The sequence below is a fragment of the Urocampus carinirostris genome, chromosome 20 (assembly GCF_059441175.1).
Source record: "Urocampus carinirostris isolate Australia breed hairy pipefish chromosome 20, RoL_Ucar_1.0, whole genome shotgun sequence".
In the NCBI taxonomy this organism is placed as follows: Eukaryota; Metazoa; Chordata; class Actinopteri; order Syngnathiformes; family Syngnathidae; genus Urocampus; species Urocampus carinirostris.
The window spans coordinates 12,688,440-12,832,173 of record NC_142368.1 but is presented as its reverse complement, the minus strand read 5'-3'; the positions used below and the strand labels follow the sequence as shown (position 1 = coordinate 12,832,173).

Below are 143,734 nucleotides of genomic sequence, written 5' to 3'. Positions count from 1 at the left end.
TCACTCTCTGTGTCTCTCATTTTCTCTTCCTTTGTTGCTCTTTGTCTCTTTCTCTCTGTGTGTCTTTTAACCTCTTTTGCTCTAACTTCCTTTTCTCATTTTCTCTCTTTTCTCTTTCTCTCTTCATACCCTTTGCGCTTTCTTTTCCCTTCTGTCTTTCTATTTCTCTTTGGATTTCTTTCTCCCTCTCTCTCTTTTTCTTTCTTTGTCCTGCCCTCTCTCCTTTTCTCTCCCTCTTTCTTTTATTTTTTCATCTCTCTTTTTCTTCCTCGTTAATCTACTAGTCCGGCCCCCAACAGAGTGTTTGTTCTATCGTGTGGCCCCCAAGTTAAAATGACTTTGACACCCCTGATTTAGATCAAGTAAATGTCTGTTAGAGTAGCTATCGCTTTATTCGAGAATGAGGATGTGTGATCCTCTGCTGTGTTTCTTTCATGTTTTGTCCCCGTATTTAGTTTGTGTCCACAGGTATGCGGCATCTTCTAGCTTTTATGTTTTCTTCATTTAGATCCAATTCGTATTTCAATATTGTGTATCAGCCTCTGTTAGAGTAGCTATTATTTGATCCCAGAGTAAGGTTATGTGATCACGCGTTGTCCTCCTTCCATGTTTTGTTCAGTGAGAGCTGGCTAGGGTTCCATCATTTTATTTTCTGATCTCGTCGTCATGCCACTTTGGTTCTGTCCTTGTGTTTGAACGTTCCCTGTGTTGTCTCACTTCCATGTTTTGTTCTTTTAGAACTGGTTGGCATAACAACATATCCAGCATCTGTCAGGACTAGAACGGAAACAGGACCCAACTGCGTTACACTTCCCACAAGTTTTATTGGAGGAAAGAGGAGGGGCTGCGCCCACGATCCGGTGTTTGCTGGACGCGGAAAGCAAGTCGCTCTCGTACTCGGATGGTGCTCCGAACGCGGAAGTGGATCCCCCGTAGCGACCGATGGCGGTGTCAGGGATGGAAAAGAAATGGGTCGGTAGCCGGGACAGGGAGAGCAAGGCGTAGTCGGGGTCGGGAGCGCATCGTAAGCCAGAACAGGAGAGTAGACGTAGTCAGGGACAAAAAAGGTCGCATGCCAGGACGGGAGAGCAGACGTGGTCGGGATCAAAACAGGTCATAGCCGGAGACAGACGGGAGCAAAAACGGAACAGGCGGGAGTCAGGGTCGAAAAAAGGCTTGCCTGGTATTCACTGAGGTTAGCAGACGGACTGACAACAGTGGGTTTAATTACTGACAGGGAGCCAATCAGAACCCGAGGAAGTTGGCGCCAAAAGAGCCTGTGTTAAGGTAGTTATGACGTCAATGAATTCTGAAGATCCTGGTAAACTTTCTTGTTTTGTTCGTGTACACTATTCCTTTATTGTAAATAAATCCTTTCCGGATGGAAAACTATTGAAAAGTTTTACTACTGTAACGTTTTATACGAAATTCCCGTAGGAATATTTTTCAGTCCGACTCGGGTTCAATCGTTCCTTTTATTCCCGCTGAGAGTGAACGTAAAAGAAGTGCAAACTGAGGAGGTGGGCTGCTGGGAGATTTATTGGGAAAAAAAAGGAAAAGAAGAAGAAGAAGAAAGTGAGGATTGAGCTTTGGGCGTTGGTAGGTGGGTTACATCATAAAACTGGGGAGGGAAAAAAAATGATTGAGTCAGGAGGGAGATGCTATCCCCCCTGGGCGGATTTCGAAAGCGATCAGTGAAAAAAAATCGGATTTCATCTCTTTGTCACCGATACCGTCCGGCCGATACTTCCTGGTCTTTTATACGATTCTACATCAGCGGCATGCATTATAAATGGAATGTTTAGCTGTGTAATTTAGCAAATCGGAACCTCTTCCATTCCAGATGAAGGTTTTTTTTTCTCCGTTTCCATGGTCAGCATTTTTTTTCTAGCTTCCTTCTCTCGGGAACGTCCCCCCTTTATTTCCCCCGAGCTCCCACTAATTGCACATCGGCTGCCTCGGCGACAGGTCGGAAGCACTTTTCCCACGTCGGGAACGCTCGTTGTTTGATTTATAGGACGTTGTAACGGAACCTTAGATTTTGATCGCTATAAATTTGAACTGATGGAGTGGCGGCCATTTTCCCCAAAGAGGAGAGCGCTAGAGGATGTGGAGCGCTTCGAATGTGTTTAGGTTCTACAGATGATGTCAAAAGAATAATTGGACCCTCTTCTTTAACCTTCCAAAATTTTCTTCTGTTTTCAGCAAATAGGTGTCATGAACCAGAACAGGATCAGGACCCAAACGCGTGACGTTTGTCACACAAGCCTTTTATTTTACGGGAAATGGGGAGTCATGCACGTTAAGCAGCAGTCTGGCGTGAAATGATAGGAAGATAGAGGCTGTCGAGATCGATACCATGCCCGAATAGATATCGGACAGATGGGGTCGATACCGGACGGGACGGGACAGACAGGATTGATAATGAAACAGGATATCGGAATAAAACACGACAAACTAGATGGGAACGAAAACTGGAGAGAATAATAACCCACACAGAAATAGATTGGAACAAAACAAAACAACAAAACAAAACCCGATATTAAACAGGACAAAAATAAACGGGAACAATACTGGACAGGGAATACCAACAGGAAAACAGGACTGAGTCAAAACTCACGTCTTGCAGGGCAGAGGTTCATTGACGGACTGACAAAGGAAGAGTGAGAGCACTGACCTTAAATAGACGGAAAGCCAATCTGTCAACGAGGCGCAGCTGGCGCCACACGGGCGGGGCCAATTGGGCGCCATGGCAACCCTGACAATAGGTTACTTTTGTGGTAACCAAACCCACAATAGATGTCCATGAATTCAGATGACAACTCTTCCCTGTCAAATAACTTTGAATCCATTGCAAAGCCACACCCCTGATGCCATATCTTTCCAGTTTTTTTTTAAGGAATTGGTTGTGAAACGAGCAAAATAGTATATTAGCTTCATTTGAATTTACGAGACTCACAGCAAACAATCAAGATAGAGATCGAAAACAAGGACGGGTGAGCAGACGTGGTCGGGATCAAAACAGGTCATAGCCGGAGACAGACGGGAGCAAAAACGGAACAGGCGGGAGTCAAGGTCGAAAAAAGGCTTGCCTCCTTATTCACTGAGGTTAGCAGACGGACTGACAACAGTGGGTTCAATTACTGACAGGGAGCCAATCAGAACCCGAGGTAGTTGACGCCAAAAGAGCCTGTGTTAAGGTAGTTATGACGTCAATGAATTCTGAAGTTCCTGTTAAACTTTCTTGTTTTGTTCGTGTACACTATTCCTTTATTGTAAATAAATCATTTCCAAGAGTTGTCATCTGAATTCATGGACATCTATTGTGGGTTGGGTTCCCATAAAAGTAACCTATTGTCAGGGTTGCCATGGCGCCCAATTGGCCCCGCCCGTGTGGCGCCAGCTGCGCCTCGTTCACGGATGGAAAACTATTGAAAAGAAGATCGAAAACAAGGTACAGAGAGAAACAAAACGTGAAAGTAAGCCGTGGAAGAGTTCCCTTATATACTTCCACTGTGACATCGTATCTTTAAGAAACCAAAGAGAAAAAACATGGAGAAGCTCCAATGCACAGAACATGACACTATAGAAAGTACAGAATGTGACAACACGAGCTTCATGTCAAAAAGTATGGCAGGGCACAGAGAAACAGTGTGAGGAAAAGACAATCTCTCTGGAGACTTTCTTAATCAATAACCCTTTTCCGCCCTGTCTTTTCCAAGGTCTCTTTTCTTTGCTCCCTTATTTACTTGTCAAGTTTGTACTTTTTGTGTTGACTCGGCTTTTGTTGGTTTTTGTTCCCAAGGCTGCAAGAGAAAACGTTCTTTCAATTCTTCTCTGCTGTCTGTTTCTTGGACACTTGATTTGTGTTCCCTGTCCAATTCTCCCACATTTAATTTGGAGAGGATCTACTCGACTTTTCCCCCTTGGTTACTTGCTTGCTTTTAATTGAACATAGCAACCCAATTTGAGGACCCGTGCTAGCCCACCACAATCAATTCAAACCATTTCCAGTAAGAGCTGCGGAATTTTTTCCCATAATGCCCCAATCCGACACTATTTCCTGCCCTAATTGGAGGCGTCCCAGTTTGTCTAGTCCTCCGTTTCCCGGCCGTCCATTATTGTCTCTGGTTTCGGCCATTTTTATCTTATTTTCTGCAGCGCTATTAGCAAGTCTGACGCAACCATAGGTGCTGACGCTAGCGCCTCCGCCGCGGCGTTAGCGTTGGCATGACAGCGCCCGCTTAAAAGCGATCTGACAGCTCCCGTCAACGCGGGAAAAGGTGCGTGTGCGTTTAAAATGGCCGCTGTCCAAACAGGAAGTGACAGGGCGAGAGTGACGGGGAACCGCAAGTTTCGCGCTAATGCTTTTTTGCTAGCTTTGCAAATAAAATATCTTCACTTACATTTTGCATTTATGGTGTTCACTACATTGATTTTACTGTGACTTTTTTTTTACTTTAAAAAAGGGAAATTAGGGCAGCGCGGCGGCGCAGTGGTTAGCGCATGTGCGGCACAGTTCATGTCTTGGGAACCTCCTGCGTGGGTTCAAATCCAGCTCCAGACTTCCTGTGCTGAGTTTGTATGTTCTCCCCGTGCTTGCGTGGGTTTCCTCCGGGCACTCCGGTTTCCTCCCACATTCCAAAGACATGCATTTCAGGTGGATTGGCCGGTCCAAATTGTCCCTAGGTGTAAATGAGCAAGCGAATTGTCTGTCCCTGTGTGCCCTGCGATTGGCTGGCAACCAGTTCAGGGTGTCCCCCGCCCACTGCCCGATGATTGCTGGGATGGGCTCCAGCACCCCCGCGACCCTACTGAGGATAAGCGGTGTAGCTAATGAAATGAGATGAGAAAAGGGAAATTATGTTTTTTAAGAGTTTTTCAAAACCAATTTTATTAAATGGAGTATTTATAGACAAAACAAGTATAATACAGTGTTCTCGTTTGCCTGCGTCCTAGACGCATCATTTTTGCTGGGGACGCATAGTCTCAAATCAACGTGCGTCCCCGGGATGTCATTATTACCCGAATACTTTTTTTTTTTTAACAAAGATTTACCGCACTCCAAACTTTCCGTCAGGCAGATCCGCCATTGTTGTTTTGGTCTCGCGCCGATCTCGGCAAACGAGATCTCGTTGCTTCGAGATGACGTCATTGTTTTGGCGGTTGTCGAGTGAAAGAGAAGTATGCTTTCGAAAAAACAATTGGTATTAGATAGATAGATAGATAGATACATAGATAGATACTTTATTCATCCCCAAAGGGAAATTCACATTTCCAGCAGCATCCCTTCGCTGAGAACAGTACAATAATAAAGCAAAAAGAATACAATATACAAATACCCAGTGTGACGTGCAAATGCCCACTGTAGCGTGTTATATAGAATATCTAAATAGTGCTACACAGAATACATATTGCAATAAGATTCGGTAATATGCAATGTCGGTGGTGTGGTTTACTGTGGGCTTTTACTCTGCCGGGTAGAGTTAAAGAGCCTCATGGCATGAGGAAGAAAAGATCTCTTCAGTCTGTCCGTAGTACAAGACAGTGACAGCGGTCTGTCGCTGAAACTGCTCTTCTGTCTGGAGATAATGCTGTGTAGTGGATGCGATTAGGTATTAGGTGCAAATCAACAAAAAATTGGTAATTTCTTCTGTGTCGGTAATAAGTCGAAACATAACACAGAAAGTGGTAACAACGGCAATAATTCCGTCACGGAAAAACGGTGGAGAAATTCATCAGAAGACCGCGAAGGCAAGGAAAACACGTGTTTTGAAGCGAACGATTCGACGAAAGAAAATAAACAAAAGAATACTAGCAAGAAAATGACTTTTATGCAAAAATGGACTCAATTATATTCCTGGTTACGCTATGAGGAGGATGATAATGGATTGGACTTTGAGAAAGCATTACAACTATGGCGGGACAGCAAACCACGAAGAATATATGAACTGAAAAATTTGAAGTGATAACTGCTTTGTATTACCAATTAACTGTCATGATTAAAACTGAATGAAAATATAGATTAATATGATTATTTCAGCAATAATATTTTGTATAATGTACAATATTGTTGTGAACTGAAACATATTGAAGTGATAACTGATTTGTATTACCAATAAACTGTGATGATTAAAACAGAAAGAATACATAGATTTATATGATATATTTGTCGCCGATTTACAATTTCAAGCGCGATAACACTCAATTTTGGGGAGCCATAGATCTCTGTTGGGACCCATAGATTTTTGAGCATGCGAGTCCCTGGGACCCATCACTTTTCACAGGTCAAATGAACACTGATTATAACATGTCAGGACCAGAACGGAGTCAGGACCCTCTTGCGTTGCGTTTCTCACAAGTTTTATTGGAAGAAAGAAAAAGGGTTGCTGGACGCGGGAAGCAGGTCGCTCTGATACTTGGATTATGCTCCGAACCCTACCGAGCATGCTGCTCCGAAATGTCCTTCTTAAAGGGTTCAGGATAGTTTGGCACAGGTGTGTGATGATCGGGCATACATGTGCCCAGTTCAAGCGCCAGTTGGGGCACCCTGCTGGTAAGAGGTATGTCGGACCTTTTCACGCTTTCAGTCTTTCATGTTAGGATTTATACCGTTTCCCTATTTGTTTCTGGGAAATTGCTTTTGTTTTTGTCTTTTGCTCCACCGCAACGAGTCCTCAGTCTTACCATATGGGAAATAAATGCAAAAGACATTATTTATATCCGTTTAAGAATGAAAATAGGTGTTTGAGAACACAGGAGAGGAAATGTAGCTTGTCTGAGAACTATTTGCGTCCCCTCGGAGACGGGGAGAAGTTCTACATCAGAAGGCGTGCTCGTAAACAGCGGGGAGTTTCATAAACGCCGGCGACAAATAGGTTCGCTTGAGCGAAATGTGCAAATGCTAAATATTTGATGTTCAAACGCGTTGGGTAGCGTTATGCCGTAGCGCTAATGATGTGCAGGAACACAGATCGTGAGGAGTAGGCCTCGAGCGGCCGAGAGTTTTTGTGAATTCAGTGATAACTTGCTACTCAAACATAATCCATGCTAACATTTTTGTGTCGTGAAACATTTTTTCCCATACATCGTATTTCATTTTTATACATTCCTACTGTATGGCGGAAGTTAGTCGAATGGGTTCCGGGGGATTGTTTTTGCAGCTAGAACCATACAAGGGAGAAAGGAACTAAGGCACAAGTTTTTTAAAGAAGGATGGTATTGATTCACGAAACCAGGAACAAAGTAACAAACGAACACAGGGCCACTAAACAAATTACATGTCCAAACAATCTCAAACCTCAAAAAGTCCAAACCAGAAACAAAGAATGAAGCCAGGAATGGAAAATGTGAGGAGCAAAGCAACAAACAAACTAAGGGTCACACATCTCCTAAAAAACTGTCCAAACGAGAAACCAGAAACAAAGTAACAAACAAACACGGGCCACAAAACAAGTCACATGTCCAAACAAACTCAAACCTCAAAAAGTCCAAACCAGAAACAAAGAAGGAAGCCAGGAACGGAAAATGCGAGGAGCAAAGTATCAAACAAAAGGTCACACATCTCCTAAAAAACTGTCCAAACGAGAAACCAGAAACAAAGTTACAAACAAACACGGGCCACAAAACAAATCACATGTCAAAACAAACTCAAACCTCAAAGAGTCCAAACCAGAAACAAAGAATGAAGCCAGGAACGGAAAATGTGAGGAGCAAAGTAACAAACAAACAAAGTGTCACACAACTCCTAAAAAACTGTCCAAACGAGAAACCAGAAACAAAGGAAGACAATCCTGATGTGGAAATAGAAATAAAATGACTAAATTAACAATCAAAAACAAGTGAGCGCAAACAACTAACAAAAGGTCTAAACCAGAAACAAAGAACAAAGCCAAGAACGGAAAATGCAAGGAGCAAAGTAACAAACAAACAAAAGGTCACACATCTCCTAAAAAACTGTTCAAGCAAGAAACCAGAAACAAAAGAAAACAATCCTGATGTGGAAATGGAAATAAAATGACCAACGTAACCAACAAAAACAAGTGAGCGCAAAAAAACTAACAAAAAGTCCAAACTAGAAACAAAGAACGAAGCCAGGAACGGATAATGCAAGGAGCAAAGTAACAAACAAACAAAGGGTCACAAAACTACTAACAAAAAGTCCAAACTAGAAACAAAGACCAAAGCCAGGAACAAAAAATGCAAGGAGCAAAGTAACAAACAAACAAAGGGTCACACAACTCCTTAAAAACTGTCTGAATGAAAAATAGAAACAAAGGTAAACAAACATGGCATGGCAGTGAAATCAAATGACCAAAGTAACAAACAAAAACAAGTCAGCGCAAACCAGAAACAAAAAACAAACCGAATCAGATGTAACCATGACAGAGGAAATGAAAATGACCAAAATGTCAATATAACGTGTCAGGATAATTAGAGACAGATTTTTGGTGATTGTACACATCTTTGCCGAATCCTAATAAGTTTAGCACCAGACCCTAACGACTGGAGCTGGCTGGAGATGAAAGAAGACTTAGTTGACTCAGCTCAAATATGTAGGAAGGAGATTTTATATGATATATTTGTCTTTGTTCAAATACCGCAGCAAAATTGACTCTAATTTTCAAATCCAACACCAATTTGTTTGTATAAAGTCATTCCAATACCGCTATACTACCCTATCTACTCCTTTTTTGTATTGCTTACACATTTTCCTACGCATTTATTGTGTTCTTTCGAACAACACTTGACTATATTCCCTCAAGATGCTTATTACACCTGCAGCAAACACATACTGTCTTGAGCTCGCAAAAAAGAAAAAAAAAGAAAAAAATAGAAAACCCTGAAAAAATCTCTCGATTTGTCCGCCAGGGAACACTGAGGAGCGATTTTGAGAAGTTAATTATAGGCGATATGAGTGGCAGCAAAGGACGTGGAAGAAAAATGTGTCGGCCGGCGATAAAAACGTCGCCTTCATTGTCTGCTTAATGACTTCCGCTCGCCGATGGTGACGTTACTGTCCGTTATCTCTTATTGGACAGACTCCATTACAACAAAAAGATGACCGTTATCTTCCTAAATAGATGATAATTATAGATTGCCCGTGCAGATTTGCTGTAATTGCCGTGGCTAATTGGCTATCGTTTGTCGAAATGTTGCAGTCATAATGGGCTGGCGGCGCTGACGTTTGGCTTTGCTCAATAAAACTGGCACGAAAGAACTACAGTGCCTTGCAAAAGTATTGCCCCCCCCCCCAAAAAATAATACTTTTTGACAGTTTGACATTTTTCAGGCTTCAGACTTATTAATAAAAAACACTTTTTTCTAAAGGGCAGCACGGCGGCGCAGTGGTTAGCGCGTGTGCGGCACAGTTCTGAGGTCGTGGGAACCTCCTCAGTGGGTTCAAATCCAGCTCCCGGCCTTACTGTGCGGAGTTTGTATGTTCTCCCCGTGCTTGCGTGGGTTTCCTCCGGGCACTCCGGTTTCCTCCCACATTCCAAAAACATGCATTTCAGGTGAATTGGCCGGTCCAAATTGTCCCTAGGTGAGACTGAGCGAGTGAGTTGTCTGTCCCCGTGTGCCCTGCGATTGGCTGGCAACCAGTCCAGGGTGTCCCCTGCCCACTGCCCGATGATTGCTGGGATGGGCTCCAGCATCCCCACGACCCTACTGAAGATAAGCGGTGCAGCTGATGAGATGAGATGAGACTTTTTTCTAAGAATCAACAACATGTGAGACACAGCACCAAAAATGACATAAAGATAATCCAAAGATGACTAAAAAAATGTTTTGAACAATAGAAAAAAAATGTAAAATTTCGCGACCCAAAAAAAACCCTGAAGAAAAAAAATATAATCCCCCCAAATCCTAAAAAATGACCAAAAATCGACCCCAAAAAACAGTTATCCCTTTTACTGTGATCAGTCACAAAACTTTTTAGTGTCTAGAAGTTGTGCACATAATGAAACAATGCCACCAAAAAATGACCCAAAAAAGACTAAAAGTGACCCAAAAAGACCCAAAACACAACCCAAAAACAAAAAAAAGGATCCAAAGACTACAAAAAACTGAAAAAAACTTTCAAAACTACATTAAAAACCCTAAAAAAAATTACCCCAAATTGCCTGAAAATAACTGAAAAATAACCCAAAAATCAACTTCAAAATGACCCAAAAACATGATTAAGGGCTGTACAAATATTTATGACTTGACTTGAGCTGAACAATTACCCAAAAAATGAAAAACGACTCAAAAGCAACCTGAGAAACAACAAAAAATTAACCAGAAAATAAACGGAAAAATAAACAAAAAATGAAAAAAAATTCTAAACAAAATGACCCAAAAATGATCCAAAAATGACAGAAAAATTACAGAATAATTGACACCGAGACACGGCTAATTTAAACCCAAAAAATAGACAAAAGAACCTAAAAAACAACCCAAAATCTACTACCAAAAATGAATGAAAAATACAAAAATTGACCAATAAACGCCTTACAAAAAATGAGCCTTATCAAACCCCAAAATGACCAAAAAAACATTAAAAATCCGTATAGAGGGTATACAAACAAATGTGACTTGACCCAAACCATCACCCAAAAAAGAAAAAAAAAATCAACTCGAAAAACTACCAAAAAAACCATCAAACCATCCGTGTATCTCATTTGCGCCCAGAATATTCTGTGACTAAAACGAAACTCATCACACATCATCTTTATTTTGAAAATGTCATGATTACCGATATGCCACTCCTTTGCCACCAACTGCCTCGGACTCTGATTGGCTCCCTGTCCCTATTTAAACCCACTCCTGTCTGTCCCCTTTTGTCAGTCCGTCTGCGAACCCCCAGTTAACACTAAGCAAGCCTTTTTCGACCCTGACTCCCACCCTGTTTTTTGCTCCCGTCCGTCCCCTGGCTTTGCCCCGTTTTTGATCCTGACCACGTCTACTCTCCTTTCCTGGCTTACGACTCGCTTACGACCACGTTTTTGCTCTTTTGTCGCGGCTACTGACCCGTTTTTCCGTTCCCGACACCGCCATCGCTCGCCACAGAAGTCCCACTTACGCGTTCAGAGCGACCTGCTTACCGGATCGTGGGCGCAACCTTTTCTCCTTCTTCCAATAAAACTTGTGAGAAACGCAACGCAAGTGGGTCCTGTCTCCGTTCTGGTCTTGACATAAAACCTAGCTTCTCACCCACCAGAATAGGAAAAAAGACCTCTTCAAAATAGTCTACATCCAGACAAACTGCCACATTGGCGAGATAAAACATGTTTATTATCTTTTAAGATGAGTCCATTTGTTTCCCGCACTGCTACGCTGTTCGATCGTGGCGTTCCCCTCGACGCTTGTGATCCGGGATGAAGAAGAGGAGATTTTGAAACGGCACCTAGAGTCATCTAGATGTCAACAAAGGAGAATGAGCGTAATATGATGAGCTTCACCGGTAATGAAGCGCGCTCTTGACATTTCCAGTAAATTCCCCCTCCGACTTTGTCAGCTTTCTATCGACTTCCTGTTGCGGCGGACGCTCGCAGCTCCGATCGATAGACTCTAATGTCTCTATTATAATCCTCGCTCGGATTTACATTGCATCGATCAGCTTTCGTTTTGATAGTGTTGAAGGAAAACAAGGATTATTCCAAGTGGATCGGGAGCTGGGTGTAGGAACGGGTGGGAATAGTGATACTAGTAAATGAAATGAAATGAAATGATCTGCATTTATATAGCGCTTTTCAAGTCAATGACTTCCCAAAGCGCTTTACATTGTGCTTCACATTTCCCAATAGCGGCCGTGATCTGTGCAGCCATGTAAGGCGCTAACCTGCTTATTGGGGGTAATTGGGGGTTCAATGTCTTACCCAAGGACACTTCGACATGTAACACGGACAAGCCGGGATTCGAACTGGGATCCCTTAATCCTAAAACGATCGCTCTACCTAAAAGGAATTAAATCCATAGTGACGCTAATAAATGAGTTAATATATGATACCTAAATACATCGTGTACCCTGCATATCTTGCCCCACCAGGAAGAGTCTAAAAAGAATAAATCCCATGGTACTTATTTCGCCACCAGGAAGAGGTGACGAAGAAGAAAACCATAAGAAAACTAGTAAATGAGTTGATATATCATGACTACTGTATATGCATCGTGTAACCTGCAGGTCATGTAAAACCAGGAAGAGTCCAAAAGGAATGAATCCCATGGTACTTATTTTGCCACCAGGAAGAGGTGTAGAAGAAAAAAAAACATAAGAATACTAGTAAATGAGCTAATATATGATGACTATATGCATCGAGTACCCTTTAAGTTTTGTGACACCAGGAAGAGTCCAAAAAGAATGAGGCCCATACTAAGACCCTTCATGTCTTGCAACGCCAGAAAGAGGCTAAAAGGAATTAAATCCATAGTGACGCTAATAAATGAGTTAATATATGATACCTAAATACATCGTGTACCCTGCATATCTTGCCACACCAGGAAGAGTCTAAAAAGAATGAATCCCATGGTACTTATTTCGCCACCAGGAAGAGGTGACGAAGAAGAAAACCATAAGAAAACTAGTAAATGAGTTGATATATCATGACTACTGTATATGCATCGTGTAACCTGCAGGTCATGTAAAACCAGGAAGAGTCCAAAAAGAATGAAGCCCACACTAAGACCCTTCCTGTCTTGTGACGCCAAAAAGAGGCCAAAAAGAATGAAATCCATAGTGACGCTAATATATGAGTTAATATATGATACCTAATTGCATTGTGTACCCTGCATGTCTTGTGTCACCAGGAAGAGTCAAAAAGAATGAATCCCATGGTACTTATTTTGCCACCAGGAAGAGGTAAAGAAGAAAAAAAACATAAGAATACCAGTAAATGAGTTCATATATTATGACTACTGTATATGCATCATGTAACCTGCAGGTCACGTAAAACCAGGAAGAGTCCAAAAAGAATGAAGCCCGTAGTAAGACCCTGCATGTCTTGTGACGTCACAAAGAGGCTAAAAAGAATTAAATCCATAGTGACGCTAATAAATGAGCTAATATATGATACCTAAATACATCGTGTACCCTGCATATCTTGCCTCACCAGGAAGCGTCTAAAAAGAATGAATCCCATGGTATTTATTTTGCCACCAGGAAGAGGTGACGAAGAAGAAAACCATAAGAATACTAGTAAATGAGTTAATATATTATGACTACTGTATATGCATCATGTAACCTGCAGGTCACGTAAAACCAGGAAGAGTCCAAAAAGAATGAAGCCCATTTTAAGACCCTGCATGTCTTGTGACGCCAGGAAGAGGCTTAAAAGAATGAAATCCATAGTGACGCTAGTAAATGAGTAAAGATTTAATAACTAAATACATGGTGTACCCTGCATGTTTTGTGACACCAGGAAGAGTCCAAAAAGAATGAATCCCATGGTACTTATTTTGCCACCAGGAAGACGTGAAGAAGAAAAAAAAACATGAGAATACTAGTAAATGAGTTAGTATATTATGACTACTGTAATGCATCATGTAACCTGTAGGTCATAAAAAACCAGGAAGAGTCCAAAAAGAATGAGGCCCATACTAAGACCCTTCATGTCTTGTGACGCCAGAAAGAGGCTAAAAAGAATGAAATCCATAGTGACGCTAGTAAATGAGTAAAGATATAATAACTAAATACATGGTGTACCCTGCATGTCTTGTGACACCGGGAAGATTCCAAAAAGAATGAATCCTATGGTACTTATTTTGCCACCAGGAAGAGGTGAAGAAAAAAAAAACATAGGAATACTAGTAAATGAGTTCATATATTATGACTACTGTATATGCATCATGTAACCTGCAGGTCACGTAAAACCAGGAAGAGTCCAAAAAGAATGAAGCCCATAATAAGACCCTGCATGTCTTGTGACGCCAGGAAGAGGCTAAAAAGAATGAAATCCATAGTGACGCTAGTAAATGAGTAAAGATATGATAACTAAATACATGGTGTACCCTGCATGTCTTGTGACACCAGGAAGATTCCAAAAAGAATGAATCCTATGGTACTTATTTTGCCACCAGGAAGAGGTGAAGAAAAAAAAAACATAAGAATACTAGTAAATGAGTTCATATATTATGACTACTGTATATGCATCATGTAACCTGCAGGTCACGTAAAACCAGGAAGAGTCCAAAAAGAATGAAGCCCATTGTAAGACCCTGCATGTCTTGTGACGCCAGGAAGAAGCTAAAAAGAATGAAATCCATGGTACTTATTTTGCCACCAGGAAGACGTGAAGAAGAAAAAAAAACATAAGAATACTAGTAAATGAGTTAGTATATTATGACTACTGTAATGCATCATGTAACCTGCAGGTCACGTAAAACCAGGAAGAGTCCAAAAAGAATGAAGCCCATAGTAAGACCCTGCATGTCTTGTGACGCCAGGAAGAGGCTAAACCGAATGAAATCCATAGTGACGCTAGTAAATGAGTAAAGATATGATAACTAAATATATGGTGTACCCTGCATGTTTTGTGACACCAGGAAGAGTCCAAAAAGAATGAATCCCATATTTTGCCACCAGGAAGACGTGAAGAAGAAAAAAAAACATAAGAATACTAGTAAATGAGTTAGTATATTATGACTACTGTAATGCATCATGTAACCTGTAGGTCATAAAAAACCAGGAAGAGTCCAAAAAGAATGACGCCCATACTAAAACCCTTCATGTCTTGTGACGCCAAAAAGAGGCTAAAAAGAATGAAATCCATGGTAATGCCAGTAAATGAGTCAATAAGCGTCACACACCCTATCTCCTGTAACTTCATGGTTTTGTGACACCAGGAAGAAGCCAAAAGAAACAAAGCCCATAATAAATATAATAAAGGACCATTATTTTATTAGTGCATGTTAATTTTCATCAGGAACGTTTTGGCTCTTATTATAATCGAACTAAATCTCTGTGTACATCGCTACCCTTTTTCCTGCTCGTCCTACGTTTGAAGCGGCCCATGTTTTTCTCCCCCCAACCCTTTCTCCTTTTCCATTATCTCCCAAACAAGCTACTCGCCGCAACCTTGTAATCATTCTTTGTAGCTGCTCATTTCCTTTCCTTTCTTCTCCTGGCTTGCTCGCCCCTATCTGTCTCCGGCACCTTTTTTTTCTCTTCCTGCCGTGACATTAATTACCGTGCCACGTCGCTTATTGCTTGGGCGTCAGATGCGGCTCAAGTGTTTTATTTGGTATTAAGGCCGAATGCCAAGGTTGATTACCTCTAGCGCACTGTTTACTGTTATCAGTGTGGCATCTATGGAGGAGCTTGTGTGTCGCAGCACAAAATGTGTTGCTGAAGGCGATCAACCCCAGATTGGTTGCGCCGACTCCTTTATGGCTCAGGGGGCGAGGGGGGGGTTTTCTTTCATGTTCTGAGAAAATCGAAGAAGTCATAGGAGTGAGAACTGCATTCGTTTGCGGCATGCGTGGATTATATATGACCTGAGAAATGGATATCAAAAATGTAAACACAAGTTGAGATTTTGGACTCTTTAAATAAAGGAAATAGAATAGAATAGAATATACCTTTATTGTCATTGTTACAAAATGGGTTAACATATTGTGACAACGAAATTGGGCATGACACTCCAGTTTCACACATTCACAGTGAGGTAAAAAACCCAAGAAGATAAAGGAACAGAGAAGATAAGGTTATAAAACAAGGGGGATAAGGTCTCATCTCTCATCTCATCTCATTAGCTTATCCTCAGTAGGGCCGCGGGGGCAGTGGGCAGGGGACACCCTGAACTGGTTGCCAGCCAATCGCAGGGCACACAGGGACAGACAACTCATTCGCTCATTCACACCTATGGACAATTTGGACCGGCCAATTCACCTGAAATGCATGTCTTTGGAATGTGGGAGGAAACCCACTCAAACACGGGGAGAACATACAAACTCCGCACAGGAAGTCCGGTAGCTGGATTTGAACCCACACAGGAGGTTCCCAAGACCTTAGAAGTGAGCCGCACACGCGCTAACCACTGCGCCGCCATGCTGCCCGGGGGATAGGGTTATAGTTATAATTTACACAAAATTTACACAAGAAATGTCGGCATGTAGGATGTTCCATACAATTTGGTATTGTAAGGGTTTGTGCAATATGCATTTGGTGCAAAAATAGTCATCATAGTACAAAAAATAGTCAACATATGCATTTGGTGCAAAAATAGTCATCATAGTGCAAAAAAAGATTGTGCAAGGTGAGCAGTAAACATAGTGCAGTCAACGTTGTGCAAGAAACATAGACATGAGTACCATTTACGTTCGTATGAGGTAGTGTTTTTGCAAGAGTTTTTCAGTTTTTTTGTGCGGTGTCTGTTTAGGGTGGTAATGGCTCTGGGGTAGGTATCGGATAGAGCGCAGAAACAGAACAAGGAAGTTTTCTACGATCATTTAGAATTCAATGACATTAAAGCTAAACACAGCCTCAAACACATCATGATGAAACCATAACTCGGTCTAACACAGGGGTGTCAAACTCAATTATACAGAGGGCCAGAACTCAAACCATACCTTTGGGCGTGGGCCGAACAGGATAAATATTTATTGAATACACTAAAACTTTAAAAAAAAAAAAAAAAAAACATAAATATGAATTTAAAACAGACAGGAATATTATTCGAGAATAAACAAACTTAAACATTAAAAGAATCAAAAATTGTTGCTCTCCATAGAAATATCTCATGTCAAAACTATAAAAATGAAAATATGAAAAAAACGGGAAATATAAATAAAATTTGTGCTTTTCACTTTGGGAATTTGCTGTAGTGAAAAATATTTTTATATTAATCTCGAACTCTTCAACTTTCTGTATATTTTCTCTGGTTTCAGGTTTTGTTTCCGTCCTTTTTGGTCCTGTTTGTTATTTCCTCCAGTTTTCGTTCCCGTCTAGTTTCTCCTGTTAGTTATTGATATACTGATTTGTTGTCATTCCTGTCTGTTCCTTCCTGTCCGGTATCGACCCCATCTGTCGGATATCAACTCGGGCAATAGGAATCTGTCTCGTCTGTCTCTGGCTTCCGGTCTTTCCACGCCAGAGCGGCTACCTAACGTGCATGACTCCCCATTTACCGTAAAATAAAAGGCTTGTGTGAGAATGTCACGCGATTGGGTCCTGTATCTGTTCTGGTTCTGACAAAACTCGACGAGAACGAAACTGGAAACAGATATTAAACAGGGCAAAATAAACGGGAACAAAAACAGGATATCAAAATTAAACAGGACAAACTACAGTGGGACCTCGCTACTTCGCGGTTCCACGTTCGCGGGTTCAGAGCTAAAAATAATAATAATAAAATAAAATATATATTTTTATTTTTTAAGCATTTTTGAAGGGGCGTCGCTACTTTGCGGATTTTAAACTTTTCGCAGGTGGTTTTGGTCCCTATTAACCGCGATAACCGAGGGATTACTGTAGACAGGAACGAAACTGGAAACCGATATTAAACAGGGCAAAATAAACGGGAACAATACCGGACAGAAAACAACAGAAAGCAGGACCGAGTCAAAATCCACGTCTTGCGGGGCAGAGGTTTGTTGACAGACTGACAAAGGAGTGAAAAGAGTGAGAGCACTGAGCTTAAATAGACAGGAAGCCAATCTGTCAAGGAGCCAATTGGGCGCCATGGCAACCGTGACATTTTGAGTATGAAATGTATTTTATTCCTTACCCTAATTCATGAATTATTGTTGTGTACTCGTTTATAAATTGTTTTATTTTCTTACTAATTCGAGTCGGTATTTCCTGCCGACCATGCTAACTCACTCAAAAGCTCTCACACGGCAGTCCGGAATTTGTATATTAATAAAAAGTAATTAGCTCGGAGATGACGTTAGCGCATTTGCAACGCCGCGCCGACCCCTCGCATGAAATCTCCTTCGCACAAGGGAGACAAATCGCAAGCTAGCTCGCTCGTTTCTCGTGTTTTGTCGGGGGGCGGCCGAGGGGCGCGATTCCAACGGTCCCCAGGCCGCATCGCTCCAAAATATTCCTTGATTATTTCTCCCGTCTGACGGCGCTAATCCGCAGAGAGTGAGATAAAAACCAAGCGTAGCAAAATGGTGACAGTTCCATTTGGAGCCTGACTGCACGGCGGAGAAATGGGAATGAATTGGCGGGAAACGAGACAAAAAAACGCCGAATGAGATTTGAGAAAAAGTTTTTGTGAAAAAAAGGAACCAGTGTCGGATTTTGTACGGAAACGGAGCAAGTAAGGAAGCTCGGACCTTCATTTTTTTCCAAATAGACACAGAACGTGTCACATTCCTACCCAAAATCATGTTGCAAAATATTCCACGGGCCGTGAAAATTGAGAAATTAATTATCAAAGTAGACAGTTTGACCTGATATCCCCTTCTGGAGTTGATCATCAAGGGGTAAGTTTACCTGCAGCCATGTACAGCGTGCGTTCCCTTTTTGCCTTTGCCTCATTTTAGGTATGTGATTGTAACTGGTCTGCATTTATATAGCGCTTTTCAAGTCACGGAAGACCTCCCAAAGCGCTTTACAATGTGCTTCACACTTACCCATTCACACACTCACTCACACTCCAATAGCAGCCATGCAAGACGCCGACCTGCTTATTGGGGGCATTAGGGGTTCAGTGTCTTACCCAAGGACACTTCGACATGTAACACGGAGGAGCCGGGAATCGAACCTGCGATCTCAGGACCCCAAAACGAGCTCTCTAACTCCTGAGCTAATGCCGCCCTGTGACTTTTCCTTTCGTGTGTTTCGCCGCGTGTCTTGCAATAAATATAATATTGTCCAGATCTCTCCGTGTAAGGGTGCGGGCTCCCGAAGCCTTCCAGTTTCGTTTGGTGTAGGCTAGCCCCGTGATCATTGTTTTTTCTCCCGGCTGGGTTCGTGTTTGTTGCTGCAGTGTCTCACTGTTATCCTGGCTGCTTACTGCATGTTTTCGGTCAGCCAGCCTCCCCTTTTTCTCCGCCGATCGGTCCTGGTTCGTCCTCTATGCAAAATTTTTTTTTTGTATTTCCTCATATTTTCTATTTTTTTCGAATTTGGGAATCTCTTTAACCTGTACAAGCACAAAAAGCGTTTGACAAATTCCGTCTGGAAGGACTCAAATTGCGAGCGAGCGCGATCGGCGACGGGGCCTGAGTTCGGTGGGGGACGCCGATACCGCACCAGAGATTAGAAGGGGCGCCACGTCGCTTTGCCACGACCTTGTCAAGGTCGAGCGCAAATTTGGTGAGCGAAAGCGGCGGGGAACTTTTTATCTACTGTCGGCACACGCCCGTAATTGAGTCAAAGTCAAGGAGGATTTGAATAATATTGGACGCTAGTTCAAAAAAAAAAATACTAGGAATGAGGAAAAAGGTGTTTTGTCCCCGGTGTCCCTTTAAGACCCCCTCCTCCATACTAAAATATATCTATATCCATATATATTTCATGTGGAAAACCTGATTTGGCCCAATTTCAAACTCCGGTGGCCCCCTAGTAAAATACCTTAGAGACCCCTGGTTTAAAGAGACAGTGTGTAATATTCAGTGCCTCCTAGTGGTAAAAATAAAAAATACTCAGGAAAAATACATAATCATAGGTGGAGAAATTTGTATTTCTTTTAGAGGAATCCCGGACTAAGGTCGCCGCCATGTTTGTCTGGCATCTTTGCTTGCTGTAGTACTGTTTTTTTTTTGACAGTGCCATCTAATGGTAAAATATTACACACCACAGGGACGAGTTAGCTTTGCAAAATCCTCATCCGGGCTTCCGTAGAAACAATATGGCTGCCAGATATGTAAGCTTATTATGGTTATGTCATTTAAATACAAATTTCTAAACCTAAATCGTGTTTATGTCATAGTTAAAAAAACGGTATGGAGAGAGATGGGTGCTACCAGGCTGTACTCACCCAAGGCACACCACAGGAAGTAGTACCCCGAGGAACCATGTGCTTAAGGGGTCCGTGATTTATGTTCTATTGAGATGAGTGAAGTATTTTGTCACCACTAGGTGGCCCCATTCCACATGTTTTCTTCCTCTTGTAATGGCCTGGAGTGTGATGGGCACCACCAGGCTGTACTCACTCAAGACACACCACAGGAAGTGGTGCCCCAAAGAACCATGTGGTTAAGGGATCTATGATTCATGTGTTTTTTTAGATGAATGAAGAATTTTGTCACCACAAGGCGGCCCCATTTCAAATGTTTTCTTCCTCTTGAAATGGCCTGGAGTGTGATGGGCACCACCAGGCTGTACTCACTCAAGATGCACCACAGGACGTGGTGCCCCAAAGAACCATGTGGTTAAGGGATCTATGATTCATGTTTTTTTTAGATGAATGAAAAATTTTGTCACCACAAGGTGGCCCCATTTCAAATGCTTTCTTCCTCTTGTAATGGCCTGGAGTGTGATGGGCACCACCAGGCTGTACTCACTCAAGATGCACCACAGGACGTGGTGCCCCAAAGAACCATGTGGTTAAGGGATCTATGATTCATGTTTTTTTTTAGATGAATGAAGAATTTTGTCACCACAAGGCGGCCCCATTTCAAATGTTTTCTTCCTCTTGAAATGGCCTGGAGTGTGATGGGCACCACCAGGCTGTACTCACTCAAGATGCACCACAGGACGTGGTGCCCCAAAGAACCATGTGGTTAAGGGATCTGTGATTCATGTTTTATTGAGATGAATGAAGAACTTTGTCACCACAAGGCGGCCCCATTTCAAATGATTTTTTCTTCTTCTTGTAACATCCTGGAGTGGGATGGGCACCACCAGGCTGTATTCACTCAAGACACACCACAGGAAGTGGTGCCCCGAGGAACCATGTGGTTAAAGGGATCCATGATTCATGTTTTATTGAGATGAATGAAGTATTTTGTCACCACTAGGCGGCCCCATTCCATAAGCTTTCCTCCTCTTGTAATAGCATGGAGTGTGATGGGCGCCACCAGGCTGTACTCACTCAAGACACCATTTTTCCATGGATTCTCTGTTCTTGACTACATTTGTTGGGTATTTAAAAGGAATGGGCGCCATCACCTCTTTCTCTTTTCTGCTTTTGTTTCTTGTTTTTCTAGATTCTGTCTTTTTTTCTATTTCGCTTTTCTTTTGCTTTTCCCTTTTTTATTTTAGTTCCCATCTTTTGTTTCATTTTTCTGAGCTTCTTTTTCTTGCTTTGTTCTCGTGTTGTTCCATAAATTGCGCCTTTCTTTTCTTTTTTTTCTTCTCTTTTTTATTTCTTTTTCTAGCTTTTTAATTGTTCTTTTGTCTTGCTTTATTTATTTATTTCTTAATTTGTTTCCTTTTTCATTGATCTTTTGCTGTATTTTCAGTTTGTGCATAGTATTATATAATAATTGGTAGTATATAGATTAAAGCAACAAAAACAATGCGAAGAGCCGTTTGTTTTTCAGTCCGCTGAGCAAAAAAAGGCGCTGCTCGAAAAAAAGACTGAATTCCAATCACTACCACAATGCTGGGAGGGGGCTGCTCCCTCCGTGGGGACACACACACACTGTGTGCTGTAGCATGCAGGATAATCCACACTATTGTCTGCTGACATCCACAATATTGTACGAATGAGAGATAGAGAAAGAGAGAGAGAGAGAGAGCATGTGCGCTGCTAAGACTGCCGTCAGTACTACATCTACATCCACTTTCCTTTGAGTTGGCAGAGTGTGTCTGTGGGTGGGCGCTGGCTACCCCTGGCCCCCCTCTGGTAACGCCCCTGCCACCGGGGATCGCCATACAATACACACTGTCCTTTTGATTTTCGTAGGTCAGATTCAGTGCCGAACCTCTCTAAGTGAAACCCGATTAAAAAGAAAATGTGCAATGGACTGCAAAGGCGCGCTCACGCATGCAAAAGACGATGCGGGGTCTTTTTTCATGCAAATGCATTTTATTTACAAAATAAAAGCAAGTGAATGGAGAAGAGGAAGAGCGGGTTTATGCGTTTCTGCCATCTGGCGGTCATAATGCGCACTTGATAGCCTCGAGACGTCATAGAATGTCACAAATCTTTTCCCTAAGCCACAAATCTTTTTCGTATTTCATTTTATTTTTCTATTTGAAGTCTTTTAATCCATTTTTCAACCGCTTTTCCTGTAAAGTGCCACAGTGTTAACTTTGCTACGTTTTAATCCATAAAAATAAAGACAATTCTAATTCGAATGTACTGATTAGCATTTGCTAACACGGTTAGCGGATGTTACGTAATGTGGCATTAATTAAATTAAATAAATTTATAAACGCATAAAAAAATTGTAAAATAATATTCATTTAAAAAACACACGCGAAAGCAATTATGAAATTAAATGGACACATTTTAAAAATTATTTTAAAAAGATGCTGCGCTCTCGTACTTAGAAAGTCATTTGAATATTTTCAGAATAAAATAAAATCTATTAAAAATAATAAAACTATAGACAAATGAATATGTATTTTGTGCTTATTTTTATTTGCATGTATATTTCAATAAATATATATATTTTGAAGGTTTATTTTATATTTTGTCTCTATTACTTTTGTCCTTTCAAAAATATTGTTTTATCTATAGATCTTATGTACTTATTTTGTATTTTATTCCACAAATATTCCTGTTTTTGTATTCTTTTTTTTTTAGTTTAACTTTTTTTACTTTTTCACTTTTTCTGTCATTTGTTTTTTTCTTATTCTTGATTAAGAAAGTAATAATGAATTATTATATTGAAATTATTTTATTATTGGATTTTTTGTAGCTCTGTATGTTGGAATCATTATATTAACTTTTAAACTTTTGTTGTTTTTTTTTTAGGATTTTTTTCACTTTTTTCTACTGTTTCATTCTCTAGTCACTCACATTGGCCACTTAGCTGCGGGCAACGGCTCGAGATTGGCAGTTATTTTTTGTCAGCTGCTCATGATAATCAACATAGCCAGGTCAGATATACACCACTTTTCACCATGTTTCCTTCTCTAGCCACTTATGTTAGCCAGTTGGTTGCACGCTCTAGCTCTCCGCTAGCTCCTATTTTTATTGTTGGTTGCGAGTGGTTTATACTCCTTCTTTTTTCCGACGTTTCTTTCTCTTGCCATTCATGTTTGCCAAATGGCTACAGGCTACGGTTCGCCGCTCTCAGCTCACTGTTGTTGTTATGGTTAGCTGCGACTTCTTCGTCCTTTTTTCTGCTGTTTCCTTCTCTAAGCAGTCATGTTAGTTACTTGGCTGCAGGACATGGCTCTCGGTTATGTGCCATTATTGTTTTTTAACCACTACTGCTTTTTTTTCTTGTGTTTCCCTCCCTAGCCACCCATGTTAGCCAAATGGCTCTATGCTATGGATCTCAGATCTAGCTGGTGTTGTTATTGCTAGCTGCTACTGCATTGTTCTTCTTCTTTTTTTCCAATGTTTCCTTTCCTAGCCACTCATGTTAGCCAAATGGCGTTATGCTATGGATCTCAGCTACCTAGTATTGTTATTGTTAGCTACTACTGCATTGTTCTTCTTCTTTTTTCCAATGTTTCCTTCTCTTGGCACTCATGTGTGCCAAATGGCTACAGGCTATGGCTCCCCGCTAACTTCTGTTGTTATGGTTAGCTGCTACTGCTTTGTCCTTTTTTCTGCTGTTTCCTTTCCTAGCCACTCATGTTAGCCAAATGGCTGTATGCTATGGATCTCAGCTAGCTAGTATTTTATTGTTAGCTGCTACTGCTTTGTCCCTTTTTTCTGCTGTTTCTTTCTCTAGGCACTCATGTTAGTTACTTGGGTGCAAGACATGGCTCTCGGTTACGTGCCATTATTGTTTTTTATCTACTACTGCTTTTTTTTCTTGTGTTTCCCTCCCTAGCCACCCATGTTAGCCAAATGGCTGTATACTATGGATCTCAGATCTAGCTGGTATTGTTATTGTTAGCTGCTAGTGCGTTGTTCTTCATCTTTTTTACAATGCTTCCTTCTCTAGCCACTTCTGTTAGACAATTAGCTGCAGGCTATGGCTCTCCGCTTGCTGTTACTGTGATTGTTACCTGCTACGTTTTAGTCCTTGTTCTTTGTTTCCAATGTTTTCTTCTCTAGCCACTCGCATAAGCTATTTTTTTGTTAAAAAGTGGCCTAACTCTGAACTTACCACCAGATTCTTTATGATATTTTCTGACACGATAATGCATATTATTGTAACGAGGAAAGTTTTGTTCTGTGTGAACAAAATAAGCAGTCAACGGCAGTGAATAAGTCTGTCAACAGCCGGGTATAAAAGAACAATTCGGAGATTTTGAATGTCAAAAACGTCCTTGCCTGCAACATTAAAGCGCTTTCGCAATATTCAAAGTACTTCCCGTGGGCGGGGATTGATTGATGCTTTAAAAAAGAAAAGATGATCTTGGTGGCAAAAGCAAAACAGTCTGAAAATAGAGTTTCAAACCCTCCATCAGTCATGCCAGTTAGATACTATTAAGAGCGCTTAATGCTTCTTAAGTGGGTGCAGACAAAAGGGAATTCAAGGTCATTTGGGGGTCGATGTTAATGAAGACAGTGATGGAGATAACCGCTCTTGAAACCAGATTGGATTCATCGCCGATTCCGGCACGATAAAAGCAGCCACGATTAGGATGAAGATTTTCCTCTTTTTTTTTGCTGAGCAAGGAAAAAAAAGGAAAATCCTCACATGATTAAATTCACTGTCCTGTGAAGACCACAGAGCAATGAATAATAGACCTTGACTTGTCCTTTTTCTTTAGCGCGATGTTAATAATTCAAAATGAATGGGAAATATTGACTCAAAAGAAAGGACTGTGATACATTTACTGGAGTCAACACGGGAATATGTTGTTTAAAGGGACAGTGTGTATTATTTAGTGTCTACTAGTGGTTCGGATTGTCACGGATTGGCTTTTTCCTATTTAAGTTGAGTGTTCTCACTCTCCGTTTGTCAGTCCGTCGATGAACCTCTACCCCGCAAGATGTGGGTTCTGACTTGGTCCTGTTGCCTGTTGGTATTTCCTGTCCGGTATTGTTCCCGTTTAGTTTGTCCTGTTTAGTATCAGTTTCCAGTTTTGTTCCCGTTTATTTATGCCCTGTTTATTATTCTCTCCAGTTTTCATTCTCGTCTTGTTTGTCCTGTTTATTTTTGATATACTGTGTCATTATTTATCCCAGGGGTGTCAAACTCATTTTAACTCAGGGGCCACACGATAGAACAAACATTCTGTCGGGGGCCGGACTAGTAGATTAAAGAGAAAGAAAAAACGTCAAAACGTCAATTAATCGAAGGAAAGTAATATTGATTTGAAGAATAAGCCAAATTACTTGTATTGTCATATAATTGTATTGTATTTTTTTAAATACCTCTAGGTTGAGAAATTTGTGTTTTTGGTTGTTGTTTTTTTACATAACTTGAGCCTCGCTGTAATTGTCAGCTATCTTGCTGCTACGGGTACTTCAAAGCCTTTGTTTTCTTTAAGTATTTTTCCTTTTTTTCCTTTCTTTATTTTACTTTTTAATTTCGTTCTGCTCTATTTCCTTCTCTTTTCTGTCTTTTTCTGTGTTTTTCTTCTCTTTTTCTTCCTTTTCCATCTTTTCAGTTTTTTATGTTATTCTTATTAGTTATTTTTTATTTTCTCAGTTTTTCATTTTTTTTTGTGCTTTTCTTCCCTGTCCTTTTTTTCCTTTTTTCTTTTTCTTTATTTATTTATTCCTTGTTTTCTTATCTTCTTTATTTCTGTTTTTTTCCTTTTCTTTTTTAATCCTCAGTTTTTTCCCATATTCTTTCTTTTCCTCTTTTTCTGCCCTCTTCTCTCTTCTTCTTTGTCTTTTTATTTCTTTTTTCCCTTTTACTTTCAATTTTCTTTGTTTCTTTTTCTCTCTCTTCTTTCTCTTATTTTTTTCTGTGAAATATTTACTTAAAAGAAAAGAGAAGTTGGAATTTATTGGAGTCAGTACTAGAATAGGTTGTATCGTGAAAAAATAAAATGGGGAATTAAAAGTTTTTATTAGAATAAATGTAGTGTACTATCATTATTCAGTTCTAACTTTTTTTAAAAATGAGGGATTGGAAGTAATACTTTTGTTTTAAACAGGATTTTTTTCTTGCACGTGTTTTAACTGCAGTTTGAGTAATTTTCTGCAATTGACGTAAAGAAACAGCATTGTTTTGTATTTCTGTATGCTGAAAAAAAAATGTTCAATACATTTTAATTGAACTAAGGTTAAATATTCTCATTTATTTTATTCTTCTCTATTCAGTATTTCGTTACATGTGTAAGCTGCAGTGCCACGTCTAATGCCAATGACAATAAAGACAATTATATTCCATTATTTTCTAAATGCATACTTTAGTCACAATGTGTTTGCAAAATGAAGCGTATTATGTGATTTCTCAGCCAGGCGTCATAGTGTAATTTCTCATTTTGGCCAGAAGATGTCACTGCTGCAAGTGACATCTGCACAGGCACAGAACCACGAAGAAGTAAGCGGAAGTAATTCGCGTAGGAGGACGAAAGCAAGATGTCTCTAACGAGGTAGGTGGATTATAAGCGTTTATATTGTTAATATTTTTCCATTAAAAGTGATTTAAACGTCTTATTTCAGATAAACGCAGTGCGTGCAATCATTTCCAACGACTTTATTTGTCAAATGAATTATTTTAGTTTGTTTATATCGCGAAGCTAGCTTTAGCATAGCAACTTAGCAGGCCGCTTATTATAACGCTGTCGATTTTTCTTACTAATATTATCATTCAAATCAGAATTTTCTGCATTTTTTTAGCTTTTTACCGGCGCCCACCCAGCTGTCACAAGACCAGTTGGAGGCAGAGGACAGACTTCGTGCCCAGAAATCGTACTCGACCGCCTTGGTTGCTACCCGGAGAGAGCCGCCACCTTACGGGCACAGAAGCGGATGGATTCCTCGTGCTCTCGAGGTAAAACCCTTGATTTATATACATTAATATTTGATTCTTGTGATATGACATCAATCCCTTTTAAGGTGTGGGATTGTTAATTACCAAATATTGGGGGATAGAAACCTATGCTAGTGCGTAGCTAAGCCTTCTGAACCCCCAGTACTCAAGTTGAAAACATTATAATGATTAAATCGTGTACAATAAGTTCTAATATGAGCTAATATAGTCATTAAAAATTATAAATAAACTTGTAAAGCAATAGAAATTAATTTACTTTACCTTGGTGGGTGGTTTGGTTTGAGACGGTACGTTGGCGTAGCAGGTGGATGCTGAGTGGGTTGAGGAGACGGTGGATTCAAATGAAACGTGCACTCCTTGCGCGGTTTTACGCTCCTTCAAGTTTCTTTACGTCATGTATTTTCTGTAAATAAATCCCTTATTTATTGTGGGGATTACATTCCAAAAACAAGTTGTGATGGTTGAAATCCATGAAGTAGAAACCTTTGTTTTTTTAACAATTATTATATAAGTAAACACTTATTACTCATTGAATCCAAAGACCAAGCTCTTTTTACTTTCATGCATTTATTTCACATTAAGTCTATTTTCTACAGGACTTCGGAGATGGGGGTGCGTTTCCCGAGATCCACGTGGCACAATTCCCTCTGGAGATGGGTCGGCAAAAGAAAACCTCCAACGCCTTGACCATGCAGGTCGACGCGGAGGGGAAACTGAAATACGATGCCATTGCAAGACAAGGACAAAGCAAGGATAAGGTATGCCCGCTAAAAAGGGATGAAACAATGCCAAGCAAAACACATTCATTGTAAATTATTGATTGTAGGTGATATTCAGTAAATATACGGACCTACTTCCAAAAGAAGTCATGAATGATGACACTGCAGAGTTAAGGAAGCCGGATGGAGAAGCAATTGAAGAGGTAAAGAATTCGGAAATGACGATCCAAACAAATTGATTTTTTTTTAACATTTATTGCGTGTCTGGTACTTAGCTAACCGAGAAGACTCGGCAAGCCCTCAGCAAGCAAGTGTCTCAAAAGATTGCTGCAGCCATGCCTGTGCGAGCAGCGGACAAACAAGCCCCAGCACAGTACATCAGGTATCTCAAAAAATCCTGATCAATTATTATTACGATGGTATGATTTTAGCAGAGGGTTGGATGTACATCGTTTGGCCATTTGAAATATAACACGTTTTCATGTGCACATCATAAAAAAATGGAAAAAAGAATAAACCCTGTCTGTTTTTTAGATACACCCCATCCCAGCAAGGAGTGGCTTTCAATTCAGGAGCCAAACAAAGAGTCATCCGTATGGTGGAAATGCAGAAAGACCCCATGGAGCCGCCGCGTTTCAAGTAAGAAGGATTTTTTTCCTTAGCTTACTTGGGAATTGTCCCACATTTACTATTTATGGATGATCTGCTTGACTGAATTTGATAAAAGGTCAATCATTGCCTTACAGGATCAACAAGAAGATTCCTCGTGGTCCTCCGTCACCACCTGCACCTGTTATGCATTCTCCGAGCAGAAAAGTATTGTCTTACTCTGTTGTCTATTCTCAGGAATTTAGATAATGTTAACTTTAATTTTGATCTCATTCAATTTAGATGACAGTGAAGGAACAGCAGGAGTGGAAGATTCCTCCATGCATCTCCAACTGGAAGAACGCCAAGGTAATCTTGTCTTCAAATTTTGCCTTATTCAAGTTATTGTAGAGATTTAGGGAAACATATTTAGAAGCAATATATAAATACTCATTTGATGACACCAGAAAGCCACTAGGATTTTGCATAAGAACATTCCAACAAACTGTTGAACTGTCAAACACGTTAAAACTTGAAGAAATGGTTAAACTGAAATCTCTTTTCTGACTTTATAAAGCAACTAAGCATCAATTCCCAACAAAAATAAAGCAGACACCCATCCATGGGGATTCCAAAACTTCAAGGTCCAATATACTCGTATAACATTGAAAAGTTGTTTATCCTAAAAATCAATTTAAAACCATTTACATACTCTATTTATTTTCAATAATAATGCAGAAAAGGATTAATATCCAGCGCACTACTACATATTGCACTAATACGATCCCAGAACTGTATGTAAACACCCAATATAAATATCTTCTGCCTCTACATGCCCACATATTCTTGTATAAATATTGTGTCAATTATCTTTTTTTTTTATCCTCACAGTAAAATGTGAAACTGGAGTGCCACGTCCAATTCCGTGGTCACAATATGTTCAACCCATTTTGTAACAATGATAATAAAGGTATCTTCTATTCTAATTATTTCAGGTTTCAAGTCAATCACATTTATTTATATAGCCCTTAAACACAAAAATGTCTCAAAGGACTGCACAGGATTACAATTACACCATTTACTGATCTTAAACCAACATGCGGTCAAGGAAAAACTAAAAACCTCAGCATGAGGAAAAAAGAAACCTTGAGAAGGGGCCTCACAAGTGGTAATCCCTCTTCCAGGATGACCAGGGTGGAATAGATTTAGCATTGAGGTTTGAAATGTAATTTCTTTCTTCTAGTTTCCCTTTTGCGGGGTAGGTTTCTGTTTTCTCGTTTTGATTTCAATATGTTCTTACTGCGAGATAAAATCGAAGTTGTAGACAGTTTAAAGCTTCTGCCTTAGCTTACTCTCTTTCAGGGACATGTTTGTTTTACATCATTGTATTGTACAGCTGCAAATATTTCATTGTTTCTTATTGTTAATTAGTGCTTGGTATTATCTTTGTAACTCTGCCTATATAAAAACACAAATGGCATTTATTCAAATAAATGAAGACAAATTTGACTCATCACTACGTTTTTTTTTTTATTCCAGGGTTACACCATCCCACTAGACAAGCGTCTCGCGGCTGATGGGAGGGGCCTACAGACGGTTCACATCAACGAGAACTTTGCCAAGCTGGCCGAGGCGCTTTATATCGCCGATAGAAAAGTAATATGACGACGAAATCTTGGTTATCCTCTGTGTTATTACAATGCACACATTGTAAGTGCTTTTTTTGCTTTTGTTTATAGGCCCGAGAGGCTGTGGAGATGAGAGCACAGGTGGAAAAGAAGATGGCCCAGAAGGAGAAGGAAAAGAAAGAAGAGAAACTCAGGGAGTTGGCCCAGATGGCGCGTGACCGCAGAGCGGGGATCAAAAGTCACGGGGACAAAGGTGGCCGTTTGTTTGTGTTTGTATCAACATTTACGTCTCGAAAAGTTTGTCTCGAAAAGTTTGTCTCCGATGTTTGACAAAGGTGGCGAGGACGGCGAGGCGCGGGAGCGTGACGAGATCCGCCACGACAGAAAGAAGGAAAGGCAACACGACAGAAACATTTCCAGGGCAGCTCCAGATAAGAGGTCCTCCGCTCCCTTCATTTTCAAAAAAATATATGCATTACCTTTCAAGAGATTGGGGTTGTCCAGACAATGTTGTGTTCTCAATGAAAATGCTACGCTTTTATCAAATAAGTTGCCCGTGTTAATATCTTCCTTGAGTAGGTCAGTCCCGGATATAGTTTTATTTTTTGCCACTCAGCCTTGAAGGTTGAGGTCAACCCATTATGGGGCGCACCGATTTTTGGGGTGAATATGACTGTTATCGGTATCTACATATTGATTCATCCGAAACGTCGATTATTAGGTGCAACTACCGAGCCATTCTCTCTTGCTGCCTTCTGTCTCTGACGCTAGCCACTCTGCGCCTTCTGATTGGATAAGCGACGGGGCAGAGCCACTTAAAGAGGCAGCCGTACCCAATCCCTACTGTCTCTTTTTCCCTTCACCCCCTTTTTGACCACTCTTGACTAAAATGTCAAACGTCGTCAACGTGCAGCCACGCAGAAACACAGTGTTGTGCCTAATTCTGACTCCCCTTCACTTGAACACGCATCTCAAGTTTTTCCTACGCTCCAATCTGTATAATTAAGTAATATCGATAAATGGGAATAAAACTAAAAAGTGATTTTTGTCTATATAATGAGTTTAATGTCCCTAGCACTGAAAGCGACTCAGTGTAGCTATAATCTATAACATTTATGAACACAAGTTGTACACAAGAAGGCTTTATATAGTGTGCTGTAGAAATTTTATTGTAATGCATATTTATTGTACCACTGATTACTTTTACCAGAGGACCATTGTGAATAAGACCCTAACGTTATTGGATTTTCCCTGTGTTAACGAATGTTTGAATTTAATTTAAAATCTGACCATCTTCTGTTTACTAAGTAAGGCACACTTTAAACTTATTGTGTTGTGAGGCTTTGGGAGACGACAGAGAAATACCACACTTGTTGTGTCATGTTAAGATGTAAAGATTAGTCAAGTTACTTGTGTTGAATTTTTAATGTATTTACTGTTAAGGTTTTAAGAGAGTCGTCTTGCTTGGTTGTGCGTCTGGGCCTGCCACTTCTCTTTCTACTCTGGTTAGAGCCTGTGGTGCTGTTCTCTGAAAGGAGTAGTACACGCTGTTTTAGGAGACAGGGTTAGTACAGGTGTTTAAAATCCTTGGAAAATACTTGAATTTTAATGTTATGTTTTTAAGGTTTAAAAAGTGTTTGAGTTTTGGGCCAAGTGCTTGTAAATGCATAGAATTGTAGCATTTTTTCTCTGCAGCCTGACCACACTTTAAATGAAGGAGAAAAAAAACATAAAATAAGATAAGCCTGTTTGAAAATGACGCTGTCACGCCTGGTCAGGGCGCTTTTCTTTGCCATTGCCTTGCTTCTTCCCTCGCTACTAACGGCAGCTGGTATTAGTTTGTATGGCAGTGTCGTGTGAAGCATCCGGACAGTTGCATTAGACCAAGATGCTGGTTAAATTGGAACATTGGCTTTGAAAGTGATTAAAAGTGCTTGTATTTGGCCGTGAAAAGGGTTCACGAACCCTGAGAGGATCTTCAGTTTCTTGAAAATTTCTCACATGAAATAAGCCTTTTGGAACAAGAATAGACTTTCAAGATTCACGTTCTTTTCTGGTAATTGTAAAAGTTAAATCACACCCACAAATGTGATGCTCCAGAGACTTGACTAGCTCAAAGGAAGGTCCGTTTCATAGCTTCTTTAACCAGCTAAACTGTTTTCAGCTGTGCTAACATTTCAGCACAATTGTTTTCTAATCATCCTTTAGCCTTCTAATGCAATTAGCAGACACAATGTACAAATATAATACCAGAGTGCTGGTTGCTGGAAATTGGCCTCTTTACAGTTCTGCAGATCTTGCATTAAATATAAGACGTTTGCAGCTAAAAAGGTCAATTACCATGGTAACAATGTATTGTGTGTAGTTTCATGTTATCTTCATTAGAAAAAACTATGCTTTTCCATTAAAAATAAGAAACAGCCGTTTATATGGTAACTTCAGGTCCCACAATTTATGTTTCTAGATCCAAATTGCAGAGGGACCAAGACCGTGACATCAGCGAGCTGATCGCTCTGGGCGTGCCCAACCCTCGCATCTCCTCCAGCGAGGCTCAGTATGACCAACGACTCTTCAACCAGAGTAAAGTAAGTGTCGTGACGTCGTCCCCGGAGAAAAAGCTCCTTTGTTTCCCTCGTCTTAACAATTCTCGTCTGTCTTCTTTCTAGGGAATGGATAGCGGCTTTGCCGGCGGCGAGGACGAGACGTACAATGTTTACGACCAGCCTTTCCGAGGCGGCCGAGACATGGCCTCCAACATCTATCGGCCCAGCAAAGCTATCGACAAGGACACCTACGCCGACGACTTTGACTCGCTCATGCAAAACCACCGGTATGTGAAAAATTTGCAATTTGTGGTGGATAACACTTGAATTGATTCTGTGGCCCAAATTCCAACATTGACATGAATGTAGGTGTCGTTATGTGGTTAGCACTAGCAGCTAGCATGCCTGGCGTTGAAGAGTCGTTTGTAAGATTAATCTCCTGTTAAAGTATTGTTTACATTTGGAATTTAGAGCAAGATTGAAATATTACTCTTCAAAAAGCATAATATGAGGGAAGGACAATTTTCAACCCCCCAAACTCAAGAGTATTTTTCTAAGGTACATACGTCAGTAACCGAAATGCAGTGCTACCAGTTTATTGAAGAGTATAAAGTGTATGAAACTATGAAAGTCGGGGGAGGAAAACCCAAGTAATGCTCATTTTTGTATTGACAATGTTGATCGTTCCCTGGTTCTTTATGGTACATCAGTGCCATCTGCTGGATTTAAGTAGTTACAGCAGGTTTGGAGGTTTAGCGTACGATGTTTTTGTCTAAAAAACACTTTTGACAAATCATACTTCGAAAAACAATTCAAAATTATGAAAATTCTATATATTTTGAACTATGATTTTCCATGTTTTGCAGCTTTGGAAATGAGTTTTTGGCTGAAACTCAAATTGAAAACTGCTTGACCAAAATACCGAAATTAAGGACTAAATAAATTAGGCATAATACATCACTGGATACATCACCCCTACCTGGTTATTTTAAACATGTATGCTTGTATGAAATTCTCATAAAACAACAAAAGGCATTGAAGTGCTTGAACAAAAGTCCTGTCAGACAATTAAGTCATCCAAGTTGAAATAAAACTGCTCAGAGATTTAAAATCCAAATAACATGAGAAAGCACATTTAACTTTATGAGTTTGAGTAGAGCGGCTGGTTAAAGTGGAAAAATAAATACTATGTAGCTGCCACGCTGAACAATCTATCCTTTCCCGTTTTAAGTACATGTGTTGGGGCTGTGACTTTTATTCGACGGGCAGTAAAAAGCGACAAGATAACAGGAGGAGGGAACTCATGATGATGATTGTGCAGTAGTTGGAGCAGTCTAATGCTACTAACGATCAAACTCTGCTATTTGCCAAGGTAAAACGGTGAATTAAATTTAAAATTGACACTGAATGTCTCACACAAAGTCGGGTTCACAGATTAAAACTGCTCAATTGTAGATAGTTGTAGTGTTAGCATGCAAAACTTTTGAAGCCAAGAAAAAAATTGGTGCCTCCCTATTACAGACTTTAATTTGTTCAGTGATTTGTGTCTACAGTGGAACTAATGCAAAAACCCAATTTTGGTTTTCTTATCCGATAATCTTAATGTAATAAGATCAGGCAAGCAAAAAGCAGCTCAACTGGAGAATTCGACTGCAAATCTTTGATTCCCGCCCGTCTTCCTTTCAGGTTTGTCCCCGACAAAGAGTTCTCGGGCGCCGACCACGGGCAGAGGCGCGAGGGTCCGGTCCAGTTTGAGGAGGACCCCTTCGGTCTGGACAAGTTCTTGGAGGAGGCCAAACAGCACGGCGGCTCCAAGCGAGCCTCCACTAGTGGCCGCTCTAAGGACGACTACCACGACAAGAAACGCAGGAAGGATTGAGACCGGGCACTTTGTGTTGCTCACAGGTGTGTTTTTCCATTTCGGGAGTTATTTTCTTTTCCCGCCAGTGGGAAAGTCACACTTTTAATCCTCCTTTTTAAGTAATAGTCTGTAAAAACGTGAAATTGTGAGCTTCTCTCATCGAAGTGTATCAATAGTTCATGTTCCTTTTTCTTTCTTTTTTTGCAAAATGTTTCCATTTTTTGTTGTGTAATAATGTCTGCCTTAATTATTGGCAGGTTTGTAGATAAAGCACCCACCCATGAAATCATTGTACAACTGTGGAATAAATTTCTCGTAGAATTTCCTGATTGTGGAAGAGCAATGTTTTCTTATTATTGTTAGGAATACGGTATATTTCGATGAATATAAAAAAGATGGCGGCGCCCCTGTTCGGCTGCGGCTACATCGGCTCGCTACAGTTTTTTACACTTGGGTCATAAAACCCAGTCTTCGACTCAGTTTTGACTCCGAACAAAGTCAACTCAAACCGCAGATTAATATACGATCGCAATTTTTTTGCTGGATATGCGATCATCCAGAAATCAAGCGCTCGGTGCTACGACCACTCGGGAGTGTTTACTTAGCCTCGGACTGCTACGTCAACAAGACCCAGCGGCCTACAAAGCAGCGAAGCAGAGTGGCAAGAGGAAGCGAGGTTGTCGGACCGGGCTAACCGCTAGGCTAAAGGCTAAACCCTTCAAAACGCCTCTCCCATCCATTTTCCTCTTTTTACGTTTGCTCTCTGGACAAGAAACTGGACCGTTTACAACTGGAACTAACATCGAACCGCGAGATGACGAACTGCTGCGCTATAATTCTGACGAAGACATGGTTAAACTTATCTATCCCGGCTGATGCTCAAGGAAACTGCGGGTCAGATGTATCGACATTTCGTTCTGTATACACGTGTACACGAATGACAATAAAGTATATCGGAATCTGAATATTCCAGCATGTACAGTCCTTTGAGACTTTTTCTAATTAAGGGCTATGGGAATAAACATGACTTGACTTGACCTCGGGATACAGCGACCCCGCCTTGCAACATTGCTTACAATATTTTTTTCAGCCCCTCTTTCTGGCATATTCCCAACTATTCAATTTTACAGTGACTGATTGTCAAGCATGTAATAGAACCCTTCCCACCAATCCCACCTTATTACTTTTCGATGTTTTTCGGGCCCCTATCTTACAGTATTCTCAGTTTACAAAATCTTTCAACCCCTCTTTATGGCATTTTCTACACTGTTTGACATCGACAATAAATTGTTTTTGCCTGCCAGAAAAATGTAACAATTCCAACTTTGCAGTGTTAGTCTCTAGAATGCCTGTCTGTTATCGGTCCAGGTCGTATAAGATGCAGGTCCGCTATTGGTTTGCGTCACGGCAACATGAAAATGGCGATATGCTCTTCACTATACTCCCACAATGCCTTTCTCTTTGAGATTCTAATTTATGTGATTTGTGCGAGTTAGCATTGCAATACAGTTTTATTTTTACCATATTTATCATCCATAGGTCCCAAGACTTGCAGTGATGCTAAAGGTAGAAGCAAAAACGTGATAGATAGATACTTTATTCAGCCCTATAGGGCAATTCACACTTCCAGCAGTATCCTTTAGTTGTTTATTAACAGATTAACAGGATGGCCTCGGGGTGCTGTATTGTAGATTAGCAACAGCGGAGTGGATGACGTCACACGATAGGCCAAAAGTGATAACCGTGACAAAGAAGGCTTGCAGTGATGCTAAAGGTGGAAGCAAAAACATTATAAGCATGGAATTAAAAAAAGCTGTGTCCTTGGGCTTGCAGTGATGCTAAAGGTAGAAACAAAAACATGACAACCATGGAAATCAAACTTGCAATGATCAAGAAATACACTTAGGCTCACAAATCGGTACCCTCTCTAAGTTGCATGGCTATAACCAATTGATTATTATAAATGAGGATGCGATTCAAGGGAATCTTCTAAGGGTACTCCAAATTTGAAAATCTTTCATTTTCAATGAAGTTCATGTCGTATCCTGGGTGTCTACTGTATAAAAACTGTCATTTAAAGGCTCTTTGATTCATTTTGAAGGAATATTTAGGGTCCAGAAAAGGAATTGAAATCATGAAGGGATCATACGGTCATTTATTTGTGTTCATGCAGGAGGAAATGTTCGTTTCACTGTTGGAGCACCCAAGAATTTTTCTCCGTAAAGGTGCAGTGCGTCCCCCTCCAATCCTTTTTTTCTGCGCTCGGCTCCCGGACAGTTTGATAACGTCTTCCCACTCCGATTTGACGAATGGGACTGGAGTCGGTGCAGTCGAGAGGAAATTGCTTCCCCGGCGTTGCCTTTTTTGGTTCAGTGGCGGACATATTGTGTCACGGGCACAACGGAATCCTCAGGTTGCAGATAGAAGGCGTGATCGATGGCCGCTTATCTTGGGAACAAGCCCAGAAATAATAAAGCAAATTGCCGCCGAGCGCATCTGTACTCCAGCTTGTTGTTTTGACGATTTCTCTGAAGATATTTCTTCCGTCTTCCTCCTCGCCGCGAAAAGCAATATGTAGACTGATAAATCGTCCTAATGTTGAGAGCTGGATGTGACATATTTGTCTTAATATAATAGACAGGAAGCAAAAGCAAACCTGGTTTATTTTAAAGCCTACATTTGTGTGATCTATTGACCCCTAGAGGTGTCAAAGGGATTGATTCCTTTAAATAAAACACGTTTGAATCGAATAATAAGCAAAAACACATCACATTTACATGATTTTAGGTATGGAATTTTATAATTTCTCACAAAATTTTAGCAGAAATATTTGGCTGCTGTTTTACAACTACGGAATCCTGAATGATTTTGCTAAGCTAGCTTTCCCAGTGGTGCTTTTAAAAACTAAATACCACTTTCAGCACCTAATTAAGCCCCAATTGTGATGGTTTTCAAGGTCCTGTGATTTTTCTTTTTTTCCACTGTTTCCTTCTCTGGCCACTCATGCTAGCCACTTAGTTGGAGGCAATGACTCATCCTCCGTGTTATGTGTCGAGGTATCTTTGGGAAAGACACTGAATCCCTAATGCCCCCAATAAGCAGGTAGTTTCCTTGCATGGCTGACTCCCTATTGATGTGTGAGTGTGTGTGTGAATGGGTAAGTGTGAAGCACATTGTAAAGCGCTTTGGGAGGTCTTCATTGAATTGAAAAGCGCTATATAAATGCAGACCATTTATCATTACATTCTGGCATTGTGTTTAGCAACTCAAGCAAGTAAACATTGCTCAATTACGTCGTGCCATCATTTTCTATTTTTTTTATCCACTGCTTCCTTCTCTAGCAACTCGACTTAGCTACATCGCTGCAGGCTATGAATCCTTGCTTGCCTCATTATTATTATTAGCTGCTCATGCAAACAAACATTACTAAATTTTGTAATTTCCGTCACTTTTGACTTTTTTTCCACTGTTCCCTTCTCTAACCTCTCATTTTGGGTCCTTTGCTGCATGCTATTGTAATTATTTACTGCTCCTTTCAGCCTCACTCACCCAATACAGCTGCTCATGCAAGCATAACTTCGCCAATTCACGAAATTCAGGCATCTTCTACTCCCCTCCCCTCTGTTTTCTTCTCTAGTCACTCATGTTGGCCACTGGGCTGCAGGCTATGGTTTCCTGCTAGCCTCATTATTATTATTAGCTGCTCCTGCTTCGCCTTCCAGTTACTCATGCAAACGAATATTACCAAATTTTGTAATTTCCTTCACTTATGACTTTTTTCCACTGTTTCCTTCTCTGGCCGCTCATGCTAGCCACTTGGTTGCAGGCAATGACTCCTTACATTCTGGCATTGTGTTTAGCAGCTCAAGCAAGTAAACATTGCTCAATTACGTCATGCCATCATTTTCCTCTTTTTTTCCACTGCTTCCTTCTCTAGCAACTTGACTTAGCTACATTGCTGCAGGCTATGACACCCTGCGAGCCTCATTATTATTAGCTGCTCCTGCTTCGCCTTCCAGTTACTCGTGCAAACGAACTTTACCAAATTTTGTCATTTCTGTCACTTTTGACTTTTTTTTCCACTGTTCCGTTCTCTAAGCTCTCTTGTTGGGTCCTCACTGCATACTATTGGTAGCCGCTATTGTTATTATTATCTGCTCCTTTCAGCATCACTCGCCCAATACAGCTGCTCATGCAAGCATAACTTCGCCCAATTCACGAAACTTAGGCATCTTCTGCTTCCCCCCCTCTGTTTTCCTCTCTAGTCACTCATGTTAGCCACTGGGTTGCAGGCTATGGCTCCCTGCTAGCCGCTACAGTTAGCTAGCCTTGCTTTGTACATTAATCACCTTCCACAACTGCTCATACAAGCAAACGTCACCAAGTCCCATAATTCAGCCATCTTCCGCCTCTTTCCCCACAGTTTCCCCCTTTAGCCACTCTTGTTAGCCACGTGACTGCATCCGATAGCTCGCTGTTAGTGTATTGTGGAATTTTACAGATATTGACAAGTGGTATTGTTTGGGTTTCCGTGGTGTGCCTTCTTCGAATGCTTCAGTTCCGTTCTAAGCGACAATGACCTGTACTGGCGAATTATTACACTGTCTCTTTAAAATAATAGATGACTTTGCATTTCTGTAAATTAATGGTTTTTTTTAATACACTGCTTAATGTTTGCATTATTTTGCTTCACTGCAACAATACATTGTAATTAAAATGTCATAATGAGCTCTGCGAGAAAATAATAGAAATATCCGATTAAATGCAGGCTGTTCATTTGTTTTAGTATTTCAGGATCCTGACCTCCAATTGGCCGCCAGTCTAACAAAGAACCCTATCTGCTTCCATTCCTACTTCATCATCAGTTCCTCTTTTTCAATCCAAGGCTTCACTCATCGTTAGAGCCGAGTCGGACAGAGTCGACTGCTCTCCGGAAAACGCCTTCGCCCTTCACTCCGAGCGACCTCTCGCCAGATAATCCGTCACCGGTGCAAGACCGAGACCGGCTGAACCCTTTCTAATGGTTGTGTCAGTCAAAATGGCCGCTATTTAAGCTCCTGTGATTAGAAACATCAGAAAATGACGACGCTTCAATCATAGAACCCACTCGGCCTTTTTTTCCCCCCATTCATTCATTAGCAAGCTTGGCACATGGTTTTTGGCCTTGGGGCTACATCCGGTAAGGCGTACGGCAGCCGAGCTATGAAATGTTGCATTTCTTGTACGTTTAAAATGAAGAAGCTCTCATTTTGTGTTCATTTTCATGCACCTCACCGACAATTGTTTTGAGAAATATCAGTTTGCATTGCACCGTGAATCATTGATGTCCATTCTCTGCGCTCCAAGAATTAATCATGCTTTTTCCTTTTAACATGGTTCGTACAGGTGCTGGAAATCCTCAAATGCTTACATGTTAATGTTTTGTTTTTCAGGGTTGAAAAGGTCTAGAATTTTGGGTGCTTGAAGATGCTTGAAATTGTTGCGATGATTCCTAGCAGTCTGACTCGATAGCAGGGTTGGGTAGGGTTACTTTAACTGGATTACTTTCAATTACTCCAATACCAAATATGGTAATAAAAGACAAAAGAAACTAAATATGAATAAAATTATGACTCACAACACATGGTAAGCATTCTCTCCTGGCTTTGATCTCTGGCAAAACTAACATCAAATGCGACAGAAACAAAATGAAACTAAATCCAATCAGCTTGCTAACATCATTTTTGCCGTTCCATGTATTCCGTTACTCCCCAAGCCTGCACAAAATGTGGTCATTTTATTCATATTTCGTTTCTTTTGTCTTTTATTAGCATATTTGGTATTGGAGTCATCCAAAAGTAATTGAAAGTAATCCAGTTAAAGTAACCCTACCCAACCCTGCTCGATAGACTACGCATCAAATGAAGAAAAATAAAACGAGTCTGCTTATAAAACCGGGCAACACTGCCACTCTGGTGGCTTGGCTTTGCCATTGTATTTCTTCTTTCCTTGTGACTAACGGCAGCTAGCATTAGTTAGTATGGCATTGTTTTATGAAGCGTTATTGTCCCCTACGAATCGTACCTAAGAAGGGTAGGTGAAGAGTCCCTGATGCCAGGCTACTGGAGAAATCTGAAAATTGGCCTTAAAAGTGCTTGAGGCATGAAGAAAGTGTACAAACCCTGTTTTTAGAACTACCGGAGATTTGCCATTGTGATGATGCCGTGCTCCAAAGGCGGGTTCATGGATCCCTTAACCACCAGGGCCCTAGGAACCCCTCTTACTGTGGTGTGTCTTGGGTGAGTACAGCCTGGCGGTGCCCCTCCCTCTCCAGACTGTTTTGCTCCCCCAAATGAAACCATACTGGTTTCAATGTTCACCAATAGCAAGAGAAGCCTCCTGATCATACTCAGATACAGCACCTTCATCATCTGGTCGCCGTGGTTTTTCAGCGTGCAGCGGCATCCCACTTTTTAGAGATGAGCGGGACCTCCGCATTGACTGGCAGCGACATGTAACAATACTCATACTAGATACTAAATCACTTGGGGGGGGGAAACGATCTTCAAATAAAATATATTAAACTCATGACTTCTAATTAATTATCAAGATTAAAATACCATAAGAATAAACTATAGACAGCTTAAACACCCCTGAGGGATCTAAGTATGCATATCTGTTTGTGTTGTCCACCCAAGAAAGGGGATTTTTTAGTTAAGATCACCATTTTAACAGCAACAAGGTAAGTTACCATAGATGTGAAAAATGACTAACACCCCCCACACAAAAATAAGCTAACTGCAGTTTTGGTTTTGCTGACTGTATTTTCCCACATTCCACACTCCCAGGCCAGAAAGACAATAAATATCAACACCGTCTGTACGGGAAATTGCGTAGGTTACTATAGTTGTGAAAAATGATAGAAAAAAAATCTGACTTGGCACGTTTGCTTTTGTGGCAATGCATTTTTCCCTAAAGCAGGTTCGAATTTCCCAGGTCAGGACAACATTGAATATCAACACCATATTATAAAGGCAGTCATTTAGGTTACCCCAGATAAGAATAATGCCAATAAAAAAGCTGACTGTGCACATTGGGTTTTGTTGACTTGGCATTTTTCCCAGTAAGACATTCCACTCTCCCAGGCCAGAACGATATTGAATGTCAGCACCATATTTACAGGAAGTTGGGTAAGGTACCCTAGATGTGAAAAATGCTTGAAAAAAAGGTGACTCGGCATCTTTTCCTGTAGGACATTTGAATTTCACAGGGCAGAACAGCATTGAAGATCAACACCATTTAGGTTATCCCCAATTTGAATAATGCCAACAAAAAGCTGACTGTGCACTTTTGGATTTCTGGACTGCATTTTTCCCAGAAAGACATTCCACTCTCCCAGGCCAGCATGATATCGAATATCAGCACCATCTTTACGGGAAGTAGGGTAGGTTACCCTAGATGTGAAAAATGCTTGCCCAAAAATGTGACTCCACATTTTTTTCCTGTAGGACATTCAACTTTCCCAGAGCAGACTAACATTGAATAGCAACACCATTTAGGTTACTCCCAATGTGAAAAATGCCAACACAAAAAGCTGACTCAGCAGTTTTGGTTTTCGGAAAGAAAAACTTAAAAATATGTGGCCCCAAATTTTGTTTGTACCCCCATTTCAGGATTTGAGTTTCCATCTGGACTCAGTGTCACTCTTTGGCCTTTACACTCTTAGAACCCTGTCAAAAAAGGGAAATGTCACTCGAAAATGCAGGTGAGCACACATCCATTCTAGTTGTATTATCGTTTTGAATACCTTCAGCACTCATTTCCGGTATACAAAATCACCACAAAAGATTTTTCAGGTTGGCCAGTTGCAAGTTTTCCTCTTTGCATTTTCTCTATTTTAAGTGGCAACGTGAGATCTTCAAAACATCTACCTAAAAATGTAATGTGCACCATCATGGATTTAGGACAGGTTTATTCAAGAGTGGGAAACACAGTGAGGAAATGAAAGCACACAGGCACGGTGCCTAAAGATACTTCATTTTAGTCTGTATGATCGAGTTTGCTTTTAACAGTTAAACACACAGTCATTGTTGTATCTTCTCCGAGTATCTGAACCCCGAGATCGTTATAGGTAATCGAACCGCTCGCCGCATCCACGTTTTTTCTTATCGCACCAATCCAGTTTAGAGTTGACAGGACTTTAAGTGCTTCTCTGTGTTTTCTCCCGCCAAGGTCGCAACCTTGAGACCAACAAACAACCTAAACAAAGGCTGGGAAATCGATTTAAGAAATTATCTGATGTTATCGGGGATTATTTAATCGCAGATGTCGCATTTTTGGAGCACTCATGTAGGTAAAATGGTCTTTTTTCTTACGTTCTTTCCGGTGGTACATTAGTGCCATCTAGGGGAAAGAATGTGCATGACAGGTAATTTAAGTTTTGTTTGAAGCTGAACGTTGTATTTAAAAATCCGTATACAGTATATGCAGGGTTGGGTAGGGTTACTTTAACTTGATTACTTTCAATTACTTTGGGATTACTCTAATACCAAATATGCTAATAAAAGACAAAAGAAACTAAAAATGAATAAAATGACTACATTTTGTGCAGGCTTGGGGAGTAACGGAACACATGGAACGGCAAAAATGATGTTGGCAAGCTATTTGGATTTATTTTCATTTTGTTTCTGTCGCATTTTATGTTAGTTTTGCCGGAGATCAAAGCCAGGAGAGAGAGCTTACCACGTGTTGTGAGTCATAATTTGATTCCTATTTAGTTTATTTTGTCCTTTATTAGCATATTTGGTATTGGAGTCATCCAAAAGTAATTGAAAGTAATCAAGTTAAAGTAACCCTACCCAACCCTGAGTATATGTATACATGCATACAGGACTTTCCTGCACCGCTATGGGGCCCTAAGCCAAATTCAATTTGTGGCCCCTAATTTCTTGTTAATTTGCATACCTACTAGAACTCATTCCATGTTCTACTTCAGGGGTGGGCAACTATTTGGAGTAGGGGGCCGCATGTGACATGCTATACTTCTTTTGAAATAGATTATTATAATTAGTATATTAGGTCCCTGTTTTAAGTAATTTATTGGCTAGTTACTGTAGTTTATTTTAGTATTTCTGAAGTCAGTATTTTATCGAAGTTCTGTAGTATCTTTGTACTAGTTATGCAGTATTTCCATAGTATATACTTTATTAGTATTTCTGTAGTACTTTTTAGTATTTTTATTTGTGTTTTGAAAGTAGTAGTTTTTTTGTATATCTGTACTATTTCTGTATTTCTTTGTAGTACAGTGTTACTGTAGGTTTATTTTTTGAGTATGTCTGAACTAGTTTTATGTAGTATTTCCATAGTAGATTTTTTTTAGTATTTCTGTAGTACTTTTGTTGTACTTTGAAAGTAGATTTTGTTGTTGTATATCCGTACAGTAATACAGTATTTCTGTAGTATTTTTGTAGTATTGTGTTACTGTAGTTTTATTTTTGTCGTATTTCTAAAGTAATCTTTATGTAGTATTTCCATAGTATACTTTTTTAGTATTTCTGTAGTACGTTTGTCTTATTCCGAAAGTAGATTTTTTTGTTGTATATTCGTAGTATTTCTGCAGTACAGTGTTACTGTAGTTTTATTTTTGTAATATTTATAAAGTAATTTCTATGTAGTAGTTCCATCTTAGTATTTCTGTAGTACTTTCGTTGTATTTCGAAAGTAGATTTGTTGTTGTATATCTGTAGTATTTCTGTAGTATTTTTGTAGTACAGTGATACTGAAGTTTTATTTTTTTTATATTTCTAAAGTAATTTTATGTGGTTGTTCCATCGTAGTATTTCTGTAGTACTTTCATTGTATTTCGAAAGTAGATTTGTTGTATATTTGTAGTATTTCTGTAGTATTTTTGTAGTTCAGTGTTACTGTAGTTTTATTTTTGGAGTATTTTTGTAATTCTTCCATTGTAGAATTTTTGTATAGCAGTAAGTCTCAGTATTTCTGTTATAAACCTCTTGCAGTAGTATTTTTGTTTTAATATTTCTCTCGTAGTTTTTCTATAATATATTATTATATATTTATATACCTATTTTGTTGTATTTCAGTAGAAGTATACGAGAAGTATTTCCAAAGCAGTATTTCAGTAGTATTTATTTACATTTTTAGAGAAAGATGAAAGAAAAAAATGAAAACAGAAAAAAAGAAAAGAAATAAGAAAGCTAGATTAAAACATCAAGGAAAAGGGACCAAAAAACTAAAAAGAAAAAGAAGAAAAAATCTAAGAAGATACGGAAAAGAGCAAAAAACTGTTTTTTTTGTTTTTGTCTCTTTTCCTTGTATCCTCTTATGTTTTTCTTTATCCTCCTGTTTTCCTTTTTGCTTCATTTTCCCTTATTTTTCTTTTTATTCCAATTTCCTTTTTCTTTGTTGCTTCCTTTTTCTTTTCTTGCTTTTTCCCAATGTTTTTTTCTTTTTCTTTTTTTTTTTACTTTTTCTCTTCTTTTTTCTTTCTGAATCAACGGCAGGTAAAATAAAAATAGAAGAAAACGGGCGATTTTGGGTCTCTTTACTTTGCATTCTTTCTTGTGCTTGGTGGAATTAAATTTTGGTTGCAAGACGCAATACGGCGAGGTCTTGCATGCAAAATTACACACTGTCCCTTTAAGAACAGGAGTTTTTTTTATAGATGCTTTTCAAGGTGTGGAAATCCCTTTTGGCCCAACTTCACCCGGACCCTAGTTTCAGCAAGCCCCCAAAGTAAATGGAATTTGAGACCGCTGCGCTAAAGTCTCATGGGCACCACTTCCTGTGGTGTGTCATGGGCAAGCACAGTCTCGCCTCACCCATCCATCTCCAGACTGATTTCCAGGGTAGGGGTGTGCTCGCCCACATGTAACAGATAGTACTGGTTTCCATGGATACCAGTAACAGGATTAACCTGCTAATTAGACTGAGATACAGCACCTTCATCATCTGATCGCTATTGATTTTCGGTATACAGGTATAGCGTTTAATTTTGATAGTCCAGGATTAACCTGCTTGTGACCTCAAGCCCACCAGGAGGCGCCGAAGTAATTTCTCAGTCAGCAGTGGAACACAAAGCGTTTTATTGTTTACTTTTGAGGGATTTTATGAGGTGCTCACTCCACCAATTTGGAAGTGATTTGAGTTATTAGGGTCCGTTGTGACGTCATCACATCCATCCATTCATTCATCCTCCCTTTCCGCTACTATTACTCTGTAAAAAAATGTGTCATCACCATATAACATTCCTGGAAACCTCCCATGAATCACTCTACGGGATTAGCTTGTGAATGAATCAATAATAAATCAATATATGTATGTTATCAATTTGACCTTGAGCTCACCGCCCTGCTCAGGTGAGCGATGACGTCAATCGTTTGATTAATAGGACGGTTATTCCGGGTCGTTTTTTGTGAGAAAAATTGGAGAAATACGAAGATGGGTCACTCTAGATTTTAGAGGGGTAGCGTAAAGAGAGAGTTGTAGCGTGCGGTTGTTTTGAATGAGTAGTTTTATTGAAAATGTTGATAAATATATACATCGTGAAAGTACTTTTGAAGTGTTAGTCACGTGAAAACTAGAATAAATGGTAAATTTCACATAGTAAGCACTCTAAATAAATAGACGATACTTGTAGGCGCCCGACCGCACGAGCCAATCAGCACTCGCCAGGGGGGCGTGTACTTCCGGTGTGCTGGTGCAGTGGGCGTCGAAGCCGTCGTCCCGTTTCTCTCCCCCCCGATTAAGTTGGCCGACTTCATTTGGTGGAAAAATCTCATTTAAACATGACGGAAAGCTCCGCCAGCAAACTCCTCAACGGGGACGCTTGTCACCGGACGTCGAGCGGACAGAAAGCCAACAAAAACGGCTTCGTGAAGAGCCACTGCCTCTTCCAACAGCCGCACAAGTACCGTCGCCCCGGGGAGAAGGTGAGGCCCGACGACTTCCAATATTTACTCGAGTATTTTCTACGCGCTACTCCGTTACTACACGGACGTTCGTCATATGATGCTTCAAAATATGTTCATAAATCTTGTCCGGACTGTTTCAAACTATAGTTAGTCCAAAAATAGACCTAATAACGCATCATGTGTTCCAAACGTAGTTCCTAAAAAGACATCTTTTCAACGAGGAAGATTTATTTACAACTTTGGCGTTTCAGACAAATTAAAACGTCTTTTGGACCTATTTTCTACAATTCTTTCTAGGTGGGATGTCGATTTTGTCAAAAAATAGTCCTAAAAAATGTCTTCTAGTCAAAATTAAGACCAGAGAAAGACGTTATGAAGGCGTCCATCCATCCATCCATCCATCCATCCATTATCTGCACCGCTTATTCTCATTAGGGTCGCGGGGGTGCTGGAGCCCATCCCAGCTATCTTTGGGCAGTGGGCAGGGGACACCCTCAACTGCTTGCCAACCACAGAGACGGACAACTCACTCCTAGGGACAATTTGGACCGGGCCAATTAACCTGACATGCATGTTTTTGGAATGTGGGAGGAAACCGGAGTGCCCGGGGAAACCCATGCAACCACAGGGAGAACATGCAAACTCCACACATGAGTTTCGATCTCATGACCCCAGAACTGCCACACACGCGCTAACCACTAAATAATAATTCAAAACAAATATTAAAGGTGTGTACTATTTGACCACTAGATGGCACAGCGTTGTCTAATGCGAATGAAACCCTCTGCCAAATGAGCAGAGCGTAACAGCAAGATGCCAGACAAACATGGCGGCAACTACTAAGTATAGATTCCGCTATATAAAAAGAAATACACATTCCTCAACCTGGTATCATAGTTCATATATTTTAGCCTATAATTCAAATCAATGTTTATTTTTTTACCGTGTGGAGGATTTTTGTACCACTAGGAGGCACTAGATATCACACTGCTGTCCCTTGACGAAAATAACAATAACAAACAATACAGCAAATAAGAAAAACCTATGAGTGGAAGAATTAAGATTCTAAACGTTTTTAACCTTTTGAATTTCTCAAAACAAACTGTACTAAACTTGGCTTCCTGCAAATTGATTAACTGTACCTTTTAAGTTCTGTGACTATGTTATTTTTCGATTGTTCTCAGTTATTTTCGATTGTTCTCAGCTTAGGGATGCTGCTGGAAAAGTGAATTTCCCTTCGGGGATGAATAAAGTATCTATCTATCTATCTATCTATCTATCTAATGACGACACGACATAAGGAAATATAGCCAAGTTATGTTTTTATAAGCATGCTTAAGTAAATAAAACATGTTTTAACACACAGGAGGTAAGTCACAGAATGTTACGGTATAGCTACTGTCCTTTAAGCTTCAGTTCGAAAGCATTAATACCAAGCTATTACATGAAAATAAGACGGGGGCCTCACAATGTAAGAGCAAGGGGTGTAACTTGCCCTCAGGCCTCGTGTTTGAGACTTTTGTTGTAAAATTTGTCACGTGGTCGAAATTTAGCCCGGCAATGGAGATCTTTTCAACGTCGTGGCAAGGGCGTAGTTTCAACATTTGCATTTCAAACCAATAAAGGCGTCTCTTGGACATTTTTGGACCATTTATTTCCGGGTTGATGTATTGAATCAGTTCCAAAACAATTATCTACAGCGTTGCCAAAATAGACCTGAAAAGTGTCACGTGGCAGCACGGCAGCGCAGTGGTTAGCGGCGTGTTCGGCACAGTTCTGAAGTCATGACATCGAACCTCCTGTGTGGAGTTTGCGTGTTCTCCCCGTGCTTGCGTGGGTTACCTCTGGTTTCCTCCCACATTCCAAAAACATGCAATTCAGGTTAATTGGCCTAACCGGAATGGGGTGTCCCCTGCCCACTGCCCGAAGATAGCTGGGATGGGCTCCAGCATGCCCGCGACCCTACTGAGGATAAGCGGTGCGGATAATGGATGGATGGGTGTGTCACATGGTCCAAATTTAACCCTGAAAAAAGTCTCTTATTTTCAATGTCTTGAGAAAACAATTTTATTTTATTTTTAACTTTTCGAACTAGTGAAGATGTCTTTTGGTCATATTATCAATCGTTTTCTGGATAGCATTTCGATTTAGAGTATTACTTCGGTTAACGCGGTTATTTGGGGGGGCAGAAGCTCTTAAATGAATACACCAAGTACCCCTTCTTAAAGGCCCCTCAACATGACATCCTTACTGACTGAGAGTATATGACTGTAACAAAATAACAACTATAGATCTACCAATAAAAACGCAGAAAACAGAATTGCAATAGAATGACTGCTCTTTATTGTCATTACACAGAAGTGAAACAAAATTTAAGGCGTTCTCTTTTCAGTGAAAGAAAGCGATTTAAGAACGGCTGGTTAGCGGGTATCCTTAGATCACAGGTGTCAAACGGGCGGCCCGCGGGCCAGATCAGGCCCGCTAAGGGATTGAATCCGGCCCGCGAGACAACACTCAGAGAAGCGCAAGAGAAAAACAAGCTGCAGGTTGAAATATGTCAACTTGATGTTGCCAAAGCCAGGCGCCTCGAACAAAGACACTGTACTTGTATTTCTCTCCTTCCTTCTTTCTTTCTTTCTTTCTTGCTCTCTCTCTCTCTCCTTCTCTCTCTCTGTCTATGTCTATGTCTCTGTCTCTCTGTCTCTGTCTCTCTGTTTCTGTCTCTCTCTCTCTCTCTATTTCTTTTCCACTCCTTTTCTCCCACTCTGTCTCTGTCTCTTTCACTCTCTGTGTCTCTCTTTTTCTCTTCCTTTGTTGCTCTCTGTCTCTTTCTCTCTCTGTGTCTTTTAACCTATTTTGCTCTAACTTCCTTTTTTCCTTTTCTGTCTTTTCTCTTTCTCTCTTCATACCCTTCGCGCTTTCTTTTCTCTTCTTCTGTCTTTCTATTTCTCTTTGGATTTCTTTCTTCCTCTCCCTTTCTTTTCCCTCTCTCTCACGACTTTTTATCTTTTGTTTCTCACGCTCTCTCCCTCTCTCTCTTTTTCTTTCTTTGTCCTGCCCTCTCTCTTTTTCCCTCCCTCTTTCTCTATCTCTTTTTCTTTCTCTTTAATCTACTAGTCCGGCCCCCGACAGAATGTTTGTTCTATCGTGTGGCCCCCAAGTTAAAATGAGTTTGACACCCCTGCCTTAAATGGAGCAAGGTCTCCATGATGATTAAAATACAATCGTCCCATATGTAGCGGCTTCCCATGAGTTGTACCTCCAGGTCATCCGTTTTATGGGTAATGGATCCGGGGTTGGTGAGATACAAGCTGGGTAGAGGTAGCTTGTGAGAGTTATGTAGCCGAGTTGCAGTATGCTGACCTTGCGGCGACGATATTGCCTTCGCTCCCGACGCCACCTCAGTCTCTTACTGAACCCCATAACAATCCACAATGCACCCGCTGGCGATCACCATTTCATTGCGCTTTCCGGCTTTCCTCAGAGCACGATTCAATTGATCAATGTAAGTCATGTTTATTTGTATAGCCCTTAATCACAAGGTGTCTCAAAGGGCTGCAGGATGGAAGGAAGAAAGAGAGAAAAAGAGCAAAAGAGGACTAAGAAAGACAGAACTGAAGGAAGAGAGAAAAAAGACAGAACGATAAGAAAGAAAGACAGGACGAAAGGAAGAGAAAAAGAAAGAAATGACTAACTAGCCTATCGCAGTTGCACACACAGTCAGCCCACCCAAGACACCCTCCCTAAACTTGCCCCAATAGCATTTGCTGTGTGTTGTGTGCTGTCTCCTCTGAACACAATGCACAATACGTTGATATCAATGACAATAAAGTGAATTAAATTCAAAATCCACAAGGCAGTAAACCAGTGATAACCGAATTGCGAAAGAGCGAGGTGTCTCTGTAGAAAATGATCAAGACTTCTTTTGGCAACCATCGGCTGGAAGATGTTTCTCGTTTTCTTGAAATGATTTGACAAATTCGCCATCTTAAAATTTGGTTATTTTTTTAAATTTATATCTTTTTTTGGGTGCAAAGAAAATGTGTAATTTTTGCAATCCCAATATTGGCAGCGTTTTAACACATCACCTATCTAGAATTTACTGATACCATTTTTTAAGTAGTCATGAATACCGGTATCGATACCATTTGTGCAAAACGTCACTCTAAAACCAGTATTGATATCTTTTTCACACATAGTAGCGATTCAGCAAAAACAACAACAAAGAAGATATTTCTGAAAGACAAGATAATTTCCCTGAATATTGCATTAATTTCATCGCAATTTACCATTTCTTAAATCTCACACTTTGTGAGATCAGCACCGGTATCAAAAACATGATGGATATTTCTGCAAATAAATCTTTATATTTAAAAAAAAAAAACGTCTTTTTTGAATGGCCACTAGACTAATATCAGCTCTCATATCGATGTCTGGTATCGATATTGGACAATCCCTTGTAAAAGTAACTCATATGACTTGAAAATACTAGCAGCAAAACACTTTATATATTTCTAGAATGATACCTTTTGAATAGGAACAATATTTTTTTCCTTATTACTGCAACTATTTCATGGCAATGCTCTGATTTTCCACTAGTCTGATATCATTTGCGATATTAATGTCTGGTGTTGGGATTGGACAAATCATATTACTTAGGAAATACTATTTTATTGAGAAAAACTATATATATATATATATATATATATAATACCCTTTTAAATACAAACAAAATAGTTTCCCTTAAAATGGACAGTGTGTAATATTTAGAGCCTCCTTGTGGTAGAAAAAACTTTGATTCAGTAAAAAAAAAAAAAAAATTTGAATACCTGTAAAAAATACATAAACTATCATACCAATGTTGATTTTTATTTTAAAAAATCATAGGTCGAGAAGTTTGCCTTTTTTTACGTAGTAGAAATTTCTACCTAGAGGTCAGCACCATGTTTGTCTGGCATCTTGCTGCTATGCTGTGCTCATTTGGTACTGTTATTCACATTAGAGTTAAGCCCCTGTAATGGCATTTTCTGCTGTCTGCTCAGAACACAAAGGATACATTGATATCATAAACAGTAAAGACAATTCAATTCTATTTTTTTTCTGCCATCGAGTGGTCAAATATTACACACAAGGGCTTTTTAATCAAAAAAATAGTTATTTGGTCCTATTTAGAGATATTTATTTTCACCAACTGAACCAGGGGGGTACAGTCAGTGCTGTCACAGCAGAGCGTGGACCAAATGACCTACTTACAGGGCTTGGTATTCCCAGGCAGTCTCCCATATGAGCACTACTAGGCCCGACTCTATTTAGCTCCCCAAGATTGGGTGTTTTCAGCATGGTATGGCTGAGCAGGTCTGCAATTCTTCAATGCAATGGCAATTTCCCTAAATCTTTTGATTGTTAAATGCTCACTCGGCTGGTATCAGCACTGATATATATGGCCGGTTTCGTCGCTGGACAATTCCCAGTCAAAATAGTTCATTTACTTGTGTATAATTGTAAATGGAGTTGGAAGGGGGATTACCTCATGTGCGATCCCTTCTCAAGGTTTCATTTTTTTTATGTTGAGGTTTTTGAGTTTTTCCTTGCCCTCGTGTAGGTTTTAGATCAGGGGTTGGTGTCATAATAGTCTGTGGTTTGCAATAATCTGTGGTCTGTGCAGCCCTTTGAGACTCTTTGTGATTAAGGGCCAAACAAATAAACATGACTTGACTTGACTGGTGTATTGGACAGTTTACGGCAGGGGTGTCAAACTCATTTTAACTCGGGGGGCCACGCGATAGAATAAACATTTTGTCGGGGGCCGGACTAGAAAGAAAAAGAGAGAGAGGGAGAGAGCGTGAGAAAAAAAGAGATAAAAAGAGAAGTCGTGAGAGAAGGGGAAAGAAAGTGAGAGGAAGAAAGAAATCCAAAGAGAAATAGAAAGACAGAAGGAGAGAAAAGAAAGCGTGAAGGGTAGGAAGAGAGAAAGAGAAAAGAGACAAAAGGAAAAAATGAAGTTAGAGCAAAAGAAGTTAAAAAGACACAGAGAGAGAAAGAGACAAAGAGCAACAAAGGAAGAGAAAAAGAGACACAGAGAGTGAAAGAGACAGAGAGTGGGAGAAAAGGGTGGAAAAGTGAGAGAGAGAGAGAGAGATAAATAAATTCAAGTACAATGTCTTTGTGAGAGGCACCTGGCTTTGGCAACATCAAGTTGACATATTTCAACCTGCAGCTTGTTTTTCTCTTGCGCTTCTCTAAGTGTTGTCTCGTGGGCCGGATTCAATCCCTTAGCGGGCCTGATCTGGCCCGCAGGCCGCCTGTTTGACACCGGTGGTTTACGGGGATGCCAGTCGCGACAATTTGAAAATACTCATGCAAATATATATTATGAATAGTATTAATCAATTATGGTCCAACTGATTATCCCATATGGGTCGATTTATTCATTCATCGGCGTAGGAAGATTTACGAGTTTGTTTTGTAACAAAAGTCGGTGATCCAGTGTAATCTTACACCATTTTTTTGGCTTTGCCCGTCCCACAAGCAGCAAGTCAGAATGGTCTCTGTTTACGTTAACTCAAGAGGAGTCCTCGAGCGCTACAAGCGCTCTCTTCCACGTGACACTTAAACAGAAAAGAATGTTCCTGCGCCGTAGAGGGTGTGGTCGCTTCCAATCCCGAGAAGGAACCGCCGACGCAAAATCCGATCCCAATGTATTTGCGTAGCGCTTTTCAACCAACTTAAAGTATTATTTCATAAAGAAGCCAATTGCAACTTGTACCGTAAATTCTGGATTATAAGCCGCTACTTTTTTCCCTAACTTTCAACCCTGCGGCTTATTCAGTGATGCGGCCAATTTATGTAATTTTTCTAACGGCCGCTAGCGGCGCTCGAGTGTTGCTACCATTAACTCCCTGTCAAAGCTATATTATTATTATTAAAGCTTCGAAAACTCTCTCGGTGTACCGTCATTCTTTGTAAATATGTGTAACCCATGTATAATATGTATTTGCAACTGTATATTTTTGTAATGTATTTATTTGTAATTTTTTAGACACTTATTCTGATATGTTTTGCACGGATGAACGAAAAATGAGGGGCGGAACAAACGCGAAGTGCAGAGTTTAAGTGGGGACCGCTAAAGGTGAGGGACAGACAAGGAAAAAAGAGGGGGTAAAAAGTTGGTTAAAGAAAAAGGAGTTGCGTGAGTAAATGTGTTCATCTGATATATTTTTTCCACCCTTACCTTTGGAAATATACACTTTTTTCCTTGGATTACTTTCAACGGGACCCGGACTCTGCAGGTCTGCATCAAACCTTAAGTACCGGTATCATTTTCCGATCATTTTGCCGGCTGTGATTTTTGGACTGTGGACTTTAATGAAGGACATTTAGTTTCAATCGCGGGACTTGAAGTCGGGTTTGGGTTAATTTTGTGTTTGTGTTACATGTTTAAATGTGGGCGCATGCGGCTTGTATACAGGGGCGGCTTGTGTATGTACAAAATCGGTTTTCCTCCTAAAATGTGGTGGGTGCAGCTTATAATCAGGTGCGCTCTATAGTCCGGAATTTACGGTACTTCTATCGCCGACTTTTGATCAAAAGCACAAATGCAGTCAACAAAAATGGAGAGTTACTGTTTAAATTGTTGGATTGTTTATAAACGCAGAGAGCGACGTTGAGTGCATTTGAGATCTTATCTAAGGTGATAAGAATCTGCTGTTTATATAAACAACCGCTAGCAATGTAGCGGGATATTTTCTCACAACTTTCTCGCAATCGGATGAAGAAGTCGAGATGGTTATCGGAGCTTAAATAGGTTTTGGGTTTTCTTTGCATTCATTTGTGGGATCAGGTATATAATCATGTATTTTTTGAATGCATAAAAATACTTTTGTTATTATTTTTAAAAGGCGTTAAAATATATTTTTCATGTTATTCTTTAATCTGTTTTTACTTCTCAAAGGCATCTTGGAAATGTGTTGTTGATTTTAAATGCATAAACGTCTTTTTTGATCCAGTTTTATTTTAAAAGGCACAGAAATATGTATTTTTTATTTATTTTTATTTTTTGAAGGTGATTCAAATGTATTTTTATTTAATTTATTTCAATTTTTTTTTTTTTTTTTTTTTTTTTTTTGTACATTTTTTTTCTTATTTTAAAGCCCGTATAAGTATTTGAAATCTTCTTTATTTTTTAATTCTGTTTTAAAATCTTTAAGGTACAGAAAATTATTTTTAATCTATTTCTATTTTTTACACGGATACAAATATATTTTTATGTACTTTTTTCTTAATAAGTTAATTTATTTTTTATTTTTAGTTGTTTAATGGCATGAAAATGTCGTTATCAGTATTTTTTTTAACACGGTAAATATATTTTCACGACATTTATTTTTTATTTTTTTATAATTTTATTTTCAAAAGCATAACAATACAATTTCTTCAAGTTGAATGGTTATTTTTCATCGGTATAAAAGTCTATTTTTGTAATCTATTTAAAGGCATAAAATTATATTTTTTGTTTTTTATTTGATGTTTTTTCTTAAAGGTGTAAGAACATATTCTTATGTATTTAGTTTTTTCATGGCATACCATTTTTTTTGCTGTTTTTAAAGGCATTAAGTATATCTTTGGATCTGCCTTCGTTTTTAAAGGCATAAAAATATCTTTTATTTTCTTCTTTTAAACTCGTAAAAATATCTGATCTCATTCCTCACCAGAGGAAAAAAAACCTCAAAATCTTTAGCGAGGTTGTAAAATTCTTTGGTGTTGCGGTACGTTACTACCGTATATTTTACTTAACATTCCCTGTCGTCCTCCTTAAAGGGAAGGTCGCCTCCGACCGATTTATGGCCTTTTCCTCTGCGAGATGCATGACCGATCACATGAGGCGATGCTAAGCTCTTGGGTTGTGACCACAATCACGTTTTGCGCGGTGACAAATCAACCCATTTGTTTTGAACCTCAATATTTACTCGAAAATATTTCTTTTTTCACCCTTGTAATTCTTGGATTCATTCATTATATCTGATCAGAAAAATAGCGATAAAACCTCTGTATGGTTATGGAAAAGGATCTCTGTTAAAAAGTGATGAAGCTCAATTGTGTCACAATGCATGAATAAAAACATTTTTATGTAAAATAGTTATTTCGACCATGTTCTTCCATGTCTACTTCAAATTCTTGAAAATGTATGAATTAAAATGCTGTCAATCGTAAGATCGATTGGTTTTCCTGGACATTGGTCTCTCCTTTAGCCCCGCCTCCTTCGGGCTGACTAATATTCTTTGATAAAAAGGACATCTTGAAATTCCACCGGACTTTTTTCAAACATTATTATATTTTTAATCGATCCAGAAGATCGATTTGTTTTGGATATTGGCAGTGTCTGAAACTCATGTGAATAAGACAACTCAGAAGAGTTGCCTGCCCAGCCATAAAGTTGCCTGCCCCATTTTTCACAACTTGAAACACAATAAGACGACTAATCGTAAAAAAAACAGTTGTTGCAAAGTATTAAGCAATATATAACAGCAAAACACTTTAAAATGAAGTTTATTATAAATCTACTTATAACATTAATTGCATGTATATGACGTCGCTCTTTTCCATCTGCCATCGGTATGTACCTGTATACTCTTCTTCATTCATGCAATGTTTGCGTTGCGTCGTCTGCTACAAGCCACGTGAACGCCTCTTTCCACGATGCTTTTAATATACGTTTACGTTTTGTAGCGTCACAAATTTTGTTAGCTTCTTTTGAATCTTTCTTCAGGGGCTTAGGTTTTGGCTTGATTCCTAACCACTTATCCATTTTTCTTGTGTTCATTGTGCGTCTACTTTGGAAATTGATTTGAAAATGCACGACCTTATAACGCTCGGGAAAGTCCGGAAGCAGGAAGTTATTCGATGCGGGCTTCTGATCGGCTGCCAAGTATGAAAATTGCCAAACGAACCAAAATTCCGAAAATTCCAAACCGAACAAAGATTTCGAAATGGGAATAAAGCAAACGTTTGATTTGAAAAAAAAAAAATTTCGTTTTTTTTTCTTGAAAAAGTATTCGGCCACCCGGACAGAGACGTTGTGTAAGTTGTACGCTCGACATAAGATATGCACGCCCTGATCATCCGGGCAGACGTTATTTCAGACACTGATATTGGGAATGTTTTTATCTTTAGCCCAGTCCTTAGGCTTAACTGACAGCTGGCGTTCTGAAATAAAAAGGAAAATGATTTTTTCGAATTTCTACCCAACTTCGTTAGAATTTTTTTTTTTATTTTTGGCCTGTGTTCGCGCGATTAGTTTTCCCTGTGGTCTCGCCTCCTTTGATATAACATACAAACGAACTTTTTGGGGGTTTTTTGGGGGTGGTGGTCCGCACGTGCTTGATTCACTTCCCTGGAATTCCTTTGCTTTGACTGACCAGTGGCCATTGGAACCTTAGAAGTACAATTAAAATACAATATTGTATGATCTTAAATTGATAAATTAAGTCAAGTCATGTTTATTTGTGACGCCCCTAATCACAGGGACTCTCAAAGAGCTGCACAGACCACAGATTTTTGTAAACTACAGACTATTATGACACCATTCCCTGATCTAAGACCAACATGAGGGCAAGGAAAAACTCAAAAACCTTAGTCAAGTCATGTTTATTTGTATAGCTCTAAATCACAAAGAGTCTCAAAGAGCTGCACAAAACACAGACTATTATGACACCATCCCTTGATCTGAAACCTACACGAGAGCAAGGAAAAACTCAAAAACCTCAACATGTGTGGCCTAAAAAATGAAAAACGAAAAGTGGAATAAGTGTTTCATTAACCGTCCCAAGAATTGGAAGTGCTAGCACGGTAAATAACAATGATGCTGATTTTGTCCAGACCCAAAACGGCGTGCACACCCCTAGCCTGTACAAGAGCCCCTTTGTGGAATCCTTCGAGCAGACCCCCCTACTGGTCGCCGTTCTCACCTACGTGGGCTACGGCATCCTCACCATCTTCGGTTACCTTCGAGACTTCCTCCGACACTGGAACGTCGGAAAATGCGCCATGGCCCGGGAGCGAGAACAGCAAAAGGTTCTGAAACGAACAAAAGATGCTCTGAAGCGACGGCTAATCGGTACTCTTTGCCCCCTGCTAGGACTTTGTCCCGCTCTATCAAGACTTTGAGAACTTCTACACTAGGAACTTGTACATGAGGATCCGAGACAACTGGAACCGACCTATCTGTAGCGTACCTGGGGCCAAGATGGACCTGGTGGAGCGGGTTTCCCCTGATTATAACTGGACATTCCAGTAAGTTGGTTCATTTTCTATTTTATTTTTGTAAACTGCCGAACCAATTTCAAGTATTTTTTTTTGTTTTGTTTTCTTAAAAAAATATATAAATGTGATTCTAAAATGGCAATTCCTTTTAAATTTAGCGCTAACAGAGTTAGCTAGCAGCTACTGATCTCAATGGGGTGCTGCTAACGTAGCTAACGCTAACCCGAAAAAGCAAGTTATTGGAAACTGCCTGTTTTTGCTTTCTTATATACACTGTATGATTGATCTTGAAAATGACAATACCCATGACAAAAATAAAATAAATAAATTATATATATATATATATATATATATAAAATGATACATTCTGAAAATTATAATATCCTTTAAAATGCAACAAAATAGCCTTTAAAATTTGACACAATACTAAACTGAGCTAGTTAGCAGCCAATGATCTTAAGAGGTTGCTAATGGTAACACCTAAAGCTAACTCAAGAACTGACAGTTGTAACTCTTACTTTAACATTTAGTTAACTGGTCAGCAGCCTGACTAGGTGGGCGACTGCTAACGTTGCTAATGCTAATGTCACTAATGCTGACGGAAAGCCATTTTTCAGCAACTGACACCAACTGATTTCCGTTTTCCCCAAATTACTTGTGAGTTTGACGTTGCGGTAGTCTGCTAATAGCTTGTCCTAGCTAAGGTTGCTGATGCTAACAGTGAAGTTCAAGCCTTGACTTTTGTGGCACTTGTTTGCTTTCAGTTTTTTATCCTGAGTTACCCTGCTAATCGCCCAACCTTGCTAACATTGCTAATGCTAACAGCCAAAAGTCTTTGCTTTTTTAGTGTTTGTTTGCTTTTTAAAAAAATCTAACTGTGCTATTGAGTCAGCCTGCCAGCAGCCAGACCTAGCTAACACCCTCATCAATCTCTCAGCAGTGCCTATTTTTTTTCCCCAAATTACTTTGTATAGAATACTGAGTTAGCCTGTTTGTAGCCTGACCTAGCAATGCCACTCATGCTAACACCAACAGTAAGCTCTCACTTTCTGGCTGTCTTTGCTTTCCATCTTAGTGCACCATTGGGTTAGCCTGCCAACAGCTTGCTCATGTTGCTAACGCTAACTTGACTTAGATGGACAGTGTAATTTAGTGCCGCCTAGTGGTACAAAAAACTTCATTTAAGTAATGTTTATTTGTATAGCCCTTTATCACAAGGAGTCTCAAAGATCTGCACAGACCACAAATTATTGCAAACCACAGACTATTATGACACCATCCCCTGATCTAAAACCTACACGAGGGCAAGGAAAAACTCAAAAACCTCAAGTCAAGTCATGTTTTTTGTGACGCCCCTAATCACACAGACTCTCAAGGGCTGCACAGTCCACAAATTATTGCAAATCACAGACTATTATGACAACATCCCATGATCTAAAACCAACATGAAGGCAGGGAAAAACTCAAAAACCTTAGTCAAGTCATGTTTATTTGTGATGCCCCTAATCACACAGACTCTCAAAGGGCTGCACAGACCACAAATTATTGCAAACCACAGACTATTATGACACCATCCCCTGATCTAAAACTTACACGTGGGCAAGGAAAAACTCAAAAACCTAAACATGAGGAAAATTTAGTACAATTAAAATGGATTGAGTAATAGGCAAAAGTACATGAACTATCACAGCAATGTAATTTTATTGGGTAAATATTCATAGGTTGAAAACGTATTTTTGTTACACAGCAGAATCTATACCTCGTAGTCGCCGCTATGTTTGTCTGGCATCTTGCTGCGACACTGTGCTCATTTGGCACTGGTTTTCCTTCACATTAGACAATACACGGCCATCTAGTGGTCAAATAGTACACTATTTACCTTTCACGCGAAATTCAAGTTATTTCTGGTGCTTGTTTCCTTTTTCATTTTGGAGCGACATTACCCTGAATTAGATGGTTGCTGCTAATATTGCTAATGCTAACATCACCAGCAAACTTTCGGAGACTGCCGGTTCCGCTTTCCATTTTGTCCCGGGTTACTCTGAGCAAACGCAAACAGTTCTTTTCTCGTCGAGAAAGTTGTGTTTACTTTCTCCATCCAGCGTCGTTTTCAAGAATGCGTCAAATACGCCCGGTGGAATTTCTCAGAGATAATGGATTGTGTAACGCGGCCGCCAGCGAATGACCGGGGCACACAAACAACAGGAAAGCTTGTTTCCTGCTGCTCCCGTCAATGATTTCCCCGCCAATTGCCATTGTTTGCCGCAGGCACACGGGCAAAGTGGTGAAGGACGTGATCAACATGGGCTCCTACAATTATTTGGGATTCGCCCAAAACGTCGGAGCGTGCGCTGACGCCGCCATCGAGGTCACGCGGAAATACGGAGTCGGCGTGGCGAGCACCCGATGCGAGTCAGGTGAGAGGATCTGAAGACCAAGAATATCGGCCTGCATTTCTTGTGGTTCTTTCTCTATTAAGATGAAATTGCTTTCTGGTGGCTACGCTTTGCCATGGTGACTAACGGCACCGGGCATTAGTTTGTATGGCATTGTCCTATGAAGCCCAAGTGGACAGGTACATTCTGCACTGAGAAATGTGTATAAGTGAATAGATTATGTATCAATATTGGACATTTATTATGGGCCATGCCAAGTCAAGTCAAGTCCTGTTTATTTGTGACGCCCTTAATCACAAAGAGTTTCAAAGGGCTGCACAGACCACAGATCATTGCAAACCACAGACTAGTATAACACCATCCCCTGATCTAAAACCTACATGAGGGCAAGGAAAAACTCAAAAAACTCATATCATGTTTATTTGTAACGCCCTTAATCACAACAACTCTCTAAGGGCTGCAAAGACCACAGATGATTGCAAACCACGGACTATTATGACACCATCCCCTGATCTAAAACCTACATGAGGGCAAATAATACACAGATATTATCAACATAAAATATAGGTTATTCATATTATATAGAATAGGAGTGTGTTTTAAGCTTAGATTTAAACATTTCCACTGAGGTTGCTGATCGAATCTCAGGGGTAAGAGCATTCCACAGCACCGGAGCCCGAATGGAGAACGCTCTGGAACTTGCAGACTTCTTCTTGGCTCTTGGGATCACGAGTAGGCCAGCGTTTTCAGAGCGAAGGCTCCAGACCGGAATATAGGGGGAAACTAAATCTGAAAGATATGAAGTCCATGCATGATTTTGTATACTACCAACAGAACCTGCCAAAATTTAGGTACTGTTTCCCAGTGGTAAATTGTGATGGGAAGAACTTCCTGCAACTGAAAATGTAAGCTACCCAACAGCTATATGAGGGGAAGAGTAGTCTCAAGATCTAAACATCATGACTTGAAAATCGTACTCGCATGATTGAAAATCACATATGGAAATCTGCAAAAGACATGATTGGCACCAGATTCCTTCTTCTAATAGTACTGCAAAGTTTGGAGAATAGGCTTTAAAAAACCTTGAAAAGTGCTTGAATTATGCCATGAAGAAGTACAAACCCTGCTTTTAGTAGATAGATAGATAGATAGATAGATACTTTATTCATCCCCGAAGGGAAATTCACTTTTCCAGCAGCATCCCTAAGCTGAGAACAATCGAAAATAACTGAGAACAATCGAAAATAACACGGGAGCTGCTGGAGTGGCTGCCATTCGTGACGGCGCCGGAGAAACGATTCAATTTGAATCATGTACAAACAAACAAACAATTGAATCATGTACAAGAAACGATTCAATCTGAATCATGTACAAACAAACAAACAATTGAATCATGTACAACAAACAAACAAAATATTTATGTTTCAATAAGTGGAGTGTTAATAAAATGGGGGGAAAATAATTTCTGATACTGATATAACCAGGTAAAACTAATTTTAAGTTACCTGTCCAAATGAATGTTGTGCCATCTCACCTTTCCCACTCTCTCTGCTCGCTCCTGAAACTTTATCAAATAGTCCAAAATTTTACCTCATCTTCTCCGCTCACCTCGTCGTCCTCTTCTCCTTCCACTTCGCACTACAGAGACTTATGCTACACGTGCAAATTTCCTCTGTAGTGTTCCAAATTCTGATAATCTCAAAGTCAAGATTGGTGCGTGCATGATTTGGCAGTTTCGTTGAAATTTATCTTAAATATATGGTGTGGCTCTTAGAAATATATATTTTGCTTTCAAGACACTGTGAGTCAAAAATATATCATTGTATTGTCCAGCTGTTTTTATGTGTGAATACTTTATGGTTCTCTTTTGTTATTTAGTGGTTTAGGCTGTTTTTTTTATGCTCTACCCCCAAAAAAACTAATTCGTTTAATTAAAGCAAAAAAAAGACATGTTTATTTCTATGTTGTAATAGTGAATTAATTAACCTATAAACATGGATGGACATAAAATAAATTAAATTTGAATAAAACGAAAGTGATATTCTTCTGTAATCACAAGGCAAATGTAAATGCATTTCTATAGCGCTTTTCAAGTCAATGAAGACCTCCCAAAGCGCTTTACAATGTGCTTCACACTTACCCATTCACACACACACACACTAATAGGGAGTCAGCCATGCAAGGCACTATTAGCCGCTACTTTTATCCCTAACTTTCAACCCTGCAGCTTATTCAGTGATGCGGCCAACTTGTGTAATTTTTCCAACGGCTGCTAGCGGCGCTCGAGTGTTGCTACTATTAACTGCCCTGTCAAAGCTATATTATTATTATTAAAGCTTTGAAAACTCTCGGTGTACCTTTTTTTGTAAATATGTGTAACCCATGTATAATATGTATTTGCAACTGTATATTTTTGTAATGTATTTATTTTAGACACTTATTCTGATATGTTTTGCACGGGTGAACGAAAAAGGAGGGGCGGAACAAATGCGGGGTGCCGAGTTTAAGTGGGGACCGCTAAAGGTGAGGGACAGACAAGGAAAGAAGAGTGGGTAAAAAGTTGGTTAAAGAAAAAGGAGTTGCGTGAGTAAATGTGTTCATCTGATATAATTTTCCCACCCTTACCTTTGGAAATATACACTTTTTTCCTGGGATTACTTTCAACGGGACCCGGACTCTGCAGGTCCGCATCAAACCTTAAGTACCGGTATCATTTTTTTGTTCATTTTACCGGCTGTGGACTTTAATGAAGGACATTTAGTTTCAATCGCGGGACTTGAAGTCGGGTTTGGGTTGATTTTGTGTTACATGTTCAAATGTGGGCGCATACGGCTTATATACAGGTGCGGCTTGTGTATGTACAAAATCGGTTTTCCACTTAAAATGTGGTGGGTGCGGCTGATAATCAGGTGCGCTCTATAGTCCGAATTTACGGTAGTATAAAAAAAACCTGAGGTGTTCTCCTTTACTGTGAAAGTAACAAAACTTCAAAAGATAAACATGTATAAAAGGATAAATACAGTACACACAAAAAACCTATAAATTAATGTTATATAATAAATATGTGCATGTTCACAGTTGTTCAGTGCATTGTGCTCATGGACGCTGCAGATGGGTGTTCAGGATATTAATGACAATTTTAACATTTTTTAAATTATATTTTGTAGTTTTTATTTTTTTGACCACATTTTGACAAATATTTCTCCAGGGAACCTCGACATCCACGAGGAACTGGAGGAGCTGGTGGCCCGCTTCCTCGGCGTGGAGTCGGCAATGGCGTTCGGAATGGGTTTCGCCACCAATTCCATGAACATTCCCGCCCTCACCGGCAAGGTGAGCCACTTTGACACGATTTCTTTCTAAAACTCATTTCGAAATCCCTCCTGACTCGCCATAATGCAATCTCAAGATGACAGAACGTGCTTTTGCGGAACTAGCCACGCTTCCTCTTACTGCTTTCAGCAGAAACAAATTCAGGATACTGTTTCTTAAAGTGACAGCGTGTAATAAATCACCACCAGAGGTCATTGTGGCTTAGAATAGAGTTGAAGGAGTCAAAGAAGTTACACTACGGAAGCTTGAAGAATGAAATTCCGATGTGTTGTTGATATGCTTTTGAAGAAATCAGTCTTACTCGATCTTTGCTGATTTGGCAGAACGCTAGCAAATGCTAGTTTGTTGATGCTAGTTTGGGAATGCTAGCTCTGTACTTGTCGGCCAATAGCTGAAGTTGTTCGGAGCTGGTGCAAGCAGCTACTGGGCTACTTAGTATTAGATTGAAAGTGCAAGCTTCATTTACATGAAGCAGCTAACATTAACTATAGCAGCTGTTGGCGAGCCATACCCTGCAGCCAACATGACTGGCTAGAGAAGGAAATCAGAAACAAAGTTGAAGATGCCTCGATCACAAAACTCGTCAACGTTTGCTTGCATAAACGGTTGTGTAAGGATAACCCAAGCTTTATTTGCTGGGAGCTGCCTACAAAAACAAGAGCAAGTAGCGAGTCATAGCCTGCAGCCGAGTAGCTGACATGATTGGCTAGAGAAGGAAACAGTCAAAATAAAAGCGGAAGATCCCCTGAGCAGAAAACTCTGCAACGTTCCCTTGCATGAGCTAAAGAAGCTTCATTTACGCAGAGTAGCTAACAATAACAATAGTGTCTAGCAGCAAGCCATAGCCACTTAACTGACCGGTGTAGCTAGAGAAGGAAACAGTGGGGACATCACAAAGCTCAGCAAAATTTTCTTGCACAAGCAGCTGTGGAAAGACAAAGCAAGCTTTATTCACAGGGAGTAGCTTACAACAATAGCAGCTTGCAGCAACCCATAGCCTCCAGCCAAATGGTAAACACAAATGGCTAGAGAAGGAAACCTGGAAAATAAGTCGAAGATGTCTAAATTGCTGGTTTTGGCCTCGTTTGCTTGGATGAGTAGCTATTGAAGGACAAGGCATGTTTTGTTTACGTTGAGAAATTCTCAACAACAATAGTGGCTGGCGGCTATCAGGCGTGGCTAGAGAAGGAAACAGTTGGGAGGGGGGATTTCCAATATGCCTGGATGACAGTACTCTGCAACCATTACATTTAGGCCTCAGCTGTTGCATACCAAAAGCAGCACCGAGACGAGCTATGTTTGCGAAATGGTCATTCGGGTTTCTATGGTTGCAAGATGGCTACCAAACTTTTCAGCTCCTTTAAGTGTAGCATAGTTACACATTTATTATCCTAGAATCATGCTTATGTGATAGTACATACAGTAAGTTTTATTGCTTATTGTGGGAATCAATAGTTGTTTATTTAAACGAATAAAATATCTTTACACCGCCAGGGGGTTGATATATTTTACACACTGGCCCTTTAAAGCCCTCATAATCATATCACTTCTGCGCTACATGAAGTATAACATTCAGCAGCCACAGCCCTTGGCAACACACTTCAAACATTCTTCAGCCCGTCGAATCACGTCGCTGGAAATTTTTATAGCTGAATAATTCGCAGCCTCGGAAAAGTACAAAATGCCGCACGGCAACTTTAGCGAGCCATTGCGCAATAGCCACCTCTCCACCGTGCGACAATTTAGAATCCTGCAACATCGAATACTTTTGTCATAAGATCTCGAGCGCCCCAGGGGGCGTTTGTGTCAAGTAATGGCGTCGCTGGTTGCCAGGCAACGCAGGCTTTATTTTTCGATGTCCGTCTTGTGCAAAGGGAATGCTAACCAGAGTTGTTAGAGATAATTCCGAATAAAAAATGAGCACTTTTGTAAAACATATGCTGTTTGGCATGCTAAAAATTTTAAGTTTAGAAAAAAAAATGATAGTAATAGCTTGTGGTACAAATACACCACGAGGCACTAGACGGTGTGACTTTAACTATGAAGATTAAACACTATAAGGAATCTTTTCAATTCAATTGTGTGAATTTCCCTACGGGGATGAATAAAGTATCCATCTATCTATATCTCTAGACATCTATGTCTCTATCTCTCTAGACATCTATCTCTCTAGACATCTATTTCTCTATCTCTCTAGACATCCAGACATCTATCTCCCTAGATATCTAGACATCTATCTCCCTAGACATCTATCTCTCTAGACAGTTATCCCTCTATTTTTCTAGACATATATCTGTCTAGACATCTATCTCTCTAGACATCTATCTCTAGACATCTATCTCTCTGGACATCTATCCCTCTGGACATCTATCCCTCTGGACATCGATCCCTCTATCTCTCTAGACATCTGGACATCTATCTCTAGACATCTATCTCTCTGGACATTGATCCTTCTATCTCTCTAGACATCTATCCCTCTAGACACCTAACTTTCTAGACATCTATCTCTCTATCTCTAGACATCTATCTCTCTAGACATTGATCCCTCTATCTCTCCAGACATCTATCTCTCTACCTCTCTGGACATCTTGACATCTATCTCTCTAGACATCTATCTCTAGACATCTATCTCTCTGGACATCTATCCCTCTGGACATCTATCCCTCTGGACATCGATCCCTCTATCTCTCTAGACATCTGGACATCTATCTCTAGACATCTATCTCTCTGGACATTGATCCTTCTATCTCTCTAGACATCTATCCCTCTAGACACCTAACTTTCTAGACATCTATCTCTCTATCTCTAGACATCTATCTCTCTAGACATTGATCCCTCTATCTCTCCAGACATCTATCTCTCTACCTCTCTGGACCACTTGACATCTATCTCTCTAGACATCTATCTCTCTATACATATATCTCTCTATCTCTCTAGGCATCTAGACATCTATCCCTCTAGACATCTATCCCTCTAAACATCGATCCCTCTATCTCTCCAGACATCTGGACATCTATCTCTCTAGACATCTATCTCTCTGGACATTGATCCTTATATCTCTCTAGACATCTATCCCTCTAGACATCTATCTTCCTAGACATCTATCTCTACCTCTGTAGACATCTAGACATCTATCTCTCTAGACATCTGTCTCTCTAGACATCTATCTCTCTACCTCTCTAGACATCTAGACATCTATCTCTCTAGACATCTATTTCTCTATCTCTCTAGACATCTATCTCTCTAGACCTCTATCTCTTTATCTCTCTAGACATCTATCTCTATCTAGACATCTAGCTAGACATCTATCTATCTATCTATAATAATAAGAATTCTTTAAATGCCTTCCATGACACTCAACATCAACAAACAGATAAAAAACGACACATTTTACTAAAAATAGGAATTATATAGCATTTGAAAGTATGTCCGTATTTAAATGTTATAAAATTTTAATGTAATTCAAAGTAAAGGTTAATTTTGGAAGTATAGTGCTAATACCTTTTTTTTAATCTGTCTCATTTTAAGCAATTCTGCCCTCTTGTGGCCGTTTTTCAACCAGGATTTTAAAGAGATTAAAAAAAAATGAATTGATTGCAATTTTAAATAAAAAAGGAAATGTACACAAATAACTGCAATTTTCTAGTTACATTTTTAAAAATATATATTTTTTGACTTTTTGGCAAATAAAAAACAAAAATAATATATGATTAATGTAAATATACGGTCAAATCATATTTAGAATAATATATATTAAAATTTGTTATTATGTCATTACAGTATATCTGTATTCTAAATTTCTATTTTTGTACTTTTTAGTATTTTGTTCTTACTTTTTAGTATATATCAGTACATAAATCTCACACCTATATTATAAACCTTGTGAATTCTATTGTCCTTTGTTTTTTTTTTTTTTTTAAATTACTGCTGCCAAATGTTATTGCACTTATTGTCGTTTCACTTTTGATAGCATGCCCTTTTTGTTTTCATTTTATTATTATAACAGTTTTCTCAAGCACTAAGTTGTAATTCGTTTTCACCGCTTTCCTAAAGTCTTGAAGGGTTTTTCCTTTTAAATGCTCTATATTACACGTTTTACCCTGGAGTGCCATGTCTAATCTCGTTGCATACATTGTTTCACAACAATGATATTAAAGACAATAAAGCGTATTTGATCCTATTCAGTCCTTCGGTACTTTTTCATATAAGTCTATTTTGGAACCCCCAATACAAATACAGTGGCACCTCGCTAGTTCGCGGTTCCACTTTTGCGGGTTCAGAGCTTCGCGGGTCTAAAAAATAGACCTTACCTTCTCAATAAAAGCATTTATTGACTTGATGCCATTGAGCGCGAGCTTATGTCAACTGAGGACACGGTGTGGACACTCTTATTGTGAAGGGGAGGGGGAGGCCCTGACACAATGCTCAGTCATGGTGAGTTACCGCTTCGCTCACCCCCCCTCCTTCAACTCCTCCCACTTCACCCCCTTCTTCTGTGGGGTTGTTTATCATGGAGGAACTCGGCGACGCGACATAAGTATATTCTCTTCTGTCACATTTCATCTCAAGTTTGACTTTATTATACCAAAAGCGAGCGGTTCTTTGTACTACCTAAACACGGCTAATTGTGTGCGGTTTTGTGTATTTGTCGTAAAAGCCGTTCCATGCTGCTAGCTAAAGTATGTTGTTATTGTCAGAAGGTAGCTCTTTCACTTTCATTAAAATGAACACAGACCATTTTTGAACTGTTGTTTCCCAAAACGCTTCACAAACACTCATCAAATATCACATTTTCACTGTTTTTATTTTCAATATGTAACCGGTAGTGTTAACAGGCCAAATAAACTGCGATGGCTGCATTTGGTTGAGAGCGGTTAATACAATCATACTGAATGGTTCCTAGTGGTTTCGCCGCAGTCCTATTCCGTGTACATTCAACATATTTTACAGTTTTGTTTCTTTTTTGTTATAACATGAATTTCACTCTCTCTCTCTACCTGTATTCTATATGGTGTACTGTATACCAGTATACGTTTTTTTAAGCATTTTCTAAGGGGCGCCGCTACTTCGCGGATTTTCAGTTTTCGCGGGTGGTCTCGGTCCCCATTAACCGCGATAACCGAGGGATTACTGTAGCTCATTTCATGATCGCAATCCTGCCCCCTTGTGGCCGTTTATTTAATCCGGAATATCAAGCGTTTTAAACGAACGAATTGCATTTCGAAATCTGTCCGTTTTGTTTTTAGGGCTGCCTGATTTTAAGCGACGAGCTGAATCACGCGTCGTTGGTGCTGGGCGCTCGACTTTCCGGCTCCGCTATTCGCGTTTTCAAGCACAACAGTAAGGGAAAGCTTTCGAGACTTTCGTGCGTTTCTGCAACTAAAACGCCGAAATTTCTGTTAGACATGCAAAGTTTGGAGAAACTCCTGCGGGACGCCATCGTGCACGGGCAGCCCAGGACGCATCGACCGTGGAGGAAAATTCTCATTTTGGTGGAAGGGATCTACAGGTAACCAACACCTTTGTAGCTTTTCTCCCAAGACAAGGGAATTGTATGATGCGTGGTTGCGCTTTTTTCCGCTGTTGTAACTTTTCGGTACTTTTTAGTACTCTTTAGTACGCTTTAGTACTTTTTTTTTTTCATACTGTTTAGTACCTTTTAGTCTTTTTTGCGCTTTTTGAGGTCTTTCATTAATTTTCGTGACTTTCCAGTATTTTTAACAGCACTTTTTCCTTTTTATCTGCACTTTTCATCTCATTCTCATACTTTTCAGTACTTTCAGTACTTTTCAGTACATTTCAGTACTCTACTACTTTTTTCATACTATGTAATACGTCTTAGTCCTTTTTTGTGCTCTTTCATTTATTTTCATGACTTTCCAGTATTTTTTAACAGCACTTTTTCTTTTTTATCTGCATTTTCTAATACTCTTCAGTGCTTTTCAGTACTCTTTAGTACTTTTTTTCATACTATTTAATACCTTTTAGTCATTTTTTGTGCTTTTTCATTCATTTTCATGACTTTCCAGTATTTTTAACAGTATTCTTTTTTTGTCAGCGCTTTTCAGCACGTTCTAATGCTTTTCAGTACTTTTTTGCACCTTCTTTGTACCTTTTGCATACTTTTTCTCACCTTTCTCTACCGTTTGCAGTTCTTGGTGTTTTTCTGTACTTTTTTTTGCACCTTCTTCTTACCTTTTTTTTGTACATTTTTCATACTTTTTCTTACCTCTCTGTACTGTTTGCAGTTTTTAGTGTTTTTCAGTCCTTTTTTTGCACCTTCTTTGTCCCTTTTTTGTCCCTTTTTCATACTTTTTCTTATCCTTCTGTACTGTTTGTAGTTTCTAGTGTTTTTCAATACTTTTTTTGCACTTTCTTTGTACCTTTTTTGTACCTTTTTCATAGTTTTTCTTTCCTTTCCGTACTGTTTGCAGTTTTTAGTGTTTTTCAGTACTTTTGCGCACCTTTTTACATTTTTTGTACCCTTTTCATACTTTTGCTTACCTCTCTGTACTGTTTGCAGTTTTTAGTGTTTTTCAGTCCTTTTTTTGCACCTTCTTTGTCCCTTTTTTGTCCCTTTTTCATACTTTTTCTTATCCTTCTGCACTGTTTGTAGTTTTTAGTGTTTTTCAATACTTTTTTTGCACTTTCTTTGTACCTTTTTTGTACCTTTTTCATAGTTTTTCTTTCCTTTCCGTACTGTTTGCAGTTTTTAGTGTTTTCAGTACTTTTTTTTGCACCTTTTTTGTACTTTTTTCATACTTTTTCTTACCTTTCTGTATTGTTTTCAGTTTTTAGTGTTTTTCAGTACTTTTCTTTCCTCCAATATTTTCCAGTAGTTTTTTCTTTTTTTACGATTGGACAGTACTCCTTTATATTTTTCTGTCCTTATTTTACTTTTCGGTACTATTTTTGTCGGCACCTTTCAATGCTTTTCTACAACTTTCAGTACTTTTTGGTACGTCATACTACTTTTCACTACTTCATTTTTCAGTATTTGTTAGTCCTTTTCCCTTTCTTTTCAGTACTTCAGTATTAGTTCATACTTTTCAGTACATGTTGTGATTTTCAGTTTGTTCATACTTTTTAGTACATATTGTACTTTTCAGACCTATCCATTTTTTATTACTTTTCAGCCCATTTTAGGGCTTTTTCGTATTTCGGAGTACTTTTGAGCAATTTTTAAGTACTTTTTTTCAATACTTTCTAGTACTTCTCTTCAGTACTTTCCGTACTTCCCTTCTTTGCCAACACTTTTTAATACTCTAATATTGATTTTTCAATACTTCTCCCACTTTTTCAAACTTTCTCTGTACTTTTTGAGTCTTTTCCCACTTCTCGGTACCTTTTGAGTGTGTTTTTACAATTCATTTCCATACTTTTTTCTAATGATATGCGTTTTTTTAGGGCTTTGCAGTATTTTACATGATCTTACTTTTGTGACTTTTCAGTTATTTTTTTATACTTTTAAGTAAATATCAGTACTCACTGTAGTTTTTAGTATTTTTTGCTGTACTTTTCAGTGCTTATTCTTCGCTCTTTAGTTTTTCCAGTAGACTTCAATGGTTTTGGTCTTGCTGACTGATTTTGTCAATATTCATTCATTCATTAATAGTCATTTCATTTAAAACATTAAGTTGATTCCGAATGATTCCACTTCATTTCTACTCATCCTACTCATTTTCTAAAAGGTACACAGTTTTACAGTTTTTTGCCCTTTTTCTAAATTTGAATGTCGCCCTCCCAGTATGGAAGGCTCCATCGTGCGCCTTCCGGAGGTGATCGCCCTGAAAAAGCGCTACAAAGCCTATGTTTACCTGGACGAGGCCCACAGCATCGGGGCCCTGGGGCCCCGCGGCAAAGGGGTGGTGGACTACTTCGGCCTGGACCCCACCGACGTGGACGTCATGATGGGCACCTTCACCAAAAGCTTCGGCGGCGCCGGCGGTTACATCGGCGGGAAAAAGGTCAGCTCGGAATCTGTTTTTTCCGGATTATACGGCGCACCTAAATACCCCAAATTGAGATAGATAGATAGATAGATAGATAGATGGATAGATAGATACTTTATTCATCCCCGCAGGGAAATTCACCCTGTAATAAAAATAGGGTAATATGCAAATGTGGGGATGGGGTTTCATGTGGGCTTTTACTCCCCCGGGTGGAGTTAAAGAGCCTCATGGCATGAGGAAGAAATGATCTCAGTCTGGAAATTGGCCGGAAATTTCAAGTTGCGCCTGATAACCTGGTGGATTTATATACCGCAAAATACGCTGAATAATCTGAAAGATTTGTACCACGGACAGACTGAAGAGATCTTTTCTTCCTTATGCCATGAGGCTCTTTAACTCCACCTGGCGGAGTAAAGGCCCACATTAAAACACACCCTCTACATTGCATATTACTGTACTTTTATTACAGTGTGTATTTTATGAAGCACTATTTAAATACTCTATACAACACGCTACAGTGGGTATTAGCACGTCACATTGGGTATTTGTATATTGTATTCCTTTTGCTTTATTATTGTATTGTTCTCAGCAAAGGGATGCTGCTGGAAATGTGGGGATGAATAAAGTATCTATCTATCTAATGTTGGAAATGTGTAGAATATTTAGACATGTGTGTGTGTGTGTACTACCGTATTTGTGTAACGATTGATCCATCGAAATACTTCGGTAAACAAAATCGCAAAACAAGGGTCACCGGACCCAATTTGCGCTTAAACCTAACCACTAAACAACCAGGGATACAGATGACATACGAGAAGGCATTTGATTTTCTCTCATTACAAGCAAGTTGCTCAAAGTGGCCAGTGGTCGGGAGCTGCAGTACCCTATTTGGCCTCCTGAAGGCAGTCAAGACTGCACAAAAGCTGACCACACAAAGCAGATGTTTATCGATTTCGTTGGTATTTATATGGGTTGCAGTGACACAAAACATAGCTGAAGAACCTCGCAGAGGCCTAAAGTGCAACTGTGACCATTTTCTCAAGAATCGGTTGTTTTGGAGCCTATAAGTCAAATACAAGCATGCACACAAATCAAGATTTATTTCATACTTAAGATTCAGATCACTCTATTTTTACTCACAGTGCCAGGAACTAATGTTATAGAATGGAGAAAAATGAAAATTGTCCTGAAAGATATAAACAAACGCAAAGTCCGATTCATCACCAGATACACCAAAAACTTGTTTCCCTCGTTGTGTTTTTATGATTATTCATGGGATCTCTTGCTATAATTTTAATCCCATGTGCCTTATAGTCCAGTCGTCCGTTATATGGAAAAAGTATGACAAAAGACTTTTTTTTTGGCCGTTATAGTGCGGAATATACCTTAACAGTGCTTGCTGTGTTTTCAGGAGCTGATCGAGTATCTCCGGCAAAACTCTCACAGCGCCATCTACGCCACTTCCATGCCACCGCCAGTGGCCCAGCAAATAATCACCTCCATGAAGGTCATCATGGGAGAAGATGGCACCACGCTGGGTAGGTCCCTCCAAGCCAGGGGTGTCATACTCGTTTTATCTGGGGGCCACAAATGCTATATAAATCTCACGGGGGCCGGACTCGTAAGTTTAAGAGAGAGAGAGGGGGAGAAAAAGACAGAGAAAGAGAGGGAGGAAAAGAGAGAGTGATAAACAGATAGGGAGAACAAGGGAGACAGAGTAACAGTGAGAGAAAAAGAGAGCGGAATAGAGATATGAATGGAGAAGAAGGGGGAAAGTGATAAAAGAGAAAGATAAAAAGAATAAGAGAAGTGAAATGACAGAAAGAAAAAGAGACAAAGTGAGGTGTGAGAGGGGTCAAAAAAGGAAAGAAAGAGGGTGAGAAAGAAAGAAAAATAGAAAGAAAGAGAATTAAAGTGTAAATTAGAGAGAGAAAATAGAAAGAGAGCAAGACAGAGAAAAAGAAAGTTAGAGAGTGAGAGAGAAATAGAGGAAAGAGAAAAAAGAGAGAGTGAACAGGAGAAATAAAGAGGGAGAAATAAATAAAAAATAATTGAGTAAGAGAGAAATTGAGAAATACTACCACAATTATTTTGCAAGTATTAACTGGCTTTGGTGACATCTGGTAGAAATATTTAAAACTACAGCTCATTTTCCTCTTGCGCTTCTCTCACTGTTTTCTTGCGAGCCGGATTTAAACCATTGGTGGGCCTGATCGGGCCTGCGGGGCCGCCTGTTTGTCACATGTGCTCTAAGCCATGGGTGGGAAAACTACAACCCTTAGGCCACATCCGGCCCGCCAAACAAATGTTAAAAATATAATGATACTCTTTGCTACTTTGCTGGTTCACTGCTTTGCGGATTTTCATCGTGCTTTCTGATTGGCTAAACGGAGGAAGTCGGACCTCTCCACTCGCTAAACCTGCTCAGGGGCTTCATGCAGGTCTTCGGCACTCTCTTGTGGCTCCCTTTTTTTTCAAAAATGTTTGATTTCTGTAGTACAGGTAAATGCAGTTTTCCATAACGGCCACATGATGGCGGTAAAGTATCATGTAAAGTGGAGTGGGTCGGGTCTTTGGTTTCTAAGGTGTGCGCTAAAACATCAAAATTACTTTTGAAATCATTATTTTACAGATAAGAAGTTATTTGTGAAAAATTGATAATAATAAAGACTTGTATATGTTACTGTAAATTGGTTTTCTTCTTGAGTAGTAATTAAGTAAATAAATACAGGTTCCTATTATGCCGAGTTTCACGGGTGGTCTGCCTTTATTGAATCACAATAACCGAGGGATTACTGTAATATTACATAGTTTTAAAAAAATACTGCCAAAGAAAATGTGTTGATTTGGTGCCACCCGTGTCCCCAGTGCCCCTTTGCATTCAAATAGGTACATTTTTACTTTACTCGCTATTTTTATCAAATTTAATGTAATAAAAACCTAGCCGTATTGCATTTGGAGTTCCCAATACTTATTATCAAATTTGGTTTATTACTTTGCATTCAATTCTATTAAATGCGTTATATATAAACTAAAAAAAGAAATATATCATCTACTTCTGCAGTTCTGCCTGTTTTTTTATTCCTAAATGCATACCATTGCTGCTGTTCTATCAAGACACATCTCCAGTTTTTGTCATTTTTTTCTATTTGCCTAAAAGGAATGTGCAAAAAATATGTTAAGATGGCCAAAAATACAAATAGTTTTTTTGAAAATCAACAATATTTGCCATACCAGTCAACCTCAGCCAATTGCTCCCCTATTCATAATCGCAATTCCTCGTATAAAGCGATAATAAACACATACATAAACAAAATATCACATAGCAGGTACGACTCAGTGACGTATATGTGCAAACGATTGGATAACATTAGAAACTATTTTGTATTTACCGTTGGTATAATGTATCTTGAGCTGGTCAAGTGGAGTAGTGGGTGGATGCAGAAGGAAGAGGAGACGGCATATCTAGATTAAAACTGATTTTTCAATCAGTATTGTCATACCCTTAGATTTCCTTGCTTCAATCATTTCCTTATTTACTTATGATTGTTGTTTATTAGTGTGTGAGTGTGTGTGTGAATGGGTAAGTGTAAAGCGCTTTGGGAGGTCTTCATTGACTTGAAAAGCGTTATATAAATGCAGATCATTTACCATTTTTTGCAGCCCACTGTCAGAAAAAGATCATAGATAGGAACAGCTCAAAATACCACAAAGTATGTGCTAGCAGCAAGATAGCAACTTTATTTTAGTCTGCAAAGTCTACCACAAAAAAAAAACATTTAATCGGCGCTGGATTTCTTCCTCTAAAGCAGGGGTGTCAAACTCATTTTAACTCAGGGGCCACACGATAGAACAAACATTCTCTCGGGGGCCAGTTCAGAAGATTAGAAAAAGAAAAAAAAGAGACAAAGAAAGGGAGAGAAAGGTAGAGAGGGTGGGACAAAAAGAAATAGAGAAAGAGAAACAGAGAGAGAGAGCGTGAGAAACGAGAGATAAAAACAGAAATAGTGAGAGAGGGGGAAAGAAAGAGAAAGAATGAAATCCAAATTGAAATAGAGAAAAGAGGAGAGAAGAAAGAAGGAAAGAAAGAGAGAAAGGGGAAAGACAGAAGGGGAAAGCAAGAGAGAGTGAAAAAGAGAGTAAAGGAAAAAATGATGAGAGAGCAAAAGAAGGTAAAAAGACAGAGAGAAAGAGACAAAAAGGAACAAAGAAAGAAAAAAAGAGACAGAGTGAAAGAGAAAGAGATAGAGCGAGAGAAAAATGGAGGAAGAGAGAAAGAAAGAAAGAGAGATTAGAGAAAGAGAAATACAAGTGCAGCGTTTGTTCGAGGTACCTTGCTTTGGCAACATCAAGTGGACATATTTCAACCTGCAGCTTGTTTTTCTCTTGCTCTTCTCGGAGCGTTGTCTCGCGGGCCGGATTCAATCCCTTAGCGGGCCTGATCTGGCCCGCGGGCCGCCTGTTTGACACCTGTGCTCTAAAGGTACTGGAACAATTAGCCTTGAAATTGTTTGAAAAGTGCTTGAATTTGGCCGTGAAAAAGTGTAAGAACCCTGCAAGTGGGAAAGCAATAAAAGAAAGCTGACTGACATTTTGGAATTTATTAATAAGAATTCATGGATAAAATATAATCAACATCAGATGCTTGAAATACTTTCAAGCCCAGGATAGAAGCCCTTGAAGGCCCTTGCGGCCCACCACTGTCCACCGGGCCTGCAACTCATTTGCCCACCTCTGCTCCGTGCTTTAGAACTGCAATGTCATATTTAACCACTAGATGTCCTTGTAAGTCAGTTCATTTCCTGTTAGTGGCCCCTCTCATGTCCTCCGAATTTATTGCCACGAATTATTGATTTAGTGTCTTATTTCATCCCGAACCGGTCACAGCGTCTGTAAAAAAAGTCGAGTCGCCGTTTTTTCTTTTTCGCGGCAACACGTTTTTCCCATTTAACCTTGTGAGGTGGTAAAACGGGCTTGGGTTTATTGTTGTCAGATGTTTCTTAGCCTTTGGACTTCACGCCGGGTACGTAGCAGCATGGCATGCTCTGAAGAGTACACAGTGGGACACAACCACAAACAAGGCCCTAAATCTTGGATTATTTTTCTCAATGTTTTTCTAAGCACCGGCTTGTGTTAGACAGCAAATCTTAGTCGTGTAATAACACACAGCCAAGTCGCCAGCATGAGTGGCTAGAGAAGGAAAAGGAGAGAAAAAACACTCTTGACTCAAATAATAAGCATAAAGTTAGCTCGTCCCAGTGCTGCTTTTAGAACTTAACGGACACTTACCACACACAGCTGATCCCGAATCTCAGCATTCAGGCATCTTTTGTTTTTCTCCCCTCTGTTTCCTTCTTTAGCCGTTTTTTGTAAGCCCCTTAGTTGCAGGCTATCCTCAACAGTAGCCGCTATTGTCTTTGTCAGCTGCTACTGCGTTGTCCTTAAATGTCACTTGCCTTCAACAGCCAGTCCAGTAAGCAAATAATCCTGAACCCCATGATTTTGGCATATTCAACTTTTTCCCCACTGTTTTCTTCTTTAGCCACTCATGTAAGCTACTTGGCTTTTCTGCTATCCACTATTGTTATTGTTATTCACTTACAGCACACAGCTGAGTCTGATGCTTGTCATTTAGGCATCTTCTGCTTTTTTTCCCCTCTGTTTCCTTCTCTAGCCACTCTTATTTGACACTTGGCTGCAGGATATCGCTCACTGCTAACCGCTATTTTTTTTGTCATCTGCTACTGCATTGTCATATTGTGTCTTCCACAGCTGCTCATGCAAGCGGACGTTGCTGAGTCCCATGATTCAGGCATCTTTTGCTTTATTTCAATGTTTACTTCTCTAGCCACTCATTTTGGCGACTTGGCTGTAGGCTATGGATCGCTGCTAGCCATTATGGTTAGCTGCTACTGCTTGGTCCCTCAGTGTCAGCTGCTCATGCTAGCGAATGTTGCTGAATCCCATGATTCAGGCATCTTCTGCTTTATTTCAATGTTTCCATCTCTAGCCACTCATGTTGGCGACTTGGCTGCAGGTTATCAGATTCAGATTCAGATTCAGATCTACTTTATTGTCATTCTAGTACACGTGTATACAGAACGAAAAGTCGATGGATCTGACTCCCACAGTTTCCCTCAGTGTCCTTCAGTGTACAGATATAAATAAAGCTGTATTGTGTTATTTACCATAGTGCCGATAGTGCAAGAAGAGACGCTAACCAGATGTGCAAGATGGGCAGTCAGGTTAACAAGTCAGGTACACAGTACCATTATTTTGTAAACAATAACACTGTAAGTAATAACACTGTAAGTAACAATAGTGCAGAGATCAAATGTGCAAGGAGTGGCAAGCTATAAAAATGGCTCGCCTCTTGCCACTAGAGTTACTCTTGGCCGCTACTGCTTAGTCCTTCAGTGTCAGTTGCCTTTCACAGCAGGCCAGGCAAGCAAATGTCGCTAAATGACATGATTTAGGCATATTCAAAACATTTTCTACAATTTCCTTCTCTAGCCACTCGGGTTAGCCACTCTGCTGCAGTCGAGGGCTTGCTGCTAGTCATTATTGTAACTGTGAGTCACACAGCTGAGCCTCAGTGTTGTCATTCAGGTCTCTTTTGCTTTGTTTTAAGTTTCCTTCTCTAGCCAATCATGTTAGCCACTTGGCTGCAGTCTATGGCTTGCTGCTAGTCAGTAATGTAATTGGTAATCACTTACCGCACACAGCTGAGCCTCAGTGTTGTCATTCAGGCCTCTTCTGCTTTGTTTTCAAGTTTCCTTCTCTAGCCACTTGTGTCAGCCACTTGGCAGCAGACTATGCTTTGTCGCTACTGTTAACTGCTACTGCTTAGTCCCTCAGTGTCAATCACCTATCACTGCTGAACTGACTCCCATGATTTTGGCATCTTCCACTTTTTATTCTCTTTATTTTTCTTGTTTCCTTTTCTAACCACTTCTGTGGGCTGCTACTGCTTCGTCCTTTATTGTCGGTCGCCTTTAGCAGCTGGCCATGCATTTTCCACCAGTTTTCCAGTGTTTCCTTCTCTAGTCACTCACCTTAGCCACCTGGCTGCAGGTTTTGGCTCGCCACAATTGATAGATCCTTAACATCTCAGTAGGGAATGAACTTACTCATACCCGTGAACGATTCTATTCGTCAAACTGAATATTTTTCCTTTGTTCTATTCAGGTGCAGACCGCCTCCGCCAGCTCAAGGAGAACATCACCTACTTCCGCAGGAAGCTCCGCGAGATGGGCGTCATCATCTACGGCAACAACGATTCGCCCGTCGTGCCCGTCATGCTCTACATGCCCGCCAAGATCGGGTTAGTGGGTTACATATTTCCCATATTGTTCCTGTTTGAGTGATAACTTCCTCTTTTTTTTTTAAAATTTAGGGCGTTTGGTCGGGAGATGTTGCGGCGAAACATCGGTACAGTGGTGGTGGGTTTCCCGGCAACGCCCATCATCGAATCCCGGGCGCGCTTCTGCATTTCTGCAGCGCACACCAGGGAGATGCTGGACACGGTAAGGTTGTTGGGCGGGGATAATGGAGGGGATGTTTTTGTTTTATAATGCAATGAATGTTTTTTATGCAGTACTCTCAAAGTATTTACAAATAAATTGTATTTGATCTGCTTTGAAAGGATCTGCCAAAACGTGCGACATTTAAAATAGAAAAAAAAGATGAATGCTCTGTGCTATATGGAAGGTAGATGTGAACAAAACACTCTGCCAAGAGTGCGCCACTGCTCCCCTAGTGGAGTGAAGGTGCAATTGCACATGGGAAACTGTTGAAACTAGGTCAGTGTGTATGTTGTCACTATCACATGAGTCTTCCAGTTACCGTATTTTCCGCACTATAAGGCGCACCTAAAAGTCTTAATTTTTTTCAAAAGCTGACCATGCGCCTTATAATACAGTGCGCCTTATATATGGATCAATATTAAGTCGCAAGGTCTCGCAACAAAGGCAAGCAGCCGCCGACTAGATTTTTCCTCGTAGGCGATGTGGTCCGCGGTGTATGCTGGGATTTATATACCGGCGTTTCATTGGCTAACCAATGTGTCAATCATCATTTGATTCGATCGCTATTGGCTAAAGTTATTCGGAGCCTCGGATTGGCTAGAGGGCCAAAACAAACCCTGCAATTGGCCGAAAAAGATGTGTCAATCATCCGTTACATCGATCGCTATTGGCTGAAGTTATTCGGAGCCTCGGATACGCTAGAGGGCCAAAACAAACCCTGCAATTGGCCGAAAAAGATGACTGAATAGCAAGCTTGCTAAAGTACGCTATAAAGAAACATGTTTCATTAGTCTGTATTTGTAAATATTTTACTCTCCTGGATTTACTACACTCACGGTTGTAAGAAGACCATGATTGCGTATCATTACTGAATGTGAGAACTTAAATGAGTTATGCGGCTTAATATTTTCCCGGTATCTTGTTTTAGAACGATCTTAATGTTGCTGTGATGAGTTGAGTGAATTAAACTCAATTCCACGTGTTTATTGTCATATGCACAGTAAAGTTGCGAGTGAAAAAGAAAATAGAAACTAAGGAATGGTTGGCATTTCTTGAATTCCAAGACTTTAACCTTCCGAATGATATTTGAAATGACGCATTTAAGTAACCATCGTACGGACACCGCATCCGCACGTGTCTACGACACGTATTTGCTTCTTTGCAAGCTTTGGGAATGTTAAGGGGGTAATACGTTGGACTGAACTATCTGACTGTTTTGGCCATGTTCCCATTGTAGCGCCTTATAATCCGGTGCGCCTTATGTATGGAAGATATAGGACCAAAAACTATTTTTTGGGGGTGCGCCCTTTAACCCGGTGTGCCCTATAGTGCGGAAAATACGGTATATTACTTTTAAATGGTAAATGGTCTGCATTTATATAGCGCTTTTCAAGTCAATGAAGAGCTCCCAAAGTGCTTTACAATGTGCTTCACACTTACCCATTCGCACACACACACTCACACACCAATCGGGAGTCAGCCATGCAAGGCGCCTACCTGCTCATTGGGGGCATTAGGGATTCAGTGTCTTGCCCAAGGACACTTCAACATTTCAACGCAATGGAGTATTTCCGACAATGCTTTGTTCACATTTTAGTTTTGTTTTCCTCTTTTTCTGTATCCAGCAGTTGTTCATCATATTTAAGCCTAGAGTTTAAAAAAAAGAGGGGTGTTTAAGCCCATGCTGTCAAGTCAGACTGCCAAGAAACATGGCAAGAATTTCATGAATCTTCAAGCACTTTGCCCAAAATTCAAGCACTTCCCTGACCTTAAAAACACATCATTACAATTTAAGAATTTTCCCGTATTTCAAGCGCTCGTACAAACACTGAATCTGGTGACACGGGAAAAATTATATTATTTAATCAGAAAATTCATTTAGTTTTATAAATGCACATCATATTTATCCACATATTTGAATGAAGTATTTACTTGCTTCATCGAGGAAGCAAGGTTTTGGGTGCTCTGAGGAGAGTGTTGAGCAACAAGAGTATGAGAATGGATGTTAAGAGGGGACCGTATGAGAGTGTGATTGTGCCGACTGTGTTGTAGGGTGCAGAGTCTGAACGCAGATTTGAGAAGGAAATATATGTTTTTGAAATGAAGTGTTTGAGGAGTATGTCTGGAGTGACAAGATTGGATAGATTGAGAAATGAAATTGTGAAAGACAGAACTGGAGTAGGAGTGGAACTGAGCAAGCGTGTGGATAAGAGAGTACTCTGTTGGTTTGGACACATGGAGAGGATGGATGAGGAGAGAATGTTGAAGAGGATCTACAGAGCAGAAGTAAATGGAAGGAGACCAAGAGGAAGGCCGCCATTGACGTGGATGGACAGTCTTATGAGTGCACTGCAGGAAATAGGTCGAAATATAATGGAAGCTAGAGCTCTTGTTGGTGATAGGAATGATTGTAAAAGGATAGTGGTATGTTTGGATGCGTTCTGTATGATGCGGCAGGGGTAAACCAGTGAAAGCTGTCGGGCCCTGCTGTTGAACAAAAGAGTGTGTTTTGTCACCCTGACCCGAGTGACATGGCCGCTTTCTCGTGTCCCGTTTCATCTGGAGGGACGAAGGCATGGCCGACTTGGGTCCCTTGGTGCTTAACTTGTTTGGGTATTTGGGTTGGCCATGGTCCAGAAATTTTTGTGTGTTTTTTGCCATTTTTTGCCCTTTTTTATTTTCTTTGTTTTTGTATGTGTTTGTCTTGCTGTCGGTCACCCCTCTCGAGGCATATGACCAGCGTAGATGGATAGATATTTACTTGCTGAATCAGTGTACTTCTCAGCACTGGCCTGATCTTATCAGACAGCCTTGAAGAATCAGCTGTGTACAGGGACTTCTCCTTTTTGCTTTGTAATGAGAGTTCTGAGTGTCTGTTCCATGTTCCAAATCCATAACCCTCACTTATAAAAACCCTGGTCGGCCATTAGTCAATGCTTCTTGGTGGGAGAGCGCATCCCTGATCAATTGGTCTGAGGTGCAGTCCGTTTTTACTTCCGATTTCTTGTTATAAAGGCGCGCCCACTCTTTGAGAACCACTGATTTAACATGAGTGTTACAGTGACACTGTTGTTTTGTTGTTTTATTTTGTTTTTACCCAACAAAATGCGCCTGGTTGATTATTGAGTGAGTAAAAAGCCCGATCTGGTTTTTATTTTCTCCTAGTTTGTATCACAGCCAAGCTTTCACAAGACCCGCTGCGTCTTCCTAAACGCACTCCATTCGTCTTACCGGCGCTCGCGTCAACACCTTCCTTTAAAGTCGAGTTTACGGGGCATCCCCGAGCTTTCGCAGAGCGCTCGGAGGAACCGCCTATTCCGTCTTTGGCACTGTGGAAAGCGGGAGGGGAAAAAAGGTCAAGGCAAATGGTTTCCAGGTGCAGAAAAAAGGCGCGTGAACTTCTCTGTTGTTGGCAAAGTACACCTGTTCTTTCAATTGGGTTATTCGTTTCAGGGGGTTTTATTCATTGTGTGCGCACGTAAATATCACTTTGATGCATAAGAGAAGATCTGAAAGGGAGCGGGACGAAGAAAACAAACGAAATCCCATTCCTTATCTCATATATACAAAACTTAAGACATTTCCTGGGGGACGACTTGTAGGCAACTCAATAATAGCTTAGCAGGGTTGGGTAGGATTACTTTAACTTGATTACTTTCAATTACTTTTGGAGTACTCCAATACCAAATATGCTAATAAAAGACGAAAGAAACTAAATATGGATAAAATGATGACTCACAACACGTGGTTAGCTTTCTCTCCTGGCTTTGATCTCTTTGATCTCCGGCAAAACGAACATGAAATGCGACAGAAACAAAATGAAAATAAATCCAAACAGCTTGCCTGCACAAAATTTTTGTCATTTTATTCATATTTAGTTTTTTGGGTCTTTTATTAGCATATTTGGTATTGAAGTAATCTAAAAGTAATTGAAAGTAATCCAGTTAAAGTAACCCTACCCAACCCTGTAGCTTAGCAACTGAAAGACAACTGTGTTACTTCAGCTAACAAACTGATAACATTGCATAGTAACACCAGCAGTGTTCAATACTAGCACTGGCAAAGAGAACAAATAGATCATTTCATCCCAATGAAATACCAACAATATTAAGAAAACAGACATACATGTACTGACGAGGAGCCAGTAACTTCCTTGTCTTAGTTAAAAGTCTCGCTGCAGCATTTTGTACCAGCTTCAGGTTTTTTGATGCTGGGTTTCTGGAGACCAGACTAGCAAATGTCGCTAAATCACATCATTTATCCATATTTAAAACATTTTCTACAATTTTCTTCTCTAGCCACTCAGGTTAGCCGCTTGGCAGTAGGCTATGCCTCGTCGCTACTGTTAGCTGCTACTTTTAGGTCCCTCTCTGTCAATAGCCTCGCACTGCTGAACTGAGTCCCATGATTTTGGCATCTTTCACTTTTTTATCCTGTTTCCTTTTCTAACCACTTCCGTGGGCTGCTACTGCTTCGTTCTTAACAGTCGGTCGCCTTAAGCGGCTGGCCATCCATTTTCCACGTGTTTTCCAAGTGGTAGAGCGCTCGTCTTGGGATCAAGAGATCGCAGTTCGAATCCCGGCTCCTCCGTGTTACATGTCGAAGTGTCCTTGGGTAAGACACTGAACCCCTAATGCCCCCAATAAGCAGGTTAGCGCCTTACATGGCTGCACGGCCGTTATTGGGAAAATGTGAAGCACACTGTAAAGCGCTTTGGGTAGTCTTGACTTGAAAAGCGCTATATAAATGCAGATCATTTAATTTCATTTCCAGTGTTTATGTGGGGTCTAAAAAGGACCACTGTCGTGTGGGAAACCTATAAATTGGCTAACGGTAGAAAAATATCAGGCAAAGACTTACGTTTTTTTAACCTGCTCGAGCCGGGGAGGCAAGCAGAGAGGACAAGCAACTCGCTCTTTCCATACTCTCTTACTCACTCTCGGTCACCCTCCGTCTGCCTCTGTGTTTTATTGAAATCACAAGACATGGAAAAGTACTGGTATGTTGAGACAAAGACAAAAGACCACTCCCCTTTGGAAAAGTACTAACACCTTTAAACAAAGACAGGAAGACTAGGAGACGCCAAAAGGAACATCAAACTGATTAGAAATACTCACCTTGAGCAAATACGTTTAAGCCCACTTTACAGTTTCCTTCTCAAGTCACTCACGTTAGCCACCTGGCTGCAGATCTCCCGCCGATCCTTAAAGTCTTTAAAGGCATTATATATGCCTTTAAAGACTTATATATTAGATATTACCCTAAAATAAGGTCTTAAAACCAATTTTTGAAAGTCTTAAAAATGTGAACACATTAAGAAGATTTATTTTGGTTTGAACTGAAAAGATGTAGTAAGATTTATTTTACTTTGTTGGCAACATGACGTGACCACAATAACGGAACTATCAAAATGGCGATGCGCTTTCAGTCGAACGCGTGTCTTAGGTCCACCCACAATGTACATGATCCCTTCGGACCATGCCTGGAAATAGTCTATTTATTGAGAATTGGGTGTCCAAAGAACGTTTGCTGTGCCGGGTAAATATCGTATGCAAGAAATATTTGTGGTTTTTTTTTTTGGTTTTGCTTCAATTTCTGTCAACCTGATGTTAAACTTGATCTCAAAAGGCCTAACAAAGTCTTTAAAACTCTTGAATTTAACTTGCCTCTTGCTGTATAAAACCCCGGAGTAGTACAATACAGTTATGGAGACGGGAGGTCGCCAAGGCAAGAATTATATTTCAGTCGTGTTTTTCCGTGTGATGTCCCGCCAGGTACTGGAGGCCATGAACGAAGTGGGCGACCTGCTGCAGCTGAAATACTCCAGACGCCGAAGTTCTCGTCCTGCCGTCAGGTGGACGTCTGAAGAAAGCCAGCTGCGAAACTGAGATCACCAAATTTTCTCCCGCTCCGGAATCCATCCGCGTACACGCTCGCGAATGCGCGATCGGCCTTCCACTCTGAATTATGCACCGCTTCCATCGCGTTACCTCTTCTCACCACACGTCCAACCTCATTAGCAGAAACTATGCGAAGGATATCGAAAGGTATGCACACCCCTGATCGGATGCCAGGTAGATTTTATGATTTTTAAAATAGTTTTCCGACATTAAAGGCACAGTGTGTATGACATGGCTACCCCTAGAGATTCAAAAATACTTGGAGTACCATTAACTCATTCAAAATGCCAGATGTTTCCTTCAAATGAGTCGTCAACCAATTTTTGCTATCTGGATTCATTTTTGAATACTTACAGAAAATTTAAGTCTGTAGCTTTTTTGGCATGGGAGATATCAAAAGAAAGGTTGAACCCTGATCTTTCATTGTTTCTAGATTTTGCCATTGTCTAGCGAACACTGAATTTATGCATGAATGTTGCAAGAAATTTTCTGCACCCAATGTTTCCGGTGACTCGATTTCGGTCACCATGGCGTTCCTGCAGACGTGCACGAAACATCATCCCTCTCCACCACAACGATGACGAAAGGACATCTTTTTAGATAAAAAAAAGCTCTGTTGAAGTAGTAAAAGTCTGTACTTATCCATATCTTCGCTACTCTAACTACGCCTACATGCCGTATGGGGCTGCTTACACACCTCAATTGCTGGATACAGGAATCGACATTAGGAAGTGTGGGATCCCTTAATGTGTAGACAAAGATCTTATCAAAGCCACTCCTAGTGCTCGCTAATGGTGATTTATCATGCTGAAATAATTCCAAAGGCATGATATTTACTGATGAGCTATGCCAAACCCTTCATAATAGTTTCTTAAAATGAAACATACACAAAAAAAGTATTTTTACATTTTGGTACTCCGGGACAATAATTCTGAAAATATATTTATACGTTATAGCACTAAATGAGTTTATTAAAAGATTATTGATTCTAACAAAAAGGAAAAACACTTAAACTTTCTCAAAAACATGATTTTTAAGTAAAGAAATACACTGTAGGTCATTATTTGACACAGTTGAAGATGCTGACATGTGTGCCATTTTGAGAAGCTCGCTTGTGTAGTGGTGTTTTTAGCGGTTATCACCCCTCACTGCACACACCTGAATTTGATTCCGTCAACTGTGTTTTGTCCACCGTTTTCTTCTCTAGCCACTCATGTTAGCCACTCGGCTGCAGTTTATGGCTCACGCCTATTTTATTGTTAGCTGCTCCTGCTTTGTTGTTCGCCTTCCACAAAAAAACGTCTGTGTTTTTTGATTCAGGCAGCTTTTACTTTCCCCCACTGTTTCCTTCTCTAACCACTCATGTTAGCCACTTGGCTGCAGGTTGGGCTGGTGAATATTGTTGTTAGCGGGTCCTGCTAAATAACGCCTGCTCTTGAAGTCTTTATCCCGGCCCATTTTGCAGTTTTCCGCATTAGCGCATCACACCAGCTCTGACCAACTCCTCCTATTCGCTCTTTTCAGTTGCTGCAGCCGTATCCACAATCCCGGTCTTTTTTTTCCCCCGATTTTGGTATCCTTCTGTCTTCTGTGGTGCTTCTTTTTCCATCGCGCACGTTTCAGGTACATTCTAAACTACAACAACCTCTCGTGGGGAATTATCACACACTGTCTCTTTAAAGGCACAATGGTCTACTAAAACATAATTGGACTATGGTATACAAACAACAAAAACTTGTTTTTGGTTTAGGTTGGTTGAAATGCAAGGAAACACTGATAAATCGGGGAATTAAGTCATTACAGTCAATAAGAGGTAAAATATTGGCATTGCATTTTTAATGAACAGAGAATTGCTATTAGAACAGGGGTGTGTAGACTTATATATATAATATATACATATTATTCAAGGTGCCTTCAGAGTTCTTGAACCGTTTTGTCAGCCTGCTATTGAAAGTTTCCCCCCGCAACCAAGAAATTCCATTTTTTTCTTTTGTTTTCCCACCAACAAAACGAATGTGTTCACTATTAATCGTGCAATAATAACCGCGGCGGATATTACTCGTGCACAAAGTCTTAATTAAGATAGTAGCAGTCAACATTCGTGTACCGATTTGTGTAAATACGATATTTTCATCACATTCTGATCACCTCGTCTGCAAAAATCACTTCCTCCCCTATAACCAAAGCAAATGTTTATAAAGATATCTAAAAAGTACGTATGTATAGATATACATCTCTATATATAATATTGTCTACCTTCAAAAATTCCAGTAAGAAAAAATATTTTGTACGCTTCTTTTGTAGATCTATTTTGCAGATTTGTTTACACTCGCGTGTTTTCGTCCTCTAAAAATGCGCACTGTATGTATGACGATACGTCCCTCACTTATCCGATATACAGTTCTATTTATTGACTTTATCTCGTCTTTTCGGCTTTTTTTTTTTTTTTTTTTTTAAAGGAATTATTTCCGAGGCAGCGTCACCAAATATCCGACATCGGGGATCACGCTACTGACATGCATCGCCGATGCACACATGATGTAGTCACTGGAATATACACGACTCTTTTGTGACTTTTTGTCTCCTGAGACTAATTGCGGCATTCCAATTGAGCCACGGCTAAGCCCCGCCCCCTTCACTCACTCGGACCAGGATTCATAACTTGACGCAAGTTGTAAAATAGGGAAACAAAGTGACGTTATGCAGAACGCAGTCCAAAGCTAACGTTAGCTAACCGTGTGAAAACTTGAGATTTCGATCAAGTAAAGTAAGAATATGTTGCCTCAAATACTATGTTGACTTACCTTAGAACAGATATACATATACTTAAGAACTTTACCCACGTTGAGTTGGTGCTGTGGACGGCCACATAGCTTTATCCGAAGCGAACACTCGTCTCGATATAAATAGAATAGAATAGAATATACCTTTATTGTCATTGTTACAAAAGGGGTTAACATATTGTGACAATGAAATTGGGCATGACACTCCAGTTTCACACATTCACAGTGAGGTAAAAAAAAACAAGATGATAAAGGAACAGAGAAGATAAGGTTATAAAACAAGGCGGATAAGGTTATAGTTATAATTTACACCAAATTTACACAAGAAATGTCGGCATGTAGGATGTTACATACAGTTTGGTATCGTAAGGGTTTGTGCAATATGCATTTGGTGCAAAAATAGTCATCATTGGAAAGGGTAAAAAATACACGCCATCCCCAAGCTTCTCGATACATCCTATTAGATTTGCATATACTCCTTGCACATCCTTTGACTATTCAAAGTTTAAAATTTAAGAAAAAAATGACAAACTGCAATGCCTTTCTACAAACGAGGGAACTCGGAATGTGCAAATCTCTTGGGTTTGCTACGCGCACTGTGATTGGCTCCTCGCATTTGAGGGCGGGGCTTAGCCAAAGGTCAATTCAAGCGCCGGTCTCTGCAGAATAGTTGGAAATGAAGTGAGTTTTCTATACAGTGGTGCCTCAGGTTTTGAACTTTCCAGGTTGAGTTCTGATTTGGTCGAAATATGAATACATTTATCCCATAAGAAATAATGGTAAACTCGTTAATCGGTTCTGGCCCGGATGAAAGGTCCACTTTCTTTCAAGAAGGATTATGTATTTAGTCCTAAACATATCGATGTATATTATACTGATTTATAAGTTAAAAAATACTTTTGTACTAATGTTTTTATACAATTGACTCATATTTTTATAGTGACGTGTAATCATGAATTTAATAATGTACTTGCTTCATTCTGCTCTCTACTGCAATTCATAATTACAATAAACATCCTGTCCACTTTTAGGCACTTTATTAACAGCACGGTCAGTTTTCGATCTGTTCTGGCTCTATGTAGCTTTGCGTTTGGGTCTTTTTTACTCTTCCAGACTGAATTCTGTCAGTTCCAATCATTTCTCACTTCATGTAGCCTTGCGTTTGCGTCTTTTTATCTCGTCCGAACAACAATAACAATGTATAAGTGGAACTTTACTGCATTTTAATCGCAACTCAATGCATCTCCGTGCTTAGTCAATAAACCTCTCGTTGGGTTTAAGCACTTTTTTAACAGCTCGGTCAGTTCTCACTCGAGCCTTGCATTTGTGTCTTCTTAACTCTTCCAGACACCATAAGTCTAACAATGTTCTTCTAATGATACAGATACCAGTTTTTAACGTGTTTTATTCTGCTCTCTTACTTTTAGACACTTTTATCTGTCACTATTCAATCTAGCCTTGCGTTTTTGTCTTCTTAACTCTTCCGGACACCATAAAATGCACAAGTAGAGCAATACCTCTATAGTTACAGACACTGGTTTTCCTTTTTAACACTTTCTACATCCTTTTTGCTACTAGTACCCGCAATTTTCTCTTTCGGATCATCATAAATAGTGAAAGTCTCACTAGGCCGTTCCAAAAGGTAAATTCAGTCTTAACCCAAGGCAAGTTTTTCCTCAAATTTTGGTCGAGGTAGGAAAGCTGAGGCACCTCTGTACGCCGATGAACCTCCCCCACGTGAGCTGACCTCTTTGTCTGTTACGCACCCTACTGAAATTGTATGTGATTTGAGTTTTATTCTGTGCGGATTGTAAAGCCATGATGTCTGTTGATGTCGCTGTTCTTAAAAGATTAAATCACTTCTTTGTACCGATTTTGTTGAATGGGTTGCATTGAGAGAACTGTCAAGTCATGTTTATTTGTTTGAACCTTTATCACAAAGAGTCTCAAAGGGCTGGATCGATTACAGACTATTATGACAGCATCCCCTGATCTAAAACCTACATGAGGGCAAGGAAAAACTCAAAAACCTCGGTCAAGTCAAGTTTATTTGTGACGCCCTTAATCACAAGGAGTCTGAAAGGGCTGCACAGACCTCAGACTATTATTCCACCATCGCTTGATCTAAAACCTACATGAGGGCAAGGAAAAGCTCAAAAACCTCAGCATGAGGAAAATGAAGAAACCTTGAGAATGGACCGCACATGAGGTAATCCCCCTTCCAGGATGACCAGACTGCAATAGATGTTGGATTAACAAATAAATCACAGAAATTGTCAACATGAAATAGAAATCATTCCTAAGCTATAGAGTATAGGTGTGCTACAAGCTTGGATTTAAACAGTTACAGTGGAACCTCGGTTTTCGAACGCCTCTCAATTCGGACAAAAATTTCTAGAAATTCTTGCTTCGCTATTCGGTCAAAAAATCGGAGTTCGAACGCCGGTACGCTAGGGTGTGATGCTGAGCGGCGTACGGGTGTTTTAGCCCCTAATTATACCTCTGAAGAAGGTCGGTGCAAGCAGGACAGGTGAAAAAAAAACAAGTTGTTCGTCCAACTATTGCCTTTAAGAAAGACATAATAGCTAAGTATGAAAGAGGTGTACGAATTTCCGATCTTGCTAGTGAATACAGCATGGCTAAATCTACTATCAGTACGATAGTAAAGAATAAGGAGGCTGTGAAATCGAGGGATGCGGCTAAGGACGTTAGCGCTATAAGCAAGCAACTGCCGCAAGTTTTGGAAGAGGTCGAAAAACTTTTGATGATTTTTCTCTCCCCACCGTCCACCACAAAGGTAAGAAATCCTATTCATAATCCTTTTTTTTTTTTTTTTTACACGTTCGTGTTATCGTAATCTTCCGTACGAAAGATTACGATAACGCGAACGTACGATTAGCCTGGGTTAGCTTCATGTTTACGTTCATGGTAACCCTTCAAGGATTTGGAACGGATTAAAATGATTTTACATTACTTTTAATGGCAAAAACGATTTTCGGTGATCGAACAAATTGGTTTTAGAACAGGGTTCTGGAACGGATTATGGTCGAGAACCGAGGTTCCACTGTACTAGTTTTTACTTTTTTAATTACATAAATGTTTAATATGTGAATTAAATCTGTTTATATAACAACTACAAACAAACTACACCAGAATCACTTTTTTATGTAAAATAAATAAAATGATGCATGCATTAGGTAATTATATATGAATTGTATCCATTAATTCTTAATTTGTTAATGAATATTTTGGCGTTGACAACACCCTATTTCACAAAATATTGTTTAAAATGAGATTGTTTTTTATTATAAACAGGAAGTGTCAATTTCCGGTTTCCGGTTCTTTAACGTTTCCACATAAAACTGGACTAAATGTATAAACTACTATGCTGCCATCAAGTGGACAAAGGTTAAACGGCACCCATATTAAAAAAAAGTAACGTCGATGAAGAAAACGTTATCTGACCGGGACAAACTCAACAAAGCGGCTAGCAAGAGATGCTAATCTATGATGGCAAGAAGATGGATGGCAAGCAGCCGAAAACCGACTTCTGGAAATCTTCTAAAACCACTTGACGACCTTAACTGTGGTAAAGTTAGTACTTTTTGAACTTTTGGGTCCAAAACGAGCTATTATATGTCGGAATAACTGACGGAATTTTAGTGTCCTTTTCCGGAGAAAGGAAAATGGCGGACAATTATTGCAGCCTCCAGCACGGGTATATTTATTCGTTTTTTTACGGATGATAAATCGATCACGCTTTTTTCTTTTCTTCGGTAATGGTATTTATTGAAATTGTTGCGTTATTTCACTTCTCGGCGGTGCTTAATTTACATAGTAAAACGTTGCCTGAGCGTAAAAACATCTAAGACTACAAATGAATGTCATGATTTGCTAGCTTTTGTAGTTCCAATTTAAATGTTTGACTTCGGGAGTAATAAAAGAAATATGGTTGCGATGACGAAGTGACATTTTTGCGTCAAAATAAAGCGCAGTCTTAATAAAAGGAGAAAACTAATACACCTTAGAGTTAAAGCTGGTTAGTGAACAGTGAAGGCAGGTAAGGAAGATGGCGCCAGTTTTAATAAATATTAAATAAACATCTAGTTTTTGTGGTTTTATATTAAATGTATTCCAGTTGAAGACATTAAAAAAAAAGTATAGATTTGTGTTTTTTTTGTCGGAAACCATATCAACACACCCATTTTACGCTTCAGACTACCCCCTTTTCAGTCCTGATTTATTCCATGGAAATGCATTATTATTTCCACGTCTATCTTCAGATCTCTATATCATGATCGCTTTTTACCAGAACATACAGTAATAAAAAGCCTCATTATGTTACAAATGGAGCCATCGATGACAATAAATGACACTTTCATGCTATTTAAACTCTCGTCCCTTCATTTTTATTACATTAACCTGGAAACAAATAGGTGAATAAATAACAAAACAAAATGGCAATGCAAAACAACATTTATTTTAAAAAGTTGGGTAGCCTGCTTTTTAAGTAATTTGTTATCCTTGTGGCTAAATAAGGTTTGATTTGGTATATCCTGTTAAAGATGGCATTAAGGGTTGGAATTGGGGGGTTTGGTCACCTAATGACTCCCAACACAGCAGTTTGGTCTAAAAACCCGGCGCCGATCGAAGGCGACGAGTCACGTCGATAGCTTCGCGTGACAAAATGATTTCCGGTAGATATCATGTTGATGGTTGAAAGTGTCTGAATAAATAATAATAATTAAAAAAAATAAACCTGCTAACACAAAAGTTCAACTTAATACTATGCTCAATTAACTATATTTGAACCGTTTGCATACCTGTCAACCTCCACGGCTCCATGCCCGTACAAACTGTCGTATTTTCCCGTACAAAATACAGAATAATTGTACACCATATTCTTTTTTTCCAAAATGATGCATGATGGGAAATCCCCAGGCAGCCGACGCATGCGATTGACAAATTTGCGTTTTTTCCGTACAGATTTCCTTGTACGTCGTACTCATCTTAAAATGCATAAAAAACTTACTTTGTACGGCAAAACCGTACAGGTATGTATTTGTATGATCTATTTCTTCATTTCAGACATTGATTGGAACAGTGTCATACAAACACTCCCCAACACAACACATTCACATCATTCACACAGAAGATTTGCTTTCCGTATTTGAAATTCTGGAAAAAAAGTTTGACTTCTTTGCCCATCATGTTGCTTTCATTCTAAATAAGAAATACCATGCTGTTATAGCTAACAGTATATAACAACATCTAAAAAAACGGATTATTAAGGAAAATTATCTGACACTTGTTTAAATTAAATTTAAACAACAACAAAATCTTGACCCCAGACTATTGTATTGTAGTCAAGTCATGTTTATTTGTTTGGCCCTTAATCACAAAGAGTCTCAAAGGGCTGCACAGACCACAGATTATTGCAAACCAGAGACTATTATGGCACCATCCCCTGATCTAAAACCTACATGAGGGCAAATAATACACAAATATTGTCAACATAAAATATAGGTTATTCATATGCTATTGAATAGAATTGTGTTCTAAGCCTAGATTTAAACATTTCCACTGAGGTTGATGATCGAATCTCAGGGGGAAGAGCATTCCACAGCTCTCGAACCTGCGGATTTCTTCTTGGCTCTAGGGATCACTAGTAGACCAGAGTTTTTAGAGCGAAGGCTCCGGACCGGAACCTAGGGGAAATGATATCTGAAAGATATGAGGGAACAAGTCCATGCATGACTTTGTATACTACCAACAGAACCTTAAAATCACATCTTAAGCTAACAGGGAGCCAATGCAGGTTAGCTAAAATCGGGGTCATGTGATCAAACTTTTTTGTCTTAGTTAAAAGCCTCGCTGCAGCATTTTGTACCAGCTGAAGGCTCTTGATGCGGGTCTTCGGAAGACCAGAGAGTAGTGCATTACAGTCATCGAGACGGGAGGTAACAGTATTCTACAGCTGCTTTTATTTTGAAGGTAGAATAATCAGCTCCAACGATCACATTAGATTTCTGTTTTGGTCAAAGTTTACCACAAGCACATGTTGTTTTATGATTTTTGATTGGGTTTTACGCGTAAAACTAGAGCCCGCGATAAAATCTGCCGCTTTTCAATTAACTTGGATAAAAATCAACCAAAGTAGCAGAGTAATTGTACTCCATTACTTCCCCCACGTGCACCCGCCCAGCTGTTTGCAATGAGCATCCCCGCCCCCTTGCGTAAAAAGGGGGCACGCCGGCCCACACCGGACCCCGACCCGTCTCTGATTCCCCCCTCAGTCAGTTCCCGGCTCCAGATGTCCACCGATCGGAAGCAAAAGCGCGCCATCGGAACCAAAGCGCACGTCCACCCACCCACGACGCAGTGACTCACTTCTCTTAAGTAGTCGAATAAGCGATCGCCGGTGCGGACGGGGAGATTCCTACGTCTGACTACTTTTTTTTTTTTTTCTTTTGGGGCTCCTATTTAAATCCGTGCCAAGGTCGCCTGCTTTTATGGGGCGCAGAGGCGTTGAGCTGCAGCCGCACGCACGCGCAGCAGCCGGCACATGTGGATAAGGGGTGTACGTCTCCATTGTATCTTCTTATTTTGGGGGAAACTTTCATCTTAGTTGTCAATTAGCCCCATTACTCCTTTTTTCCATTTTTTGGGTATCTTTTTTTGGGGGGACAGGAATCCTAAAGATGCATCAGGAGGTGACGAGGAGACTGGAGATGTCCCTGATCTTGTGGTCCTTGTTGCTCGTCAGCTTGGCTGCAGGATTCCCGAGCAGGCACAGGAATGCTGCTCACAAGGTACCAACACGAAAACAATCTCGCTCTAAAGCTCTTTATACTTTGGTTGCATCTTCGTGCTCCTCGGAAACTCGCTTGATCAATTTCTAATACAGTAGAGCAACAGGATAATAATGAATCCATTCTGAGGTGGGGATCACAAACAAAATGGTACATAGTATATGTCTATAACTATATAAATTTAAAGAAAATAAATGACATTTTCTTTACCCCTTGACTTGAGCTGGTACAGTGTAGTAGCGGGTGGATTCCAATTCAAATAACTTTTTAAAACGAGGATTGTCATGCCCGGTGAAGGTTTCCTTTTTTATCGCCTCTGTGTATTAATAGTCCAGATGATCGATTGAAAACTGCCATGCAACTTAGTGAGGGTACCGATTTATAATGCCTCCTTTATATATTTTGCTTCGTTTCCATGCTTAGCATATTTTTACTTCTCCCTTTACATCACTGCAAGACTTAGACCCATTGCAAATAAATACAGTAGAAAGATACAGTATTGTTTTTGATTAAGTCTTTACAAAGCACCCTACATTGTGAATTAATGAATGGAAAAGAATTGTGGGAGGGAGGTTAGCCAATAGCATTTGGAATTTACCTGATATTGTGACGCAAACCAATAGCAGACCAGAATTTTATGAGACGTTGACCAATAACAGACAGGGATCTAAGAGATGTAATTCGTAAAGTTTTAGTTTTCAAAATTTTTGGTTTTAGCATGCGGAATAATATGCTGATTTCGTATAATACTGTGAGAAGAAAGTGAAAACATATCTTATAATCTAAATTCATTTAAATGATTCTGGCATTTCAACATTTTTCCCCCAGTGTTTCCTTCTCCAGCCACTGTAGCAAATTTGGGTGGGTGGTATCCTTCCAACTTCCGAAATGTGTCTTCTAATGCACATCCACTCAATTCTAAAGTACAACAACTTCTAGTAGTGAATTATTACACACAGTCACTTTAAACCAGGGGTCTCCAATGTGGTGCCCGCGGACCTACTTTGAAAATGTTCTAGTAAAATGTTTTTTTTTTGATTGAGTTTATTTACCCTACTTCCTGTTAACTTAATAACACAATAGTAATAACATGATAAGTTGTTGTTTTGTGCTCTTAGAAGGATCCAAAAGTTGCTCAGCTTTAAGAAGGTAGGAGACGCCTGCTTTAAAGACTTAAAAAAATACAAATGTAAGACATTTTGAGTGTGCTGCATTTAAGGGCCACCGTCAAATTCCATTAAGTGGCTTTTAGAGGAACACGTTCTTCCATAGATCTCTCTTTATTGTCTCATATTTATTACAAATGGAAACTTGCTGCTACTATTTACCGTCTTTGGCAGTGAGTGACTCCGACCCTGTTTAAATGAAAGATTAATCAAGGAAAGCAGAGTAACAACGCCATTATGTAACTAGGTCACCCGTCTGATTGTTTAGTTCTACCTTTTCTTACGTTAACGTGGAATTTCCTGTTTCGGGGTCACCTGGCCCCGCCCCCTCCTGCCGTCCCATATCAAGACGCGCTCTTGTTTTCCCAGCCCGACCCCCGCGACCTCGCCCCGATTCCGCCCCGAGTTTGTTTTCACTTTTTGCCCTCTGGCAAAAAGACCGGGTTCAAGACGAAAGGGGGGGCCGCCGGGGAGGTTTATTGTTCCTCGGTAATGGTTCGGAAAGAGGCGAGTACCGAGGCCTTTGATGTGCGAGGGCGCATAAATCAGAGCCGCCTGGCCCCCGAAAAGGTTCGAGACTCCATCCTTCGTCCCGACGCCTCCTCGTGAATTTTGGACAGAGTCGGAATTCGTTTTTGGACTGAAAACAAAGATTTGAAGAAAGTCCTTTCAAACGAGCTCTGACTTCCATACGGTGCTAATTTGTCAATAGTACTTTCCGAACCCGAGTTCTCCTTTTTGTCCGAAAGTCTGGCTCACGCGGTGTTCTCGCGGAACTGTCGGCCTTTGATCAGGACCGAAGGGGGGGACGGGATCACAGAAAAGGAGGGAGGGGGGCCAGAGGATGATATACAACGTAAGAGAACACACGATCCAGATGTGCGGCGGGAGGAGATGAGCGAGTCGGGAAAGAACGAGGGAGGCGTCCGAGGTGTAAGGGGGGAGCGTAAGAAGAGGGGTGCGGGCGGACAGATTTGACACCGGTGTGGTGTTAATAACCGTAACGTAAATCACGATAAGGTCGGCTGCTGTGAAAAAGGACCTTCGTTTGTGAGAGGAGATGAGGCTAAACCTGGGGTGGGAAACTGCTTTGAGCCGCATCGGGTAAGAAAATCTGGCGGGAATGTCGGGCCAGGAGGGGAAAAAAGATTTTTTTTGGGTTTTTATCTGCCGAAATGTGAGGAAAAATAAAGATTCTGGGGACATGAGTGGCACCAAAATATAAATTTTATATTGGTCCAACTTTATTTAACCTATATCTATTTTCATTATTTTTGTGTGCCGGGCCGGATCGAAAGGGGCCACGTTTTGCCCGCAGGCCCTCATTTATCCATGAGTAGAACTGTTCTTTGGTTAATTGTTACTGTGGTAATAACGGTTAAATCCCCAGTGTGTGTTATGTAAGTTCCAGGGTTGGGTAGGGTTACTTTACCTTGATTACTTTCAATTACTTTTGGATTACTCCAATACCAAATATGCTAATAAAAGACAAAATAAACTAAATATGAATAAAATGACTAAAGCTTGTGCAGGCTTGGGGAGTAACAGAACACATGGAACGGCAAAAATGATGTTGGCAAGCTGTTTGGATTTATTTTCATTTTGTTTCCGTCGCATTTGATGTTAGTTTTGCCGGAGATCAAAGAGATCAAAGCCAGGAGAGAAAGCTTACCACGTGTCGTGAGTCATAATTTTATTCATTTTTAGTTTCTTTTGTCTTTTATTAGCATATTTGGTATTGGAATAATCCAAAAGTAATTGAAAGTAATCCAGTTAAAGTAACCCTACCCAACCCTATATATAACGACCTCCGGTGGCGTGAATATACCTTATTCATTTAAATAAGTACTATTGATTCAAATTCCAAGCAAAAACACATGAACTATCCCATAAACGTGATTTAGGTTTGGAAATTGGTAATTGCGTGACACAACTTGAAGAAGATGACACGTTTGGCGGCTATCGTGCTACTACGGAAGTCCAAATGAGGACTTTCCCAAGTTTGCTTGTCCTGGCGGTGCCTTACATATCTGAGCCTTAGTAAGCATTTTATCATCCACTGTTTCCTTCTCTAACCACTCATGTGAGGCACAAGGCTGTGGCTCTTCACTAGCTGATATTGTTATTGTGAGTTGCTTCTGCTTCAGCCTTCAATGTCACTTCCCTTTCACAGTTGGATATCTTAGGCTGTGTTCCTCAACTGGTGGATCCGGACCCAAAAGTGGCTCGAGGAACTGTTTTCACTGGGTCGTAGGCCTTTGCCTTGGCCAAATTATACTTGGAAAAAAAATATGTTTTTTTTTTTTTAACTCCTCCTCAGCAGATGGCAATAATTCCCCTGCAAACACCAACAAAAAGACAGATAAACTTTGTTTACACTTGTTGAGCATGGCCAGATGCGAATACAGCGGAGAATATATGAGCTATGCATTTTCTAATCTTGAAGACGAAGACTGAGGTGAAGTGCTTCGGATTATTTAAAAATGGAGCTAATTGAGAATTAAAGACCTGACGTCTTTTCGGTTTTCAAATTGTCATTTCTCTCTACAAGAGAGAAATAGAGTATGCCACTCATTTAGAGGAATCAGAAATCATTATTTTGAACTAAAATGTGGAAAAAATCCCACTTCATGTTTAGATCTGCTATAACCCGGTGGTGACGCAAAGCGAAATTTAGGGGAATCAAGACGATCTTTACACATTTCTCTCTCTCTCCATTCTACAATTTTATTCTGTCCTTTCCGTTCGAAATACTAGAAGAGCCGCTTCACTTAGGCAGGTGCCAGCCGCATTCCATCGCACAACAGCACAAACAGACAATTCAGTTTTTTGCCAGTCTCGTTAAAAGTCCCAAAGACGGAGGGGGGTGAGGGGTGCGATTCCCAATCGACATTCGACGAGTTTGTCATTCCACAGGGCTCGATTGGCATCAAGCTCGCCGCCGCCATCGGCTTTTATCCGCGCGTCGTCCATCACGCTTGACGAGCTTTTCGACAAAACGCGCTTTTCGTGTCCACATGCTCGCGCATCACTCTCTTGACGGGACAATGAAGAGAAAGCACGTCCTGTCCCGGATGCCATAACTGCCGATCACGGGCCGGCGAGTCATTAACGATGCCGCTTCGTCTGGTGACCGGCCAAAAAAACCGGCACGGTCTTCAAATTCCACTCGGCGAGGTGGACTCTCCGGGCGCATCTCGCCATTGTTCTCGACGTGCAATCCGCGCTAAAATTGTGGTCCTTAAAATAAAGTGAGGCGCAAGGGTCTCACGCCTCCCAGGCAGGCCCTCTCATTAAAGCTAAAAGAGGATCTCTTCTGGCACAGACCCCTCTTTGTCCCGGGCCCGGATGCCAGGACCGTTGTGGGAGAAAAAAGAAAAAAGGACCGAAACAAGACCGAGGCCGCTTAGTCACTTGGCTGCCGAGACGGATGCCTCGGGCTTCTCCTTTGATCGATGGGCAAAAGGCATTTTTTGCATTTATTCCCCAAAAGAAAATCATAAAAGTCAGGCCAAGGCGTTGTCATGACCGCTACAAAAGGATGGGACTTTTTTTCTTCTTTCCCCCCCTGCTTTTCCTACAATCTCTACATTCAAGAGAAAAAAAACAATATTGTAAAATAAATATATAATAAAATATGACTCAAGTAAAGAAAAACACTATTTTCCTCATAAATGTATGTATATATATATATATAAAAACAAATATCCTTTTTAACGACAAAATAAATTAAACACCAAAATATTTCAATTATATGTGTCCAAATAATAAACATAAATTTCCTCTGAAACGCAAATATAGAAAAAGACATTTTTATGAATATCTTAAATAAATGCTTCTAAAAAAATAAACATATTCAAATATAAGTATATTATATGTATATGTGAGTATATTTTGTATTTATAAATAATATAAGTATGTAGAAAACAATAAATAAATACCAATTTTATTAATTTCCGTTCAAATGTTAAACATTTTCGTCAGAAATGAGAAAAATCAATCCATTTTTACATAAATAAAAAATATATATAATTAAAAATGTTTTTTTTTAAATCCCAAAGAAATATTAAACATTATTTTCCTTGATACAAAAGCCAAAATGCACAATTGTCAATACGAGCGACGCTAGCTTCTGATTTTAGCGATAAGAACGCTAGCTGCTAATGCTTGCAGGCGATGGCTTATATCCCCCAAACCTTCTAGCTCTTTTCCTATTGGCCCACTTAAACATGACTACTAACGCTCCGTCTTTGCCATCAGGGTCACGGGCACCCGGCCCACGTCGTCGCCACCCAGTACGACCCCACCGACGTCTCGGATCAGCAGAATCAGGTCCAGAGTGCCCCAGAGCCCCAAGACCAACACAGGAGGCGGGGTCACCCCCATCACCGCTCGGTGGGCGTCCTCCCCCAGCCACGACCCGAGGAAGAAACCGAGCCCTTCATCCTGGACCTGAAGAACTTCCCGGAACTGGCCAACGCAGATTTAAACGCGCACAACCCCAACATACAGGTGGGTGGCGCGGTCTCTCCACGTCGTGCGCGAGTGTAATCACCCGGTGCCGAGGAATCGGCTCTTGTGCCGGAATGACTCACGGAGGTAATGAGGAGTAGTTGCTCGGAAAGGAAAGCTCACTTTTTCGTAGCACGTCTCACCGGAACGTCGCTTGTGACGACATCGCAAATTGTGAAGTCGACAAACTAATGATTTTTGAGGATACGTCACGTCAAAAACTCAAAATTCTGCCCCCGGTGGCCTGTTTTTCTCTACAACACAGCTATTTTCTAGGTCTGGAGGAGACCAGGTATCGGTTTCCTGGCTTCATACCATTATCAGATCAGCTGCCGTCCTTCTTTAGTATTATTAAAAGTAACATAAAAAGGTCCAGAGTGGACATCCTAGGTATGACAAGATGGTAAACTCCTCCGAAATATGAGTAACAAATTGGGGACAGCAACCCCAAGACAGCAGGATAGACCAAAAAATCGAAAGATTTGATTTCGGGAAACAACATAATGGCTATTTGTCGTGTTTTCTTTTGGCGTCAGGTCACCATCGAGGTGGTGGACGACCACCAGACGGATTTTGAGACGGACCCGGCCAAGGACAACGATTGGATCCCATCCTCTTCGTCCTCGCCCTCGTCCACCGTGGAATGGTTAGGTGGCAAGAAGCTCTTCTGGCCTCTCTTTTGGAGCTACACCGATTCGGGCGAGGAGGCCAACGGACGGACCGCCGCGGAGGAAACGGAAGAGGAAGATTATTCACTTTACGGCAGCGAGGAGGCCTCGCTCAGCGGAGTGGGCGGAGACTGGGGCGGAGACTGGAACCAAGGCTGGGAACCCGTGCAGACTTATTACGGTAAGATTTTGTTTATTATCTAACGCAAAAATTGACATAATCATTTTGTAAATATCACCAGTGGTATCACACAAAAAAATCGCCAATTTATTTGTTTATTTGAGGCAGGGGTCTCTGACCTGGTTCAAGCAAGCCCCAGGTAGCCCCCTGAGAATACCTGAGTAGCCCGCCAACAGGTTCTGAAAATAGCTTACCAGTGATGAGTCGAAGTGATTTTCTATGAAATTTGATTCTGAAGTGCCAAAACATTTTGTGGTTGACTGAGCTAATATTAACTCTACTTCTAATTATGGGGTGCTTGAAATGCTTGAATTTCAATGTTTTCAAGGTTCAAAAAGTGCTTGAATTTGGGGTAAAGTGCTTTTAAATGCTTGACATGGTTGTCATGTTTTCCGGCAGACTCGATAAAAAAATGAATCAATTCTAGTTAAAAATGTTGGTGGCACACCTGCTCTGGCACAACTCTTATATTTTTCTTGGATCAGGAGTGTTCACCAGGATCCTGTAAAGCTTCGATTTATGTTCACTAATGTTTTCGATCTGATTCCGGCACACAAACACAACAGCGCGACAACCAGCAGCCATGACAGCTTTGTTTTTGTTGGTCTTCTGACCAGTGCAAGTATTATTTCGCCTCCTGGCTAAGCCCCGCCCACCAGATACATCACCATGTTTACAAACAAAGGAAAGGTTATATAGCACAGTTATAGCATATAATTTGAAGTGTAGATACGAAGTAAAGCAGACAAACAAGTAACCCCATGAAAAAATAATTAAACCGGATGAGGAGAGACTTCTTGGGGAGGCGCGAGAGGCTTTGCTTTGCCATTGCATTTTGTTAATGTGCTGCTCGTCGCAGCTAGCTACTCCGAAAGAAATGCTAAACCAGGGGTCTACGACCACCTGGTTCTGAAAATATATCATGGGTCATTGTGAGTTTCACAGAAATGTGATTTCTAACTGGATTGTTGTTTTGTCGTTGACTGAGCCTTTTGTAAACTCTTAATAATTACAACCAGGTAACAACGGAATAATATGTCATTTTAGGAATGCATGTCAAAATGGTAGCCGTTCCCGCTAATCCGTAACAGAAAAGTAGCTCTCTGCGTCCATAAAGGTTTGCGACCCCTGTGCTAGACAATACTGAAGCTAACGGCTACAGCTAAATATGCATTCAGATTAGGGTACTATCTATGGTTGTGGCTTGGCTTACCGCAAAATACAGCAATGCTGTAGGTTTGATTTTTGCAATCGGGAGATGGAATAAGAGCTTGCTCCGTCCACTCATCCGCCCGGTATTGCAGAACCTCCGGGAACGGTGCATTCGCACTGATCGCTGCTTGGCTCTGTGGCTAGGACCTTGACTCAGCCCCTTGGCTGAGAGCAAGTGTCTCGGCCCCTTGGCTTTGTAGCGTATTATGATTTGACCGATAACGGATTATGGATAATTGATAAAGAATATAGAACAATAAACCTCTACAAATTCCCCCCTCAGGCTGGCAACGGGCTAAAAATCACATTTTGCAATGGATTTTGGCCAATAATGTTTCGATTTTCCACTTTTAATTGAGAAGATTGCTTTTAAAAGCTAGCAGAGCTGTGCTAGCTGCCAATGCTAGTCGCGAGACAAAAACGAATGCAAACAGCTAACCGTTAAAGCGAAAAATGCGCTCAGTTCAGTCCAAAACTCGAAACTGATTCCTTTTTGAGCTGACAATAACGTAAATATCGTGAGTTTCGGAGAAGGCCGACGTTCGGGACCCCGGCGTCCGATAATAGGGCCGTTTCGGCAACAAAGCGGTGGGGGGATGGCGGCATGACAATCGAGTCCCAGGGCTTTGAACAAAGCGGGCGTGCGAGGCAGGGCAAGCGCATCCAAACATTGCGGCTTGCGCTGGCTTTGAAGAGCGTGCTCGCTAATGGCAGCGTGAGTGGGGCCGCTACTGTTCCCGGAGACAATTAGAGGGCACATCGGGAAGGCAGACTGGCAGGGGCCGGCTCCGGGGCCCTTTCATTCCTCCCCGAGGCCCCCGCCGGCATCCCAACGCCGCTTCAAGAATTTCAAATGTGGGGGTCTACCGTGCCCCCTCGCTTTTGCCCCGGAAAATATGTGGTGTCAGCTTGTTCTAGTACTCCACGGGAAAAAAAAGGGCAATCTCTTGTGCCCTCAATAATGTTCCACGGTCCAGGTTTAAAAAAATATATAGAAAAATAAAAATACCATTTCAAATATTTTTCTTGTAAAATGTTCTTGTTTAGTCATCTCATTTTAAACAATTTAAATTACATTTTTAGGGAAATTTGTCAAATAATTGCAGATTTTATTATTTTAAAAAAACTTTATAAAATAAAAATTCATTTTATTATTAGAATAATAGGATTTATTTAAAATAAAACAATTTTCTATTTTCAAAACTTTTTTGTCAAAAATAAGGTTAATTTCTAATCATAGATGTCAAAACAATTTTATTTGATTTGATTTTGTATATTTTTTTATTACATGTTATTTTATTCATTTACTATTTATTCAGTTTGTATTCACTTTTCAGTAAATTATTAATATTCTATATTTTTTAAAATTGTACATTATTATTCTTATTTTATTATAATTATATTATTTTATTGTTTTTTTAATACACTTGTCAGTAAATTACATTAATATTTTTTCTTTTATATTTATATATCGTATATATGTTGTATATTTTTATCTATGTACTATATTTGTATTCTTCTCATTTATTTTATTAGGCTGTAAATAAATTTGATTATTAATATTCCATATTTTTTACATTACATGTTTTTTTTGTTTTATTTTGTTATATTTTTATTAATGATATTTGTTGGTGTATTATATTATTTCTATAATTTTCTATTTTTATGTGATGTTATATATTTCAATTTGTTTGTTATATTTTCATTACTTTCATCTATTCTGTCAGTAAACGAGACGGACGAACACTCGTAAAGTTTTGCGACATCTGCCGAAGCAGGTGACGGCAAAAACATGTTTTGTTTCGGTAAACATCTTTGCCGGCGCGGCTGCAGACGCAAACAAGCGCCCGCTTCTAAATCAAGCGCGCCCGCCCGAGCTTCTCCTTCTGTAATTAAGACGCCGGCTGCTCCTTCCCGTCCAGGGCGAGGTGGCGACGCCCGCCCCGTCGCCCGCCATTTTGCCTTTAATCACGGCCGCCCGCTTTATTAACGCCACAAGAAAAGGCGGCGCGGCCGCAGTCTCGGCCTCCCTCTCTAATTTCCATCCCCGGGAATCCGGGAAAGGTCACATCAAGAGAAAACGAAGGAATGAAAAACAAGTCGGATGCCTTTTGAAGATTGTTGTCGTTCGCTGCGCTCTCCGTCAACATGTCAATGACCTCGAACGTATTTTTTTGTTCGGTGGACCGCAGCCGAGACGGACGAGTGGACTCCGTGGTCGCCCTGCTCGGTCACGTGCGGCCCGGGCGAGAAAAAGAGGACCAAGTCTTGCGGCTACTCCTGCACGCTAACCGAAGCTGCCAAGTGCGACATGGAACCTTGTCCCGGTAAGCCACCGCCGCCGCCGTGGATGATAACAACACCATGAACGACACTTTCGTTGCAGGTGAAGACAACGATGTGGTGGAGCCTTTCCCCTTCGACATGGAGAACGGCACCGAGCCCTTCGGAACAGGTCGGTTAGCCGTCCCGTTGGCGCGAGGGTCGAAAAGAACCCAAAACGGGGTGGTTAAATCAAAACAGTGGTGCCCAAGAGACTGTTGAATGTCGTTTTATCCCAAGAGACGGGGACCCAAAGGGACATTGTGTCGTATTTAGTGCCTCCTAGTAATAAAAGCATTTTATTTAATTCTCGTAGGTCAAGAAATTAAACCGTAACAGTATTGTCACAGAATGGCTGACAGGACTGTTGCATGTCCAATCCATCCCCATCCATGTTAAAGGATTAACAAGCTAATGCCGTAAGCTTCTAAAAATGTTGATATGATGTGAAAAACAACTATATCTTATAATATTTCTGACATACAGTATGTTAAGTTTATGCACTTTATTGTCACAAACAAACTGGCTCATGGTCTTAATGCATTTGACTGTATTGTATTGTTGCCGTTTTCACCATCTGGAGAAGGAAATTAAAGCCTCCATTACTTGTCCCCTGTGCTCACAGTCCTCGTTTAGTGCTTAAGCTCGGCGTCATATCGATGACACTACTCACCCTGAGAGAGTTGACATCATTGTCCCTCGTCTTGCTACTACGTGTACCTAAAAACCTAAAAAAAATGCTGTATTTTTCAGACATAAGGAGCCTAAAAACTCCAAATTGGCCATACATTTGATAGTGCACCTTGCAATCCAGTGTGCCTTCTATACTGGAAAATGCGTTGGATAAAAATGGAGATCCATAGTTACAAACAAATTTTACTGCGTACGGTAACTACTCTGCCTTTGAGAAACGTATAAATCTGGTCTTAAAGTGCCCCCTTGTGGTTTACATGTTAATTGTATGTTGCTTACAGAAACTAAAAGAGGAGTGCAGAACATGGAAGGCAGCTCAGGCACCAACTTTTTGCTCACATGTGCACTAAGAGTACACAGCTAGTGGTCAAATATTACACAGTGTCTCTTTAAAAAAAATGTTTTTTGCTGTTATTTTGTGATGAGCGCAATACAAGAAGTAACAAAGTATTTCCCGGCAGACGCCGACAGTTGCGAGAAGTGGCTGAACTGCAAGAGCGACTTCCTGGCTCGCTACCTTCGCCAGGCCTTCCTGGAGCTGCCCAGCTGCCCGTGCTCCTTCCCCTCCGAGGCGGCCTACACGGTGGTCAGCGTGCCCGACGTCTCCCGGGGTCGCCCCTTCCGTTGGCGCGACGCCAGCGGACCCGCCGAGCGCCTCGACGTCTACAAGCCCTCGGCCCGAGGCTGCATCCGCTCGGCGCTCTCGGGCGACGCTTCCACCTTAGCCGCGCAGCTCTGTTGCTACGACCACGCCGGCCTCCTCATCACCCGGGGAAAAGGAGCTGGCGCCCCCGACCTGATCAGCACAGAGTTCTCGCCCGAACTGCACTTTAAAGTGGACGTGCTGCCCTGGATCCTCTGCAAAGGCGACTGGAGCCGCTTCCACTCCGCCCGCCCGCCCAATAACGGGCTGGGCTGCGCCGAAAACCCCCCGCAGGACGTCTACAACGACCAATTGGAGGAGGCCAGGGAGTACTGACGTCGCGCTGACACACCCGCTTTCTAAAATCGTGTGATGTTTGTAACGAGCGTACGGAAGACGTCGACTCTGTGGCACTCGGGCTTTCCTCTTAAAAGAGATACGTCATCGTTAAGTTTGAAGTTTAGTAAACCCTAATATCTTAGGGCCCTAAAATGTCATTCGTTAGTTAGTGTTCAAACCGGGCCAGGCTTCTCTCTCGCTGAATTTTTTTTTTAATAATCCACTCGTCATCTGTTCAATTTTTCTTTGTGGAGGATTCGCACCGCTCCGCATGCCCGCTCGTCGGCGGAATTGTCGGACACGGGGAAGCGGGAGGCAGAGACGGCCAAAATCTCCCTTCTTCCTTCCGAGTCGTCATACATAAAAATGAAAATCCGGGTTTGCTTCAACTCGCTCCTTTAAATCAAGTAAATGATTCGGGCTCAGGCTGTGCCGGTCCTGAATACCCGCAGGTCGGGTCGGGCTGGATTTTATGGGCCCGGACTCACCTCTAGCTGCAACTAACGACTATTTTAATCGTCGATTAGTCACAGACTATTAGAACCATTAGTCCGTTAGCCTCAATTTATATTTATATTATCAATTTTAGTCAACAAAGTCCACTTGTCGCAGCCCTATTATACTCAAAACAAGGAGAAGACATCAATATAAAGGAAGACTGGGAGAAAATGCTTTGGATAAGAGAGTCCAACCTGTTCTAAGGCCCTCCCCTGAGCCCTTTCTTTTTTATTACATCTTATAGGTTAAACAAAGCCAGATCCACCCTCAAAGCAACATAATTGACCCTTAGCGACAATGATGTATTAGACGAAACAACGAACAACAGTGTGCAATAATAGTTAGAATAAGGAACAGGTATCCTGTGAAATCTTCTTTGCAGGGGTTCCGAAATTTAAACGGGATAAAATGATCAGTAAGTCACTGCGGATGATTTGACAACCGGCGTCTTTAGCGTCTTTAGCTTTCGATGGCAGCCGATGAGTTTTCTCCAAAGAAAATAATAATAACATTCCATCAAACTCTTTCAAATTTCAATTACAGCACCATTAACCAATTAAATGAGTGCTCCTACCACAATTTTCCCGAATATGTTCAAAAGTCAGACCGGCCGTTTTTCCAATTTTATTTTATTGTGGAAAAAAATCTGCCACCTTCTCGTGTTGACAGGAAAGAAACTCGTTAATTTCTGACAGATTTCAAGATAAGCGTGTTATTTATTTTTGTTTTGAGACATTTCCCTAAAATTAACAATCTTTTTTTTAAAGCTAGTACTGGTATCCATGTCGGGTACCGATGATGACTCGGGAGTGGCATAACGATATGACACTGAAAAAAAAGATGGCGTCCAAAAGTGTCATTATAAACAAAATTAAATGTAACCATTCAGTTCAAGGGTTTTGCCGATTTGTCATGTCGTTTTATCGTAAAGCATTGAACAATATCTACTGCCCTCTTGTGGACAGTTTTAAAATGAAGGAGTAAAAATAAGTTCATTTCTGGCATTTTTTAAGAAAAATATTTTTACGATATATCCTTCAGAGCAAAGAATTGTGTCTACTAGTATCGGTGTCGGATATCAATAACTACTCTCCTGGGAGAAAAAACATTGAATACTAGGAATACAAACTAAAACAAGATGTAGCCATACCATTCGGATCGACGGTTCCTTTGAACAAAGTCTTTTTTCAATTCCGATCTTTTTTTTTATCCTAAAGCATGAAGAATATGCTGCTCCCTTGTGGCGACTTTAAAATAGAATCCTGTAAAAATGGGAGGAAAAATATACAGTCAATAATTCTCTGCATTTCCAAACGATATGGTTTTTTTTCTTTGTTTTCTATTATCTATTTTTGAGAAGAAGGAGTTTAATCTATCGGTATCGGTGTCTGGTATCGATAACTACTCAGGAGTCAGAATAAATTAGCATAGAACAGCTGAATAGAAACAAAACGCAAATGTAACTGTTCTATAAGGTTTGGTGGAGTTATTTTTGTTTGTTGTTTTTATCTTTTTTAAGAGGAAAACACGACATATGTGTTTAAAAGTCGAGTTCGGCGAGTCTTTTTTCCGATTGGAATCTTTAAACGGTGTTCTCAGGGGTGTCTGAGGGGGACGGAATCGCGGTGCTTTTTGTGGGATTCTCCTTTCATTTCTCGTCTTATTTCACGTCTCCGAATCCCACCAGGAACCGATTGAAAGGGAAGGCACTTTATTTAAGAGACGGACTGTATATAGAACTGCAAACGATTGATGGAGCGTTGAAAAATCCAGGAAGGAAAAAAAAAGCACCGGCTTTTTGGGTGGTCTATTTTCTTGTACAGTATTTATTTGTCTCTCTCTTTTTTGTTTTTTTTTAAGCTCCGGTGCACCGGTGGGACTTGAAGGCACCGCGTCAAAAAAAAAAGGGAAATTACTGGCATGGCTTCCCTCAGCCACGTGTTTGTGAGTTGTCGTGGCAACCGCGCTGGAGAAATATACATAAAAAAGATATCGCATTCATCCTACTTGGCCTCGTTTTTGCTGCAAATCGGGAACGAGAACGTACGGGGCGCTTACGCTTCGCGTTTACGATTTCGAAAGAAAAAAAGGATTTGTTAGCTTGACTTTAGCCCTTTTTTTAATGAGTTAATGAGCTAAATGATATACACTGTCCCTTTAAATTAGGGTTGGGCAACCGTTTGGAATGGCGGGCCGCAGTGGATCCAGAAATTTGGCCAGGGGCCCAAGCTTGGGGACCAATCCTAGGTTTTCATTGATGAATACATCTACATATTATCAGGTTTGAGTAGGGTTACTTTAACTTGATTACTTTCAATTATTTTTGGATTACTCCAATACCAAATATGCTAATAAAAGACAAAAAATAAATATGAATCAAATGACTCAATTTTGTGCAGGCTTGGGGAGTAACGGAATACATGGAACGGCAAAAATGATGTCGGCAAGCTGTTTGGATTTCTTTTCATTTTGTTTCTGTCGCATTTTATGTTCGTTTTGCCGGAGATCAAAGGGATCAATGCCAGGAGAGAAAGCTTACCACGTGTTGTGAGTCATCATTTTATTCATATTAATTTTTTTGTTCTTTTGTTAGCATATTTGGTATTGGAGTAATCCAAAAGTAATTGAAAGTAATCCAGTTAAAGTAACCCTACCCAACCCTGCATATTATATGTTTATAGATAGAATAGTTTTATATATATATATGTGTGTGTGTTATGCAAAAACATGTGCCATTTTCTCACATTTTCTTTTTTAGAACTTGGGAATCCCTTTAACGAGAACAAATGGGGCACATTTATAGGTGTTTACGTTTACTTTAGCGCTCTAAAGAACCCAAACGTCAAAGATTGATGGCGTCGTACTTTGGCCCGGGGATCAAACGACGTCGAGATTTCCGGTTTGTAAGTCGATCCCGAAGCCGGGGGGAAATAAACGCTCTGATTCCCGGGCTCGGTGGGAGTTTGCGAGACACAATTAGCGGATTGCGCTAACGTTAGCTAACGTCCGTTCCACGTGCTCAACACATGGGGCCGCCCCGTTGACGAATAAGAACAGATGTGGCAGGTACTTCGGGGCTTTATGGGGAAACGAACAACTCTTTTATGGAGCTTTATTGTGAAAATTTGACTATCAAACCAGTGACCTGACTCATTCATTCCGATGAATGGTTATTGACGTCAAAGTTCCGCTGTGTTCGAGTGGGTCTTAAAATAAACGCGCATTTACCGCACAAGATGGGTTCGCAACACAAAATGTAAAAAGCCATATTGGAAAACAATCAAAAACATATTTGGAGCCTCTAAAAGTTGAGCTTTGTATACAGGGTTCGTATGGGTGCTTGAAATCCTGGGAGATCCTTGAATTTTAATATTGTGTTTTCTAGGATTGAAACCTAATATCCTGTCGTTTGATTTCCTTAAGCGATCAGACCTCTTTTTACCTTGTTAAATTCAGGGAAAATGGCCCCATTATTTCTGTAGATCCTCGTTAGTATGTTTAAGGGTCAACTTACGGTTTGATGTACCATATTTGAGTAAACCGGCAACCGGACAGAAACGAGGCAGCACTGCCTAGGTTTACTTTGTGGTGCGGTTTGGTTATTGTCGTTTTATTCAGTTTGACTCTGAAGGGGTGACGTACTTGTAAATGCTTGAAATCGTTGCCATGTTTCTCAACAAGTCTACCTAAAAATGGGGGCATGGCTTTGCCATTGCATTGCTTTCTTCGTGATTGATGGAAGATTCTTATTTGCTCTTCCTTTTTCCCTTATTCTCTTTTTTTTTTGGTCTATATCGTTTGACTTTGTTTTGGTAAAAATAACTAATATGGAAAAATAGCACAAATACCTTATTTGCTAGTCGAAAACACATTTATTGTAATATTCTAATTCTATTTAATTGATAATGATTTTTAAACAAATAGGATTTCCCTCTTTTTGCTTATTTTTTTATTCTTCTTTTTTCCTTTTATTTTCTGTCTTTGTTTTTCTCTCTCTCTCTCTCTCTCTGTATTTCTGTGTCTTTCTCTCTCTCTTTCTCTCTCTGTGACTCTGTGTCTCTCTCTCTCTCTCTCTCTGTATTTCTCTCTCACACTCCCTATTGGTGTGTGAATGGGTAAGTGTGAAGCACATTGTAAAGCACTTTGGGAGGTCTTCATTGACTTGAAAAGCGCTACATAAATACAGACCATTTACCCGGTATATCTTTTTATTTCCTTTTTTCCCTTTTTTAACTTTTTTCCCTATATATATCATTTTAATATTTTTTTCTTGTTTTTGTCGAGAAGATTAAGGGGGAAACGACCTAAAATTAGCAAACAAAGCATATTTGCCCTCCTCCGCTATTAATTATGTTTTATGTGTAAAATAAGGAAAACAATACACAAATTTAATTTGAATTTTGTTCAATTTCCTCCAGCCCACCAGACCAGTTCTCCTGGCACCCCCCAAGTCGCAAAGCCCAGTCCGAAAAGTGATGAAGCCGCTTGTAGCGTGAGTCCTTCAGCAAATATTTGCTTCGAAACGAACGGAGGGCGGCGCAGATGTGTTTACTTTTCGTGGCTGGCAGCAACGCGAGATTTCCTGTGGCTGCACCGCAGGCTGCAAACAGCATGGCCCTCTTTTAAAAAGCGGACCCCAAAACCTCCCCCTAAAAACCTAGACCCCCTCCCAGGCTTTCTGCAAACAAACAGGACACAGTGCATTATGGAATCTTACCTGCTGGATTTGGCCCCCCACACACACAGGCAAAAATGTTAAATCTTCCGGATTATTCCGATGGATCCCTTTCCTTGAACACTGAGACGCTTTGTTCGGAACCTTAAAGGGACAGTATGTATTATCTGACCACTAGATGTCGCTGCCACCCTAGTGAAGATATGTGGTGCAGAAACTGGATAAATGGGTGGGTAGAGTGCAAAATACACAAAGAATAAAAAGTACGGAGAGCCAAAGTGACCAAAAGGCACTATTTCTCTTTTTTTTTCACACAGCCTTTCGCAGAGACAAGATAAGTGGGTAAAAAAGGAAAAAGTGAAAAGGAAAAAGAGGAAAAAGTCAACAGGGAAAGGAAGGCAAAATGGAAAAAAAAACCAAATAAACAAAAGAAAGAAAAAATACCATAAAGAGAAAGACCAATCAAAGCTCAGCTGTGACGTCATTACCGATTAGTGCCAAAATGGCTGCGTTGACACGGTTTATTTTATTTATTTCGACAGTTTTCAATGAATTAACCCACCTTTTTTTTCAATATATATATTTTAATTCACTTTCCGTCAGCATTTTTGTTCGTGTTGGTCGGAAATGACGTAGAGTTTGTAACTAATCAAATCTCAGCTGCGATTTCATCTTCGGCTAATGTCAAAGCTGCCTCAACTGGTGGGTTTAAAAATGTGTTTTATTTCTGTTTGAATTCAAAATTAATGAAACTCGCACATTGACGCGAGTAAATATGAAAAAGAAACAAAAAAAATGTGTAAAAACAATCGTTTCTTTGTAGTTTAACGACTACCTGTTTAACATAGCTTTGTGAACACCGAGGTCCCCGGTGGCTAAAATGTGAATTACAACCTCCCTCCACATTTTCTCGAGTTTATTTTAATAAACTAATTTTTAAAAGTAATAAATATGCGTCCACATTGACGTCAGAAGCGTCAAATTCCATTTACACTTAGTGGTATACCCCCAAAAGTCCACAAATTGGTATGACGTCAAAAACGACATGCTACAACGGAGACGAGTGCAATTGTATTATTCGCACTTGAAATAAAAGGTGCATCATTTATGTGCTCCGCTTGGTAATATTGTGCGTGGGGGGTGAAGGTAAGACACGAAGGTCACGACGAAACACGCGTGGGATGAAAAATAAATATAATTTAAAAAAATATATATGTATCCTTGTCGCTTGATCTCAAACTCTTAAACCGATTGACTGGCGCCGTCTTCTGGGCAACTTGGATAACTGCTTTATTTTGAAACGAAGCTAAAATAACGCTTGACTTTGATTGAATGAACGATTCTGCTATTTATTAATTCATTCATTGATTTAAAGGTAATAATCTACGAACTAAAAACGAGTTTCCAGGATTCTGAAAGCAGGATTCGTCTTCAAGAGGACATTTGTCGACATCTGGTGGTCTTTAAGGTAAATTGCAGCATGAGTGTAAAAAAACTAGCATTAGGGCTAAAATGTCAATGTGTATTAGGTATAAAGCAGATATTCTAGATAAAACTGCAAATACAATTGCATTGTAGTGAAGAAAATAGAGAGTTTGTATGTAGATTGAAGGTTTCAAGTTGAGATACTTAAAACAATTAAGACAGTATGAATTGTTCAAAAAAAATTACCAGGAAAAAAGGTACAGGACCTAGAAGTTTCAAAATGGTGTTTAGGGTTTCAAAGTAAGCCCCGAACCTTAAACCCTAACGGTCAAATAGATTCCAAGGCTTTAAATTGGGGTTTCAAAGCCAAGCCAAGGTTTTAGGGTAGGGTTTTAAAACATTTCTAGGGTTTAAATTAGGGTTTTAAAGATTATAGTTGGGTTTTCAGTAAGGCCAGTGTCAAAGTAGGCTTGTAAAGGCTTCAAATTAGGGTTAAGGTTTCATTGTAGGGTTTCAAAGGGATGCTACGGTTTCAAAGTGAGGTTTTAAAGTGATATTAGCCTTTAAAAGAAGGTTTCAAAGTAGGGGTTTAAAACATTTCTAGGGTTTAAAATAGGGTTTTAAAGACCAAGTTGGATTTTAAGTAAGGCCAGTTTCAAGGTAGGCTTGTAAATGAATTCTAGGGCTTCAAATTAGGGTTAAGGTTTCATTGTAGGGTTTCAAATGGATGCTATGGTTTCAAAGTAAGGTTTAAAAGTGATATTAGCGTTTTGAAGAATGTTTCAGGGTAGGGGTTTAAATGAGTGTTTTAAAGCAAAGCTAGTCGTGTTTTATCGTGACTCTTGGGTTTCAAAATAGGGGTTGAAAGCAAGGCTCAAGTTTCAATGTATTCTTTTAAAGCACTTGCAAGGTTGTGTTTATTTGTATAGCCCTTAATCACAAAAAGTCTCAAAGGGCTGCACAGACTACAGATTACTACTACACCATCCCTTGATCTAAAAACTACACGAGGGAAAGGAAAAACTCAAAACCTGTGCATCTTCCTTACAGGACACAATACAGTGTCATACAAGATCTATAGTGTTGTCAGTAGTATCTAAATGATGGAACTATACATTTGTTTATATATAGCGTAGAGAGTTTGTTTTTTATTGATATTTCTATTGATATTTCTATTTCTGTACTGCAAATTGTCAGTAAAGGGTTTTAGAGCAATTCCAGGGATTCCAAGTCGGCTTTTAAAGATATTCGAGGGTTTCAATGTAAGGGGATCAACGCAAGGCTTGGGTTTCTAAGTAACTCTTGCCCCAATTTCTAACACTAACGCTAACCCCTAACCCCTTTAATCTTGGTACATAAAATTATAATTCTTATTGATCTGAAAAGTGTGGTCTTGAACATTTCTATTGCCATTAATAATGTCATCGTTATTTTCCCCTCTGCTAAAACAAATTCTACCAAGAGAGACAAAGATTTCGACCCGAGTTCAAACTTTAATTTTGCAAAACTGGAAAGCTACAAAAGAGGAGTGGGATAACAGATACTTCATTATAAGCAAAGATCTTTGCAGGAAGTTTCAGCATGCAATCACTTCTGAAGGACATTTCCCATCAGGACTCCAAAATGTGCTTGTCTTCCGTCGTGCCGGTGGTTAGGACGACTGCAAGAGGCCCGTCAGGCGTTTGCCTGCCAGAGATTTGCCCTGCAAATACAGTAGAAAACCAGGATACGGTGTGGAATGAGATGTTTTTTTCTGCCCCTCGTAACGGCAGTTTCCCCACTATACCCCATAATCCTGTCTGTTTTAGGTCAACGTCATATAAAATGCTGGTCTGCAATTGGTTTGCATCACGGCGTCCTGAAAATGCTGATATGCCATTGGCTGAACTCCCTCCCACAATGACCTTTTCTTCATTCGGGTCAGGATCTCGTGTTCCTGGTAAAGACTGCCAGTTGGCGATACGGTTCTGTATTCATTAGCTGTAGATGCCAAGACTTCCAGTGATGCTCAGGGAAGAACGAAAATATAACCATGGAAACTAATCTTGCGAAGAAGGGACACAAATGGCTAGCTGGCTAAGGTGCATGGAGGTAACTAATCGATGAACAGGATTATTTAGAATAAGATGGGTTAAAAAAAAAAAAAAGGAAATCTAACGGTGTGACAATCATTATTTCGAAATCAATTTAAATTTGCATTCGCTGTTTCCTTCCACATCGTGCATCCACCCGATACTCCACAGGACTAGCTGATGTCACACCAAAGTTAAATCAAGTGTCAGTTTTCTTGAAATTTGTATTTATGTACAATGTATAATGTTATAATGTGAAATGTATTTTATCTGGGGTACCAGGGATTCAAAACTAGCATAGGTTACTATCCCCCACTGTACAGCAATTACACCTTAATCCACACCTCCAAACATATTCATGTCTTATCCTGGGAGTTTACTGTATTGACTCGATCGAAAGGTATAAAATAGTTTAAACTCACCACACTGCGTGTGAACTTCTCCAACGAGGTACGTCTTCCCTGCTCCACCTCCACCTGTAGGGAAAAAGGGGAGAGAATCAAACTGCTGCTTCGGACAAAAACGAAATCGCTGGTTGGCAAAATTGGGCCTGTGGCAACATGTATGAGATCCTTATCGAATTGATTGTCCCAGCCTGGACGATGGAACAGACCTTCTTTTTGGAATTCAACAGGTCCTGATAGACGTTGGAGCGCAGGAAACGAGCATAGCTGTCACACTTCATCAGCTTGTAGATGTGTTCCTGAAAACCAGGGACACCAAAAACCAGGAGAGAAGACATCAGGTACAAATATCCAGCCTGTTCTAAAGGGTCCCCCCCCGAGACCCTACTTTTTATTCAGAATCTCCCCGGTTACATAAAATAGACCAAACCTGTCGGGTGTGGGAATCAAGGAGCAGCAACCCGATTTGCCTCTCTGCATAACTATGGGTGAATGCCAATGTTCCCTGTAAATTTCCACGGGCCTGAGCGTTCACACAAAGTCGGTGAGCAATGCTTGAAACAACAGTGAGCAACAGCAATCCCAAGTGTGGCAACTAATCCATTATCAAACATGTCCAAAACTTGACATCAAGTTACATTTTGCTGAGTTTTCGGCAATGCTAAATTATTTTTCTCTTTTGAATGAATTGACTCATGTACTATTGCAAAGGTTGTACGGCCTACAAACGTCGTTTGTTTTTACAATTCTTTCACAAGATATCCATTTATTTTTTTTCCTGATCTCTTTTGTCGCATAATACTAACATTTTTGGGGGCTTATTTAGTCGATTGCAAGATACAGAACTGTACTTAATCACACTTTTTAGTGGAAGTACAATGTTGGCAACAAGATTCACTTGATATAATTGGAAATGATTTGAATGCAGTACAAACGTTTTCTTCTTTTTCTGTGTTGTTTTTCTACTTTTTTTTAATTCCTTTTAAAAAATCTCATTGTGTTTATTTTTTCCGAGCTGTTACTTTTTTCTTTTTGTTCTCTATTTACTTTTTTCCTTTGTTTCTTTCTTTTCTGATTTTCAGTTTTTTTTCTGAAATTATCCTTCTTTTTTCTCTTCCTTTTTGTTTTTTTTTCTCAGCGTTTCACTACTTTTTCATTTTGGTATTTTTTCTTTTTGTTCTATTCCCCTCTTCCTCTAAGTCATTTTGTGCATAATTCTACATAATACTTGGTCATGTTGGGATTAAAGAAGCAAAAACAACCCGAAGAGCTGCTTAGGACCCGAAGGAGCCGGTTCCTTTTAGTGAGCCCAGCCGAAGAAGCCGGTTCTCGAAAAACTCTACTAACTTTACTCAACTTCGTTCTACTTCGTCATTAACTTCAAAATACTGCATTTATAACTCAGCGTCAGGGGAACCCGTGTATTTTTACCTTCATGCACCGTAACTTTGACTTAATTCGCTTCTTAATGAGCAATTTCGAGCCCTGATTTTTGTGAGCTGGATAGTTTTTCTTGTGCGCTGAGAATGTTGCGAGCAGTGCGCAGCTTAGAGGGAACACTGGAGACCAACCACAATTTTGCAAACAGTGACCGCAAATAGAACAACCCTAACATTACAAGCTCCCTGATCAAAATACAACAACCTTGGCATTTCAAGTACAACCAAAGAATGCACAGCTCTTATTTGTTGCAAGCATTCAATGATAAAAATAGAACAACCTTGGCATTTCAAGTACCATCCAGGAGAGCAAAATATTGATCAACTGCCAGTGTTCAATAGTCAAAATAGAACAACCCTGGCATTACAAGTACCATTTAAGAATCCTAAGCATTTGTTGCAAGTCTTCAAGACTGATTGTGACATGTATAATAAACACAGAATGTTCATCTTATCTGATGGCGATAAGAAGTAAACAAGCTTCGCCGCAAGCTAGTAGTCTTTGGATTTTCGATCCTTTCCTCTGGTCCACTACCTGAGCATCCTCGTAGCTGTAGCGTCCGGGATCTTCCAGGTTGCGGCTGGTGCGCTCGTAGCTGTGAGAGTCCAAATTGATGGAACTGGGAGCCCCTTCAGCTAAAAACTCAGCCCAGATCTCCTGCGCTCTCCCCGCGACGTCCTGCTGCCTGATTCTTTTTAAGTCCTGCACGGCCAACCAGAAACTGCAAAACATTTTGTTGGGGAAAGACACAAAACAAAGAGTCCAAAATTATACATGGGCACGAATATCAAAGAAAGAGGCCTTTGGTATGCTCACCGCAGGTTTTCGGAGCTAAATTCCGACTGGAGAAACTTGAAGAAGAGATCGCATCCGGCTGGGTCCTTGAGTGCCTCCTCCATGGAGAAGCCCCACTTCTTAACTCTCTGATGACCAGGTTCCTTGCTTTGGGTTGACAAGGACCACAACAGGGTAACAAAATTCTTGTTTTTTGGGAGGTTTTGACTGTATGGACTCCTCATAAAATTCCCCCACAAAACTTCCTACAAAAAGTAGACTTTTGTGTACCTGCCGTCCAGATCCCAAAAGGAGTGGTCGTCACAGGTCCACGGGTTGGGCGGGTCCTGCGGTGTGACCAAGGGGTCGTACTCCAAATACTGCTCGCTGTAGCTTATCAGACTGATGCACACCAGACCAAATTTCATATCAAAGATGACCAAACTGCTGTGCAGGTAGCATCAGTTCCTCAAAAGATAATACCATTGCAACCTTTCCTGAGAATAATTCACTTCATCAAGATTGTGGATCAGTGTGCAAACTATTACCAACAGGATTATTGAAAGTGAATTATGGCCTCATCACACTTGGGAGAAGAGTCTTGCTCAGAGTGCTCAACCTTTGCCTTATAGTAGGCATATAGTGCTGCCTTTGACACTGTGGACCATAATATCTTACTAGAACGGTTGAAAAAATGGATTCGTCTCTCAGGAACCGTCCTCTTATGGTTTAGATCCTACCTCTCAGATAGGACGCACTGTGTTAAATATGATGAAATGACATCTGAGCCCTTTAGTGTTACCTGTGGTGTTCCGCAGGGTTCAGTACTTGGGCCCCCTTCTTTTCAGCATTTACATGCTTCCATGAGGTGATATTATTCGCAAGTATAATATCAGTTTCCATTGCTACGCAGATGACACTCTAATCTGCCACACTAAACTGGACATTTGGAGGCCTGCTTCACTGAGATAAAAAGATGGATGTCACTTAAAAGATTGCGCCCTCAACCCTGAAAAGACGAAAATGTTAGTTATTGGTCCATCTAAACAACATCGCTATTCTATAGCATATGAAAAACCTATATTTTAGGTTGACAATATCTGTGTATTATTTTCCCTCATGTAGGTTATAGATCAGGGGATGGTGTCATAATAGTCTGTAGTTTGCAATAGTCTTTGATCTGTGCAGCCCTTTGAGACTCTTTGAAACTTACATTTCACTTTTCTTGGTCTGATCCACCATTGTTTGTTAAGGGAAACCTCTAAAACTTGCAGACCTCCAGACCCCGAAGACCAGATTCTGACACATGTGCCTTAAGGAGAACTATTGTATTTTGTTATAAGGAATAAGAGTTTAGGTTTGTTTGCTGTGATCTTCTCATCCTTTGCATTCCGAAATACACCTGTTTATGCCTTTTCCCTCAAGCTCGGTTTTTCTTTCAATGAAAGGAGGGATGGACTGAGTTAGATAGGGTTCAGGGCTTGAGTTGCTCAACTTTTGAGTTCAATTGATGTTCTAGAACAGGGGTGTCAGACTCGTTTTAGCTGGGGGGCCACAAATGCTATAAAAAAATCTCACGGGGGCTGAACAAGAAAGTTTAGAAAAAGAAAGAGGGAGAAAAAGAGAGAAAGAGGGGGACGGAAGGAGAGAGCGATAAACAGACCGGGAGACAGAGTAACTAAGAGAAAAAGAGAGCAGAATTGGGATACGAATGGAGAAATAAAGAGAGAAATAAAGACATGAAGAGAGAAAGAAAAAGAGAAGGATAAAAAGAATGAGAGAAGTGAAACAACAGAGAAAGAGAGTGAGCAGGGGAAAAAGAGAGACAGTGAGGTGAGAGAGAGAGAGATCAAAAAAGGGGAGAGAAAGAGAGGGTGAGAAGGAAAGAGGAAAATAGAAAGAAAGAAAGAAAGACAATTACAGCATAAGTTACAGAGAGATGAAATAGAAAGAGTTGGAGAGTGAGAGATAGAGAAGAGAGAGAAAAAAGAAAGAGAGAAAAAGAGAGAGTGAACAGGAGAAAGAGAGGGAGAGACAACTTTAACTTTAGCCAATAGTGATCGATTCAACTGATGATTGACACATCTTTTTCGGCCAATTGCAGGCTTTGTTTTGCTGCTTTAGCCTATGCCAGCCTGTAAATGATAAAAAGGATCCGCCCCCTTTACCTCCGAATAACTTTAGCCAATAGCGATCGATTCAAATGATGATTGACACATTGGTTAGCCAATGAAACGCCGGTAAATAAATCCCAGCATACACCGCGGACTACTTGGCCTTCGGGGGAAAATCTAGTCGGCGGCTGCTGCATTAGTTGCAAGACTTTGCGACTTAATATTTATCCATAAATAAGGCGCACTGTATTATAAGGCGCATGGTCAGATTTTGAAAAAAATAAAGGCTTTTAGATGCGCCTTATAGTGCAGAAAATACGGTATTTAAAACTACAGCTTATTTTCCTCTTGCACTTCTCTCACTGTTGTCATGCGGGCCAGATTTAAACCATTGGTGGGCCTGATCTGGCCCGCGGGCCGCCTGTGTTCTAGAAGCCAGCTGATAGACCTGACACCAACTATTGAGAACTTTGTGTTTAACAGTTGATTACCTTTCAGCAACTTTGGACATTTTCATGCAGTGTCGCTCGAGTTGGGCATTGAGGAATAAGATCTGCAAACAAAAACAATGTAACGCTCTCCGTTACGGACAAGCTCATGGGTGTATAGTGCTGACGGACCTCTTTCTCCACGTCCTCCTTGGTCCCCTTCCTGGATGTCTGAGAGGGAGTATGGACCGGACTCGGAGACTGCGTACCGTCCTCTGTCAAACTGTACACCGACTGGTTCCGAAGGCACGGAACGGTAGAGACGTTACACTCCGGTTTTTGCTAGGCAACTTCACAATTTGGTTTCATTCGTTGCTACCTTCTTCACACGATGAGGATTCTTTATGCGCCTGCACTTCCTGATGTCCATCTCAGTGGTGTTGACACATCCAGGCTGCGGACAAAAACAAGGGAGTTGACCAACGCTCTGACTTTTTTGCTCCCCCTGGCTTACTGCGGGCCGGTGGACATCCCAGAAAGCTCTTTCCTGGCTGTCCAGGATCTTCCTCTCACTTTTCTCTTTTTTCCGGTCGATCCTACAGAGAAGGGTCAAAGAGTCATTCTAAGTCAGTAGCACCTCCAATCACAACTTGAAGTTTGCAAGGTCTGAGAAGGTTCAATGATTTGAAGTTCTTCTGACATATGCGGTTTGTAAGGATTGTTGTCAAAAATGTTGCATGTATTTGACACAAGAATAAACATTAAACTAAGGAAGTAAAGGAATCATGACCATGCTCCAGAAAACCCTATCACCTATAGGTGGACATGCTTTGCCTTAGGGGGCCAGCTAGATTTCGTTATGAGTCTGTTTTGTTGTTAACTTCATTTCAGTGTGTTTCCGTGAAACGTTAAAGAACATTGTAAAATATTAAGTCATCTTTGTATAATTTCGTTATTTAGAACTTCTTCATGTACTCAGTCCAAATTATACAGTCTTTCCCATTATTTCAGCTGTGTTTTATTTTGTAGCCAGAAGTGGCTTTGAAGCTCAATGAAATGAGATAATCTGCATTTATATAGCGCTTTTCAAGTCAAGACTTCCCAAAGCGCTTTACAATGTGCTTTACATTTCCCAATAGCGGCCAATAGCGGTAAGGCGCTAACCTGCTTATTGGGGGCATTAGGGGTTCAGTGTCTTACCCAAGGACACTTCGACATGTAACACGGAGGAGACGGGATTCGGACTGCGATCTCTTGATCCCAAGACGCGCGCTCTACCTCCTGAGCCCAACATATCCGCACTTGATAGAATCATTTTGGACTCGTTGTTCATTGGAAATTTCAACTCTAAGTTTCCGTATTGACTCAGCCTTTGCATCTACCTTTTTAGTACAAAAACAATGGTAAGCCATTTTGCTAGCATGGATTATCTACAGCTTTTGTCTGACTTCTTCATGCCCAGAATATTCTGTAGATAAAACATTCGAAAGATCGGCCCATGTCTCTAGCGGATCTCACTCCCCTCTTGAGTTCAATTAGATGGCTTTTTCGTCATTGTGTGTTTTTTTAGGAGGTTAGGTGATAGAACATTTCGGAAATTGCATTTTTAAAAGACAGAGAGATAAGGGCGGAGTTTGACAAAGTCATGCCAATCGGGCCAAGTTGTCGCATTATGAGCCAAGTTACGTTCTACATCAAACAACAATTGTATCTCTGTCTCTTGCTCTCGCTCTCTCACTCTCTCTCCTCTCTCTTTGTCTCTTTCTCTTTTCTTTTTTTATTGTCTCTCTTTATTTTTTCTTTCTCTATCTCTATTCACATTATTTTATCTCTCTTTGTCTTTCTCTTTTGTTCTCTTTCTCTCTCTTTTTCTCTCTCTCTTTCGTTCTCTCGCACTCTCTCTCGCACTCTCTCGCTCTCTCTCTCTCCCCCTCTCTATTCTCTCTGTCTCTGTCTCTTTCTCTTCTCTTTTTTTCATTGTCTCTCTTTATTTTATCTTTCTCTATCTCTATTTACTTTTTCTTATCTTTGTCTTTCTCTTTTGTTCTCTCTTTTTCTCTCTCTCTTTTGTTCTCTCGTTCTCTCTCTCGCGCTCTCACGCTCTCTCACTCTCTCGCTCTCTCTCCCCCTTGCTCTCTCTCTTCTCACTCTTCTCTCTCTTTGTCTCTCTCTCTTTCTCTTCTCTCTTTTTTTCGTTGTCTCTTTATTTTTTCTTTCTCCATCTCTTTTTACTTTATTTTATCTCTCTTTCTCTTTTGTTCTCTTTTTCTCTCTCTTTTGTTCTCTTTCTCTCTTTTTCTCTCTTTCATTCTCTCGCACCCTCACGCTCTCTCGCTCTATCTCCCCCTTGCTCTCTCTCGCTCTCTCTCTTATTTTATTTTATTAATTTATTTTTTCGTTCTCTTTTTACTTGATTTTATCTCTGTCTCTTTCTCTTTTGTTCTCTCTTTTTATCTTTTTTTCTCTCCCTTTCTCTCTCTTTTGTTATCTTTCTCTCTCTCTCTCTCTCCCCTCCCTCTCTCACTCTCTCTCTTCTCTCTCTTTCTCTTCTTTTTTTCGTTGTCTCCATCTCTTTTTACTTTATTTTATCTCTCTTTCTCTTTCTTTCTCTCTCTCTCTCTCTCCCCCCCTATTGGGCACTGAACCAAGATATACATGCCTATGGTGTTTGTAGGGACAAGGTCCAACTTACTTGATCTGAGCCTCAGCCTGCATGTAGATGAACTCCCACTTCCTGGCAAATGCTCTCTGGAGCCTGGCAAGGCTCTCCTGTCAAATAAAAAGAAGGCAGTAAGACCAAACAATAGGCTCAAAACGTTAAAAATCGGTTGAAATTTAGCACAGAGATATGTTAAACTGCACTTTTTGGTGCCATGCACTCTCAGTCTGTTGTGCTCACGCCCCCTGGACTGTAATCAATAAGACACAGCCCCAAGAACAGATCGGTGGACCCACCGCCTCGTAATCCGCCAACTCCAGCCTGGTTTTGTTCTGCATGGTCCGCTTGCACAGGTAGATGGCTGCAGGGGACAAACGCCAAAATTTTCACTTTGCGAAGCAATTTGCTTCAGTTCTGAACCAAAACACTTTCAAAACAGTACAATCTTCCAACAAATTTTGAGTCATTGACCTGTGTCAATCAATTTGTTCCTAGCTTGTTCAGTTTAATCATGACCGATCCCATTTCATAAATGTATGTGTAAAAATGCCCATTTGTCCCAGGTTTTATAGACTGTATTGTTGCGAGAGAGTAAGGAAAGTGATAATACAGAAAAAAATAATACATGTAGAGAGGGAAGCTTAAGTGTGATATCGACGTAGTCCGTTTACCGTAGTCTGTGTTTTCAGGCTCCCAACAATTGGATGGCCAGAAATAGGGCGCCTGAAAAAGAACACAGAGCAGAATAGCGATATATATGTAAACAGCTAAACTCTGTTTCTTTCTTTCCACTTTTTTGTGTTGACAAAAGAAGGTGAAAGGAAAGAAAAAATCCATGACTGCTTTAAGGATAATGTACATCCTCACTGACAGCATTTTTATAGTCGGCAGACCTGTGCTTGACTTCTATTCTGTTTCATTTGAGCTGTAAGCTGAGGAAACGTCCGCCAGCCGAAAGGTATGAGCATATATGCCCAGGCTTACCTGAAAACGATAAAGGGTGCCGTCATCTTTCAGGGAAAGGACATGATCGGAAATGGGGAAGATGTAGCCTTGAGCTGCGATCAGGCTTCCTAAGTGTACAGCCTCAACTGAGAAACGAGAGAGAACGGGTAGAAACGACGTACAAAATACCATGTGACTTGAGCCGAGTTATTTTGACCATCAATGTCCCAGGGAATCCATTTTTAGGGGTTAGTACAAAGAAACGTACCTGCGTCATCGATTGCGAGATTCTTCATTAGCCACTGAACGATGTCCGTACCTGTGCAGGAACAGGACAAACGTGTACATGGTGATTTTGAAGAGTTTCAACTGCTAGGAATAGTCGGATACACACAACATTTTGAAGCAGTACACATCTGCAGTAGCAGCTCGACTTAAGAAGTCAGGACAGACTTGTTCTGCTAAAGGCTAGCTTGGTATCAGGACGGTAGACCTAAAACAAAATGAGCATCCATATGTCTTGAAGTCACTTACCCGTGACGACACTCGGTATTTTGGTCATGAAGCTTTTGACCATCCTGATGGGGATGCCCTCCGTCTCATCTTGCATGAAAGTGATGATCTCTTCAATCTGCAAGTCAGGGACAATCACTTGAGTCTGTGTCATAGAATTGAGACGCAAACATGGGTAGTGAAGGATTTTATACATTTGACCATAAAGGATTTTATACGATTGAATACAAGTTACATTTATTGAGTTTAATGCAAGGTATTCACAGACTGGGCTGTAGTTCAATGACAGGTCACGCTGTTCCAAATGCAGAATATTTTGACTGGGGAATTTTGATAACAGGACTCTGACGGAGGACGGCAGGAGATGTTTTGAGAACAAGGCCCTGATGACGTAGAAACACTCGGTGTTGTTTTGAGTTTTCCAGACATCGCGGCGAGGTAGTGGAGCCCACGTTGGGCTTCCTTGGCACGCCCATGGGAGGAGCCGGCACATCATCTTGCGGGTAGACGTGGGCCAATAAGGAGAGAGCTAAATGACTTCAGAAAAAGGCTTCACAGAGACTCTAACGTCACTAATTCAGCCGTATTCGATGGAGTTCACTTAGTTCAATTGTTAATGAAATTAAATCTGCCCCCTGTGGAAATGTCGGCTTTCCTGTTCATCTTTTCTGTCAAGAAACGAGCGCGCATAAATTGTTGAGTGAATGTAGGTTGTGTTTGGTTAATGGAGTCAGATAACTAATTCAAACAATTTGGTAAACGCTACATTTTGATATTAATGCCCAACAGTAGGAAAAAAAGCCCTTGCAGAGAAACGCATTGCCCTCTTTCTCGGGGCTTGTTCAATTCAGAACAACAACAACAAATACTCAAATTTGATTTACGCATGCGGGAGGAGAGTTAAACACTAAAGATGATTTGAATGCATTAAAGTCCTTCTGCTTCTGTCACTGAATTGACGCAAAAACATGGGTCCTTGGGCCATGTTCAATCCAGAACAACAAAGACAATTGACACTTGGGCATCACACACTCTGATATGCTTATCTCCTAGCCTTTTATTGAGAACATTTGAAGCACATTAAGATTGATATAATACATCATACAATTTTCCCCTTACAGGCAATTAACCTCTTATGGCATCAGGGTTTTGTGACACTTCGAGAAAGCCCAAAAGAATGGAGCTTATAGTTATACTAGTAAATGAGTTAATACATGATAACTGTATGCAACAGGTATCCTGCACATCTAGGGGCACCAGGAGGAAGCCCCCCCAAAAATGAAGCCCTAAATACATTTTTTTGCGGTCGGCCATCCCATCATTGCCAACTTCCATGTACAAGCAATGGACATTAAGGCTTCACAACAAGGCAGCAATAAAAACAAAATTGCACAGGATAAGCTAACCCTAAACCAGACATTCCAGAGTCCAACCCGGGGGCCAGTTATGGCCTGTGATCACATTTTTACTGGCCCCGTAGCCTCTATTATAAAATGGTATGTGGTCTGCCAGTAATGTTGACCTCAGTATAAAATAAATGTGTACAAAAAAATAACCATTTCACCAGATGATGGCAGTCGCCCTTCGGCCACCGTGCCCTTTTCATTTCAGCTCACCTAATTTCTGACATGGCGACTGTAAATAAAAAAGGAAAGTTGACTGTGAGGCCGCCGCTTCCAGGGAAGGGGAAATTGAAGTATTTTTCCACTGAAATTCACAAATACCAAGTCTGCCTGAATTGACAAGAGACTGCGGCTGTTTTCAAAGAAAATAATATCAAGAGGCGCTGCTAGATGAAACATGTCGACTTCAAAAAGCTTACTGGAAACAAATGCTGTGAAAAGGTGATGCAGCCGGAAGCTGTTTTACTGCAGGGCAGCGCTTTTTCACGAGACGCTTCTCAAGGCTTCGGTATTACTATCTGATAGGAAAAACGGATCGAAATTTACTAGAGCTAACTTTCTTTTCTCAATTTAAAGAAATCCGTTTTTGCTAGGCCACATGGTCCCTCAACATAATCCTTTTCTTCAACACTGCTAATCTCAGTCTCTTCTCGAAGACCTGCCGGGCAACTCGGTCAAATGAAATATTAACACTCTGGTGCTATAAATGGGAGTTAAGTGCTGAGAAGAGGGAAGCTTGCTTAAGATGTTAAAGTGTCTCTGTAATGCAGAGCGCCCTAATGTAATCAGCGGCATAGTCCCCCCCCCCCCTCCACCTCCAAAGCAATCAGCCTTCTTTTCATCGTGTATTCAAAAGTCCTTGTTAATGGCAATGTTTTCCAGACTGGTCAGAGCAGCCCGTGATTTTCTGGGCGGTGTTGATGACACTCTAAGGTTGTGCTCCCCAGCATAGGTCGTTAATAACTATTTGTTCGGAACTAGCGATGTGTTGTCTGCGAACGTAACAGCCCTTTGTAATAAACGACGGGAGCCAACTCCGTAAGAGACATGTTTTTTTTTTCTCTTCGGCTTTTTTCTATTGAAGGCGCGTGTGATTGGTCAATAAGCATTCTGGTTTCCCTGGCTCTACATACAGAGGAGAAAAAGGAATAATTGCCAAAAAAGGAGTCAAATTTGGACTCATTTGAATAATATTGCCAAGCAGAATGCTTTTACTGACTAAATGAAGCTGAGGCATTTTTAAATCTCCTGTAACTTTCCGTATTCTATAGTTAAGGTATCCCAAGTGTCATTCGTTGTCATTTTTATTTTGTGATCTTGCATTTTTTTTCCTTTCTTTTTCTTTTTTTTTTTATACGTTTTTATTTTAAATTTTTATATTTTATTTTATATTTTCATATTTTTTCTTTTATTTTTTCTTTTAATTTTATTTTTATATATATTTTTTGTATTTATATTTTTCTTTTATGCAATTTTTCTTTTATCTTTTTTTTTGTGGCTGTTTAAATCTTTTGACGAATATTCCGTGTCTTTTTCGAGCATCCTGAGCTTCATTTTCATTTGTTACGTAGAATAAAGCCAAAAGTTCACGCTTGTATTTCATGATAGTTTATTTGTTATTGCACTGTTTTTCAGGGGTTCTGTGTTGATTGACTTTAAATGAGTAATAACCTCACTGTAGAGTGGAAAAAAAATCAGGCTATTATAATAGTTGTTTAATACATTTTTGAAAATGATTAATCAATTGTTTGCATTGCGTTGAGTTATTATTGTTAAGTCATCTGTCAGGACCAGAACGGAAACAGGACCCACTTGCGTGATGTCTACCACAAGTTTTATTGAAGGAAAGAGGAAGGGCTGCGCCCACGATCTGGTTTTCGTTTGGCGTGGGATGCAAGTCGCTCTTGTACGCGGATTGTGATCGTAACACTGAAGTGGATCTTCCGTAGTGAGCGATGGCGGTGTCAGGGGCGGAAAACTGGTCGATAGCTGGGACTAGGAGAGTGAGACGTGGTCGTAAGCCAGAGCGGGAGAGTAGACTTAGTCGGTAACAAAAAGGGTTCGTAAGCCGAGACAGGAGAGCAGACGTGGTCAGGCTCCAAAAAGGTCGTAGCCGGAGACAAACCGGAGCAAAAACGGGACAGGTGGGTGTCTGGTTCGAATAAGGCTCGCCTAGTATACACGGAGATTCACAGACTGACTGACAACTGGGGATTGACAGGACACGGTTCAAATGATGCCAGGGAGCCAATCAGAACCCGCGGCGGTTGGCGCCAAATGAGCAGGCACTGGTGCTTCACAAGTATAATCAAGACAATATCAGTTAAAGCAAGAAAAAATGTGAAGAGCCATTCAAGGGCCTGCTGTTTTCATTGAAATCAAATTTTAAGAGCCGGTTCTCTCAAGAGCCGAAATTCCAATCGCACAATACGGGTAAATGAAGAATGTTTTGTTTTTTTTTTTTTGTACTGTCCCTCACACACATTTAAACCATTATCATAATTCTAGCCAAACAAATGAGGGCCATCAGTTTGTTGTGATGCTCTGACACTTTGTTGTGCAAACCGCATTGATGTCACGGTTGCCATGGCGCCAGCTGCAGCTTGTTGACGGATTGGCTCCCTGTCAGTATTTAAACTCTGTCCTGTCATTCCCCTTTTGGTTGGTTTGTCTGCGAATCTCCGTTTTTGTACGGCAACCCAGTTTTCGTCCCGTCTTTGCTACTGTTTGTCTCCCGCTACGTCTGCTCTCCCGTCCCGAATTACGACCCGTTTTGATCTCGACCACGTCTGTTCTCCCGTCCCGAATAACGATCCGTTTTTGATCTCGACCACTTCTACTCTCCTCTCCTGGCTTTCGACTTGTTCCCGATCCCGACCATGTTTTTGCTCTTCTATCCTGGCTACTGACCCGTTTTTTTTCGTTCCCGACACTGCCATCGCTCGCCACCGAAGTCCCACTTCAGAGCAACATGCTCCCCGCAACCAGCGATCACCGGATCGTGTGTGCACTCCTTTCCCTTCTTCCCAATAAAACTGTGAGAAACGTTACGCGAGTGGGTCCTGTTTGTCTTCTGGTCATGACAATTGATTGTGAACGAACGGTCGGCCGCGGTTTGCAATGTTTTGAGGGAAGAGAAAAGGCTTCTTTTTTTTTTTGTGCTCACATTTTGGCAATGGTTACAAAGGGGAACCTGGCTGAACGAGCATTGTCTCGTCTTCAAAGGGGTTGATATTTTGGGAGACGTGCGACCCTGAAGAAATATGCATGCTACTGTTTTACAGCAGCTGCACCTGCTTCTTTTATCCGGGCTAACGAACTAAATTTGAGGTGCTGGTCGATTTGGCTCATTAGTGTCCAGCTCGAATGGGGAAACAATCGCTATCCCCGATGAAAATCGAGTCAGCCTTCTAAAACTTCTAAAACACCTTGTTTCCAAACAGCGCAGAGCCTCCGGACCCCAACAGTTTATTTCCCCCTGGAGGCCGATGAGAGAAGCATCCATCAGGAAGGCCAGCCCCGTAATCCCCTTTGATTGAGACGATCCATCAAGACTGCGCTAAAGGCAGAAAAGCAACTTCCAGCTAAGAGGAACTCGCACCACAAGCCTCGAAGTTTCTGCCTTAGGTTTCCCAATCCAGTAAGCCAACATTACCCAGGAAACCAGCCCCAAATGGCAAAAAGGGAAAGACATAACCAAGACATATAAAAGTAGGGGGGGAGAGCGAGAGAGCAAGAGAGAGAGAGAGAATGGAGAGACTGAGAGAGAAAGAAGGGGAGAGAGAGAGATAAATCCAGTTCTAATTGCTTTGTGAGTGGCGCCTGGTTTTGGCGACATCAAGTGGACACAATTGCACCTACAGCTCGTTTTTTTCTCTCGTGCTTCTCTCCGTTGTTTCACATGCCGGATTCAAACCATTGGCCTGCCTGATCTGGCCCACAGGCCGCATGCTTGTCACCTGTCTTATAGCAAGGAAGAGTCACTGTCAGGACCAGAATGGAGACAGGACCCACTAGGGATAGGGTTGTACCCACGATCCGGTAATCTCAGGGTGTTAGAAGCAGGTTGCTCTGAACATGGAAGTGGGACTTCCGTGGCGAGCGCTGGCGGTGTCGGAAACTGAAAAAACAGGTCAGTAGCCGGGGCAGGAGGACAAAAAACGTGGTGGGGATCAGAAACGAGTCGAAGCCGGGGAAACAGGATGGAGTCAGGGTGTCATAATTGCCCTATTTGGAACACCTGTGGCAGCTTGATTGGCGCCAACAGCCCAGACAAGCTGACTGGTGGCCACACCCTTCTTAAGCCCTCGACTTGAGTTGAAAATTTGTCAGATCGTTGCGAGCTGTTGCGTTTCACTCAGTGAGCGTTCCCCTTCGACTTCGTCCCTGTTAAAGCCTGTTTCCTGCCTGATTCCCGTTTTTCGACCCGTTTCCGAACCTGACTACGCCTGTTTTGGCTGCCGCCTGCCTACGACCCCTATTGCTAACTTTACATCACCTATGATCTCCAGCCCCGGTCAAACGACTTGCCTTTCCCGCCTGGCTTCTTCCGACACGAAAGTGTCACTCCCGCCTTGCTCGTTCCCGCTCTACGCCAGTCTTCAAATCAAGCAATCAAGCAAGCCTTACTCTCCCTCTCTTTCAATAAAATCTGAGAAACGCATGCAATTGAGTCCTGTGTCAGTTCTGGTCTGTGACACAGGGTTGAAAAAGCTCGCCTAGAGTGAAGTGAGGTTCGCAGACAGACTGACAACAGGTGACAAAAAGGAGTGGGTTTGAATAAGGACGGTGAGCCAATCAGAGGCAGCTGGCACCAAAGGAGCGGGAACAGGTGACTCACATCAGTAATAATGACAGTAACAGCGACTTAGCGGCTCAGTTGGAGTCTTCGTTCCAGTATCTAAGAGGTCTTATCGATCACCGTTCGGTAGACGGCACTTACTTTTCTGTAGACTATCATGTTTGGGGTGTCGTCTTTGGGGTCCACCATGCTCGAGAGCCTGGAGAGGAGCAAAGGTCTGGTCCGGGCAGCTTCCGTCGGGTCTTGGTCGTCCTCGCCTGAGCCGCAAGACTTTGTTTCCTCCTGACTTTGCTCCTCTTCTGCATCTTCTCGGGACTCTTGTTGTATCAGCGCCCCGGAACTCTCCATCTTTTGTAACTCCACTTCTCCTGTCGTGTTTTCTTCACACCTTCTCCCTTGGGCTTCATCCGGCTCCATTTTAGTCTGGCGGCAACTGAAGAGTTGGCTTCTTGCTCCTTTTTAGGACAAGAAAGCACGACATGTTCAAACAGAGGAACAAGTGGTCATTGTGATTTTTTCCAAACAGAGGTTTTTTAAGTCAAGTCATGTTTATTTGTTTGGCCCTTAATCACAAAGAGTCTCAAAGGGCTGCACAGACCACAGATTATTGCAAACCAACGACAATTATGACACCATCCCCTGATCTAAAACCGACATGAGGGCAAGGAAAAACTCAAAAACCTCAACATGAGGAAAATGAAGAAACCCTGAGAAGGTTAAAAACTGAAACATTCTCTCACAGACATTTTGATTGTCCTTCTCAAATTTCTAGTTTTTACGTACTTTATTCTGCATATTATCACAAAAACATCACAATCTCATAAAAACGCCCCCTGAATAATTGATGCTGGATGCACCCTGGGTTTCGAGGAAGCAGTGAGGCAGGCGAGGGCTGTGCCTCTCGTCATGAAAATCTCATCTCATCTCATTAGCCGTACCGCTTATCCTCATTAGGGTCGCGGGGCGTCATGAAAATATAATATTTAAAAATAGACATCATCAAATGTATTCAGTGTTAATATTCTCATTTATCTTCCCAAGTGGTTGTTTTTCTTCTACCAAATTGCAAACGTTCCCCTTGTATTATGGATATTATCAATACAATTACTGTGGTGAACCGATGCAGAGTGAGGCACTCAATTCTCTTGCCTCATGCCTGATAGAGAGACCAAGGATTCTGATTTGGCACTGCGCCCCAAAACGATCGAATTAGTGATCGTGTTAGTAAGTTAACAGCGAGTCAACCCATCCTGTTATTTCTTTTCTCATTGCTCTTGACTTTTTTTCATCATGGAAGATTATGTATCTATTGATGCTTTGATTTAAAAGAGGAAGTGCATTAAGGCAGCAATCCTCAACCCAAGATGTTGAAAGAGCTGTTTATTAAACTATAAAAAGAAAATATGTCTGAAGCCTCAAAAATAATAAAAGCCTTTGAGATGAAAACAAAAAGCAAACTAGACCATAAAAGTTAGGCATTTCATATTTTATGCTTCTTCGAAGTATTTTTAAAGCATTGAAAAAATGTTAAGATGTTTTGGTCATATTTTATTCTCCCCAGAATATTTGGTTACATCAAGAGGCACATGTGGCTGTAGACCCTTTGGTTGCTGACTCCAGAGTTAAGGTAGGGTAATAAATAAAACGTTTTTCCTTTGCTACAGGTTGTTTATTTTTGAATATGATAATTGTTATCTGACTATTGCTGTAATTATTAGTAGTATTACCGGTATCCAAAAATGTGAGTGAGCAGAGCCTCATACAGTCAATGGATTGGTCAAGCTAATAATTAAGCTTGTTATTATTATTATTATTATTACTATTATTTGTATCATTGAAGTCATTGTTATTCTTATTTTTATCAATGATATGACTATTCTATTCTAATTGCTGTCACGCTTGTATTATGCAAATTCATCACTATGTGGCTTTCTATTTATAAACAAATCAATAGGGTGGATAAATATGTGGGTGATGATCATGAAAATTAAATCAAAACTAAATACATGGGAATATAATCACATAGAGATACATTTTAATAAGAACACAAATCACATAGTTAGGGCAGACAAGTGGGAGCTTGACACTGGAGTCATTTGGCTCAAGCTTCCATGTCTTGTCTTAGATCAGGACACTTAGCAATGGGTGGTCCTGCTACCTGGGGGTGTACCCCCTCTAGCAGAAGGTCCAAAGATACTTGGTATGATGGACAAAACACACTAATTGTCACCACGAGCACCAATGAGAATTATTGTTGTTTCACTAAAGACTTTTATTACAAAGTATGCTGAAAATGTATGGAGACGGTGATGATGATGGCGAAAATGAGTGATGGTTATGATGATGACGAAGTGACTGTGCATTCACGGAACCTATATACAGAAGATATGTATATTCATGAGGCGTTTGCAGTGTCTGAAACTCATGTCAGGGCAGACAACTCTGAAAAGTTGCCTGCCCAGCCATAAAGTTGCCTGCCCCATTTTCACAACTTGAAACACAATAAGTATTAAGGATTGATAATCAGAATATATAACAGAACACTTTAAAATTAAGTTTTTTATGAATCTACTTATAACAGTCATTGCATGTATATGACATCGCTGTTTTCCATCATGTATTTACTCATCTTCATTCATGCGATGTTTGCGTTGCGTTGTCTGCTACAAGCCACGTGAACTCCTCTTTCCACGATGCTTTTAATGTACTTTTACGTTTTGTAGCGTCATAAATTGTGTTAGCTTCTTTTGAATATTTATTCAGGGGCTCCATTCCTAACAACTTCTCCATTTTTCTTGTGTTCTCTGTGCATCTACTTTGGAAAATGATATGCAAATGCTCGACCTTGTAACACTCGGGAAAGTCCGCAAGCACGAAGTTATTCCGTGCAGGCTTCTGATTGGCTGCCAAACTAACCGAAATCCCGAAATTTCTTGAAAAAGTTGTACGCCCGACGTAAAAGATGCATGCCCCTGGCGTCCGGGCAGACGTTATTTCAGACACTGGTGTTTGTTACGAACACAGTACATTGAAGAACATGCAGGCAAACGAGACTTATCAAACGAAAATTTACTTCTAAACAAAGTGATATTAGCCATAAGTATGAACGTGGACTGTGTCGCTTAAGTGAGTTGTCACCTTCTTATCCAGATGATGCTGTGGAGTTCCCTCCTTTCTCTGTCCCCTGCAGCTCCTGAAGAAGATGCTTTGGCTTCCCCTGCTAATGCATGATTGGAGAGAGAGGGAGAAAGAGAGAGGGAAGCAGAGAAAAGGTAGGTGCAGTCGAATCAAGTGAATAGATGGGGATGCAATGGGAGGAGGAGAGGAAGAAGATGCTCCAAAGCTCCTTGCCACAGTTCTAGGACTGTCTTTCTTCTCATAGTGTGCCAAAATGCAGAGACGGACAGAGAACAAAAAGCTGAGAAATCGATGCAAACACTTAACAGTAAATCGCCGTCGGATACTAATGGAGCACTCCAACCGGTTGCGCGGAATTAGGAGCCTTTTCCGCGGTCCGACCGGAGTTCTGAGCCAGAGTAAACAGGAAGTCAAGTTCCCCGAGGAAATGGCCACCTGCACAGCACATGCGAGGAGAACTTGAAAATCACAAAAGGCGAATCTTTTGAGAGGGTTTGTTTTCATAGTTTACCATTTGGCACGTGCCTAAAGGGACAGTGCGTCATGTTTGACCACCAGATGTCGCTGTGTTTTGTAGTGTGAGGAAAAACGATTGAAAAGACGACAAATCATGGAGATTCGAAGTGACCAAGCTGCACTAGTTTTCTTTAATATAAAGGGGGAGAGGAAACAGAAAAAAAGCAAAACAAAAGCAAAAGAAAAGCAAGGAAAATGGCAAAAAAAGATAAATCAAATAAGAAAATAATAACAAAAATGAGAGAGGAAAAAAAAAACAAGAATAAGGTCAAAAAGAAAGGGTTGGTTTATTTTGTTACCTTTGCAGTAATCTTATATTAAAATCCCTAAAGTGTAATATTTCACCTCTGTTTTGTCTGATATGAGCAGGGGGCAATGTTACACGGCACAATGTGGCAGCAGGATGCCGGACAAACATGGCGCCGACCTAAATGGGGATCCCACGGTGTAAAAGAAATACAAATTTCTTGACTTTTTCATTTTAAAAAAAATACGTTAATAAATACACATTTTTGACTTCCTAGAATTTATAAAAATGGACTTTTATCTGATAGTTCATGTATTTATAGTTTTTTTAATGAGTAAACTGGTTTGAATCAATGGAATACAAATAATACACACTGTCCCTTTAACCCTCTGTTGTCCTCATTTTAAGGAAGGTCTTTGTACTTTCTTATACTCGTTACATGGACATTTGAATAAAAACGACATTTTGTTCTACTCTTGGGACCAATTCAAGAAAAGTCATAACATTTAAAGTTAAATAAAATAGCATTCATGGAATGTTTTAACAACATAGTGGCGGATCATTTTTGACCCCAGGACAACAGGAGGATTGAACAATTTCATGTCTAAAACGCGGAATAATCTTAAAATGATGTTTAATTATGTTTTTAAATTCAAGATTTTAAACCATTTCCTCTCTCTTAACGCAAACCGGAAATCAACTTTCAAAACATTTTGACCGGCCACATCCAATATGTCGGACACGATGACGTGTCTGTCACTTGGGGGTTCGTTATGCGTTTTAAGAGTGATTCAGGACTGTACAAATACAATCGGCTCAAGCAAGGAGTGAGTTATTGTTTTCTTACTCTTTTTATCATGGGTTTGGGAAAATAAACAAGTGGAAAAAAATTACCCATTAACATTGAATTAATAAGAACCACATACGTAAGACGTCGTAGGTCTCAGCCCCGCCTACAGTGTTGCGACAACTACTTCCTGTATGACGTCACTCGGTCGTCTACGGGGATGCACTTTATTCTATCCCATTTCGACACTCGGATTAAATTTTGATCCCAAAACAAATACAAAAAAATATTTTTAATGACGTATTGTATGATTTGAGCGAGTTAAGCGTGGTTGCCATTGGAAAAATTTATCGTTCCGAGCAGCTGACGCTAGCCAAACAAGCTAGCATAACACGCTAGCAGAGTGCGCTAACCGGCTGGCTTCCTCCTTCGTTTGGATTGTTAACTTTCAATAAAAGCTCCACTGCGACAGGAGCTCTTTTTCCTTTCAGTGTTTGGAGATTATGGAGAGTAAATACAACCTCAAGAGTCCAGGTAAATCGTTCATTGATATGTTTCTCTCATTTTGACCCTTCTCCCACGTTAAATCCAAATATAGTTGCATTGCTCTTTTCAGAAAACAGAATTGAACTCAAAGTGTAAATAAAGTCCTATTTATTTGTATAGCTCTTAATCACAAATAAGGTGCTGTTCATAACCATTCTCGGTACAATACGCAAAACGACTTTTTCTTAACCCAGTAATTCCTATTGCCTTGTAGTTTAATTTTCTCTCTCTTTTGTAGCAATCAATTTTTTTGCATTGTTGGGGGAAAAACGATCAATGTTGTGTGACAATTTGAGTTTCGGCGTTGTTTGGAATGTGACGTGTGGTGGGACACGTCAGTGGAACGCAGGACGAGATTTCTCCAAAATGTCACCTGTGCGCATGCGTACCATACAGGATGTTACGGAAGCCTAGTAAGGACCAACGCTTTCAGTTTTGATTCGTCTTTTATGTCATTGACTGTCCTCTGGTAGGTGCTACAGGCCTTTTAAAACAAGGACAAACAGGGTGCCTTTCGCAGGGCCATCACCACTGGAGCCTAAAATGTAGATCATTACGTTCGGGTTCGGGCTAGGCTTCTCTCTTGCTGATATATATATATATATATATTTTATTCCATCTGGACTGATTCCGGGAGTATTCCCTTTTTGAGTCTGACGGCGATCTCGGCTGACATCTTTCTCTTTTGCGGCCTAGCGGTGAAGCGCTTGATGAAGGAAGCCGCCGAATTAAGAGAGCCCACGGAGCATTACCACGCCCAGCCGCTGGACGTAAGTGGACGTCGCGGGTGGGGACGGACCCAAAAGGGGTTTTCGGGGCCGAGTGCAAAAGGACATCAAGACTAATGAAACTTGAATCGCGTTCTGAAATATTTTCCATTTCTCTCTTTTTCACACTCATTGTTTTCTCTTTCTCATCTCTTTCTCCTTCTATATGTCTTTTTTTTTTCTCTCTCACTTTCTTTAATTTTTCTTCCACTTTCCTGTTCTTTCTTTCTTCCTTTATCTTTAAGCTACCCTTCCCACCTTCTACGACGTGCCCCTCAAATTTAAATAAGTTTGTCCACCCTGGTTCACCGGGTTCGTACATGTGCTTGAAATCCTTGAAACGTGCTTGAATTTTGGGTGAAGTACTTTTACATGCTTGAAATTGTTGCCATGTTTCTCAACAAGTTTTTAAATATGTTGAGTGTAGAAACAACTCAAACTGTATTCTTATTTCTTCTAGTTTGTTATTGCACCGAAAAGTACATTTTATAGATATTTACATTTTGTTGTGTTGTGCATTGTTGAGGAAACTTTAGGTTAGTTAAAAGTACACGACAAAGTGAACTAAAATATCGTACAGGTGCTTGAAATCCTTGAAAATACTTAAATTTTAATGTTGTGTTGACAAAGATTGAAAAGTGCTTGAATTTTGGGTGAAGTTCTTGTAGATGCTTGTAATTGTTGCCATGTTTCTCAACAAGTCTGCTTGGTGTTAGAAATAATTGTATCTACACTCGATATCCACGCTTTTGCGGTGTTATAACTTTGTCATTTCAGATTTTTTTTTCCTCTAACCTTTCAAAATCTTCAGGGGAATGTACATAAATAATTTTTGTCGAGTGTTCTTCGATGATAACTCATCAAAATAATCTAAAACGTAAAATATGTAAGGGTTAAAAATGACGCCGAAACTGCTCCAGTAGCTTTGCATTCCCTTCTCTCTCGTGATTAACGGCAGCTGGTATTAGTTTGTATAGCTTGGTCCTATAAAGTGTCTTCTCATTCCTGCCGGGTCCCTGGCCACGTCCCGTTTTCCAGGAGAACCTCTTCGAGTGGCACTTCTCCGTCCGAGGTCCTCCCGATTCCGATTTCCACGGCGGCGTTTACCACGGAAGGATTGTCCTCCCTCCGGAATATCCCATGAAGCCTCCCAGCATCATTCTCCTCACAGTAAGACACGCTCGACGGATCCTTTTCCAAAATTGTCCATTTTGTTCTGGTCGTCGTGTTGCTTTTCCATACTAGACATTTCCCCGCTGATTCTGCCCAGATTGTGATCTTACTCAAATTGGATAATGGGAATTTTCCTTTAATGTGCGTCACTAATTAGATGATGAGGCATTTCATCGTCAAAGGGAGTCCTAGTTACAGCAGCCGTTAACCCACGCTTCATTGAATTGCTTCACATTAAGAGCAGTTGGCAGAAATCACAGGTACAAGGTTCTGTGTGAGGCAACTTACCGGGGACCGGCGCTGGCTGTCGTTTGCCCGTCCCTGGGGTAGTATCTGCAGAGTTTGTACTAGTGCTTAAAGTCCTTGAAAGCTCTTGAATTTTAATGTAGCTTATTAAAGGTTTGCAAAGGGGTTGACTTTTAGATGGAGTGGTTGTAAATGCTTGAAATGGTTGCCATGTTTCTTAGGTTCGGTCTTGGGCTAAAGGTAGGAGCTAGGGTTTGGGCCTTAAGTAAGGGTTTTAAGCTTATTTTATGGTTCAGAGATAGGATTGTGGTTAGGGTTAGTAACTAATGTTTAGGCTCCATATTAGGGGATTAAACTGAATTTAGGAGTCTGACTAGGGTTGGGGCTAGGGTTTTAGCTAGTTAGGGTTAGGAACTAGGATTTTAGCTCCATATTGGGGTTCTTCCCTGAATGTATGGTTCCAAAAGTGGTTCAGGGCTACGTTTATGGTTTGAAACAGGGTTACAGCTAAGGTTAGGCTCACGGGTTAGGGTTGTAAGTTATGGTTTTAAACCGATTTTAGGGTTTCGAAATAGGCTTTGGGTTTGGGTTTTAAACCAAGGTATAGGCTCTTTCTTTTTGGATCAGCGCTGAATTTCTTTATGTAATGGTACTGGGAAAATTGTCTATGGAAGTCCTTAAAAGTGCTTGAATTTGGCCATGAAAAGGGTGTCTTCAATTCCTTTTTGTCCTCAGCCGAACGGAAGATTCGAAGTGGGGAAGAAAATCTGTCTGAGTATTTCGGGTCACCATCCGGAGACTTGGCAGCCTTCGTGGAGCAGTAAGTTTTTTGGGGCTCATTGAGTCCTAAAACCTGACGAGTGATCCGGGATTTCTTGATTAATCTAGTCCGAACGGCCCTCATCGCCATCATCGGGTTCATGCCCACGAAAGGAGAGGGCGCCATCGGATCGCTGGACTACACTCCCGAAGAACGCCGAATCCTGGCCAAAAAGTACGACTTTACCAGGACAGCAGTCCCAGAATTGCTAACGACGATGTTGTGGCTGTGTGTTCTTGTCAGGTCTCAGGATTTTTGCTGCGAGGCGTGCGGCTGCACCAGTCGCTCGGCTCTTTTGGCCGCCTCGCCCAACGGCGGACTCGGCAGCCCCGAGGACCAGGCGGCAAACGAGTTAGCGCAACAAATCCACTTTAAGGTAGGCGCGCTTGTTGGCGCCGCTAGTCAGGTTTGAGTTTTGAGAGATCAGGAAGGTGGGAAGAGATCCCATCACTCCCACTGAATCATGAAGTATCGGTCGTAAGGGGATTAGAACCCGGGTCGCAGCAGTGAGAGCGCCAGACTCCGACCAGCAGCTCTGTTTGTTTTTTGTTTTTTTTTGCACTACTGGCAGTTCTCTTATACCTAGCCACTCCTTTGCACATCTGTTCTCCTCTGCACTATCGTACTCCAGTGTTATTGTTATTGTATAGTGACTTGTTTACCTGACTGCCCATTTTGCACATCTGGTTAGCTGCTCCTCTTGCACTCTTTGCACTACTGTATAATACTATACATAGCTATTAGTATTTAGTATATTATTAGTACTTCAATACTCCAACTCAATACAACATTTTATTAATATCTGTACATTCAAGGAAACTGTGCGGGTCAGCTGTATTGACATTTCGTTCTGTATACTCGTGTACAAGAATGACAATAAAGTAGATCTGGATCTGAATCTGGCTCACTGCTAACCACTATTGTTATTGTTAGCTGCTCTGTTCTTCATTGTTAACTCTGTTTCACTGATGCTAATGCGAGCTACGTGATTCAGGCACGAGTGACTATTTTTCCCCACTGTTTCCTTCTCTAGCCATTCATGTTATCACAAGCTGCTACTGTTATTGTGAGCTGCTCCTTCTTCATCCTTTAGTGTCACTCTCCACAGGTGCTCATAAGAGTGAATGTTGCAGAGGTCCATGATCCATGCATCTTCCACTTTGTTATTCATTTTTTCCTTCTCTAGCAACTCATGGCTGCAGCTGTCTGCTGCTCCTACCTTCTCCTTCTCCTACCTTCTCCTTCAGTGTCACTTGCCTTCCACCAGCAAATATCGCTGTGTTCTTTGATTCAGACATTTTCCATTTTTTTTCTCCATTGTTTTCTTCTCTAGTCACTCACATTAGCCACTTGCCTGATGGCTATGAATCGCTGGTTCGTATAAATAAAGCTTGCTCTGTCCTTCAGTGTCACTTGCCTTCCACTGCTGCTTATTTAAGCTTATGTCACAGTGGTTAAGGCATCTTGTGCTTATCCTTTTTCCACAGTTTTCTTCTTTAGTCACTCCCATCAGCCACTTTACTGTGGGTTTAAAAAGCGTGTCGCTTCCGTGTGTCTCACGCAGGCGGAGTCGAGTCCATCGGGTGAAGACGCCAACAAGGAGGTCGCCGATGCGGCCCAGGAAGGCGCCGTTGCCGCCTCTTCTTCTTCAGACGGTGCCGTCGACGGACCCTCAACTCCGCTGGTACCTTTTTTGTTCCTTTTCTTTAATACTGCGATTCGGTAAAGCAGCCGTCTGGACAATATAGAGTCATACGTTTTTTTTCGCTGAGTTTGCGTTCTGGAAAAGTACATCCTTTGTCAAAACCTCCAAATTAGAACACCTTATTTATGTATTTATTAAGTACACCATAATACATTGAAACTGGAGAAAAAAAAACAATTTGAGGAGGGAGAGAGTTTAAAGTCTTATACAAGCATAATGAAGGAAACACATACTGTATCCATCTATTTTTTTATTGAAAAACAGAATGGGTGTCCATTTAAAAAAAACTCCATATTTTTCCATTATCAACCATTTTGACAAAGCGCCAGGGAACCACTAGGGAGCTCCAAAGTATCGCATGTGACTCCAGAGCAAATCCAACTTTGTTTGTTCATGGAAAGCATCTTCCTCCGCCTTTATTCCCCGGTCGCCGGCGCTTTTGTTCGATTTTTCGAGAAATTCAAAAAACAAAAAAGATACACGCTTACATAACGTAGGTTCGTCAAGCTGTTGAACGTACACGTACAACTCGGACCGCGACGTCACTGACGTGCAGGCAGACACCGGCAGAAAAGGGGCGGGGCGACTCTTTGGCGAATCAGAACGCAAAACACAATTCACAATGGCAAGGAAGCGAAACAGTAAGGGATTACTACGACCGCCTCTATATCGTGTAGAGAATCGGGTCCAAAGTCTTGTTATTCCGCCTCCTCAGGTGGAAGCGTCACCAGCTAGCAGCGAGGAACGGACCCCAAACCTTCCGGACCCTAGCCCGACTCGACGGCAGCGACGAGTCCAGCAACCCCGACGGGAAGCCCCCGACAGTCCCGCCCCCAGACCGGCCGAGCCCCGGGAAGAAAGCCACGCCGGTTCCGCCGCCCTCATCGCGGTGCTAGCATTGATCCTAGCCGCGTTGCTTTTCCGAAGGATTTACTTGGCCCAGGACTACAAGTTGGATTATGAGCTATGAGGTCGGATCCTTAGACCCTTTGGCTTTTTTGTTTTTCCGGCACTGTAACGACGGCACGTTAAGATGTTTGGGGTCTGGCTGGTTTTCTGCCAGGAAGGTATCTGCTCACAGTATCTTAGAACTGAAAACGCTATCCCTCTCCCACTTTGAACTACAACAAAGAAATGGCACTACCAATTGTATTTAAGCTCTTAACTCGTACCTGGGCAATGTGGACCTGGAGGGCCGCACGTCCTGCCTGATTTTTAAGGTTTCTCCTTTCCGATACGGTCGATTCCAATCACCGAGTTCACGACAAGCTCCTGCTCGCTTGCTAACACACTGAGCATTTTATCAGAAGAAGAGAAAGCTCCAAAATCAGGAAGGCAGGCTTGCACTGGATCCTCAGAAAGGCATTGAATTTATAATTCAAAAAATAAGGCATCGAAATGTCTTCAATTTTGAAAAGTCTTAATACAATTGTATCTGTTTGAACTCAAAATTTCTAACATTTATCGATTGTCTTTTTTAATAATTCACTGATTGGCTTTGGTGGCAACATGGCGTGAATGCAATAACGGAACTATCAAAACGGCGATGTGGTCTCAGTCGGACGCATGTCTTAAGCCTATTCATAGCAACTTGGGACAGAGACGTTTACTGAGAAGTGACTCTCTGAAGAATGTTTTTCGCCATAGCTAAAAGCTGTCCTGAATTATGTGTATACTGTATATATTTTTTTCAAATTAATTTTGATTGTGGGTTTCTTTGTCAAAGTTTTCTTAAACTTGATTTCAAAAGGCGTTAAAAATGGTCTTCAGATCGATACCAATTGCCCGAGTTGATATCGGACAGATGGGGTCGATACCGGACAGGACAGACAGGATTGATAATGAAACAGGATATCGAAATAAAACAGGACAAAGTAGACGGGAACAAAAACTCGAGAGAATAACAAAGAGGAAAAAAATAAACGGGGACGAAATTTGAAACCGATATTAAACAGGACAAAATAAACAGGAACAATACTGGACAGGAATTACCAACAGGAAAACAGGACCGAGTCAGAACCCACGTCTTGAGGGGCAGAGGTTCGTTGACTGACTTGAACTTGCCTTAAGCTATAGAAACCCTCGGCAGGACATGCCGTCCCTCCGTGGGACTCATCTAAGACTACGTACACACAAAACAAGGCGGATGCCATTTTTAAGCAAAGTTTTGTATTTATCAAAAACGAACTTGACCGGAGAATGCGCGGACCTTCACTTGAGCTGTGGCCCTGTCGTACTCGCTAAATACAGAGAAACGCAAAACTACGATGCAAAGAGTATCAGAAATCGATGCGTTGGTGCCAAAATCAATGACTACTTCTAAAAAACAGTATTAAGTTAGCGGTATAATGGACATTGATTCAATTACCGTATTTTCCGCACTATAGGGCGCACCCCCAAAAAATAGTTTTTGGTCCTATATCTTCCAAAGATTATAAGGCACCGGATTATAAGGCGCTACAATGGGAACGTGGACAAAACAGTCAGATAGTTCAGTCCAACTGATTACCCCCTTAACATTCCCAAAGCTTGCAAAGAAGCAAATACGTGTCGTAGACATGTACGGAAACAGTGTCTGTACGATGTCACCGATCACTCAAATGCATCGTTCCAAATATCATTCGGAAGGTTAAAGTCTTGGAATTCAAGAAATGCCAACCATTCCTTAGTTTCTATTTTCTTTTTCGCTCGCAACTTTACTGTGCATATGACAATAAACACTTGGAATCGAGTTTAATTCACTCAACTCATCACAGCAACATCAAGATCGTTCTAAAAGAAGATACCGGGAAAATATAAAGCCGCATAGCTCACCTAAGTTCTCACGTTCAATAATGATACGCAATCATGGTCTTCTTACAACCGTGAGTGAATTAATCCAGGAGAGTAAAATGTTTACAAATACAAACTAATGAAACATGTTTCTTTATGGCGTAGTTTAGCAAGCTTGCTATTCAGTCATCTTTTTCGGCCAATTGCAGGGTTTGTTTTGGCCCTCTAGCCTATCCGAGGCTCCGAATAACCGATTTAAATGATGATTGACACATTGGTTAGCCAATGAAACGCTGGTATATAAATCAGCATACACCGCTAACTACTCCACGAAAATCGAGTCGGCGGCTGCTTGCCTTTGTTGCGAGACCTTGCGACTTAATAGTGAGCCATATATAAGGCGCACTGTATTATAAGGCGCATGGTCAGCTTTTGAAAAAAAAAAAATTTCCATTCAAAGTTAGTTCTTAATAAGGATGTTTTAAGACCATATCCAATGAAATTTAAGACTAGTCTCGCACCTTTTCTGGTGACACCGACGTGTCTGGTTGCCCTAAAGCCTGTTCGCGCTCTCACCGACACCTAGTAATAGATGAGTCAGGAATCGATAAAGTTGAGGAAACACAACTTGACCGAACGTTCCGGATTTTTGTTAGTTTACTTATGATAGTTATTATCTGTCTTATGCAGGTAAAAATGAAAAGAGTTTTAAGAGTTAAATTCAAGACTTGTAAACAAATTTTTAAGACATTTTCAATGCCTTTGTGTGCAATTATAAAATTCAAGACTTTTTCAAGTTTTAAGACCTTGGGTTTGGGGAACCTCGTTTGAGCTCCCTCTAGTTTGCTAACAAACTGATCATTTGTATCACTCGAATCAAGCGCCGAAATCTGGCAGGGCATGCGGCCCCCCGGGACCAAGGGGGCCCGGGTCTTCTTTGAAAATTGGTTTTATCAACCACACCGTTTTCTTATTTCCTGTAAATAAATGATTCTGCTGTCACACAAAAAGGCTTGCTTA

The 143,734-nt window shown here is 40.6% G+C and overlaps 5 protein-coding genes and 1 long non-coding RNA gene across 11 annotated transcripts; 5 read left to right on the top strand and 1 right to left on the bottom strand.

Moving 5' to 3' along the window:
- Positions 1-26,415: 26,415 nt before the first annotated feature.
- snw1 (SNW domain containing 1) lies at positions 26,416-39,487 on the top strand. Of its 3 annotated transcripts, none has more exons than XM_088325106.1 (15): positions 26,416-26,500; positions 26,748-26,901; positions 27,498-27,659; positions 27,728-27,823; positions 27,896-28,002; positions 28,155-28,259; positions 28,367-28,436; positions 28,512-28,577; positions 29,748-29,864; positions 29,948-30,089; positions 30,172-30,274; positions 32,301-32,421; positions 32,503-32,666; positions 34,066-34,284; positions 39,027-39,487. In XM_088325106.1, exons 1-14 carry the CDS (start codon positions 26,487-26,489, stop codon positions 34,256-34,258), a joined length of 1,614 nt encoding a protein of 537 aa, XP_088181232.1. In that variant the 5' UTR covers positions 26,416-26,486; the 3' UTR covers positions 34,259-34,284; positions 39,027-39,487. The 3 variants fall into 3 exon arrangements, with proteins under 3 accessions (XP_088181232.1, XP_088181231.1, XP_088181230.1); XM_088325105.1 differs by lacking the exon at positions 39,027-39,487 and adding an exon at positions 36,414-38,867; XM_088325104.1 differs by lacking the exon at positions 39,027-39,487 and having other exon boundaries at positions 34,066-35,205.
- Positions 39,488-45,946: 6,459 nt separating this feature from the next.
- sptlc2b (serine palmitoyltransferase, long chain base subunit 2b) lies at positions 45,947-89,171 on the top strand. Its single transcript, XM_088325261.1, has 12 exons — positions 45,947-46,170; positions 57,025-57,219; positions 57,284-57,438; positions 59,677-59,825; positions 63,013-63,137; positions 68,384-68,477; positions 68,541-68,646; positions 70,885-71,104; positions 72,501-72,627; positions 78,278-78,413; positions 78,486-78,615; positions 84,390-89,171. Exons 1-12 carry the CDS (start codon positions 46,027-46,029, stop codon positions 84,501-84,503), a joined length of 1,695 nt encoding a protein of 564 aa, XP_088181387.1. The 5' UTR covers positions 45,947-46,026; the 3' UTR covers positions 84,504-89,171.
- A 1,581-nt stretch (positions 89,172-90,752) lies between these two features.
- Positions 90,753-108,345, top strand: ism2b (isthmin 2b). Of its 3 annotated transcripts, none has more exons than XM_088325496.1 (7): positions 90,753-90,892; positions 93,989-94,110; positions 99,537-99,788; positions 100,325-100,637; positions 104,042-104,176; positions 104,236-104,304; positions 105,326-108,345. In XM_088325496.1, the coding sequence occupies exons 2-7, from the start codon at positions 94,000-94,002 to the stop codon at positions 105,841-105,843; spliced, it is 1,398 nt and encodes a 465-aa protein (XP_088181622.1). In that variant the 5' UTR covers positions 90,753-90,892; positions 93,989-93,999; the 3' UTR covers positions 105,844-108,345. The 3 variants fall into 3 exon arrangements, with proteins under 3 accessions (XP_088181622.1, XP_088181621.1, XP_088181623.1); XM_088325495.1 differs by having other exon boundaries at positions 90,779-90,887; XM_088325497.1 differs by lacking the exon at positions 90,753-90,892 and adding an exon at positions 93,649-93,878.
- A 5,485-nt stretch (positions 108,346-113,830) lies between these two features.
- On the top strand, positions 113,831-129,225 carry LOC148346286 (uncharacterized). Its single transcript, XR_015848237.1, has 3 exons — positions 113,831-114,383; positions 115,151-115,261; positions 128,640-129,225. It is a non-coding gene; the product is annotated as an uncharacterized LOC148346286 (long non-coding RNA).
- Positions 113,925-133,466, bottom strand: LOC148346285 (regulator of G protein signaling 6-like). Of its 2 annotated transcripts, XM_088324676.1 has the most exons (18): positions 133,136-133,466; positions 130,139-130,452; positions 123,815-123,911; positions 123,549-123,599; positions 123,320-123,426; positions 123,007-123,058; positions 122,632-122,696; positions 122,369-122,445; positions 120,191-120,272; positions 120,056-120,130; positions 119,869-119,970; positions 119,740-119,801; positions 117,426-117,536; positions 117,177-117,302; positions 116,895-117,081; positions 115,130-115,219; positions 114,939-114,992; positions 113,925-114,146 (listed from the first exon to the last, which is right to left on the bottom strand). In XM_088324676.1, the coding sequence occupies exons 2-18, from the start codon at positions 130,412-130,414 to the stop codon at positions 114,096-114,098; spliced, it is 1,665 nt and encodes a 554-aa protein (XP_088180802.1). In that variant the 5' UTR covers positions 130,415-130,452; positions 133,136-133,466; the 3' UTR covers positions 113,925-114,095. The 2 variants fall into 2 exon arrangements, with proteins under 2 accessions (XP_088180802.1, XP_088180801.1); XM_088324675.1 differs by having other exon boundaries at positions 120,056-120,272.
- A 1,401-nt stretch (positions 133,467-134,867) lies between these two features.
- ube2j1 (ubiquitin-conjugating enzyme E2, J1) lies at positions 134,868-141,114 on the top strand. Its single transcript, XM_088325456.1, has 8 exons — positions 134,868-135,219; positions 135,928-136,001; positions 137,037-137,168; positions 138,153-138,237; positions 138,306-138,411; positions 138,481-138,613; positions 139,802-139,921; positions 140,658-141,114. The coding sequence occupies exons 1-8, from the start codon at positions 135,189-135,191 to the stop codon at positions 140,910-140,912; spliced, it is 936 nt and encodes a 311-aa protein (XP_088181582.1). The 5' UTR covers positions 134,868-135,188; the 3' UTR covers positions 140,913-141,114.
- The last annotated feature ends 2,620 nt before the right edge of the window (positions 141,115-143,734 follow it).

What these genes read in the sequence shown, in the direction of transcription:
- snw1 (XM_088325106.1), top strand. An exon ending in ATGGAGAAGCAATTGAAGAG is followed by an intron (nt 27,824 to 27,895) that starts GTAAAGAATTCG and finishes TCTGGTACTTAG; the next exon opens with CTAACCGAGAAGACTCGGCA. An exon ending in TGCATTCTCCGAGCAGAAAA is followed by an intron (nt 28,437 to 28,511) that starts GTATTGTCTTAC and finishes CATTCAATTTAG; the next exon opens with ATGACAGTGAAGGAACAGCA.
- sptlc2b (XM_088325261.1), top strand. Translation starts at nt 46,027, where the DNA reads ATGACGGAAAGCTCCGCCAGCAAACTCCTCAACGGGGACGCTTGTCAC. An exon ending in GGGAGCGAGAACAGCAAAAG is followed by an intron (nt 57,220 to 57,283) that starts GTTCTGAAACGA and finishes GCCCCCTGCTAG; the next exon opens with GACTTTGTCCCGCTCTATCA. An exon ending in AGAAGATGGCACCACGCTGG is followed by an intron (nt 72,628 to 78,277) that starts GTAGGTCCCTCC and finishes TGTTCTATTCAG; the next exon opens with GTGCAGACCGCCTCCGCCAG.
- ism2b (XM_088325495.1), top strand. Translation starts at nt 90,806, where the DNA reads ATGATGGCAAGAAGATGGATGGCAAGCAGCCGAAAACCGACTTCTGGA. An exon ending in ACTTGACGACCTTAACTGTG is followed by an intron (nt 90,888 to 93,988) that starts GTAAAGTTAGTA and finishes TTGGGGGGACAG; the next exon opens with GAATCCTAAAGATGCATCAG. An exon ending in ACCCGTGCAGACTTATTACG is followed by an intron (nt 100,638 to 104,041) that starts GTAAGATTTTGT and finishes GGTGGACCGCAG; the next exon opens with CCGAGACGGACGAGTGGACT.
- LOC148346285 (XM_088324675.1), bottom strand. Translation starts at nt 130,414, where the DNA reads ATGGAGCCGGATGAAGCCCAAGGGAGAAGGTGTGAAGAAAACACGACA. An exon ending in CAGGCTGAGGCTCAGATCAA is followed by an intron (nt 120,273 to 122,368) that starts GTAAGTTGGACC and finishes CCTTCTCTGTAG; the next exon opens with GATCGACCGGAAAAAAGAGA. An exon ending in TTTTGGGATCTGGACGGCAG is followed by an intron (nt 117,303 to 117,425) that starts GTACACAAAAGT and finishes GTCAACCCAAAG; the next exon opens with CAAGGAACCTGGTCATCAGA.
- ube2j1 (XM_088325456.1), top strand. Translation starts at nt 135,189, where the DNA reads ATGGAGAGTAAATACAACCTCAAGAGTCCAG. An exon ending in ATACAACCTCAAGAGTCCAG is followed by an intron (nt 135,220 to 135,927) that starts GTAAATCGTTCA and finishes TTTGCGGCCTAG; the next exon opens with CGGTGAAGCGCTTGATGAAG. An exon ending in CGCCGAATCCTGGCCAAAAA is followed by an intron (nt 138,412 to 138,480) that starts GTACGACTTTAC and finishes TGTTCTTGTCAG; the next exon opens with GTCTCAGGATTTTTGCTGCG.